This window comes from Vidua chalybeata, chromosome 14, assembly GCF_026979565.1.
Source record: "Vidua chalybeata isolate OUT-0048 chromosome 14, bVidCha1 merged haplotype, whole genome shotgun sequence".
Lineage (NCBI taxonomy): Eukaryota > Metazoa > Chordata > Aves > Passeriformes > Viduidae > Vidua > Vidua chalybeata.
Genome location: NC_071543.1, coordinates 7,693,169 through 7,834,760, shown reverse-complemented (window position 1 = coordinate 7,834,760; position 141,592 = coordinate 7,693,169). Strand labels below are relative to the sequence as shown.

The window sequence follows — 141,592 nt, the reverse complement described above, 5'->3', positions numbered from 1 at the left end:
TGATGGACTAGTAGTTTGTCCAGTGTCGTTGGAGAGGTGGCACTTTAACCCTCCAATCCACTGTCACCTTTGGAAAACTATAAATGCTGGAGTCAGAAAAAATAAAGTAGTCTCTTTATCGTGACAATAACAGCAGGTCGCGTCGTGCTTTCTCATGTCCTGTAGTGACAAGGGAGTTACAGTCTAAAGCTTCAAGTGATTAAGTAAAAGCCAGTTGATGAAACATGAGGGTTTCTTTAAGTGGCCAATTCCATATTACCTTGACTACAGCCCTGAGGAAGCACAACATGGCTGCTCTTCCAGCTAGATTCCACAGTGCATTCTCAGACTTAAAGTGGGGGTTCTTTTGCTTGATTTTGTAATTCAAGCTGGCTTTAACAGTATTTGTTTTTCTCCTCAGCTGATTTTGGCTTCTGTGCTCAGATCACCCCTGAGCAGAGTAAACGGAGCACAATGGTGGGGACTCCTTACTGGATGGCACCAGAAGTTGTAACAAGAAAAGCATATGGCCCCAAGGTGGACATCTGGTCACTTGGGATCATGGCAATAGAAATGGTGGAAGGAGAACCTCCTTACCTTAACGAAAATCCTCTCAGGGTAGGGTGAAATATCAGATACTGCTGTCTTTCTAATTTGTGCTGTATTTTGTCTTCCATGAGATAAAATCCCATTCGCATCAGCTTGAACTAGTTGTACAAAGGCCCACTTCTGAAAATGTTCCTACCACACATCTGCATCTGCTGTAGCTTTGATTGCATCACTGTGATAACCTCAGACTCAAAGTGACATGTACCTGTGCAGAAACTTGCCACTTTGACCTTCAGTGATGCTTGAAATTTCTCATGCCCTTTTTGAACTCTCTTTGAGCTGTATCTCTGAATGACAAAAATTTTCCAGTGCCATGTTTCTCCAGTTGGGGAATTTTTATGATAAGCATTGGAGCTGTACCTGCAGGCACAAAACTCTCTTCAGTCTCAGACCAGTGCTGATTGATTACCTGAACCTTCCAGGAAAGATCACTGGTTCTAGTAATGCCATAATTATTTATTATCAAACACATTTCTAAAAGTATCTTTTAGCACAGATACTTGTAGTAAACTAGTATATTTTGAAGTTTTCAGTTTTATCCTAATGTCTTAAAATTAAATGGCCAGTTCTTATACCAAATGAGTATGTAGTAGTGGAGGAATATATACCAGGATAAAAGCTCATGACTAACAGCTGAAACAAAATGCTGTACAGTTAATTCCTGTGTGAATTTATGAGAAAATTAATTTTTACCTATGTGTCTACATACATATGTTTTGTTAAGGCTAGAATTAAAATAGAGCATCATCTTTAGCTTTTCCATGCTGTAAGGTTGTGCTTTCTCTGGTTTGTGGCATCCAGACTGTGTATTACAGACTGACCCTACAGAAGGGTCAGGATGTACCTCCCAGCTGCTTAAAAAAACAAGACGCCAATTATAGAGATTTCATTCTTTCAATTATACAAGTCTTTCACACTTTTTGAAAAAGGTTCCTGAGTTTTCTTGGAAGACTTCCTTTGGTTTGATAGGTGGCCTGGGGTTTTTGGTTCCAGGCACACATGTGGAGTGTTGCTCACTGTGCCACCTTGTTAGGGTGGATAAGAAATAAACAGGTTTGGGTTCAGAGGGGTGCTGAATAAGCAGAGTGCACTGTAGCTGGCAGGGTGGCATTAGGCCTCTGTCTCTGCAGCCCTGTTATACCAGCAGAGACCTTTGCACATCACAGTTTTGCTTCTGTTTCCTGTGAACCCATATTTCACTTGCAAAAAATGCAGTTGCCTTGTATAAGGTAGTAAAAGCAGGTGAAAAGAATTAGCATTATTGATCTGGATGCTGAAAATTCCCTGCTTCATTAATCTGAAATGTTGATTAGGACTCCTCAAGAAGCCTCAGGTCAGCTGTTAGAAAGATAACTGGATTTCCTGTTTCTGACCAAATTCACAGTCAGATATACTTGAGATCTGTGTAGAGGTCTCAGCTGCCTACAAACAGAAGAGCTTATAAAGCAAGACTGCTTTTACAGCAAATTTTTTTTAGCTGATAATGCACACTAGTTGTTGGATTTCTTGTAATATATAGTGAACATTTTTCTTTCCTAGCCCAAGCCACTTTCTCCATGTCACTAAGCCTTCAGTAGTCCAGCTGCCAAAACCTGTTTTCTGCCTGGCAGTTTCTGGGATGGGGATGTCATTAATGCATTTACTTGAGTATTAAAATTAGTAGAGGGTTACCATAGGGATGGAATTACTCCTTTTTCTGATGAGACTATTAAAATATTACCACATAAGTGAAGCTGATTTAGAGACTGCTGAAAGATAGTTGAAGGTGGGTAGTTTCTACTAACCAAGTCAGCCAATGAAATCAGCTGTCAAGGCAAGGTCATTTTGATGTAGGAATAGCTGTGACTGCATCGGGGTCTTTTGGGGTTTTTTTTGTTGTTGTTCTTGATACATGAAAGTCATCTCCAGCCCTCTGCCAGGGAAGAAACTACCAGTGGAGATTGGAGCTTAAAATAGGGTCTGTGTGAGTATTTCTGGGTATGAATGAAAGAGTCTTCTGTTTCCTTTGTCTCCAGGCACTGTATCTGATAGCTACAAACGGGACACCGGAGCTGCAGAACCCAGAGCGACTCTCGGCCGTGTTCCGAGACTTTCTTAACTGCTGCCTGGAGATGGATGTGGACAGGCGAGGGTCTGCCAAGGAACTTCTGCAGGTAAGATAGGAAGCAACTGCAGGAGAAACAGATGTCCAAGGGATCAGTTTTCTCATCAAATAAAGGCATCAGGTGGCTCCCCCACATATTAATCTCCAGTCTTGGTGCTTTCAAATGAAAACTAAGCAGAATCCTATAATGGTTTAGGTTGAAAGAGACCTTTAAAGATCATCTAGTCTGACTGAGCTGGGATCTCTTAAACTAGGTCATGTTGCTTGGAGCCCCATCTGGCCTGACCTTGAATGTTTCCAGAGATGGACTTCTACCTACAACATCCTGGGCAACCTGTACCAGTGTTTCACCACTCTCCTTGTAAACAATTTCTTAATTAGATCAAATCTAAATTGATCGTCTTTGGGTCGAAAACCAGTCCCTCTTGATCTGTTGCAGCAGGCCCTGCTAAAAAATGCATCCCCAACTTTATTGCAACTTTATTACTTCCCCTTGAAGTATTGAAGAGTTGCAAGGTGACGTCGCCCCAGGGCCTGCCCTTCTCCAGACTGAACAAGCCCAGCTCTCTCAGCCTTTCCTCAGAGGAGATATGTTCCATCTCCTGATCATTTCTGTGGCCCTGTTTTGTACTTTTGGGAGTAAATTTAGTTTTAATTCTTGACAAAAGAACTGAAGTAGAATGATACCAGATATAGAGGCCTGAAATGGTGGTGGTGGGGGAAGAACCCAGTAAAAGCAGTCCCAGCTAAGCTGTCAGAGATTTGGTTGTGGGAAGGAGGAGGCTGTGGGGAGATCACCATGAGCCTCAGAGAGGGCCCCAGATTGTCCCTCCTGCTCCTCTCTTAGAGGTTTCTGCCACTAAGTCCCATTTTTAGAGGTTTCTGCCACCCAAAACAGGGACAGCTGAACAGGACTTGTCCCAGCCCTGTTTGCTTCCTGGCACAGTCAAGCTGCTTGAGGTTTGCTGCCAGGTTTTGTGGCAGAGAGGGAGCTGCAGAATGTGCCACTTGGCTGTCCCTGCTGGGAAGGAAGGTGCCAGCCAGCACAGGAGGGCCAAGGGATGGAAAGGTAGACAGTGCTCTCCTTGCAAGCCAGAGCTGAGTCCATCAGCACTCTGCCACTTGTCTCCCTGCTCCTGACTTGCTGCTGGAAACCTGTACCTCTGTACAGGTCTTGAGAAAACACATGAGCCTTAATCCTACTGGGTTAAACATTTCTTAGAGGTATTGGAGTTTCCTAAGGAATGACTTTCACACATCTTTTTTGACAATTAACACAGTTTATATCTTTAGAAAGGGGGAACCTAAGTAAGTCTTTTGAGTTTCCTGAAAGGAACAAAGCTCTGGGGCAGCAAGCAGCATTCCCAGAGCACAGGCAGGGCAAAAATCCCAGCAAGTTGAAGACACCTGGAAAAATGCATTGATAGGTGTGTGGGCCATGTTTGCCTGTGATAGCAGTGTCCTGGACATGAAGGTGAAAGTGCAGATGGTCCCCTCAGTCCTATTTCTGAGTATTTCTGGTAACGAGTGAAATCCTGATTGAGCCTGTGAGGAACTGAGTTTGGAAAGTAATGGTACCTTTCTTGTTTCTTTTCCTTTGGGCAGCATCCATTTTTAAAATTAGCCAAGCCACTCTCGAGCCTGACTCCTCTGATCATTGCAGCAAAGGAAGCAATTAAGAACAGCAGCCGCTAGCACTGCAGGTCGGCTTTCTGCCCTGCCAGCTCAGAGCAGGACTGAGAACACAAACTCTGTAAAACCTCAACTCTCATGCTGCGGGACAGATGGATGGATGAACAAACCAACGGTCACAGTCATGGTGGTAGGACCACCCCAGTTCCTCAAGGAGTAAAAAATTATTATTTGTCTTCTTCCTGCTTTCTGGCTCCTTAATTTATTTTTAAGATGAATCGGGGCTAAGGACAGAGAGGTAATGACAGAAAATGCTTTGCTGCCTCAATCATTTCCAAGGTAAAGCAAATTCAGTTGGAAGATTCCCTTCCTTCTCACCCTGTGAATAAGCTGTACATTCACTTTTAAATTGTCAGTTCTTTCTTAATGATGTAAAGTCGTGTTTATGGGGTTTTCGGTATGGTTTGGAATTGGAGAAGGGCAATTCTTCATTCATCAACTCCAGACTGCCTTTTGAATACAGCCCACTTGCCAGTTTCTGCCCAGTTGTGGTACTTCTACATGAGGAAGAAAGTGCAATTGCATTTCCAACAAAAAAGGAATGAAGAGTGGGACAGACAAAACATCCTGTGGAGATAAGGTGTTCAGCTGGGACTGTGTAGTGGTTCGTTTCCTGCCGACTGGATTTGTACCCCTAACTGCAATCTCTGCATGGGTGAGAGTCTTACTCAGCTGAAACAGCAGAAAGATCAGTTGGTTCAAACCTGAATCTCAGAACAGGTTTGTCTGATGCAAAGCTGTCAGAGCAATGTGAGGGGAGAGTGGGCCCATCTATGCCTGGGGCTGAGCCCCAGCAGAGCCCTGGCAGAGCCCAGAGCAACCTGAGCATTGGCAGGCTGGAAGGGGCGCTGGTAGCAACAAGTGGCAGCAGCCTGGCCGTGGGTGCTTCTTTGTGGGACAGGACTAATACTCTGTCTCAGAGCCAAAGTGGCTGGGGGCTGTTTTCCAGGGAAACCGTGGCCATGCTGAGAAATGCACAGCCTGGTGGGATTGGCCATCCTGAGTCTCTGCAGGAGTAGAGAAGAGCAAACAGAGCAGAGCGGTGGTGTCGCTTCTGAGGGTGCCTGTTTTTCTCCCAGCTGTCTTGTAGCTCCTGGGAAAGATTCCTGGTGTCTGCGGAATTCTCAGCAGAGGGGAAGGGGACCAGGCTGCTCTGCAGTCTCCTGCACAGGTGAGCATCCTTTAAGCACAGGAGTTCTGCCCTCGGAACCGAAACTAACGCAGGGAGCAACCTGCACAGTTCAGATCTGCAGGAGCCAGTGCAGCAGCCAGCTCTGGAAGAAAGCGCCTTAAAACCTGTAGTTGTGCACTGAGCAAGAGCAAAGGTGTGAAATGCAAAGTGGAATTAATTGCAGAATTACTTGGAGGCACCAGGCCAGCCTGCTTTCTGCTGTCCTACATATGGCAAGCACTGCGCAATGAAGCTCTTGAGTTCCTGCAAGAGATGGAATTGGGGATGTGCCTGCTTGACTAGTCAGCAGATTTGGAAGGGAGCAGAATACTTTCAGTATGCAATTTGTGTTTTATTTATTTGTTTCTGAAAGACACAGTGTGGCTTCACTCAGTAAAAGCATTTGCATGGCGTATTTGTTGCTGTATTTTAGGAGTACAACTCACGCAAGACCTTCAAAACAGCAACTGAAGCAACATTCACCCAGTGAGCAAAAAAACCCCCACAGTAAAACAGCTTTCTGCTATAGATCTTCACGTTGGCCTGGTCCTGCAAAGGGTTAAGTAGCCTTTAAGGCACTCACCACCTTCATGTCTGGCCAGCAGTAATGAAGGATGCTTGGGCTGTTCTTGAATCAGGCCAGGAGCATGTCTAGCTTTGGCATTCTGTTTAGTTGCAGTCTTTGTGTGGCAAGTGTCCTTACTGCTGCTACCCTCGCTCATGCTGGCTACCGCAGTGTCCTTGGCAGCGGCAACCCTCCTTGAGTTACCACAGCTAAGTAGAAATTACCTTTTCTTCATTTCCCGGGGAGCACAACAGGTCCGAGTTTTCAGATGGCCAAATAAGATGCCAAGACGAGCAGCTCTGGTTTCCTGGACTGGGGGAACAGCAGGAGGAGCTGAGGGAGCTGCTAGGAGCCCACAGCTGGAGCGACAGTGGTTGACAGGAGCTGGAGGATTGGCTGCCAAGCTTTCCCCCCGTAAAAGAAGCTCCTGGGGAGTGAGAGTGGCCAGGACAGGCTAACAGGCCATAGCACAGCAGATGGTGCAGAAAGGTGTGCAGGAAGGTGCACACCCTGCCAGCTAGACCAGGGAGCAATGGTGTCCACCCAACAGAAAGCCATGGCTTCTCCAAGTTCTGCACCCACAACGCATGCAGCAGCCCAGACAGAGCTCTGGTGGGATCGGGCTGCCAGCCAGGTGTCAGCTGCAGGCTGTGCCCTGCTCTTAGGCCAGTCCTGGTGGCAGCAGCACGAGTACAGCTGTGGGACATGTGCCTGGGGAGAGGAACTCCTCCACTTTGGGCCAGAGCTACAGCAGGAAGCAAATGGGGCAGGAATATCCAAGCTCACTGAGCCCCTTTCCATCATTTACCAGCAGTCCTGGCTAAGTGGGAGATCCCATATGATTGGACTATGGCAAATGTGACATCGATCTACACAAAGACCTGGAAGGAGAATCTTGGGAACTACAGGTCTGTCACCCTGACCTCAGTGCTGGGAAAAGTCATGGAGCAGATCATCTGGAGTGCCATCACATACAGAACAACCACAGGATCAGGCCCAGCTCATGTGGGTTTGTGATACACAGGTGCTGCCTGACCAGCCTGATCTTTCACAAGAGGCTGACCTGCCTAGGGCATGAGGGGAAAGGCTATGGATATGTCTCCCTGGAATTTAGTAAAGCCTGTGTTAGTGTTTCCTACAGCTTTCTCTTGGAAAAACTGACTGCTCATGGCTTGAATGGGTACACTGTTCTCTGGGAAAAAAAAAAAAACTGGATGGATGGCTGGGCCCAGAGAGTTGTGGGGAATGGAGTTACATCCAGCTGGGGCTGTCAAGTGGAGCACCAGGGCTGGGTACTGGAGGCAGTTGTGTTCAATATCTGTATCGGTGATCTGGATGAGGGGATCAAGGGCACCCTCAGGTAACACCAAGCTGGGCTGGAGTGTTGATCTGCTGGAGGACGGGAGGGCTCTGCAGAGGGATCTGGACAGGCTGGATTGCTGGTCCAAGGCCAGTTGCATGAGGTTCAACAAGGCAAAGTGTCAGATCCTGCACTTGGATCTGACCTTTTCCCTGCAGCTCCAGGCTTGGGAAAGAGTGGCTGGAAAATCCCTGGTGGGAAAAGACCTGGGAGTGCTTGTTGAAAGCAGCTGAGCATGAGCCAGCAGCATACAACTACCTGAAAAGAGGTTGGAGCAATGGGGGAATCGGTCTCTTTTCCCAAATAACAAGCAATGGGACAAGAGGAAATGGCTGCAAGTTGTGCCAGGGAAGGTTTAGATTGGATATAGGAAAAATCTCTTCACCAAAAGGATGGTCAAGCACTGGAACAGGCTGTGCAGGGCAGTGGTTGAGTCACCATCTCTGGAGGGATTTAAAAGATTTGTAAATAGGGCACTTGGGGACAGGTTTATTGGTGGGCTTGGTAGTACTGGATTGATGGTTGGACTCCATGAGCTCAGAAGTCTTTTCCAACATGAATGATTCTGTTCTGTTTAGAAGACTTTGTTTCTCTTGTGAGGTCCCATTTTTGTCTGTCAGCTCAAGATCTGTGTCTGTAGGAGAAGCTTCCTTGCAAAAGAATAATTTGGGCTGTAGATGGGCTGCCCTCAACGTGTAAAGCATTCAGCAGAATGAAATATGTTTGTATTCCTGTAAGAAGTGAAGAAATGAGTGACGGTTTCTGTTTCCAGTATGTATTTTATTTTTTCCTATCCACAAAAGAACAGACAGCCATCCTTTAAAAGGAAAGCACTTTGTAATGGCACATGTTTGCTGGACATACAGTCGAAATACTTCTGTTGACAAACTACTCTATTTGATTGGGGAAGGGGGGAATTTCCTATTTATTTCCTTTACCTAGAAGTATTTCAGCATCTCTACTTCAAAAAAAAACCCACCACCACAATTTTCCAGAAGATAGCAGGTATGAAAAATAAGGAAATCAATGGTAGCTTTTTTTTTCTAATCAGTGTATGCCTCAGCATACAGAATATTGTTGGCACTGACTTTTTAAAGACAGCTGCTGTCATAAGAGGCCTTACTTTTAATTTTATTAAATATATTCCTTTTTCTTTGCATCAGAAAATCTAGAGATTTTCATTTTAAAACCAATTCCTGGGAGGCAGACAAGATTCAGCAGAAATAATCTCTGCCTGTGGTTGTTTTCAGCACGGACTGTACCTGCCCAGCTGAGACTGTATGACATGCAGGGAACGTCAGTATCCCTGTGGCTCTGTGCTTGGGACAGTCTGGTGCTGATTCACACTCACTGATACTGAAAGATGGCAGCAGTGTTTGTATCCTCCCAGCCAGCATATTAAATGTAGAAAAGACACAAGTATTTTTTAAAAACCCAACAACACAAACCCACAAAAATCCAGTCCTGAGGGGGGTCAAGTCTTGTACATTATTTAAAGGCTCACAGGGTATATTAGGACTGACGATAGCATTAGCCTTGCAGAAAGGAAAGAAACAAATACTGTAAAATCTCTGGAGCCACCTCGGGTTTTCTGACTGCTATCCTCAGATCAAGCAATTAGTTATATCTATATTTGAAGTATTAGAAATAGTCTGTTTCTGTTGCAAAATGAAAACTAAAAGTTTCAGACACTTTTATTCCAAGGTTTTAAAAGATTGGTTAAGTGTCTTCATTTTTAAATTAAACAGTGAAATACCCTAACCAAGAACTTGACTATGATTCCCGTCCCTGCAATGAAGACATGTGAAAATGAGCCAATAGCTCACTGTGGTTTACATGGGTTTTGGGACAAAAGCACGGTAGCAGTAAAGTCAGGGAAGTTTGAGAAGCACAGAAAAGTTTATTTATTTAAGAAAAAAGAAAAAAAAAGATAACCATACCTATGTAAAATTCCATACAGCTCCTGCATGCACTCCTGGGAACCTGCACAGGGGTGGATCTTACAGTGCTCTCAGGGTTGGATCCCAAACTTGGGCCGGGGTTACATTCTCACTTCGTGTGTCCAGTGCTTTTGTAAATATATTTATTCTTCATCTTTGGCTAATGGTTGGCCACTCCGCTACACACAGAAGAACTCAAGGGTTTGTGCTGAGTTTCTTTGAGGCCTGTAGCTGCACTTTGGCAGATCTTTGAGTCAATTCTTCCCTATGTCCTGCCACCAAAAATTAAGCACATTCCAGTCACCATTAAAGGGAAGTACCTGTCTCCTGTCCTCTAGTTGTAGGAAATGTCACCATACTCTATTGTCCATACAGCAGTTATTTCCAGTATATAATCCTTGGTGTGGCTACTGACTGTTCCTCACACTGAGCATGTAAATGTTTGTATTTCTTAGTCCACTCCTGAGCAAATCCAGTGAGCAAAGAGCCAGAGAGAGAGAGCCCTGTGACATCTACCATTAAAGGAAGGAGCCAGTGTTTCTTTGCTTGACACCCAGGACATGCACTCAGGTGCCAGCTTTGCTTTGCTGAGTGCTGCCAAGTCAGTGGTCCATACACCTTCCTGGTGTTCCTGCTTCCTCTTGGACCGTTCATTCATGCCCAGATGTGCAGCAACTTCATGATGGGTTGATGAAGACCTATAAACATAAATGTTCATCTCTGGGTTTTTTTCCTCTCCACTCCCCATGCCAACTAAATATCTCCAATTTTATCCCAAGTTTTCAGGAAGCAGAGAGAGGATAAACTTTGTCTTTCAAGAGAAATCATCCAAGCTTTCAAGCTTTTTTTGAGTGTGATTTGCACTTCAGGGATCTTTAAAACTTCTCTTTGCTTGTGTCTGTCCTTGAGCTGACAGGGTAATTTATTTTTCTCACTGAAACTTGCAGAATCTCACTTACCCATATCTCTTTGGATGCAGTTTAGAGCTGATTGCCATAATCCTGGGTGTGCATCATGCCTGCAAACCATCACTGGCCTGAGCCTACCAATAGTTGCATGTACCTTTGATTACAAGAGTTACCTCAAAAATAAAAATGGTCTTATAGCAAAGAGGAGGAGGGATGCCTATATGCTCTGTGTGGGTGCCCTTTGGGCTGCCACGTGGGCACAAGACTGCAAACCTTGTTCTTGCTGCTTAGCAATTCCCCCAGGCAAGCACTTGAGTTCTGTGAGAATCTGACCCTGATTGAGGAAACTGGGGCAAACTAGTTAAAGTTGATAATATTGAAAACTGCTAATTGATTTAATTGCCTGTGATCACAGTGACTTTGCCTGCACAGTTGTCAAACAGACCACACATCAGCTTCAGCACCTGTGTGTAAGGTACCTTCTGCTCTGTTTGGTGGCACCATGTTTGCAGCTGCTGGAGGTTTGCAAGCAGCACCTGCCTCGCTCAACCTAGGTACAGAGCCAAAAGGAGCAGGGTTGGGCACCATGGCCTGGGTTGGCAGCCATGAATGCAGGTCAGAAGAACTGTCAGACATGTGCACACACCTTTGAATCACAGCTCCCTGGTGTTATAGGTTTATGGATGCCAGCCACTACAACAGGTTCCGACCCTGGTATCCAGAGGTCTTTTCCAACATAAAGTATTCTACAGTTTTGTGATTCTATCTGCTGGATTCAGCTAGGTCCATGTTAGCAACTTCAGTTTGATCAAAAAGTATCTTCTTGGTCAGCTCTTGTGGCCTAAGGCTTCAGCTCCTTTGGCTCCTAGTGCTGAGCTGCTCATGCTAAAGGAGACAACTTGCAGAGAAGAATACATTTCATCCAATTTCTTCTAGAACACTGAGAGGGTGAGTGTGTGAAAACATGACTGTCATTTATGTGTAACCTCTTCTCTGCCCTTCATGCCTCTCAGGGGTTTGAAAGCAAGAAAGAACTTTCCAAACGGGTGAAATGATGCAGCATGTAACTTCTCCCAGGTCTCGCTCTTTCCGGTCTCTGCACTTGACTAGTTTTGTCCTTTCTGTGCCCTTTGGTCCCCCTGTGCTCAGTGGCTGCTACCCAAGACTCTATAACTGGCACAGATTAAGTGGTTGAAACCCTCATTTCTCTGTCCTTTGAGCTGCCTGGTCACAGCAACCTTTTCCATCTGGAAACTTGATATGGAGAGGGAGCCCCCACCTCCATTCCTTGCAAAACCTCCAGGAGCCCAGGGCCTGCCATCTGAAGTCGGTGCATTGAGGGCTCCCAGATGCCTCAGGCTGGTGTGACACCACTGCAAATGGGAGGGAATAGTGGCAGGAGGTTGTTTTGAAAGGTCCATTTGCTGCTGCATGCTCTGTGTGTCCAGCCCTGCCCCAGGCTTAGGGATCAAATTCAAGCACTGCTGCTGCTCCCTCTGGAGTCAGTGAGAATTTGGTTGTTGCTTTCAATGACAGCTGAACTGGTTGCTGAAGCAGCAGGTGCTGACAGTGCCCCAGGCCCCGGGCTGGAGGGGTCCCTTGGCTGCCTGGGTGGCCGAGAGCTGCCCCTTTTTCTCACTCTGCCTCACACAAAGCTGTGCCGGTCATAAGTGGATCAGCAGGGCAAACAGGCAACCTGTGAGTCTCTTCCACCTTGTCTCTTGAGATTTTTGACCTTTGAGCTTAAGCTGTACAAAGGCAACTGCTTTTGGTCCCTCTGTGTATCCCCATGTAAATCAATGCTGCTAAATCCGTCTGTAGCGCAGCAAGGGGGAAAGGCCTCAGCCCTGCAGGGCCTGAGCAGCTCAGCCAGCGGGAAGGGAGCTGCTCCACACGGCAACCAGGAGCAAGGGGCCGTAGCACCTCGTTCCTGGGCAGAGCCCAGATTCTGTGGGGGAACGTTAACAGAGTTATCCTCGTGCACTGGTGCATCAGCGCTGCAGGTGCTGTGCCTGCAAACACATGGTTCGAGATCTGCAAAAGAATTCTGCAACTCTTGACTGGATCAAGATGTCACCAGTGCTAAACTCTAGTGTAGTCCAAAGCAACCAGTTTACACCTATGCTGGTGTGTGCTAGATTTTTTTCTTCAGGGTATCCAGACAAAAGTAAACAGAGGAGGAGCCTACATTTTCATTGTTTATCAGAAATGTATTTCATTTTGCTGTACATTCCTTTTTTAGGACGTGTTATCTGTTTAAAAAAAAAAGAAAAAAGAAAGAAAAAACAGAAAAAATATGAAAGAGAAAAACAAAAAACAAATGTGTAGTGAAAAATCTTCTGTAACTTTGGATTAAGAGGTAACTGATCTTTTTAAAAAGAGAACTAAGTTATTTACTTTGTAAATGTGCTGATGGCATGGATCCATCTTATTGACCTCAGCATCCTTTTTTTAAAGATTCTGGGTTTTGTTTCCAATATTAAGTTATTTTAAATTGTGGTTGAAGCAATAGGAAATTGAAATATGGATTGTGCATGACTGTGTCTTGAGTGTAAAAATATTGCAGTTTGAAACTTGGACCTAAAGTATTGCAAATAAAAGTTATAAATTCCAGTGGATTGTGTGACAGCAGCTCTTCCTATAGGATATGCAGCATCAGAAAGTCTTCATCAGTGGGGTTGTGCGTGCTTTTAGTTTTGTCCTGTGCCACTCTGTGTTGTCATGACACAGGACTTGACCTGCCAGCAGCCCAGGTCACCCTCTGCCACTTCAGCTCCTTGGATCTTGTGTCCACACAAGCAGACACAAAGTGTTTCTGCTGCTCCCGCTTTGCACAAATCCAGAGGGCTGGGATTTTTCCAAGTCTCCATCATGCCATATTCCTAAGAACCAGCAGCCCATCCCGATGACTGCGGCAAGTTAAGTGGATGGTTGTCAGCTCCACTTCTGCCTAGAAATCCTGAAACTGCTTCTAAATGCTGCTCCTTCAGCTCTTGGACACCTACTCACACAGAGCTGGGAAAAAAATCCCGTGGCTGCCTGCTTACAAGGTGAGTTATGCCAAAGTTAGAGCTCTGGGGGAAATCTCTATCCATCCCTGTCATTTTAATATATTTCTACATGGGGGTGTGCATGGATGTCTCTTGTATACAAAGGAGTGTGCAAGCAATGTGACTGACACTTTTACTCTCTCTGTTCGTTCCATACCCATGAGTACAACAACATTATGGAAACCTTGTACGACAGACCCCTCTGTCCATGGATACAGAGACGTCCAAGAGCCCCTTGCACAGACAGGCCCTTCTGTCCATGGATACAGAGATATCCAAGGGCCTCTGGCACACACAGACCCTTCTGTCCCTGTAGAACAGAGCGCGGCGAGTGGGGGCGGTTGGTGGGCAGCAAGTCCCGGACAACAGCTCAGTGCCTGCCAGGCCTTGCTCAGGCTTAATGCTGGCTCCTCTGCCACAGGAAAGCCCTTCAGCCTTGTCCCTGCCCAGAGGGGCAGTGCTGGCCTGGCAGCACAGGGTGTGTTCCCCACAGGCTGCAGGAGATGAGAACATAACACTTGGCAACACTGCAAGCCACAGCTCTGGGTGCTCCCCATGAACCTCAGCTCTGGGATCACTGTCTGCCCCAAGCTTCAGGGGCTGCAGTGGGAGCCCGGCTGGGCTCTGCCCTGGGGCCATCCTACAGTGAGAGCTGGAGACAGGGAGCGTTCAGTTGGCACAAACAGCCACGCCATGGGTGGAGGGGGGCTGGTCGGGGTCCAGACTGTGCTCTGGGGCTGGGGCTCTGCAGAGGGGACTGGATTGGTGTGCCAGAGGAGACAACAAGGCTTCAGCTTAAGCCCAACTGAAGTGGGTGGGTGGGCTGGGAAGAGTGGGGAGGATGAAAGAGGTTCCCAGAACTCATCCTGCTGGAAGAATAAGGAAAGGGAGTGGGAACTCAGCAGTGAGGAGAGCTGTCCTGGCATAGTCAGTGTGGAAACACTGCCTCAGTTCGTACAACTAAGGAGTCAGTATCCATCTTAGGAAGGTGGTCTCCTGAAATATTGAATTTGGCATGTGGCTTCCACTTCTCAGAGGTGGCCTTCTGAAATTCTGGCAGCACACATCTTTTGGACAAGGTAAGCAGCTACACGGAGTCTTGGTGTGCAGCTGATGTAGTGCCCTGGGTAGGTAATGCCCAGTAACAGTGCTCCAGCACTTCTGTATGGGATCAGTCCCTGGATGTTTTGTAATTTAGAGGGGATGTCACTTCTTTTGAAATGGGCTTGTAGTTCCTCTCTTGAGGAACTTGTCAAACTTGACAAGGAGAGCAAGTTTGGAGCGACACACTGGGTGCTCTTAGTGAGTTTAGAGGCTTTTCCCAGTAGGGAGTTCACTGGGTTAGAGCTGTTCAACTGCCAGGGGGGATGCAAATGCCAGGCTCTTGAGCTTTGTGTCCTTAGGACCTTTAGTGTGAGCTGTCCCCGCTGCTGTTCTCTTTGAATCCAGACTCTGGGAGACTGAAGGCTTCAGATGGTACCTAGAGCTGAGAAGGAAAGTGCTGACAGCAGGATGTGTGCTGGTAAATTGATGGATGCAGTTGAAGTTGTAGACAGCAAGAGCTGTCTCAGCTGGCAGCTTTCTCCGTGAGCTCTGTTTTTGCCAGATGTTTTCAAGTTTGATGGCCAGACTCTGGGAGAGTGCAAAGCTTTATTAAGGTAAAGGAATTCATGTTGCTCTTGGACTGTGGTGCAAAGAAGGCTTTGCACTTGGAAGGGGAAGCCTGGGGAAATCTTTTTGTCGTGACACAGTTGATTAGGGAGCAGGGACATTTCCGACTTGGCTGTGTCCTGGGGGTGGTTTCGAGCTGGGCTCGGTGTGTGTCCTTTTGTGAGCCGACACCACCATCGTGTGGTTGTTTTGATGAGCGCTGACCGTGCTCAGGACAAAGCCAAGCGCTTTCCTGGTCCGGCCCCATTCGTGTGGGAGTGTGGGGCCGAGAGCTCCGCTGCGGGTCCTGGCTCTTGGAGACTGACACAAGGTTATCCTGCATCCGGCGGCGAAGAGGAATCATTTCATTGTTGGCTTTCCAGTTTGTAGTCTGCAAAAGAAAAGGCAACTCTAGCACGGCCTGTTTCTTTAGAACCTTTTCTGTGTGATCAGCGTCTTAACATGTAATGCACACCCGCTGAACTGCATCCAGCTCCCTGGAGATACACACTTTCCTTCTCAGCTATATATAGAGCATCCTCACATTCTCTCAAGGTGGCAGAGTCCATCCTTACAGCAAAGTGCTTCCAGTTCAGTTCAGACTGAGAGATGTGCCAGGACAGAAATGTGCCACTGCCCTTCCGTCTTCCCTGTGAAACCTGATTCCCAGTGCAATCACTTTCACACAGCTTCAGCATAGGCCTGAGAACCTTACTCTGATACTGTATTGCTTAGCTTTTATTTCTGTGTGTTCCTCTATGCCAACCTGTCTACTGAGTACTTTAGTACAAAGTTCATGTCTACTTTGCTAGTTCCTTGAACTGTACTTTGGTGGAGCTGCATTTGGAATCCTTTGGTTCACAGCTTGTTTTCCTGATAGGTATTACACAACACAATAAAAAATGAGCTGTGGAGCACTGGCAGTGCTATGGCTTGCTGTACTACAATGGCCTGGACCCTCTTGATGCCATGGCAGAGCCAGTGCTTGCAAATGCTGCTTAAATGTGTTACTGGAAATGTGTAGCAAAGGAACCAAAGCTTTTGTTCTACCTCTAGAGAAAGTGATTTTGACGACAGCTGACACGTCACAATTCAGATGAACTTGCTTTTTAATTTGGTTTTGGAGTTCACTAACAGTGAAAATAAAGAAAAAATTGTACTGGGTTTAGGTAGCTGCAAAAGTGATGCCAGCTGCATTAATTGCAATCAGTGGTGGCCCCAGCTGGCCCAAGGTGAAGGCAGCAGGGCAGCCAGTTCTTCTGGAAGTCAGCTGAGGAGAAGGGAATTGGGACCTGGGATTGGAATGCTTGGTGACTATGATGTCACCAACTTGGCCATTAGACTAGACTCCAGAGAGAAGATAACTATATGAGCTCTGACAACAGACCCCAACTTTTCACGTTTGTTTTGGTTTTTTGGTTTTTTTGAGGTTTTTTTTGTTGTTTTTTTTTTTTTTTTTCAGAACTGAAAGGATATTTTAAATCTTGAAAGCAACAGCTGTATCACCTGAGAGTGAGTGTACTTCATGAGACTTAAAATCCCATCTTTCTTACTTCATTTAGTTTTCTCAAAGACAAATTGTGATTTTTGTAAGACTGTTTCCCATAGTCGTGTTGCAGGACCTTAGTGGGTAGTATGATTTATTTGGTGGCAAGGAAGGTTTATAAATCAGTTGCCCATGTTATACATAGTGAGGACAAAATACTTCAGTGAGATGAGTTTTTCATCTAATCAGCACAGAGGAACATCTTGTCTCTATTTCCTCAGGGCAAAGTGTGTCCTTTAGGCAAAACTGGGAAAGCCTGGAAGAGAGGTGATCATTGCAGCACAGTGTTAAAAAAAAAGAGTACCTGGGGATGCAGAAACAGCAGAGCTGTTCACAGGGCTGAGAAAGGAAGACTCCTGCTTGGCTGGAATTTTCTATGGTGGCATCTCCCAGAGAAGTCTGAGGAGACTTGGTGGTTAATCCTCTCTGCCATTTGTGTAGATCTTTGCATATGAGATGCCCTGTTGGCAGAGCAGTAAGAGAAAAGTCTGTGCTGCTGCTGACAGCAGTCCGAGGGCCCCTGCGGAAAGCAGGAACAGCAGCCTCCAGGGTTACCAGAGGACTCTTGGTTGGGGCCAGACCTGACATCTTGGGCCATTATCTGTATTCTCTGCTGCTCTGTGGGCTACAGGGACCGCAGCACTTTGGCTGTGGTTTAGGCCTTCAGGCCTTGATCAGTTTCCCTCCATCCTCTTCCCTTCCTGCTGACTTTACCATAAAATCAGTGGGACTTTCCAGCCCACCTTATTTTCTGATACAACAGGACAATACTATGTATGTTTTCACATCATATCACACCCACTTAGCCTTACAACAAGTAGTTTGTTCTGGGCAAAGCCCAGACATGCAGGAAATCAGGTAATTTAAAGTTGCTGAGAAAGAACAAAGAGAAAAAACTCCCCTAATGATGACTCCTTCCTCATCCTTTATCACAAGTCCTTTTACCTGCTATCAGTTTTACCTGTTAATGGTTTGTTGTTACACACACACCCCTAAGATAAAATGGATCTATTAATAGCTTTTACTATGGAAATTTTAGAGGTCAAGATACTAGTAACAACTTTCCCATTCCTCTCTGATTAGAGAAATCACTGATGGAAACATACCATCATCATCATTGAATTGTCATAGAATGGTTTGGGTTGGAAGACATCTTAGGAGACCATCTCTAAGGGTCTCTAAGGGTCTCGATCCAACCCTCCTGCCATGGGCAGGGACACCTTCCACTTGTCCACATTACTCAGAGCCCCATCCAACTTGGCCTGGAACACTTCCAGGGATAGGGCAGACACAGCTTCTCTGGGTGACCTGTTCCAGTGGCTCACCACCCTCACAGGGAAGAATTTCTTTTTAATATCTAATCTACCTCTGTCCTCTTGTCAGTGTGAAGCCACCCCCTTTATCCTATCACTGCTGTCATGGGGCAGATTCTTCTGCAGGTGTTTCGTGTCTTATTTGTGTGGAGTTAGATTGACCCAATGGTGCAGAGACCGAGCTTGTGCAAGGAGAAAAACAAATCTTTTCAGTAGCACTTGATTTTCTCTGGAAGGAAATTGAGTAAGCGCCTGTTGTAAGCTTTTCCCCGCCCCGCTCCTGGCAGCTGCAGCGGAGCCGCAGGAGTGGAGCGGGTTTGGGAGGGAGCGGGTTTGGGAGCAGAGCGGGTTCGGGAGCGGTTTTGGGTTCAGGAGTGGAGCCGCTGGAGCAGAGCGGGTTTGGGAGCGGAGCGGGTTCGGGAGCGGAGCGGGTTCGGGAACAGAGCGGGTTTGGGAGCAGAGCGGGTTCGGGAGCGGAGCGGGTTCGGGAGCGGAGCAGGTTCGGGAACAGAGCGGGTTTGGGAGCAGAGCGGGTTCGGGAGCGGAGCGGGTTCGGGAGCAGAGCGGGTTCGGGAGCGGAGCGGGTTCGGGAGCGGAGCGGGTTCGGGAGCAGAGCGGGTTTGGGAGCAGAGCGGGTTCGGGAGCGGAGCGGGTTCGGGAACAGAGCAGGTTCGGGAGCGGAGCGGGTTCGGGAGCAGAGCGGGTTCGGGAGCAGAGCGGGTTCGGGAACGGAGCGGGTTCGGGAACAGAGCGGGTTCGGGAACAGAGCAGGTTCGGGAACGGAGCGGCCCGCCAGGGGGCGCTGTGCCGCCGGCAGCGCGCTGCTCCCGCCCGGCCGCGGGGAAGGGGAAGCTGCGCTTGGATTAAAACAATGGAATTAACCCGCTATCCCTGCTGCCTTTCGGATGCCAGTCCAAACAGCAGCTCAGCGGAAATGCCAGGTGTGTTCTGTTGGATTTTCTCCCAGGGATTTGCTCAGGCGCGGTGGAAGGGGACGCTCTCCTGGTTACAGCCGCCGCGGCTCGGGAGGAGCAGTGCCCGGCGGGACTCTGGTCCAGCAGGGACAGGCTGATACCTCAGTTTGCCTGTATGACAGGAATCATTGGCAAGCCTAACAACACCTGAAAGAAATGGTTGTGGAGCTGCATTTCCTTCCAACTTGTTTCCGGGATATTCTGTATTCTCCAAGTCTAACTTTTGCTATCTCAGAAGCATTTTGAGGTAGGACCTTATTAACTGTTCGTGCAATACTTATTTTTAAATTGTGGGCTGAATGCCTGACAAAGGAGTTTGAGTTTATCTTTTGTTTTGAAAGCTGGTATAAAATTTTGGTCCGGTTCCCCATCTTACCTCTCTGAAATACTGTTTAGGTGATCTTCAGAATAATTTCTGTTTTAAAGGACATTTTGCATCAACTCCTCTATTTCCTATAGAAAGAACTGGACTCTTTGAACTCTGAACACAGTCTGTGTGACCTGCATGTGAAAACAAATTAACTTCCTAGAACATCCATGTAAAAGCAGGTGCCACGAACTTCCCTTTTTCTTTATTTCTTGTGAAGTCAGCGACCTGGCTAACAGTCATCCAGATGCCTCCATTATTAATTCAATGTTCTCATAGTGTAATTTAAATTCTTCCATTTATTGCCCAAGAGAATTACCTACTTTTCTTCACATCTTTGATGCAGGGAAAGGTGTGGTTGCAGGGAGGGCAAGAGCTGGAAGGGCAGAGCACACAGCCCTGCACCAGCAGAAACGTCACTGCCGGGAGAGCTTGGGAGCACTGGGGGAGCACCAGCTGGAGAGGGCTTGAGGGGTTCTCATCCACGTATACAAATCCCCCAGGGGGCCAGGGAGGGTAAATATGCTGGAAGCAGACTTCTTTCAGTGGTGCCTAATGAAATCAACAGAGGGCACAGACAAGGAATTGCATAAAAAAATAACTTTTTTTCACTTCTTTGAAGCTTCAGTCTGTGCTGGTGTGCCAAATGTCTTTTGTGCTTGTGGCATGGCAGGAAAGCAGAACCAGGTGCTGGACCTTCCCAGACTGGTGCACAGTAGAAGCAGGACAGCAGGTACCTAAAGAAAATAAGTCGATTTGTGAGTAGACCTCTCCCTGAGCAGGTGTCATACAAATGCAGCAAAGGCTGTTACCTCATTGCACTGCTTGGTACATTTAAAATATGTAGCACTGAACATTTCATCCTACGTGTTAGGACATCCTAACTCTGAAAGAAATATCAGAATGGTGTGGAATATAGACAATCTGCTAAAGACATTAAAGGATTTAATTTTATTTTGCTCAAGTGTTATTTGAAATATTCATGGTGAAAGCTGGGAAGAAGAGATAATTACTCCTGCAGTATGTAGGTGGACAATATCCAGTGCTTGTAGTAAACTTGGAATTTTACTACTCTAATCAACCTGTGGAGGCACCACCGCTCTAAGTTACACTGGACTTGATATGATGACTTCAGTTTGTGAAGTGCTGCAGTGTTAGTTTGTGGTCCCACCACTCTGCCTGTCTGCCTTCTCCCTGCCAATCCAGCACTTTCAGCCTGGAGCAAAGGCCCTCTCTGCTGGCTTCTTGATTTCTCCTGCTGTTCATTGACACTGGTAGAAAAGCCAACTAGTTTGGATACTGAGTCTGTCAGAACAGGTGAACTTTGCCATGTTAAGCCAAGACACTGAGTCTTGCCCCTGCACAATGTCCTAGGCATCACCTTTGTTGCTGCTGTGGATTGTCACTGCTGAGGGTGAAATACTGGGGGAGCACATGCCCCGTCTCTAGAACCCATGGCTGACCAAAGCAATGTGCTCTAAAATCTTGCATTTGCAGCTTTCTGGTGTCTCCAGCATTGCTTTCAAAGCAAAACAGGGAGAAGGCAAATTGTGTGTAGCTAATGATCCTGCAGAGTGTAGAAAACTTGCTAAGTCCTAGGTCTGTCTTCAAGGTAATAATTTGGAATTACAGTGATGTACAACTAATGCAACACAGAAAAGGGGAGCATATAAGGAAGGGAATTAATAGTAGATGTGAACATCTTGGGTTGTTTCTTTCCATTTTCATTTCACATCTGAAAAGCTGTTTGGCATCTCCAAGAATCTTCTCCACAGTGGTGTTTGCTCTTTTCAAGACCCTTTTCTGGAGAACTAGCTCGAGCTCCTATCACAAGGTGTGCCACCAACTGGAGCTTCTCTTGCCTTTCCACACTGTGTGCAGCAGGACTCTTGCAGCAAACCAGGACCAAGGTTTTGAGAACTTGACAACTTGTCCTTTATTTTCCTGGTGGACTAGAGAGTTCTGCCATGGGTAAGGTTTTCATTGTTACTGTTCTACGCTAAGAAAACATGAAGGGATACCAGGAATTGGTAGGAATACAAGCCTGGTTGAACCCAGAGAACGAATCTCCAGAGCCTGCAGCCAGAAGTGGAGAGTTGTGTGATAATCATTCCAACCTCTCAGTGGACATCTTTCAAGTGATATGGAATGTGAAAATGGTCTGACAGAAGCAGTTTGTTTCTGAGTTCAGTGTAGATGATCCCACATCTCATGAGGTGGTGCGTCAATCAAGAGCACACTCAGTTCATGAAAAGCACCAGAACAAGCTGGACCTCTCCGAGTAGACAACAGAAAGAATTTGAAAAGAAATGCAGGAAATTACTTGGTTAACCTTACCTGGAAGAAGGGTGATTTTTCTAATAATTACTAATACATTCCCTTTGGTTTTGACCTTCTTAACAAGGCCATTTGCATCACAGATTCACCATGAAGTGAGAACCCCGGGCTTATGTAACTGCATGAAAGATGACCTGTTCCTCTGCAGTGACACTCAGGTGGAAACAGGAGCGGGGCGCCTGAGCGCTCTCTGGGAAGCATTAAGCAAGGTGGAATTTGTGCTGTGCTGGGAGAGGAGGAGGAGGAGAAGGATGGGCGTTGTGTGGCAGCAGCAGCAGGAAGTTTGGGCCGCAGGACATTCCGCCTGCGCCGCTGCCCTACGATCGGCGGGCGTGTCCCCGGGGCTCGGGACCTGGCCCCGCTGAGCTCCCACACTGCGGGAGCTCACCTGGCTGGTGTCAGGTTCCCACTGGGACTCGGCAGCATTCCGTGCTCGCACTGTGGTCACCAGCAGCGGAAAATACCTCTGGACATCTCCGTTTCCTGCTGCTGGGAAGAAGCAATGAAGGGAGTCGAGAAGTTCTGGTTTCTCTTTCTCCTGGTGGATTTTTTAATTTCATTCCACACTACGGAGGCAATTTCTGTGACGGCCTCTCTCACTTTATTCTATTTCAACAGCACCAGCAACAGGACTGTGTTTGAGCGCTGTGAATGTGGCCTGTATGGCTTTAATTCTCCTTACCTTGGTGCTCAGGGGGTGGTGGGCATTCCAGTATCTGCTGATCGTTATGCCTGCAACAAAAATACTAACTTCACTGTCATGAAAGCACCGTGGATAGCCCTGATTGAAAGAGGCAATTGCAGTTTTGCTGAAAAAATTCAGGTGGCAACCAGAAAAGGTGCAACAGCGGCCGTGATCTACAATTCACGGGGCAAAGGCAACAACACCCTCCTGATGGCGCATCAAGGTGAGTGAAAGGGTGCAGGCACCCTGTCATTTCTTTCTCTGAAGTTGGGTTCAGGGCAGCACAGCCAGGGTCTGAGGAATCAGGGGTCTTTGTGGGTGATTGTAGTTCTGATCAATAGATTCAATTAGAAAAATAACATGTTATGCAATTTGAGTCTTGACTTCCGTGCTTAGTCAGCAAGACCCTGCTGTTATGTTCTGATATGTACAGTGCTGAGTGTCTGAAGTTAGTCCTGTTTTTTACCTGTACAAGTTGCAAATTAATTTAGACAGTGATGTGGAGCAATGCTTAGTGTTTGTTTTGAAGGCACGAGGGTATTTTTCGAGGTGAGAGGACGCAAATGAACCTACAGGTGTCTGCAGCATAGGTATGTACTTTGCAGATTGCAAGATAGATCTTGTCTTTTTTTTCCCCTGAATTTTCCTAATTCTGGGAGCCAGGAAGTTCTCAGTGTGAGAACAGTGTGGCTTCAAATAGGTACAACTGCCATGTGTGGGTTTTAAAATGTATCAGCTCTGCTGGGGATTCCCAGCCACCTGACCCACTCCTCACTGGCCCAGAGGAGTCGCTGACCAGGCTGGGATGCACTGGGACTGCTGGTCCCTTGCAACTGGCTTCCCTGCCAAACTAAGCAAGGCTGGTTGAGCTTCTTCTCAATCACCACCCTTCCTTCCATCACCAATCCTTTTCAGGGCTGCTCTCAATGCATTCTTCACATTTCTTCATTTGTGCTTTTTAATCATATAATGTACTGTAATGCATGCATGTGTAAGAGACTGTGGCTAAGCCTTATGCTCAAAATCCCCAGATCTGTATGAAATTTTGTATTCTGAGAAGGTTCCAACTTTTGGCTTTGGTTCAGTTTTGTCTGAGTGAAAATGATAGAGCTAAACATCCTTAAAGTTTTGTAGGCATTTGAGTCTGAGCAGATTGGCTGCTGTTGAGTGCATAAAGCTTGGTCGTATTTTCAGAGGTGTTAAGTTTTTCTCTGCCCCTACATGAACAGGTTTCAAAAAAAAAGTACTCTCTGATTGCTTATGGATTTACTTCTCATTATAGCTGGAGCTACTACTGTTGAAGTAAGTTGTCTACTTAAATGTGGAATGGGAAAATGAAGGTTTGTTTAGATTAGGACAAAAGTGTTCACTTAGTAAGCAATATTGATCTTGAGCAAACTGCTTCATCTGCTCTTCATTACTTGCTCTGCACGCTGCTATTGCAGTAGCAAAACCAAACCAACCTCCCTGTGCTACTGAGCTGCCAAAACCTGTAGCTGCTGTGCTGGCAGGGTGGATGCTGGTGGAGGGGTTGGTTTTGAAGCACCTTTTGAAGGCTGGCAGGGGGAGTGGGCTGGGGAGTGGGCTGGTTCCGAAGCCCCTGTCCCCAGGGGGGATTCAAAGCTGAGCTGGGTTTGGCCGTGTAATGCTCAGTGTGCTGCTCTTAGCACAGGGAAGGGAAAGGCAATGGGCACCACAGACAGATGACACATTACTGGTTATCAGTCACACAGGCTCAGAATCAGCCCAAAGCCTGGCGTAAAAACTGCGTGGTGCTGACAGTATGAGAAAGGGTTGAACTCTGTGTTTATACTAGTTTTGTTGGTGCCTGCATAGGCAGCAGCTGATCCTAAGGCCATGTAATCACTGCCCAGGAATATTCCTTTCTCAGTGATGGGCTCTCACCCAGAGCTCCAGCCTGTGAATAGTGATGTGGATGTTTGGGATGTGTTTGAAAGGCTCCCGGGGCTGGGAGTGATTCCCGCAGAGCAGCTGACAGCAGGCAAGGCCTCTCAGTCAAAAGAGTGGCTCTCTGGAGAAGAGGAGCTCAAAATGTTCTTTCTCATGTTATTTCCTTTGTTAATTCCCTGGCAGGGCTCTACAGCGTTTCACACTCGTGGTTGCAATGACTCTGCCAGCACTCTGATTGTACTGCCTGATGCAGGACAACTTGGCAAAAGTGTGTAAGTGCTGGAGCAAGGGACTGGTGCATGCAAACTGGCTGCCCCAAAAATAACTGCAGGGCCCTGGAGAAACAGGACTTTTTGTTGTGAGTTCCATAGGTCAAATAATAATTAATGATGCAAACACAAGTAATATATAAGTAGAAAAAGGGGTTGAAGTGGCAGGTTTGTAAAATCTGTCAAATGACTGGGACAGCAATGGCCAGTCCAGCGAGGGAACAGTGCTAACCCAGTATTTCGTAAGACAACATCAGTCAGGACTGACACCGTGCTGCTGAGTATTCAGCAAACATGAATTCAGCTACTGGAAGCAGGCTGGCTCACGGCTGAGCACCGTGTGCTGGTGCCGCTGTGTCTCCGGGCTGCTGTGGAGTGTCAGGAGATCGGCATCTTCCAGGAGTCCGCTGCCCACCCGCCCTGCTCCGTCCACTGTGGGCACTGGGGCGGCTGGGGGAGGAGGCCGCTGTGCCGGGACGCGGCGGGGGAGGAGAGCCACCCTTCCTGGGTGGCACGCGGGGGATCGCCCATCACCCCGAGAGGTGATGTCTGGAGGAGCCATCACCTTTGGGAGGTGACCCGGGCGGGCGACCCTCCGCATCCCCTCGGGAGAAACGTGGGTTGGTGGCGCACTGCGCCCGGGGAGAATACAGCGAGGGGGACTCCCGGATGCGCACCCCCCACAGCACCGGCGGGGCCGCAGCGCCCGGGGTCCCCACTCCCCGGGCAGGGGTGAGGGTCCATTCCCGGCGGGGTTCCCGCGGCGGCGGGCGGTGGTGCGCGGTGCCGTGCGGTGCGGTGCGAAGGTGCGGTGCGGTGAGGTGCGGTAGTGCGGTGATGCGGTGGTGCCGTGTGGTGCGATGATGCGGTGCGGTGCCATGGTGCGATGGTGCGATGGTGCGGTGGTGCGGTGCCATAGTGCGATGGTGCGATGGTGCGGTGCGGTGCGGTGGTGCGGTGCCATAGTGCGATGGTGCGGTGCGGTGCGGTGGTGCGGTGCCATAGTGCGATGGTGCGGTGCGGTGGTGCGGTGCCATAGTGCGATGGTGCGATGGTGCGGTGCGGTGCGGTGGTGCGGTGCCATAGTGCGATGGTGCGGTGCGGTGCGGTGGTGCGGTGCCATAGTGCGATGGTGCGGTGCGGTGCGGTGGTGCGGTGCCAAGTGCGATGGTGCGATGGTGCGGTGCGGTGCGGTGGTGCGGTGCCATAGTGCGCGGTCCCGCGCGGTGCTGGGGGCGTGCCGCGGCGGGGGCGGCCCCGCTCCTCCCCCGGCAGCCGCGGCGGCGGCTTTAGGCGGTGGGGCGGCCGGGCCGGGCCGTGCTGGGATGCCGTCGGGGGCCGCGCTGCTGGCGCTGGCCGCGTTGCTTTGCGCCGTCCCGCCGCCCGGTCCCCGCGGGGCGGCGGCGGCAGCGGCGTGGACCGCCTGGCTGAACGTGTCATGGGAGAACGGCGTGGACCGCAACCGGAGCGGCTGGGAGGCGGGCGAGAGCGGCCTGTACGGGCTGGACTCGCCGCTGCAGCCGGCCGAGGGGCTGCTGGTGCTGCCCGACAGCCCCGACGCCTTCAATGCCTGCAGCGCGCTCACCAACTTCAGCGGGGCCCCCCCGGCCGGCGGCTCCCCGGCCTGGCTCGCCCTCATCGAGCGCGGCGGCGGCTGCTCCTTCGCCGACAAGATCCGCCGGGCCGCCGAGCGCGGCGCCGCCGCCGCCGTCATCTACAACTACCGCGGCACCGGCAACGAGGTGCTGCCCATGTCCCACCACGGTGAGCGCCGGGGAACGGCGGGGGGCTCGCACAGAGAGGGGTCCCCGCGCTCGGAGCGGCCCCTTCCCTCCCTCCCTCCCTCCTTCCGTCGGGGGCTGCGGGACCAGGCACGGCCCAGCCCAGCCCCGGCCGCACATCCGCGGCGCGGCTCCTCGGGAGCAGCCGGGAATGTCGCTGCCTCTCCCGCACCACAGGAGTTTCTGCCCGGACTGGCCAGTGCTGTTTCGGGCGCTGATGATGTTGTTTTTTCTCTGATTAATGAGTAACCGTGTCCGAAATCTGCGGCTGCTGCTGGGGCTGAGGACAAGTGGGCTCTGGCCGGACTGGGCCAGGCCCTGGGTTTCTGGCCTGAGCCTGTAGTCGCCAGAGGTGATGAATGCTGAGGTTTTTAATGCCTGTTAAGACTGTGGAGATGCTTATGGCTGTAAAGTAGGCTGAGTTTCCATGCTCAGGTGCTGTTTCTGCCTGTGCCCTGCACACTAACCAGCTCAGACATAAGTGAAGTATGACACTTCTGTAGGTAACTTTTCAGCAGCAAAATGCCTCTTCTAATGCGAGGAGCTGAAGGCCTTTAAAGGTTGTTTTCCAGTTTGCACAGGCTGATAAGAGAGCTCCTCTTTTCTTGCTATAGAAAGTCTCCTACTTAATGGAAGGTTTTTCCTGACCTGCCCATCTTTCAAATGAAGAATGAGATTTGGCTGTGTTTTAGGCTAATGTTACCTGAGAAACAGACCTAGGCTGAAAGCTGTGTAAATGCCTTCTTTGACAGTCCAAGCAGGTGTCCTGTGTGTGACAGGGTGAGTGGCTTTGGTGGCTCTGTCCAGCTGTTGGACAGACATGCACCCTTGTGGGTGTGTTGGAGTTCTCTCAAGTGACACTGCTTTGGGAAGCCCCATCTTCTGGAGAGAAATTGAACAATGAAAATGAATACTGTGTCTTAAAGCTCTGAGTGGTTTGAAAAATAATTATATCCCTGCAGCAACACTCTTAGAAGGTTTGGAGAGCATTTCTGTTAGCAGTGGAGGCAAGTGTTTTGGTGAGACAAGAAAACAGTAGCTGCCTCTGGAGGTTTGCTGTCTTAATGAGCTTGCAATCTTAAAGAGCTGTAGGACTGTTGCTACTCTGCTTTAAGAATTCAAAACATACAGTCTGGATAGGCTCTAGCCTTTCTGAGGCAAGGCTTTCTTATGTAATCAAATAATCAGCTGACAAATGCTATTGAGATCTGACTATTGCTGGGCGAGTTCCTCCTGCTGAACTGACAGAGCGTCCCTGCCCTGAGCCCTGTTCGCTGTGTGCCTGCCTAATCCTGCAGCTCCTGGAGGAGCTCCCTTGGCACTGCTGGCCTGGGTAGGTCACTGCTGAACCTGTTCTTGAGGGGAAGGACCATGTGCTCCTGCCCCTCCTCCATCCTGGCTGCTGGGAGACTTACAGCATCTTAACCTTGCTGGGAGCTGCCTCTCAAAATGAGCCATGGGCTCTTGGCAGGGTTTGCTCCAAGAGGAGTTCCCTCCTTTCCTATGCTGTCCTTAAGCTTTCTGCTGAGGCATTTATGTCAGAGTGGCTCTAACTGTCCTGATTATTCTGCATGATGGGATGGATACTCGAGGGCATGTTGAAACTTCCCAGCTGAACTGCAGACAAATAGGACAGGGACTCTTTGGAGAAGACAGCTTATGTCAAACCACTTATTTAATCTGCCTGAGTCTTCCTTGCCATGTCATAGCACAATTACTAAGCTAAGCTTGGGCTAAGCTTGTTGCTGCTGTTGCTTTTATTGCTTGTCCTTGTTCTAGTCCCTCACTTTCTTTCCTGTTCCACCCTCCCTTTTCTTATTCTCTGGACTTGAGTTCTTTTTCTATCCTTGTGTCTGTCTGCAAGTCCCTGTTCTTGGCTCTTCCCACAGCGATGCTCTTCCTTCTGCTTATGGGGTTTTGGTGGCACTCTGTGCTTGGGCCACCCCTGCCTTCTGCCCCTGCTGGGGGCCAGTGCTCTCTGCTCAAACTGGACAAACCTTGCAGGCTTTGAACATGGCACGGCCAAGGTGGAGCAAGCTACAAGTCATCAGCCTCATTTGGTTTGCCAGGTGCAGGCTGTTCCCTGTGTAACCCTGATGAGCTCAGCCTACAGCACTACCCCTCAAACTTAGGAGGTAAGAGCTGGTCATACTGCCCTTTGCTGAACTGTGCTTTGGGATGGCTCCCCTCTCCTGGCCTCCTTGGTGGCACTGGGTGCTCTAACTCTCCTGGAGCCAGGGGGGAAGGTGGCTGTGCTCATTAAAGAATGGGCTTTGTGCAACTACAGCTCCCACCATGTCTGGACTGGCTGTAGCTGTGCCAGTGGTGACTTTGCAATCTGGGTTTCTTATTTGGCTTCATTTCTGCTCTGACTGGGGCCATATGCCATCAAGTGAAACCAAGCAAGACCAAACACTTCCTCCAAGCTGAGGCAGTGGGAAGTAGCAGGAGATGGCTTTGCTGGGGTGAGGGGGAATTAAACCAGCAGTACTGAGTACTCCCCTCTCTCCTGTGGGGCATGGAGCTGTCATCTGCCTGGCAGAGAAGGAAGATCTCTTGTGGGTGGGCTCTGATGAAGTGTATGGCACAATACACTTTTCTTCAAAGAACTTTGGTAGCAACAAAACACACAGTTATTAAGAGAAGCTTATCTAAAAGTGTAGTATGCCTTTTTTGGGGGGGCATTCAAACTTGGCTTTTGAAGCAACTTTCTTGTTTAGAGACTTAAATGGGCCTGTATTTGCAGCAGTTTGTCCTAGTCATCCTGCTTCCAGAGACTTTTTTCTTATAATTATCATGTTTAGTCTGATGAATTCTTCATTGCATCAGTGCTCCATATAACCTTTTAGTGTGCCAACTTAAAAAAAAAAAAGAAACAACAAAAACTACCCAACAAAAAGCAAACCACTGGCAATTAAAACAACAGAATGCAGTGAATCAGATATGACCCAATCCTGCCTAATCGTCTCTAACACGTAGAATGTGAAGAATTTAATGGGGTCCAAAGTAAAATTTACTTTGTGGTTTATAAGCACAAACCTGTATCAATTAGCAAACTTGAGTTTTAACTGTGCACATTTTAAGATGGTACTGCTCTGTGTCAGGCTGAGCAGGGTTTCAAAGTACAGTTCTGTGTGCTCATAATTGCACCTCTCTGTAATCTCTATTGACCTTCTGAAAAAAACGTTTGATTGGAGAAAACCAGCAGCATGTGGGGAAAGAAGTGCAGGGCAAGAGTTGGTTTGTATTAAAGGTGGACCTTGCCTTAAGGTAGAATCAGGCTGTTAGGTGGCTTTGGCTTCAGGGCATGGTGGTGCCCGTGGGAAGCATTCTTTGGTGTTCAGTATTTCCTTGAAGCTGGTGAAGGAAGATCAGAAAGCAACTGTGATAATTTTCTTTGGTTTCTCTCTTATGGTGTAACTCTAGACTTGAGAAGCACATCACCTGATCGGCAGAGGGCTTATTCTGGGGGAACACAACTAAGTGATTCTGCCTCAAGCAGGAACAGTGGAGTCAGGCTGGCAAGATCTGGTTCAAGTGTAAACATGCATCAGTGGGCAAAAGGGGAAAGAAAGGTTAAATATGTAGCACTGCTGCTTAACTTACTCTGCAGGAGTTTCACTGAGGTGAAGCCTTACCTCCATATGCTTAGAGAGAACAGTGTATAGCAGAGGTGTGTAGTTGTGCTCCACTGCTTTTTGTGAGGTATGATCTTCAGAAACAAGCTAAAACTTTGCCAAGAAATTAAAAGGCTGATGTGAGCTGTAAAACTGTTAAAGATTGAGTCAAAATTGTAATCCCAAGGCAGGCTGTGCTGAGACTTTGTAAGCCTTGTGTAAACAAATAGTGTACCTCTCTTTGCAGTGAGTGAAGACTTGTGCTGAGGAGAGGAATGAGGATGGAGGATCTAATTAATGACACTTCCTCTCTCATGTTCCTTGGCCAAGATCATTAAGCCTTTCCTACAGTTCCTTTTTGAGAAAGACCTTGCATGGATCTGCTGTGCCTGGATGGTATTTGCAGTCTGTAGTGTCTGGAGTTTGTAGTTCTTTGCACCTGAGAATAGCTTTTTGATGTGTATGTCCGGAACTTTGTCTTTATGTGCTCAAACTCTTGGCTTGGTTCTCCTGCCTGCCTGGTTTAGAATAAATTAATGTCACAGCTGTAGTGGCATCCAGATAAGCAACTGTAACACGTGGGTCTGGCTGGTGACCCTGATCTCCCACCTTCAGGGGATGGTGGGTTGTGACAGAGACTGGGGCTGCCCCCAGCACAACAGTCTGTGAGCAAACAGGAGGGGTATAGAGAAACTGGATGAGACTGACTGGTGCTCTTGACAGCTTCTGATCCCCTGCTCTTGACAATATAATTTAGATACCTTTTTGCTGTGGAAAACTGCAGAGTAGGCATCATCCCTTAGGTAGCCTGGAATAGGTCTGTGAAGTGCCCTTGCACTTTGGGTTTACTGGGCTGCTGAAATGTGACGGGATGAATTAAAATCCTAAGTGACAGCTGTGGTAGCAGAGGCTTCATTGTGAGGGACATCGTGTCACTGAAACAATGACAGTGCTTCTTTGCCTCCAGCCTTGAATGTGCTGGTGAGCACACAGCAGTCAGCTCAGCACAGTTCCCCACTGTGTCCAGTGTGACCTGTCATCTTTTCACAGACAGATGCTTTCTGGCTGAGACTGTGCCTATTTACATCATTTTACCATTAGCTTTCTCAAACTCACTTCTTCCCAGTGAACACTTAGCTGCCACCAGCATGTGGAGAGCAAGGAATGTGAGCTCATTCTCATTCAGACAGGGTGAGCAATATATTTACTAAATCAAAACTGCTGAAAACTATTGAGTAAACGCACCAAAGAATTTTCATTAGGAATTTTGCTTGCTGTTTCTCCAGGAGGTTTTAGTTTGCTAGACTGAAAGGTGGTACTTTAGTCTTGCAGGTGCTGCTGACTGAGCAGCATGTGAAGAGAGCTGTCCTACAAGATCTCATTTATTTCTGTGCCCTTGAAAAACGTTACTGTCCTGGCTGCTGTTTTAGAGGATGATTTCACGTTGCAAATGTTCTAAGATTTAGGGGACGGGAGCATTTATATAAGACTTTAAGGCTCAGAAGAGGGTGGGCGGGGGAGAGAAAAAAAGGGTTGGTAACTGTTGGATTCACTTGACAAATAATAACACTATTTAAACTGAATAGAGTGCAGGATGGTTTCCACCTCTAGTATTCTACTGTGGTGCCATTCAGGGAGGCCTGGACAGGCTGGAGAGCTGGGCAGAGAGAAACCTAATGAAGTTCAGCAAGCATCTGCACCTGGGGAGGAATACCCCCATACAGGCTGGGGCTGATCTGCTGGAAAGCACTCTGTGAAGAAGACCCCACATATCCTGGTGGACTCCTGTCCATGGTCAGCAGTTCTTGTGTTTTTGTGGCCAAGAAGGCCAATGGGATCCTGGGGTGCTTTAGGAAGAGGTAAGGGAGGTGGTCCTGCCCCTCTAATTTGCCCTGGTGGAGCCTCATCTGCAGTTTGTGTGCAGTTCTGGGCTCCTTGGTTCAAGACAGACATGGAATACCTGCAGTGAATCCAGAGAAGGCCTGTGAAGATGATGAGGGACTGGAGCATCTGTCATACAATCAAAGATTGAGTGAGCTGGGCCTATTTAGGCTGGAGGTGAGAAGACTGAGAGGGGACCTCATCAGGGCACTCAAGTGTGTTAAGGGTGGGTGTCAGGAGGATGAGACCAGACTCTTTTCAGTGGTATCCAGAACAGGACAAGGGACAGTGGGCGCAAACTGAAACAGAGAAAGTTCCATCTGAATAGGAGGAGAAACTTCTTTAGTGTGAGGGTGACTGAACAGGGAACAGACTGCCCAGGGAGGTTGTGGAGTTTCCCTCACTGGAGATACTCAAAACCTGTATGGATGTGATCCTGTGCAACCTGCTCTGGGTGACCCTGCTTTAGCAGGGCATTGTACTAGATCTCCAGAGGTACCTTCCCACCCCACCCATTCCATGATTTTGTGTGAATGCTTGCCCCTGTATGTGGAAAGGCTTGTGTGTTTAGGAGGAAGAGATCAGACATAGTGTCATATGTCAAGTAAAGCAAGCTGAAAGTAGATTTAATTAAGCTTAGGTAATAGTGTGAGGAAAAAGGCAGTTCAGTCAAACAGTTTAGATCATAAGAGGCTGTAGCTTTAAATAACTGTAAAATAACCTGAATGTAAATTATTATTTTATCTTGGTGCCAAGTGATATTTGTGCAGAACATGCAAAGAAGAGGAAGAAGGAACAAGCCTACGATGTCAGCTTATCCAGGCTTATATTGCTCCTGATCTATGAGTTCAATTACCCTCTCCTCTTGCAAAGGGGAGAGCTTATCACAGGGCAATAAAGGTGTTTCCTCTGACAGTGTCTGGGATGGAGGATGACTGTGGGCATGAGCACATTCCTGATGAGATTTTGCCTTGTTTGGGTGGATGACAGCAATCAGCGCTTTATTTTTTTTATCCACACTGTACGATGGATGAGAATAGAGCTGGCCTGCAGGGTCTGGTTTCATAGTGTCTGAGGCCATGGAGAGCCCTCGTGTCCCCAGAGTGGGGTGTGCTGCTGAGACTTGATGGCTTTTATGTGCAGTGCTGGCCTGTCATCTGAGGTGAATTACGTAAGGTCGGTAATACCAGCTCAGTCTGTGTACACTGTTAGTTTATTTTTCCTCCTACTGTAACAGATAACAGCAAGCTTGTACCAGCCTGTTTGATAGCCACCAGAAATCCCGTTCCTTACTATTCAAGTACAGCGAGATAAGCAATGTTCAAGACATTGTGTTTTTGTTTTTTCTAAACATGAAAGATAGGCTATCAGATACTCCTCTTACATGCCTGAGGAGCCAGGTGTGCTAAACTGGTACGAAATGGTTGGAGTGTAAACTGACAGTGTCTTTCATGTTAAAGAACAGGAGATAGCTCGATCTCCTAATGCCTTTTTTGCTGATGGTGGGGTTGGAGGGGTGCCAGGGGACTACATCTAGCTCCTTTGGCATAAGGAACAACTATTACTGCTCTGTGCTGCAAGCACCATATCTTGTAGATAAAAACAATGATCCAGGCACCAAGGCTGGAGTTGTATTTCATCTCCTGAAAGAACCTTCAGATAACATTTCTGCTGTGGTTAAGGAGAACCTGTTCATTCTTTGAGAGTTCAAACTCCAAAGTCTACACTTTCCTTCTTTTTTTTTTTTTTTTTTTCTTTTTTATAAATATATGAAACATTCAAAATCAAAAGTAATTTCTTCCATTCTGCTTTTTCTGGGCGGGTGACTTATGTGGTTGCCAGCTGGGGCTGGAAATGGATTGGTGATCCCACCAGCAGCGAGAATGGGGTGGGCATATTCCCAAGTGGAGTGCTGGGAACACTGGGGTGAGCTGTGCAAGTCCTGGAGAGAAGCAGTGTGGCTGTGCCATAGCAGAGGCACTGTGTGCACAAGGTGCTCTCTGGACAGAGTGCAGGAGTACTGGTAAAACTGGGGCACTTAATTTCAGTCTGATTAAACATGAGGCAAAACTTCAGACTTTGAAAAAGCTGGGGGAAAAATGATGGGATCCAAAATGTTGGAGGCTGTGTGTGGCATGCTAGTTTATTCCTTGTTCTGAAACAACTTGCCTACTTAGCATGTTTTATACCTTCTTAAAAATGCCCTCTAAACTGTTGCCTTCCTCTCATATTTTCACTAAATTGTGTGGTAGCTCGGTCTGTTTCCAAAGAGAAAAAGGGTCCATCAGTTTTACATCCTGTTCTTGGTAAATGGTGATAGAAACATTAGAGAGGTTTGGCTCTTGCTGTCCAAGAAGAAAGATCTCTGGAATTTACCCAAAGTTACACTGAGGCCTTTAAACCAAAATGAAGGGGTCTTTCATAACTAAATTGAAGCTGAATTTATTTGGTTTAAACAATGCAAAATGGTTGCAATGCCTGAATGAGCTGAGAAATTGATTTTGAGTGAGGGTAGAGGAAATGACTTGGAGTTCTTGAGTTGGCTTTGGTCAGTGGATTTGTTTGGCCTTGAGGTCTGTACCTTGCCTTGATGTGTTTTAATGCATTAATAGATTGTGATTTTATTGCTAAAAGTGGGCATTTTTAAGGTACAGGTTAGGTACCTTAAAATAAAATATTGTGGGGCAAGTGGTCTCCAGGCTCTACAGCTTGCTTGGTTCAGGATAGCACTAGCACACAAAAATGTAGCACTGGATTGCAATAATCACCTTAAATGAATGTGAAAAGGGAAGTGTGTACTAGGCAAAAGTTAATGCTCCCTGCTCTATGCCCCCCTTGCACATCTCATTTCTCTACTGAATTGTCAAAGCTGTAACTTCATGTTTAGGAGCAGAAGTGTACGGGCAGCACAAGTGAAATCTTTGCAGGGCAGAGTTTTGTATAGGTATTGATACTGCTATAAATAGATGGAACTGCACTCTACATCTAAGCCAAACTGATCCAGGAAGGTGAAACTTTGATCCCAGTCATGCTTTCTCTTTGTGGGCCCAGTGTGCTGTGCCCCAGCATTTCCCTGCCCCAAACCATTGGGGTTTGTGTGCTTTATCAACCCATTTCCTTCAGATTTTGACCAGCTGCTGCCTTCCAGTTTGGGAGGTGCCCAAAGAGGCAGGTTGTGTTTTCCTAAAGAGTTGAGTAACTTTCCCTCTCCAGTTTCACAGGAAATGGGGAAGGAAAGAGGCTGGGCAATGTTTAACTGAACAGGGCTTGCTTCTGTTCTGTTTAGCAATGAGCCCATCATCAGCTAAACCGGCAGCAGATTAATTTCACCTTTTAGTGTCCCTTAAAAACTGTTTCAGAAGCTTTAGCTGAACCACAAAACTTCTGCCCTCACGTCTGCCCTTGTGCCAGTGTCAAAGCCACCAGCTGGCCACTCACATGTGTTCATCTAAAGCAGAGCTGAAATTGCAACAGGAATCTCTGGGGTTGAGAAGTGTCAGTGAGGATTAAACCTGTCACTTGATGACATCTTGTGAACTATGCACTCTGAAACTTAAATGGAATATGTTTCTTTCTTTAAGGGTAAAACTTTTTCACAAAGGATGGCTTAGTTGCTGGACTGGTTTTACAGGCTGATAGTGATATTTCATTAATAGGAATTGCTATTCTGTATCTTGTGTTGTGCATATGTGGTTACAAGATAGATTTACTGTGTGACATGCAGAAATATAGGGGAATAGGGCTTTTTTGCTTTTTTTAAGCAGGCTTTTTATTTTCTTGTTGTTGCAGCCTGTTCTTCCACACTTTCTTCCATGCTTATGAAAGCAAGTCTCAGCTTCTGACTTCTTTGCTTGCTGCTAACACCTGACTTCAGTTCATTTTATATGTGATGTATAAGCCTTAGTTCATCCTTAAGAATAGTTGGGAGTCTGGGAGACTTATTTTTTTCTCTTCTCTGTGTGATGTCGTTTTCTTTACAAGGAGATTTCTGAATAAAATACGAGTTTTGTCCCACTGAGGAAAGTTGCTTGCTGTGTTGGATCACAAGCACTATGTGAACAAGATGGAAAACTAATAAACACTTTCTCCAGTGACAGCTTTTGTGGTTTAACACCAGTCCTAGGGTTTTTTGGTAGCTGAAAATTAAATAACTTTCAACAGAGGAAAATAACTTGAGTAACTCAGCAGACAGAAAAACAATTGATCTTCCCATTAAAGAGTGTTTGGCCAGAGGGTTAGCTAAAAATAGCACTTTGTAACAGTCTTTGTTCTTCCCCCATGAAATGTCTATTATGAATGTTTTGCAGGTGATGGTTTAATGCAGTGAGGCTCCTGATTAGCTGGGCTCAAATCTGCTTTTCTTGTATTTAGTTTAGAGAGAGCAGTGATAATTTACTCATCACCCTTTCTCCCTTTTTTTCCCCTCTTAAGAGCCTCTCTGTTACACTGGGAGTTTTTAATGTTTCTGCAAACAGTATCAAGTGTCCTCAAGCCCTTGCATGTCACTGAAAGGAAACCAGTTTGCTCTGGTCTGTGCTTGACTGGAGTTGCTTGAAATTTCTTCCTACCATAAACACCTTGCTTTCTTTAACCTGTTGTAGTGTTCAATTAAGCCAATAAAACCTGTTGTTAAAATCAGGATGGCATTTGGCATCTTGCTCCCAACTGTTTAAAAGTTGAGCACATCTCCCTTCATATTTGCTTCCCTCTGAAACTGCAGTAGAATCTCATAAAAACACTTCACAATGCAATTTCCCTCAATAATTTCTCTATTGCTGCTGAAAATACAGAAGTGAAGGGTGATCTATGTCTTTGATTGCTCAGTGTCTGAGGAAGTACTCAAAAGTACTGTCAAATTTAGAAAAGAGGTGCTAAGAAGCAGCAGTGGAGCAGGGAGGGAGTTGGATCCATTACGGGAAGCAATCCCTATACAGATATCACAATCCCCAGTGACCTTACTCTGTAGAGGACTTATTTTTAACTTCGTGTAGTTCAAAGGCATGTTAAAATGTAAATCACCAAAGTGTTGTGTCTAAAATAGGACAGTCTGTGTCCTATATAGGAGTGAGGAATGCTGTGGAGACGAGTGAATCCTAAACGTGGTTCACTTACGCCGCTCACAGGTAATGGGACACACTTTCAGCTGGACAAGCACACAGTGGTGACACTTGTTCCATCGGCTCATACTGAATCTATAAATACTATTTAGAAACTTCCCACAGCCATTTCTTTAGCACTTGAAGCAGGTCATCAAAGACAATGCCTCTGATACAACGCCTGGGAACTGAGCATGGATTCCCTTCTTTGCAGGTGCTGAAAAGATCGTTGCAATTATGATTGGCAACCTGAAAGGCATGGAAATCCTGCACCGGATTCAGAGCGGCTTGAAAGTCACCATGGTCATCGAAGTGGGCAAAAAGCGCAGTCTTTCCATGAATATCTTCACCATCCTCTTCATCTCTGTGTCGTTTTTTGTTGTGGCAGCAGCAACTGTGGGCTGCTATGTCTCTTACTCTGCTCGGAGACTCATTATTGCAAGGGCCCAGTCCAGGGAGCAGGTGAGTTTGTGTCATTGCTTTTTTTATACCCCTATCCCTCCATGGTGTGGGTCTTGAGGTTTGTAAGTTTGGGTTAAATACCAAAATTACTGAATTTGTTTGATCTTTAAAATGCTAAGAGATACATCTTTGCACAGCTTAAAACTTTCCTAAAGAATAGCCAAGAGTAAAATGCGTGGAGAAAAGTTGATTGTGCTCAGCTAACTGTGTTTCCTGCAAATATTCCCTGAACTGCAGTGTAGCCCTAATGCTGATGTAGTAGGGGCTGTGAGAGAGCTAAACTGCTTTTAGCTGACCCTCTGCCTTTCTGACTGAAAGCATTCTGAGAATTACAGTGACAGACTCAGGGCTGGAAATATTGGAAGTTGTCATCTGCCTTGACATGTGTAGCATTGCCACTCCTGGATGAAATATGGAGTTGTCTCTAACCTGATGCTGTTCTCTTGCTGACATTTGTGGACAGAGATGTAGTCTCCTGCTGATAAATCCCCTCCTTCAATACCTCCCCTGCCATCTGCCTTAGTCTCACAGCTCTGTTTAACAATGCTAAATAAATCTGAGCAGGAAAATCTGGGTGCCCTATGCACTGTTCATTAAATCAAATTTAAATGTTTCCTCCTTTGAAGGTACTTAAGAGTGCAATTGTGAACTATAAGGCTTTCAAGAAACTGCAGATGTTATTAATGCCTCAGTGATAGCTGGTACTGGAAAAATCCAGTCTGCTTGGCTAGCAGTCTTGGGTTCCATGTGCACAAGGAGCTTACTGCAGATTAAAAAAATAACATTGATAAATGACATGCCAGTTCCACATGATTTCAGCAGAACTGAAATTGAGGAGCCCCAAGAAGTGCTTTGTAGAATACAAGAATATAAGAAAACTTCTCTGCTATCAGGGCGTAGAAATATACTATTCTGTCAAAGTGAAACTCAAAGACAATCTAGAATTGTTTTCAATTGTTTTATACCCTGGCATCTGAGACTGACCTCACAGTGATTAGGTAAATAAAAAATAACAAGAAAATGCTTCTTAGTTCAGGTGTACTAGTAAAAGGTGGTGTTACCATGTGCCCTGTTAGCTGCTGATTGGATTTTAGTGTAGATCCAGAGTTTGAGAGTTTTAAGTGCTTTGGCTCCAGGAAGTACTGAATATTAGTTAAACAACTTCCTGGTTTGTATGGTACATCTTGGTGGCTTTCCTGACACCGTTCAGCCCTTTGAAAACCCAGATTGCTTGGACTTGAGTGAATATTGAGAAAAGCCAGTCATGTCAGCTTCTGATCCAAGTGAAAAGAGAAGTTTAGTAGCACATCTGTCCTAATCTAACAGTTAAACCAGAGTAGTTCTTTCCTCTTGAGCAAGCTACGCTGTGCAACCTGCTGGTTCCTTCTTGAATGCATCTTTCCTTCTGGGCTTGAAATTCAAGTCTTCACCTCTGCAGTCTCTTCCTGCATTGGGAGGTCAGTGAGCAGGAAGGTGGAAAATTGAGACAAGTGTGGTAGGTGGCTTTCTACCTTTCTAGTCAGTGGAGTACTGACAAATTCCGTTCTCAATATAGTAACCTTTCTTAATAGAGCAAAATGACCCATGATGTTATCTCTGGCCTGGTTTCTAATTTCAGCTCAAGTCTTTGCTTCATTTGATTTTGTGAAGATTATATGTTGTAGCTGAGAAATTACCTAATTAATGGCTTTGGAGGAGGCAAATTGCTCAACTTTCAACAACTCAAAACTGCTTCGATGGCAATAGTTACCTGTGGCTACCTGTGGGGAAGAACTTCCTTAGGTTACAGGAGAAAAGCAGGAGTTCCCAACCTCCTCAGAGCTGGCTGGGCTGCACTGCCATGACAGTGCTCACAGGGTGCCAGGAAGGCACCCTTATGCAGAAAGGGCTGGAGGTAAAATTGGCAGCTTTGAACAAGGAAGACTTAGGACTGAGTGACTACAAATCTAATTTTCCCATTTAGGTACCTTACTACTTCAACCTGCCAGAGCCTTGGATAGGAGCTGGGACCTGACCTGTTTCGTAATATCTTGATTCTATTTCCTCAACTTAGCTATTTTTTCTAGCTTTTTCTGTGCTGGGGCTTTATAGTTCTAGCATAATTCATGTTTCACATTCTCTTGAAAAACCTGGCTTCACAAAATTCTTTGACATTCCAAGCTCGAGTATCCTGGTAGACTATTCAACATAAAGCTTCATCTGCAACCTTTCTCCATCCCCTGGAGGGGTGTTCTGCTATACTTGCCAAAATCAATGTTAAAGGTGACTTTGTCATTGATGCATTTAATGAGGAGCAATTAAACTGGTGGCCATGCAAAACTTAAAATATTGTTTCAAGTAAATTATTAACAGTGCAGCCAGTTGGGCCCTGTCTAATATGCTTGGCCTGACTAGATGTGTAGATGAGATACTGTATGAGGGAGTACATTCCTAGAAAGTTTAGCTTTCAGTTAATAACAAGTAGTGGTGACAGTTCTGGCCATGTATGAGAAGTACTTGTATTGCTGCATTCCTGCTCAGTTATGTTACCACATTTGCTGCTCAGACTTTTGGGGGCCTCAGTAGGCAGCAGTTCGTGGCTGCTGCTCTGTGGCTTCAGTCTCAAACCTTGACAAGGGCAACATCATTTCAAAGTTAACCATAAATGATATTGATGTCTTCAGAAGAACTTCACAAACTTGCAAGAAAACCTCAGTAGTTCCTGTTTCTAACCAAATGTGCATGTCTGCATCCCTCACCTTTGGATTGTATATGTCTCTTCCTTGATAGTTGTTAGTAGCTGCCAGCTATTAAACTCTTAAAGCATGCACATGGATACTCTTATCTTAGGGCACAAAACCAATACTAATACAAAAGTAGCTCATTTTGTGCTAGGACTATTTGACAGGGTCCCAGGGGGATGTATAGATCAACTTGTTTGCTATTAACTGCTTTAGCACAAGGAATCTTATGCAGATTTGAATGGCCAGTCCTTGCAAGATTATTAGGTGTCAGCAACAGCCCTCATCCCACTTGTCCTTCTGTACTTGTGCCACCAGTACTGCACTTGGAAAAGTTTCATGTAGCTGAGCTAAAATGCCAAAGGAGATGGAATGCTGGAAAGCCAACAGTGTGGGGCTCCTGCATGGAGCAGTGGGATTGGAGAAAGAGTTTTTGGTTAGCTGCAAAACTTGAGTCTAGTCTGCCCCTGAGGTAAGTGTTGTGTTGGGGCTGGCGCTGCCAGAGCTGCCTGAAGTGCAGCGGGTAGGGAGAGGACAGTTCTATTCTTTGAGTCAGTGGAACAGCACCAACCTGTGACCTTTACACAGAGCTTGGCTCCTGGGCTAATTCCTGGTACTGCAGTGACAGCTGGACAGCAACAGTTGCCAGGCAAGCTGTAAAGCAGTGGAGGCAGAGGAATAGTTCAGAGTGTATTGGTGCTAAGTGGGCTGATTGGTAAAGAATCTTTCACCTTTCATCAGAATGTTTGTGGCAGGAAGGTGTCCTAATGCGAGTATAACAAAACAATTGATTGTTGAACTCCATGTTCAGTCAGCTGTACCAAGTCAGCTTGAAAGCTTTTGGTTGTTTTGGCTGGGTCTAATGTGGTCAAGGTACTATCTTACATCTTCTCAAACTAAAACACCCTTATAATTCCTGTGCTTTGTGAAAAGCTTAGCTACAACCAAAGTGGACACAAGTGCTGTCTTGGTGTGTCATCCAGTCAGGAACTGCATCAGTATGTCCCAAAACTCAGGTTCATGTTGTCTCCACATAGTATGGTCATGCTTACTTGGCTTATTTTGATGACATCTGGGTTTTAAAACTGTTGCTTGCTTGCAGTACGCACCTGTATTAGTAAATGAATAGGAAGTATTAGTAAATGAATAGAAAATGGCTGTGTCTGACCAGGACTGCTTTGTGTCACAGCGGCGGCTGAGGGCCAGGGCTAAGAAGGCCATTGAGCAGATGCAGCTGCGCACCCTGAAGGAAGGGGACAAGGTAGGACTGACCCTGTGATCTCCCCTGCATTACAGCACAGCCTTTGCATGAAGCCTGGGGAGTTCCCTAGTACTGGAGCAGGATGCAGAAGTCTCCCTGAGCCTGTAACTCTTTTGTGGCAGAGATAGTTCCTCTTTCAGACCAGGTCCTTTTCCAGGCCTCAAGACTTACATTCATATAAATCAGATTATTTTGTTAGCTGCTTGCTTGTAGTCTTGCTGATGTGAGAGGACCTAATTTGCTGGCATAAATGCTTAAACATAAACTAGTATCTAATCAGCTTCCCTACTCTTCTTGTAACTAAAACTGGAGGCAGCAATTTCTAAACCTCTACACTAGTGCCTTCAGTAATCCAATAATGGTTTCAGCTGGAATTGTAAACCATGGGTTTACACTTTCAATGCTTCTTTTGAAGTGTCAGCTTGACTGTGAGTAATCCACAAAGTGTGTTTATATAAGATTATATTTGGGAGCATCATGGATGACTCTAGCTAGACCCCTACATAAACTAAATCTGACTGGAGTTCAGAGGAAGCTTTCAAAGTGTGTTAAAGCTGTAACTTCATTTCACTGTTTTAGGAAACTGGTCCAGATGGAGATTCCTGTGTTGTGTGCTTTGAGCAGTACAAGCCGAATGATGTAATGCGTGTTTTGACTTGCAAGTAAGTTGTCTTCCAAACTGGCTCTTTATCCAAAATTCTGCCATATTTGTTAACAAACTTTCATCAAGTTGTTGTACAGTGAGAATTATTGAATATCTATCAAAACAATGTTTTGAACAACAGCAACTGTGTGAATACACAGCTGTAGTGTTCCCCAGTGGCCTGTGTTCATCACTTCCCCTGGGAGTGGATTGACACACATAACTTGGCAGACCACAGTGTCCCTCAGTGGGATGCCAGGACTTTTTAAGGATTTCTTCCTTTTCTGGTGTATAAGAATGTTACCACTAACTTGTAGGTAATTGGCAAAATGTTGCCCGTTTCTTGTCCCTTAAATTACTGTTTACTAAGAGGGTTGTGTTTCTGCTAAATTTGTTGAAACATACTGGCTTTTGTAGTTTAGAAGAAAGCATTTCTATTCTTATATGCGTCCTATGAAAGAGAGACCAAAATAGAGCTATAGCAGTTTATTTTTCTACAATGCTCTCCTGTGTTATCTCACTGCTGTGTTGCTGTGGAAGCCCAGTAGTGAAGCACTAAGGCTTTAATGTGGTTGCTCCTAAGGTGAGCAATGAAGCTGCCTCAGGGCTTAAGGAAACTTGTTCTGTGGGATTTCCCCCTGCGCCTGCTGACTGGGACTGCTCTTGCCAAGGTTCTAAAATCAGAGGGTTGCCACATGAACTGCCTGAACTGTGCAAAGGAAGAGGTGTCATTGACTCTCAGGGAGGTTACAAAAAGTACTTGGAAACATTTTGATGTAGGAAAATGAAGTTCTGAAGAATAGAAAAATGGGTAGCTGCTGTTGTGTGCTGAGCAGTGCTGTCAAACACTGGCAAATCTCAGCTGGTGTTACCTGTGCACCAGGTTACAGTTTTCCAAAGGCTTTCTCTGCTCCCAAGCAGTAGGACCTCTAAGCTGTTTTGGTAATACAAAGTTGGTCTGCTAAGGTGTTATCAACCAACTCCCTTGATCTAAAACTTAAAAAAAAAAAAAAAAGCCCAAACTGAATAACCTTTCAGGCATGTATGTTAATGATTATCCAGTTGTCTTGACATGCTTATGCTTGTGGGTAGTTTTGTTTAGTAATGGACTAAGTGCCATGAGTACAGAAATTTGTAGACAGGCTCCAGACACTGCCTGATAGGAGACCTGACTTCTCATTATTTTCCTATAAACCATGCTAATCTTGGTATGAACCTGCAAACAAAGCATGACTTATTTGGGTAAGAGTGGAGTAACATCTTTTGATTGTGTTCTTTATACATGAATTTGCTGCATTTGCTCTGAGACTGCTTTTACATACATTTGTGATGTTTCCTTCCTCTGTGGCCTAGATGTAGCTCTCAGAGGCATGAGAGTTCTCATGTAGCTTAAAATGACTCATGGACTTGATAATCTTCATGAATGGTGAAACCTGCCAGCGTCAACCATATTAAATTCTCCCTCATGTGAGTTATAAGCTAATATTTACTGCAAGAACATGCTTGATTTTGGTGGTTGACCTCAATACTGAGACCCTACTTGTTGAAAGCATTTAACTGTATCTATGAAAGAACCAATCAAAGGAATGTTCCTATGAATCACATTGATGGTATCTGAGTCCCTGGGGTGTGGGTATTTGCCAAGGGCATTCTTGCCCAGAGAGTCAAACTGAAGCCATTTATAGTTGCAGAGGTTCACAAGTCCCAAGTATTAAGTTAAAGGACTTAAAAGGCATCAAGAAAGTTTCAGGTTTTATACTAAACATGATGTTGGTGCAGCTGGAAGGAAGTGCTGATTATGTGAGCTGAATTGGAGAATCCTTGGACCCTGCTGGAGTGCTGGCTGCTGAGCACTGGACAGGGTGATCTTTGCACTTACCTCATAATAAGGTTGATTAATCCTGAGACGTGCTTGTTTGCCTTACTGTTTCTATTCAGGCTGAGGGAACAGGCAGATCACAGGATTTCAAGTCATCCTCCTAAATCTGTGGCCTAATTTAAACCCATTGTGGAATTGAGTGTATTAATAGAAGCACACATTTGCATCTGTGATGGCTGAGCTATATTTACCTTCTTGAGTGTACAGCCTGCCAAATATCCACTTGGAGTACACAGTGATTGCACAGACACAGTAAATGGGTGGGAGTACAGTTTATCTTGGGGACATAACTCTGTGAAATGATTTATCTATGTAATTACAACAGAAACAAATGCTATTTAGTTGTCTACATCTGCATGACAGAAGTTAACCTTAAAGCTAAGGCTGAGATGTCAATAATTGTATAATTTAAATTATCAGTTGGGGATGTATTGTACACAGTTTTGGAAAAACCACTTTAGACTGTTTAGGTGTAGCAAAAATGTTAGTGCTGAATTCTAGCAAGTTGTATCAGGATACTAATAGGCACAAACTAACTACAGGCTGAAAGATCCATAACTTTCAGCTGAAACTTGTGGCAAAATAAGGTCATCTATTCTAGAAGGAATAAACTCTTGGTGTTACAAAAGGGTCCTTCATAGCTGGCACATGAGCAATCTTCCTAGTATGAAACCTAACCTGTTGGCTACCTTCTTCCACCAGCCATGTCTTCCACAAGACCTGTATTGACCCCTGGCTTCTGGAACACGGGACATGTCCTCTGTGCAAATGTGACATCCTCAAAGTGTTGGGCGTTGAGGTAAGCCAGCAGCCTGCCGTGGTGGCAGCTGCCAGTCACAGTGTTACACTGGTGTCGTGGCCACACCTTGAGCTTTTTCATGGTGCCTCTAGGGTGCAGGTGAAAAGCACAGGTGTGCCGTGTCTGTGGCCAGATGCTATAGGAATAATTGTGGTGTCCCTTCTAGGGAAGCCTGCAGCTGACCTGGTGTGAGTTGGTATCACCTGAAGGCTTGGGCACAATGTCAGCCAGAGCTGACTCATGCCTGACTGGAGAATCACTCTTAACTCTTGTGCTTACAGCTAAGAGTGTTTCTCAGATCTTCAGGCAGACTTTGATAACTCATACTGTCCTTGAAGCCAGCTTCTCTTAGTTGCTCAGTACCTGGAGCCCTTGAAAAGTGAATGTGCTAGCATGTACAACATTTCTGGAACTGCATGATTTCCTAGGATACATCAGGAGTTTCTGATGTGTTCTGTAATTGCTCGTTGTTGCAAGTGCCAGAGGAAGATGCTGTTGCCAGTGCCTGATGCTGCCTGGACCAGCTAAAATGTAAGCCAGAGTTTGTCTGGAGGAGGCAGATCTGCACTGAGTGGAAGGAAAACTCTTTTCCTGATACTGTGCAAAAATGCAGAAGCTGTGTCTGAACTTCCCACTCAATTAGGCAGTAACTGGTTTTCACCTCTGATGCACCTCTGATAACAACAGAGCTTTTATTCCATTTCACGTTTTTCCCTCTGTGTAAAAGTGCTCCAGAGTCAGTCCTTGCTGGCATTGTTCTTCCAGAAAGATGCACCCTCCTGCCAAGTTGTAATTTAACTTTTTTTTTTTTTTTTTTTTTTTTTTTTTTTTTTTTTTTTTTTTTAAGATGGATGTAGAACCACAGTCTGAGCCTGTGCAAGCCCCAGGATCCAGTGGCCAAAGACCTCTATCCACTGTCACTATAGTTAATGAAGAGGACAATCTTAGTGAAACAGCATCATCTGGATATGATTCTGTACAGGGACCAGATGAATCTGCTCAGGAGGCACAGGCACCATCAGAAAGTATGTCTACTGTTTCATCTGCCTTGCTAGATCATTTGCACTTGGCTGCTTAGGCTGTGAATTAGGGGGAGTTGCCTTCATAGCATCTCACAGGGCTTGAATACTTTGTTTTTCAGGGTTATCTTAATCTTCCTTTTGTTTTAGCCCTTAGCTCTGACACTTGGTCTATGTTTTCAAATGAAACACAACCTTAATGTGAATTAAAAGCCAAAGTCTATGAAAGAATAGTTCAAAGTCAGAGGCTTACTACTTCAAGAGCAAAGAGATTTTTCCAAAGATGTCACTTATCCCTTTGTCTCTTTGGACATTTCATTTGGATGAGTGAGTGTTGCTTTGCTACTAGATCTGTCTGCTTTAAGTAGTAACTTAAAAAGAAGCTTGTGGGGAGTCAGTCTTGCTGTAGCTTAGATGGTGCAAGATAGAGAAGACAGATACTTCAATTGAATTTCAGATTTGCCAAGACTGAGTTATCCTTGAATGCTTCAGAGAGTGTTAATTTGTAAAGAATATCAGATTTTCCAAATACTTTATCTTTTTGAACAAGAGCAAACAAATTGAAAATGTCTTTTTAGTGCTCAGCTTTACCAACATAAACTCAGTGTTGCTGTTGGCTTTAAAAATTAAAAGGCTGCAGGTAAACAAGAGAAAGTAACTATCCCCTGAATTGTGGCATGGCCTTAGGAAGGGGATGCTCTATTTCCCATGGGAAGCCCAGCTGATGGGAAAATTTGGGATTTGCTGCCTGTCTCCTGCAGGACATGTTGCTACAGCAAGTAGTGTGTGTTTGGGAGTGCCCTGTTGAAGCACCCCAGTAGAGAAGAGGACACTTCCTATGAGCTAAGCATCAGAAATTGAAATTGCATCCCTCTAAGCAACTCAACGCATGCTGGGTCATTCCATTACATGGGTCATTCTCGTGTATTCTCACTTGAAGTGGGAAGGACACACAGGGACTTCAGCCAGACAAGGTTAGTCTGTAGGGAGAAGGCCTTCTCCAAATCAGCACGGGCCCCACTCAGTTTATCCTGAGCCTGGACTCTAGGAGTTGCTCTTGATGCCTGCCTTCAGCAGCCTTAAGATATAAGACCTGCTAATATCCTCCTAGTTGGATTCTGTGGCTTATGCACACAATTTCAGCTTGCTCAGCACTACTGACCTGAGCAGCATGTCCAGAAAGGACAGGCAGTGGCAAGAATGGGCTCCCAAACTAACAAGGGGCAGCAGGAGAGAGGTAGTTGGAGCATGGCCTTGGATTTCCATCTCTGCAGGAAAATGCAGTTGAGCTAGTGCAAATCAAGTTTGTGTGGTTTGCTTTAGGATGGTAATGCTTGGCTGTGGCACTTTCTAACTTGTCTTGACTTGGTTTTCTTCTGGACAGATGACAACACACATCCTGTGAGTGAAGAATCCCAGCCCTCCACTGTGACTGTCCTTTCACATGGTGACAACCCAGGTTTTGAGGGAGATGAAACACAAGTTTGTGAAAGCAGAATTGTTTGTGAAGTCACATTCTAAGAAGATGCCCAGCCACATGGTGCAAGCCTTCTGCAAGGAGCTGCCTACTGCCATTCCATATAAACCAAGAGTTGCAAGACTGTAGCAGAAAATTCTGCATTGGCAATGTTTAGATAAATAGACTTGTCCAAATCGTAATTGTATTGTTTGCCTTTCTTAAAACTGTGTTTCCCACAGGAGTCTTAACACTCTCCAGATAAAGCTGTCTTAAATATAAAGAAAACCAGCAGATTTTAACTAAAACAAAAATTCCATCTTCAGCAAAGCTTCTCTACCGTGTTTAAGTGAGAAGATTTTTTACATCATAGTTGTCTCCACTGGGAATCGTTTTGAATTGGGTTTTTTGTTGTTTGTTATTTTCATTCAAGTGGATTTTCATTGTAAACAAATTAATTTTGATCTGTTCTAATACTTATTTATGAGACAGTTTTGTTTAAAGCAACATGATATTTAATGTTTCAGTGCACTGTTTGATAGGAGAAAGTGCAAACTAATGCTTGTCAAACTGGATTTTGTCCACAGTGTCTTTGGTTCTCTAGTAACCGACTGATTCTCTACCTCTCAACTCCAGCCTGCCAACCACACATTCCTAAAGGGGAAGAAAAGAGAGCTGCAAGCTGACAGGCCAAATCTGACTTACTGTAAAGGGAACAACTGCAGGAACTTTTCAAACCTTGTTAATGTTAGTTTGTTAGTCTGAAAGATCCTCAAATGATTTGAGGAGCTATAACCATCTCTAGCACCAGCAATATGCCATAGTCCTGGCTCTGTGGGAGTCTGGGATGACTTCAGGAAAGACTCAGCTGAAGATGAAAAGATAGGTTCTTACGAAAGGACCTGCTGTGTTTTGTTCAGAAATGATCCAGTCTCTGAAAAATGCTGGACTGTTGCTGTACATTGTCTTGCTCAAGTGCACAAGCTGCAGGGAGAGCCGATGTCCTGTGAGTGTAACAGGGGGTTGGAGAAGCTGTCTGTCCTCGGTGTGGAGTTGAGATGGGGTCAAGTAGGAACACTGGGTGCCTCAGTAGTAAGGGACTTGGCCTTGTCCAGTGAAGGTAACTAAGGACATCTTATAAATGCACTTTATTTTTTTACCTCTGCATCTTTGACTAGTTTCTATTGTTTAGTAGGATTTTGTCTTAGAGCCTCCAATAAATAACTTAAGAATCTGGGGGGGAAAGCAATGCATTTTCTTAGCTATAGTACAGATGAAATGGTTGTAAATGTTTCATAATTTGTATTGAATTTGAATATGTAAATGTAAATAAAACACTATTTTTGATGATCCTGACTGTCATAAAATATTACCAGCTCTCATGGAAGCAGACGCTGAATTTGCCCTGTCCCACAGCCTCGAAACACATGCTTCTTTTGGGAGGCCAAAAAGAAGCGGTGTTTGCTCAAAGTAATTGGAATAAGGAATGCTAGTTATGTGCAAGATGCTACTATTACTGAACATGTTACATGTTACTGAAGTTGTGTTGAGATGCTAAAACCTAATAGCTGTGAAGAAAATCAGCCACTTTAGGATGTGTTCCGTGAGCTGCTGAATTGTGCTTGTAGGCATGTACAACACAAGGCAGTCTGCCATGTGAACTTCAGACCAGACTGGCTGCATCTCACTTTTCCTTTGTCAGGTTGCTCAGCATCCCTTCCTTACTCCAAAGTCTATGTTTGCTTTGAGGAAAAAACATTTTAAAAGTTATTACTTGTCCTTTGTTCTGTACTCTACTATGATATACAGTAAAAGCTTGTTACTCTTCTGGATGGTTTGGGAGCAGTTAAGTCTTGTATTTCTTTTTAGCTCAGTTCAAGTCTAGTCTAGAAAATACGAGCTGGTTCTGAGCTCCAGTTGCAAAGCTGACTATAATCAGACTCTACTCTGAAGCTGTGATTTGCTGTGATTGCCTTTTTATTCTACCTCTGAAGTACAGAGCAGTGAAAGGAACAGCCAAGCAGTAAATATGCAGCACCTGATCACTTCATTCCCTTTCCATTTCACAAGGATGATCTGAACTTATTGTGGTGTATAAGCTGCAATGTAGTAGAATCTTATGAGGATACAGTCTCATGAAATCATCTGCCAGTTTTGTGTTCAATAGGAGCAAAATTTGATGTTCAAGATAAAAAAGGGAAGGGATTCAGATCAATTAAATACATTGAAAGGCACTTTTTGGGTTGCTTTGTTTGTAGAATTCAAACTTTACATTTACTGCCTTTTAAGAGCAACAAACTGCCTTTCCCCCAGTACTTGTATTTCTAAGGGTAATGTGAATGCACTGCCCTTTCTCAAGGAATGCACTAGTGGAGAACTGGGGGGGAGTGCAGAAGCTCCCACTGCTGAACCTGTCATCTGTAGGATCAGAGGACATCTATGTGATCTCTCTAGGCAGGCTTGCTTGCTTGAGGCACTTAAGCTACTTTTCAGAGACAGATTTATTTCAGAAGGAATTTTTTCAGAGGGGTTCTCATATCAAATGTGACCACTGCTAAAGGAACACATGCAGGGTCAGTATCTGAGCAGTAAGTGCACTACTGCTAGGCAGAACTTAATGGTTCTCCAGTTTTGCAGCTTGACTTGCAAGTCTGCCATGTTCTTATCTGTGCAGATTTGTTTGTAATTAGTAGCTATGCAAGGGATTTGGTTTAAAAATGAAAGTGTAATTTTCATGAACACCATCTTGATACTAAACTTGAATCTGTTGCTGTCAGACTGCCTTAAAGAAATTTCAAAGATCCACTCTCACTTTTTTGTATTTCAATGTTTCCATGGATAGCAGCTGTCTTTACCAGCCCTACTTAGGGGACTGTGCAGCAAAATATTCACTTGGTTTTGGTGATGCCACAAGCTAGAATGTCTCTGGGTCGTGTATGTTTATGTGTGTGTGTGCTGTGCCATGACAGACTCTTTCCTCTAAGCAAGAAGCCAACAGGAATGTGCTTGGGGCTAGGGTTGTTCCTGAAAAGCAATAAAAAGCTGCTGTTATTGTGCAATAGTTTTGAGGTTTTCTATAGATATGCTATAGCTCGTGTGTAAGATAATGGAAATAATGGGCCCACAAATGGTATAGTTGCTAAAATGTCTGCCTGTTGACTGTGTTAATATTCCCACTGAGTCACACAGACATGTCAATTCTTCTGTCCCCAAAGAGCAGACTGAACAGGCTCTGGCATCACTCCAAGTGTTTACTCACTCCTTTAGGGAAAGGGAGGGAGTTACCCCTCTCCTTCAGGAATGCTCTGATCTAGACACTTCAGTCAAACACTTATGTGCTCTCAAAGAGGGACTGGGAAAGTTTTTTTATCCCTGCAGGAGAGGAAGCCTTGTTGCCTGGTGCTGGATTACTGTGCTGTCTTGTAAATCAGGCTTTACAACAGCAGGGCTTCATTCTAAATTTCAAGTCAAAATAATACCATTTTCTCATCGTGAGGAAAATTTTTAGATGTCCCTATAGAAAAATAGTTTCAGATGAGAATTTTGCTTAAAGGGAAAAGCAGGACTTGTGATGAGGGCTGCAAATATATAAAAGCAGTTTGAGTCATAAGGGCAGTTGGACTCTTGACATAAAATGGAGAGATCAGTCTTCAGAGGGAAAATTCTGCACTTCTCAAGCGACCTAACAGTTGGACATAATAAATAAAGACATCTACTTTGCTCATGTAATTTCTTTCTGTGTTTAACACACCAGCACAGAAGGTAGCCCTGCCTTTTCACTCAGGTTTAGACTGATGCCTTTCCTGTGCAGATGTGAATGGGGCTCCTCTCCTGCAGGGGTGTAATGTCTGCAGTTTGGAAGAGATCGAAGAAAATCTACTGGCTTCAGCAGTTAACTTTGGTTTCAAGAGAAAATTGAAATCAAATTGCAGCGTTCATGCAGTGTGAACTAAAAATTATGTAATGCTCCTAGAGGAACTCTGCACTGGTTGTTGAACTGTTGGTACAGAGTGAAGCCAACATTTATTTATATAGCTGCTTATTTATGTAATTTTGACATGGTTATTTGAGGGAAGTAATTTACAATTTCTAGGATAAGTCTTGAATAAGTGAAAGAAAAATTCTGCAGCACAAAATAGATCTGTGTTGCTGTAGAAGGCATTGATTACACTGTAGCATGATTGTGCACTGATTAAGAAGGTTTTCAAGTGGCTATAAATAAATTCCTCCATGCCTGTAGAGGAGCACTCTTTGTATCTGAACAGTATTTGATTAAGAATCCAGTGCCTGAGGGAACTGGAAAAGAGAAAGACATTCAAGACTTTGAAACATGGAGAGAAATACAAACCAGACATTTTCCAAGCAGTAGCATTTTACTGTTAAATATTAACCAATTAACAAAGTTTGAATGTTATATAAGCAAGTAACACACGTCCTAACGTGTCCAGTATGTGTGTGAGTCACCAAAAGGCAAGCTCTGGGTAGGAAATGCCAAGGGCATCTCTCCTTAAAATTAGCACCAGAATTAGAAGATCTGTGTTAGGTCCTTAATTTCCTGTATCCAGGGGCTTGTCTAATTGGGGAAAATTAAATGGTAAACACTCTCTCTGGGAATGCTCTTAGAGGAGCAGGAACCGTGCAGGAACCACTCAGTCAGTTCACTGGTAAATCCCCAGCAATGTCTGTTACTCGTGGCTTCAGGTGGGGGATTGAAGACACTGCCTCCTGAATTGCTGTGTGCCAGAGTATCAGGGACTCTCCTTAATGTTCTATCTATCTATCTATCTATCTATCTATCTATCTATCTATCTATCTAATGTTCTAATGATCTATCTTAGTTACCATGTGCTGGCTAATGACTTTTATTTTATTTTTCCTTTCTAGTAAAGGTAGACCACCAGAAATTTGTTGCTTCCTTTTCTGTTATGAAAACAAGTAAAAGAATTGTAATAGTTAAACCTATATTCAGTCCCCAAAGTACAGCTTTGTAATTCTACAGCTTCTATTGCTGTGGTGCAATGAGTGACTGAAAGAAAAGGAGAAAAAGTCTCATGCCAGTGCAATTCACCCATTTTTGAAGCTTCCTGTGAGTTAAATGTGATTGCACACTTGGGTCTGCTTGCACACTGGTCCTTTTGTAAGTGGTTGCTTGTGCAGCTGGAAGTAGATGGGTATTGCCAAATAATTTCTGTGACTGCTTGGCAAAACCTCACTGTGCCCGTGCTCACAAATAGCCCAGTGCTAGCAGCAGCATTTTTGGTAGTGAAGTACTATTGAAAAGCATGAAGGAAGGCAGTATAAAGCAAAAGTGCCACGGTTGCAATGTACAATTAGTGCATAATGGGCATAATTTTTTTTTAGAAAGAGTTCAAAGCAGAGGCTGAATTTAAACAGCTCTCTGCTGAATTTTTTGTATGACACACAATCAATAAAGCATTATCCTTGAAATTCTTAGGAAGGTCAATTATGCTGGAAATAGTGCTAAGGAAAGTGCACAGAAGTTTTTGGGAAACTGGAAGATCTAGTCACTCCATATGTACTGAGTGACAGACTGTGTTAGGAGCAGGAGTGAATCTTACATGGAGGTGGGAAAAGATGGCAATTCTGGAATGTTCTTGGCACCAGAGACTGGAGCAGAGGAGGCAGTGGGGCGTCCAGCCCTCTGGTTTTTTTGTGCTTTTTGTCAGCCTGTCTCTGCACCCCAAACCCCGCCTGCAGTGGAAAACACACCTGGGCGCCAAACCCCGTCTCCAGTGACGTTTGTCTGTCCTGTGGACTGAAAATGGAGTCAGGTGTGGCCAGAACTAAAAACGGGACGTGTGCCATGGGCAGAGCGGCCGCAGCAGCTTCTGCCCCGCCTGGGGCAGGGGCGGGCCGGTGCTGTGTGCGGGAGCGCCGGAGAGCCCTCCCGGGGCACACACAGCCGGGACTCGGACCCCCGGCCCCGCTCCGGGACACTGCACAGCCCGGACCCCCGGCCCCGCTCCGGGACACCGCACAGCCCGGATCGCCGGGACACCGCACAGCCCAGAACCCCCGGGCCCCGCTCCGGGACACCGCACAGCCCGGATCGCCGGGACACCGCACAGCCCGGACCCCCGGCCCCGCTCCGGGACACCGCACAGCCCGGATCGCCGGGACACCGCACAGCCCAGAACCCCCGGGCCCCGCTCCGGGACACCGCACAGCCCGGATCGCCGGGACACCGCACAGCCCGGACTCCCGGGCCCCGCTCCGGGACACCGCACAGCCCAGAACCCCCGGGCCCCGCTCCGGGACACCGCACAGCCCGGACTCCCGGGCCCCGCTCCGGGACACCGCACAGCCCGGATCCCCCGGAACAGGCCGCCGGGGCCACAGGGGCAGCCGCGCCCCGCCACGCGGCACGGGGCGCGCAGGACCCAACGGGAGCTGTAGTCCCGAGGCAGGGGAGCGCACAGCCGACGGGAGTTGTAGTCCTATTACAGCAGCGCAGCGCGCCCCCTTGGCGGCAAGGACTACAGCTCCCAGCATGCCTCAGTAGCCCCGCCCACCCTGCCTGGCACCGCAGCTGCCGGCGCGGAGCGGGCACGGCGGTGGAAGCGCTGTGCCGTGAGGGGCCGCGCGATGTGGCTGAAGCCCGAGGAGGTGCTGCTGAAAAATGCCCTCAAGCTGTGGGTGCAGGAGCGCTCCAACCCGTACTTCGTGCTGCAGAGGCGGCGGGGCTATGGCGAGGAGGGCGGAGGCGGGCTGGCAGGTACTGCCCCCGTGGGGCCGGGGCAGGGCAGGAGCGGGAGGACGGCGTTCTGTCGGCCCCGGGACTCCCAGGCAGAGGGGCAGGAAGGGGACCCGCTCGAGTTCTGGAGCCCCGGACTTGCCGGGTTTCTCACGGAGCTCTTCTCGCCTTCCTTTCCCTGGGTAGCGCGGCCCCAGGGGCAGCGGAGTCCGGCGGGGACGGGCACCCGGCAGGGTTGGGGGCTGGCGCTCTGGATGCCCGGTTCACCGGGGAACTGTGGGCAGCACAGCCCAGCCTCGGCACGGGCTGAAGAGCCTCTGCTCCAGCGGAGTCCGGCACAGCTCATGGGCAGCTTGGTGCAAGTGGACGCGTCTGAAGAAGGACTGATCTGTCTTGCTTTGTTGGCAAGATGCTCATTTACAAATCCCTTTTTCTGCGGGCGTCTGGGGCTGCTTGAAATGAACTGCTCAGGCATTTCTGATTGCTTGTTTTCAAAGCAAGCATATGATTTGATGGGCTTGTCAGCAGTGGTGGGTCAGGAAAGTGACAGAGGGGTGGGACAGGAAATTGACCATCGTATAATAAACTTTATTCCATGAGAACTTCAAGGTATGGAGTTGAGTTTCTATTTCTAATTCTTGCCTGTTTGTATCATCAGGCACTGCAGGGGCCCCAGCTACTGCTGAAATCTCTGTGATGGTGGCAGCTATTCTGACTGGAACTGAGTCCTTTATAGACTGGTGGCATCTGTCATTGACCCTCTCAAGGGGAAATGCTACAGGGAATCAGCATAAAGTCATTCCTCAGTGAGATGTGGTTCTCAAGTGTTTTGCATTTCTGTAGCTTTTCTAGGCTCTCTCTAATTTGTGTCATCCTAAAGCAAGCTATGTTCAACATAAGGCATAATTGTCTTGTGGGAACATTTATTAATTTTACTGAACAAAACCACAAGGTTCAAACTTCTGGCTGGTGAATTTCAGATATAGAAATGGCCCTTGCAGCTGGAGGTGGATCATTCTTCATTGGCATCTGAACCACTGGCAGGGCACGTGAAAAGTATGAAAGAAATCATCCCAAAATCCCAGTTTACTATACATATCAGCATTATAAAGAGATAGGTAATGTCAGGCCTTGTCTTAGAACCAAGGGTGATGTATTGCAAGCTTGTGGGGATCAGGCTTGATGGCCCGTTCTCTACCTTGATGTATTTGGAAGCCAAGGAAACCAAGTTGCTATGAAGGTTGACTTTCTGCATGATAAAATTCATTTAAGGACTGTGATTAAAGTGGAACAATGAGAACTGGAATAAATTGTTCTTTTGAAAACCTCCTCATAGAGGATAGACAGCTGGGCCTCCAAGTGCCCTTTGGGTTTTGGTGAAGGTGAGGCTTCTGTAACTGCTCTCCTGTTCTTGGTGGCTGTTGACAGTGTGGGAAAAACACTCGGATGGGATAGTTGCTGTAGTATGCTTTTTTTTTTGATGTGGCATTGCACACGTTATTTCTGTAACTTTTCTTGTAAATTCTTACAGATTCTTCTGTGCAAGTTATGTTTTTCCCTGGACAGAAACAAAAGGAGAGAGATGTTCTTGAATTAAAATTGTGATTAAGAAAGATTAACAAGACAGTTGCATAAAATGCAATTACATTTGTGTTTGTAGGTTTGGAAATATCCAAACCTCCTAGGTATAAGCCAGCATTGATTTGATATTGCTGCATGTCACTTGAGAAAATTAGCACTTCCTTAGGAAAAAGCAAAGCACAGCTGCTGTGTTATGAAATCATCCCAAATGTACAAACGAAATCATCCTGCTCTCCTGAAGAGTGTTTTACAGCTGGTGAGACAAGGCCCAAGGTGACTGGCAACACTGAGGGACTGAGTTAGGAGTGAAAGAGGGAGGCATCAGTACAAGATGAGTCATGAGGGAAGAGGGGAACAATGCCTCAGGACAGGAGTGAAAACAAAGATGGGTGGTGCTGCAGGGTTTGAATAGCACTAATGGGGACGTGGCAAAGGATTCCCATAAATACGGGAGTACAGTCGGCAAGACAGGCTTTAAGGAGGGAAATTTTGAGGAAGCAACCAGTACCTGGAGAAAGGTACAGACAAAGGAGCAAAAGATAGATGTCAACAGAGGTGCTTACCTGGAGGAAGGCTGGGAATTCTGGTGCTGTCCTAGGAATAGAATGAAGGCTGCAGTTGGATTTATTTGTATGAGCCCTCTGGACTGACGGGAGCAGGACCAGTTTGTAGATGACACAGGGAGCTGTTATGGCTTGTGTGCACACACACCACACTTCAGAGTTTGGTTGTGTGGATGACTTGTGAACAGGTCCAGAAACACCTTGTGCTGGCTGTGCTCAGCCCTGCCTCCCTCCCTGCAGATATGTACTGCTTAGCTTTACACTTCATTCTCTGTTTTAGAGCTCCCCAAAGGATGCAGGTGCTGGAACCTGTCTGAGTGGTGCTCCACTGGGTGATTGATCATACAGTGGGCTGTCCCAAAGTGTGGAGTCTGACAATGCAGCCGTGTGACCCTGTCCTTTGGTTGTTCTGTCTCCTGCAGAACCACTCTGGGAGAGCTGATCAGGTTTTCCAGAGTGGATGGATAAGAATATAGTTGTGAATACGTGTGCTGTAACTAAGGTCTAGTGAGATTAAGCATGCTGATCACAGAGCTCTAGCTTTGGTTCTAGTTTAGGAAGGACCTTGATTAGGAGATGGCTATGCTGGGAGTAGTGATGCACATGAGTATTTGGTGTCATAAAATTCCAAGTTTTCATAAATTTACAACTGAAATTTTAACAAACCAATTGCTTATTTCCTGTTTCTGCTGTTTCAATTTGCCTCTTTCTGCTTGAGAAAGATAAATAAAATGCAACTGTGAGAGGAGAAAAACTTATCAGTGAAATAAATATATGGTTGGAACTAGCCTTCCCTGTGCCATGCTTGCTCAGAAAGGTGGAGAAAACCTGTGACTCTCCCATGTCCTGGCTCTCCTGTGGCAATTGTTGCCATCCCCAATCTGTCAAAGGCCCCTGCTGGTATTTCCACTGTTTAAAAGCTGTGGCTTGTTGGGTGGGCCATTGCTGGCCCACCATGCCCTGCATGCACAGGGGCTTGGGACAAGGGCAGACAGAGCTGGGCAGGGATGTGGGGAAATTTTCCTTCTCTGACATCTGACAGAAGGAACAATGTTGAAGTATTAGTTGTGTCTGTTAAGGTACATGTTTACATTTGGGAATGACAGGTGGAAAAAATTACCAGCGTGTGCTTCCCAGTTCCTGTCAGGCAGCTTTTTAGAAACAAAACCAAAGAGGAACTGTGATCTGCAGTACTTTTTTGTGTTCTTACCAAGCAGACCAATACTTACTTTTTTTCAGAGTTGCACTTGTAATTTTCCTTATTTCTAAGGATATCTTTCTTGCTGCATAGAGGCAAGGTTGGACACACACCTAAGTTTGAGTTACTGAGTTACTGTTTTCTTCCCTGAGTCGTAACCACTGACCATAACGCACTTGAATTATTGTAAATGGAGATGAAATCCTTTGGCTCTGAAGGCTTAAACTGATGTGTTATTTGTCTGAATTATCTTAGAACATTCCCATCTCAGCCCATGCTCGTTATTTCCTTAATCATGAAATCAAGTTCACTTACAAAATAAAATTAAGCCAGAAAATAGTTCTGTGCTTAATTTGAGGATGTGGGAAAAGGAGTATTATTTACAAGTTGGCATTCCTGTATTTTAAATCAAATACACACAGATGATACCATTTTATGGTTTATATTATTGAAAGCTGGGGCTTCAGTCATTTTTGTTTTTTAAAGATTGAACCAAAATGCTCTATAAAAGTAGTTGCTGTTACAGAAAGAAGCTTTATCCTGTCACTGTAAAGAAATATTTGCTGTTATGTTTCTCCCCTGATACTGCATCCTTGTCATGGTTTTGCATGGGAGACATTTAGGGAATGTACTGGAGAAGCCTTAATAGAAGCTACAGAGCATCTGCTAAGTTAGGCTGGTAGTTTTGGTTCCAGTGGACCTGCATTTCTGGGCTTTTGATGCATTTTTTCTCCCTCTGTCCTGCTGGGGAGCAGGATGATAGAGCACCGTGGTGGGCACATGACATCCAGCAAGGGCCAACCCACTACAGCTGCCTGTCACAAACTTGATTGTTTTACAGTGGTTTTTCTGCTCTGATTAGGCTGTGAGTTCTTCAGATTGTAGAAGGGAGCAGTTTTTGCTGGAATGGAATTGGGTATAGCTGCAGAATGTAACTTTCTGTAGCTTTTGCCACTCATGAAGAGCTTTTACAGTATTTTCCAGAAACTATTTTTTTTAAATGATGATATAAATAAACTAAAAGTGAGAACTCAGTTGTAGACCAATATGCTGTTATATTGGTCAATATGTAGACGATATATGCTTTCCAAAATCCTTGCTGCAATGGGGCTGCCCTGTGTGGTGCTTAATAGAACATTTCTGTTTGTAAGGAACCCTTACTTTCTTAAATATTTTATGTTCCTTAACACTTTGAATGTAGCAAATCAGGAGTCTGTCTGATCCAGTTTTAATATAATTAATTGTTGACCTCAAAGGCACTGTTATGCATTAGAGGAGAGACCAGGCCTGTGCTAACTATGCTTCAAAAGAACAGTGCTCTTTTAAAAAAAGACAGAAGCATGTTTTCTTTGTTTCTGATTTTTCATCAGTAAAGGGAAACTGATATTGTTTTCCTATCCTTTGTGGGATTAGTATAATGCAGTAGTCAAATTGCTATAAATAAAGTAGATCCTTAGAAATAAAAAAGCTGTAACTGATGCTGTTCCAAGAGAAGAAAATAAAAATCTTTGGGATTGTGGTTTGAAAAGGGCCAAAAAAAAGCGCACCAATATTAGTATTCTCTTGGTGTACTTGGTGAAATACATACAGAAGGACAAAGTTGTGTTGACCCCAAATGGCAAATGCTGGGCAGTTGTTAACATGTACTGTCAGTTGGTATGTGCCCTAAATTGGTACAACTGAGAGCAAAATTCAGCGCTGATGTTTTGTGGTACCTCTCTGAGCTAATGCTGATATTTTTCTAACCAAGTATTTTAGAGACATCTTGGGAATGACACATCTGTATTTCAAAGCTGTTCTGAATCCTTGCCCTTTATTTTGGTTTCTAGGGTATTTTACCCTATTTACTGAAGCATCTAGGTTATTTCCCAGTGGTTTTACTCAGGCAGCTATGAAACTGAAAATGTTTTCTAAAATCAGAGCCTTTTTTCCGTATAAATGTACATCACTTTTCATAGATACAGCTGAAGTCATTCTCTGAGCAAAGCAGGAAGATGATTAGGTGGAATCCCCAGGAAAACTCTAGTTTTAAGCAGAGATGAAAGCAGGTGACCCTCTGTAAGTTGTCCCTTGGTTCCCATTGGGAAATAGCAATCCGAGGGAGTGCCTGGGGAGAAACACGCAAGGGTTTAGCAACCCTGACTAATAATGCAGTATTCCAAACATTGGCAGCTCGTAGAGGATTTTCAGGACTAGGATGAGAAGATGAGTGAGCCTCTGCTTGTTCCTCACAGTTATGGTAGTCTCCATAGTCATGGAATTAGTTTGTACTGTACTGTTTATTGCCTTAGGCTCAAACCTGTAGTCTGCATCCCATTCATGACTTGTGGCAATGCTGAGGTGATGGATACTCACCTGGTACAGTTCATTGTGTCTAAAATCTGATGACCTTCCAAGGAGACAGGAGCTGTGATGGCATTTTGAGGAGTGCTGCTTTCTAGTGCACTGTGGTAACCATTGGCTCAAGCTGAGCTAGCCTTATAAATGGTGAATAATGTCCTTGTACTGTATATTATAACAGAAAATGTTATTAGGAGATTTGTGAATGAAATAATGCAATGTTTGCTGAAGCAAAGCCATCTTTGAGATCAGCTCAGTGTCATGACTCATTCAGTAAGCAAAAGCTGCTTAAACAGACATAAATTTGTTACTTATTCAACGTCTGTCTTCAGTCAGGAACTACAAAGTAATTCTACTTTCCAACAGCAATTTACAATCTGTTAATTGCAGACAAGACCAGAGATGTAATGTACTGCTCTGGTTGTGTTTTTTTTTGTTTGTTTGTTTTTTTTTTTTTTTTTTTTTTTTTTTTTTTTTTTTTTTTTTTTTTTTCCTTGTTGTTGGTTTTGGGGTATTTTTTGTGGTTTGTTGTAATTATTTACTTCCATGTTTTTGAGGAGAAGCAAAAACATTTGAAACTTGAATAACTACAGTGAGGTAGTCCCACAAGCTCTATGCTGAAAGTGTATCCTCAGGAAAACCATGGTCTGAGGATGAGTGTCTAGACTTACAAATTTTGCTTTATTTTGTTTCCTTTTATTCTTTCACAATTTCTATTTTTCAGAATTTGGGAGGGAGTTAATGGAAAGAAAGTGAAACCCAAAGTACCAAAGCAGCCAACCTAAAAATTCCAAAATAACTTTTGAGGGATGCATTTGAAGTTGTCGAAATCTAGTACTTCTACAGAATATTAAAAACTAAAATAAAAAAAATCATTTTCTGTTAAACAGGGAAGGGTATGTAAAGATATAAAGGTTCTATAAGGGCTGTGTTAGTTTTGTATTCCAGCTCTCTACTGGCATTTATTGGGGATGCTTTGCCTCCATGATCTCAACAGGTTTCTGAAACAGACTTTACAGCAGCTCTTTGAGTAATTGTGTCATGATTTTTTGGGTAATCTCATATCTTATTTTTCTGTTCTTCTGTAGGAGACCAAGAGCCCTGTGTGATTACTTTGGTAACTTTGCTTCAGTTGAATTTTCTGTTTCTGTGGCCATGTTAGAAGGATGCAAACATAGGAAATGCAGGAAAGAAGCATAAGATCCTGTTGATTGTATTTTTGTTTCTGTTGTAACAAGAAAAGATTTTTTGGTGCATCAGGAACTAAAAGTTTCAATTGTTTCTTCAGTATTGATTTTTTTTCTTTTAGAATTTCCTGATAGATTTTGAAGGATCAGTTAAGATATCTGGGCTAATATCTTTATTACTGCACAGTGAGAGAGAATGATTTTGAGTCATTATGAAATGTGCCCTCATTTTCCCAGACAACGTTTTTGTCCTGGTTCTGGAGAGATGAAATTTGTCTTTTTAGTGAAATTAGTATATTTTCATCTGAACTTTATTTAATGGGAGCTAATTCAATACTTAGTGGCAGGGAGGTGACAGCCAATTATGGTCTTGAAGGGCTCTTTCCTGTGCCTGGAAAACAGAACAACAATAAATGACTAATTAAGAGGTAGTTCAATTACTAGTTGTGCTCACTGAAGGCTGGGACTGCCTTGTTACAGTTCTGGTTGTGCTCTGGTTTCACATTCTGCATGGCTATCACTTCCACAGGGGCCATCTCAAGAAACTTCTTCACCCTCATTTGTGCCTCGTGGCTTTTACTGGATCAAAATATCACATCCCAAAGAAGTTCTTCTGGGAATACTTTGTGTTCTTCTCATTTGTGCTTCTTATTTTCTCAGAGTTCATTAGTCCTTACTTGGGCAGCATTCCTGTTCCCCAAGAAATGAATCAGTGAGTGTGTGTTTCAGAACTGGAGGTTCACTGTGCTGTGTACATTTTCTTGGACACAACAGGTCTCCTTGTGGGAACACTGGATGCAGTGTTGGACTCTACGTCGAAAGTCGCCCCGTTCCGCATCCTGCATCAGACCCCCGACTCCCAGGTCTACTGGTCCATCGCGTGCGGTACGTACCGTGCTCTGGGAGCCAGCCAGGTCCACAGAGTGCAAAGGAGGGTGCAAAGTGTGCCATCCATTTTTGGCTTAATCCTCTCACATCGTTACTCATTCTCATGACCTCTAAATGGTTAAAAAGCATTTGCAAGCCCTGAGCTTGACAGCAGAGTGTGGTTCCAGTTTTTCAGAATAGATCTGTGGACTCTTCCTATTACACCTTCTGATTGCCTGCTTTCTGCAGGAGCCCTTCAGGTACCAAAGCCTTTGGGCACTGTTACAGTGACAGAGGCACAATCTTTTCTTTTGTAAGGTGCAAGGATAACTTGACGCAGTTCAGGATGGACTCCCAGGATCATCTTATTCCAAAGTGTGCTGTAGGTAGGAGTAACAGTAGATGCTTATCCTAATATTTTTGTTTACTTTGTCTCTGCATGTTAAAACATGCAAGTTCACAGTCATGGTCAGAGCTAAATTCTTCCTTGTGTTTGTTGCTCTTTTAGTATAAGTTCTATCTCTTTCTCATGTTGTGTTATTAATCAATATGGAATGGAAAAGTAAGTACAGATTTATTCTTGTAGCTTTAATTTAATGTAATTGCATGTCACTTTAAAAGGGCATCCTTAAAAAATTTGAACAGTTTGTAAATTGACAATAAATAACATTTCAGGGCCACTTCTGAAGAAGTCAGACCTGGTGACAGGCTATCAAAAAAGTACTTTAATATGTATGTTGGAAGTGTACTCTGGGGAATTCTACTGCCATCAGGTCACACCTTGGGAAAATACAAAGGGTAATCTTCATTTTAGGACTGAATTTATATAGATTCTGTGCTGCATATATATGCTTTACAACAGAAAGCTACATAATATAATTGTCCTAATTGTCTTAGACTGTTTCTCCTGTGAAGAAATTGAAGGGATGACACTTTGTTCCTGCTATTACATATTAAGGGTCTGAAACAGTGCTCCTAAACCATTTAAACAATTACAAAAAAGTTTCATTATTTCTGGGTGACCTCTTTGCCTCTGATTCACATTGTGACTCAAATAATTGGCCTACATGTGTAGTCTGAGAAAAAGAATTACTTTTGCAATGTAATTGCTATGTTAATTACTCTTCATATAATTTAAGTGTTGCTGCAAATCCACACAGTGTAATGCAGCCTGACTATTTAACTATATTTAGAGCAATTTCTATTCATTCACAAGGCCACTTTAATTCCGTGGGGTCCATTGAACGTTGGTTAATTACCCTTTATAAAACAAGCTGAGAAAAAAGCAATTGTTCAAGGTGTGTTCTTGCTTGAGGGTATCAACAGTATGTGCTCGCTCTGCTTGCTTTGACTGGTGAGCATTCTTGTGGAGGGTCAAGCTGCCAATTAATTTATATTCTAGAATGCCTTTATTCAAACCTATGTAAGTTCTTTCACTCTCCCTGTCCCCCAGCATCTGATGGGGAGTCACTGTCTGTAAAGCACTGACTCTGTTTTGAATTTGTTGAAACCCCGCGTTTTCACTCGTGGCATGTCAGTCCTTGCTGCCTCCCTGGTTCCAGTGATGTTTGCTTTACATCCTCACATGTGTAAGGGATTTTGCACAGCAGGCCTTAGTCTTGAAGTTCTGCTCTGGAACCTGTTGTGGGCCAGTGATCAAAGCTGAGGATATCAAAGGCACAGATTTAATTTCCTGCTGAACCTCATGGGTTTGGTCTCACATTTCCCACATTCTGGCCTGTTAAACTGGGAGTGTTGCAGTGGTGCTGTGCTGCCTGTGTTGGGGAGGTGCTGCTGACAGGAAGGAACTGTCAGTCCAACTCAGGCTTCAGCACTGAGCCACGTAATGTTGACAAAGCTGAGATGCTTTTGGGTTTAATGGCCAGAAATAGAGCTGCATAAAGGACTTGCAAGATAAAAACACAGCAGTGCATATGTTTCATGTACACTGAATACGTTTTCAGTGTTCACAAGAGGTAATAAGAAATTTAAGACTTGTGATTTTGACTTGTGTATCTAAATTGCTCTGTGACTCGGGAATTTGCTAAGTATTCCCTTGATGAATAGTTTTGGTGAAATGATTGAAGTCTGTCCTAATTTAAAGCAATACTTTCTTTTTCAATAGGATCCAGCAGAGAAGAAATAACAGAACATTGGGAGTGGTTAGAGCACAATGTTATGAAGACTTTATCAGTATTTGATTCAAATGAAGACATTACGAGCTTTGTCCAGGGAAAGATAAGAGTAAGTAACAGGCATAATTGGGAAAAGCTAAGTATTCTTTTTCCTTTAACTGTACACAAATAATACATTCTCTGTAGAATATTCCAGGACAGCATTGTAATGCTGCCTATTCTGATTGAGTAGTATGTGACTGTTCACTTTAACATGTGCCATTGTTCCCGTGTCTCTGCCCCACAACTAAGTAGGATTGTTGGGCATAAACTCCACTTAATAAATGACACATCAAATGCCTTTAGATAGTGGTCTAAGACTGTTGATAAATTATTTCACAGTAAGTTTAACAGTGCCTGGGAAGCATATGGTCTATTTTTTTTTCTCTATATTTGCTCTCAGAAACTCTTGGGATTAAGTGAAGAAAATATGTCTGTTTCAGAAGAGGAGACACAGGAATGTGTCTTGCCTAAGCTGTGTCAGAGACTTGGTGGATGAGTCTGAAACAGCACATTTTATTTACGACCTATGATTTGATCCTCAGACTCTACTTTGCCTTCTAAAACTTACTCTCCTGTTGGGAGAACAGGAACTGTGCTGTGTGCATGCAGGTGCATATATGACAACCACCCACATGGACACATGCATAAAGTAATGTGATTTTTTTGTTGTAGGGTTTGATTGCTGAAGAGGGAAAAGATTCTTTTGTAAGAGAAGATGACCCTGAGAAGTTTCGTGAAGGTCTTATGAAGTTTGAGAAGTGTTTTGGATTACCAGAGCAGGAGAAGTTGATTACCTATTACTCGTGCAGCTACTGGAAGGGCAGAGTGCCCTGTCAAGGATGGCTGTACCTTAGTACCAACTTCCTTAGCTTCTACTCGTTTTTGCTTGGAGCAGAAAGTAAGTAAGCCTTGATGCTGAGCTGTCTCCCTTCATGCTTCATTGCTCATCTTTCAGATTAGGAGGGATTCTTCCTTTGTCCTAAGGGAGCTATTTTGCCATGTGAGCAGATGTCAAAAGAGGTGAGCAGAAACTGCACACATAATTTATGGAAATGCATACCTTTGTGTAACATACTACTCAATATCCATTATTATGCTTCCTTAATTCAAGCTTCAGAGAGAAGGCAGACTTCCAGAAGTTGACTGCAGCTAAAAGTTGTCCATCATCTTTAGTTCATGTTGCAATATTAACTGTATGAGGATTACAGTTATTTCTTCACACACAGGCTTAATATTTCACATGGGTGCACTACACACTGGTGATCACTGCACAAAACTCTTTTTTTTCCCTGTGTAACATTAGTTTGAAATGCTCAAACAAATGTCTCTAATAGTGTGTACTATACTGTATTTACATGAAAAATGGAAAACATACAGAAAATAGGATCATTTCAAAGCTGATTTTTATCTGTGTTGAGAAGTGCCATGCCTACAGGGCACAGTTCCTCTACATGTCAATACATGGTGGATTTAAGAAGCCCTATTGGTGACCTGTTGGAGGGGGTTGGCTTGTATGATGGTGTTTGTTTGGTGTTTGCAGTTTCACATAAGAGCATGGAAAAGGTGATGTCAACTTGTGTTGTCATACATGGTCTGTGTTTTAATGTTCTTCTATGAAATTCTTTCCAATGGAATTAATTTTTAGGAAATAGGAATAGAATGCATTTTGTGCTTATTAGTTTACAGTCCTTTCCAAGTGTGTTATCATTTGACTATGTTGTTTAATTATACTTTATTAGAACTGCTACTACTGCATTTCTTTTTTAATATTTTAATACAGGCATATATTGAGAACTGACTCACATGTCCTTACCCTTTTATTTTCAGTAAAACTTATTATCTCCTGGGATGAAATATCAAAACTTGAGAAAACTTCCAATGTGATTCTGACAGAGAGCATTCATGTGTGCTCCCATGGGGAAGATCATTATTTTTCCATGTTTTTGCACATTAGTGAAACATTCCTTCTCATGGAGCAGCTGGCAAACTATGCAGTTAGAAGACTTTTTGACAAGGAGACATTTGAGAATGATCCAGTCCTTCACGACCCTCTGCAGATCACCAAGAGGTAACGCATTGCTTATAGTTTATCTGTTCTGGGCCCAGTATTTATTTAGGCAAAAGAGGAAGAGAATCCTTGTCTCAATGAGATTGTAAATATTAGCAAAGCTGATATTTTCTTAACCAAGTGTCTCATTAAAATGTTGGACCAAAGCCATGTGAAGCATTGTAATTTGTTGTTACTTGTGAGGATCCAAAGTCTGTATGAAGGCAGGAGGTGATCAAATCTTCAGTGCTGGTTTTCCAACTAAAAGGTTTATATTAGTTTGAATTTTGAAAAGGTGTTCTTGCAGCATTTAGGATTAGAAAATTCAGATTAGAGCTACAGTGTCTCCAGAGATACCTGATGAAGAAGGATAAGGTGGGGAAGAAACCATTTAATAGACATGGCTTTCCTGAGGTACAGCATTATTTTGGGTGGTGGGAAAGACATGAATACCAGTAACTTAATGGTTAAGGTCCTTCCTTTTCCTTTGATTCCTCAGTTTGGTAGCAATGCTGGAAAGGGATGCTGCTCTACAACTAAAATACTGTATCTGGCTGCAGCTATCTGTGAAAAATTAGCCCCTGGCAGATGTTTACAGCATGTGCTACATTTCTAGCTAATTAACCCTCTGTCAAGCCAAAACTTATTCTAGTTTTAAATTGATTATTCTGGTGTGTGGAGAAACAGAGCACATAATGCTATTAATATCTTTTCTGCACTACCTGTAGGCCCTGTTGTGCTCTACCGTGTAAGAACATTATTGAATCTGGTCTTGTTTAGTGATGTATTTAAATATTTTGTTAGGTGGATGTACAGGTAGGTGTGGTCCTGCCCTTTGTTGCCTCTTCAAGAAAAACATTGAACCCTCCAAACTGATTATGGGAGAGGAGAACATGATATTTTATTGTCTTTTCCCAAGATATTTTTGACTTTTGTATTTGCAAAGACATTTAAAACTTAATTTTTCTTTTCTCTTTCTTACCAATGTGTTATGTTTTTATTCCAGAGGCCTGGAGAGCCATGCCCACAGTAAACATTTTAGTGCGTTCTTCAGGCTACCTAAAGAAGAGACCTTGAAGGAAGTTCATGAGTGCTTCTTATGGGTTCCTTTCAGTCATTATAACACCCATGGGAAAATGTGCATTTCAGAAAACTACATCTGCTTTGCCAGCCAGGATGGCAGCCTGTGCAGTGTAATCATTCCATTGAGAGAGGTAATGCAAATTACAAATCACTCACTTATACCAGCAGTTTTGCACTTGTGTAGTTTAATGCCAGTTTAGCAGATTTTCATTAGAATCTCCTTATTTTATGTGATGTCAGGTATTTCCCCCTACCCTGGACACTACATGTAGGAATTGTTTGTAGGTTTTTGGAACTGCTTTCATGTTTCAGACTTGTTTCTCTGTCTTCTTTCCATTTTCTATTTACTCTTATTTCTGTAGCTTGGTACAGAATCCAAATTTTTAATACTTTCTTTTATTAAAGGAAAAAACTTTTTCTTAGTACTTGTAGGTGAGTTAATGAGATATTCTCAAGGTAAGAAGTAAAGAACTGTAGTGGGTAGAGGACTTTGAAGATCAATAATCATGCTGCTGTGTTTCTCAGCTCAGTAGTGCAGTTTTTTGCAGCAGTTGAGCAGTACTGTCTGTTCAAAAGTCTAGGAAAATCCAGTTGTGAGCAAGCAAGTAGCAATGCCATTATATCTGATAATCTCAACAGACTATAAGGACAGAATAAAGACCATATAGCAAAGGGCACAGCTTTGGAATTTCAATAGAATACTATAGTATACTGCAGAATAACTTCTGTAAAAAAAAAAAAAAAACAACCAACCCTCTCTCTTCATTTCTGTCTTGACTTCATGTGATCTGGGACATTGCCACATTTCAGTTGTCCAGTGTTAAAAGCTTTTCATCAACACCAGACACATTTTACAATAGCCTACAAATAAGCCAGGTTCTATAATTGCTCTGTAATTGCTTTACATGCTCTGTGTACACACTAACATAAGACACCTGACATAGGGGTGAGCTGTACTAATCTCAGCAGTACATTTGGTGTTCCCCACCTACATATAACAATATACTTGATTACCTCTCAATAGTGCTGCAAACAATAGAGACTTCCGTAACATAAGAGGCTGTGTTAAAGGAGCTCTAAATTTATTCTTGTGGACTGTCAGACCCTCACTCTTTATTCTGCAGGACTTGCCTCATTTCAGTTGTCTTTCCTTCTTTACCTCTAACAGTGTGCTCAGTGGTTTTCCATTCTTTACCTTTAACAACATGAATACATCAGCAATGCCAGCCAGTCTAGATTCTCATGATTGTCACACTTGAACTTGTATGATTAAACTGTTTTAACTGCTGTAGTCTGTAAGTGTTCCATCATGGCAATTAAAGTCAGCTCTAGCTGTCATGTGTTATGACAGCTGTTTTGACAGGGTATTCTCGGTGGAAATTCAGTCTTGCAAAACTTGTTTCATTTGATTACTTACAAAAGTCATGTTTTCTCTGCGAAAAAAAGCAACTGCTTCAGTGGGTAGAAGGAGACAAAGTTTTCAAATAAGCTGAGCACTCACAGCTGAGAAAATCTTTTTGAAGATTTCTGGTACTCTGTTAAAAATCTGTTGCATAATACATAGTGCCTTTTGCTAAAATAGCTACAGGCAGCTGAGCTTTCAACTTGTGACTTGTGTTACTTAGTCTGCTTGTGTGCTTCATACACTGGTTCATTTACATATGTATTCTTAACAGGTTGTCTCTTTTATAAGTAAGCAGGTAAAATTCCTTGCTTAATTTATGTGTCCTTGGTTCCATAGGTTACAGGGGTGGATACAGCAGATCCAGCCAACAGAGGAGTCAGCATTAGTACCAAAGGGAAAACAGCTTTTCGTTTCACAGAGGTCAGAGATTTTGGACTGCTTGTGGCAAAGCTCAGAATGAAATGCAATGCAACTGCAAGTCCACAACACATCATAAGTACTGAGGTAACTGCTCTGGAAATTCTAATTTATTAGAATTTGTTCATAGGAATAAGTCACGAACCTCTGGTTTTAAGATTTAGAAAAATAAATAACATGTGAAAGAGAGTGAGTTGGACAATGGTGCTACTGTGAATGCTGTTTGGAATCCTGTTTGGGTTCCTTTACCTTGTTTTTCATCAGGTTTTGAAAAACAACTTCAGCTGTAATGCTGGTTTTTAAGTGCTCTCAGGTTTTCTAAACAGTTCACTGTATGAATGAGGTTTTTTTGGTGGTGATGGATGGTCAGATGTCCTTATCATCCTATTCTCAATTCTCATTATGAATATTTGTCTGTTCATAATTTAGTTTTTTTTCTTGAGAGATGGCTTTTTCCCCCCAAGTGCAGCCTCCTGAAAGCCCTGTGCAGAGCAGAGACTGCTGTTTATCATTTATTTTAGAAGTCTGTATCTGGCACCTGTAACTTAATATAATGAGCAATAATGGTCTGGTATCAGTGCTGTTCCTTGGAGGATTGTTTGTTATTTAAAAGAACCACTGTTAATTTTTTCAAGGTTGCAGCTGGTTCTGCCACTGACAGTCCAAAGGATTTTGGTGCAGGACAGTCAAAGATGGGCCAGAGAGATAACAGCAAAACTGTCAGTACAGAAGCACTTATGACTGTCTACCATCCTCAGGATGCTGAGAACCTTGACTCTAAAATGGTAAGGGATAAAATGGCCAACAGTTTTTGGAATTGAATTGGAAAGGAGTGAAGTATATCAAAATGAATTCCAGCCAGGCTGCTGATTTCCTTGGGGGCTTTGCCGGTCTTCTTTCATCTGTATTTTCTGTATTTGGAGTCCACAGGGTGCTTCTTCATGGCTCCATTCAATTTTCTGCTCATCTTGTTTAATAATGATATGTCTTATCTTCATTGAGTTAGTTTTTCCTGCTCTTCTACCCCTCAGGGAAGAGTTGGCTGTTTGTTTTATGATAGTGAACATGTTGCATTTCTGTCTGAATTTTCAAGATACAAAGTCACTACAAAGTCTCTGGGAGCAAGGAGAATGTTCTAAGAAATTGATTTAACTTCCTCCTTGTTTCCTTCTTCTGCAGCACTGTCTAACAAAGTTAGGCTCTGAAGAATATTTATATAGTTATTTTTGCAGCAGATCATCCAATTTTTGCTTTTCCATAGTATGTGAAAGAAGACAGGTTTTATTTCAAAATAAGTCTTTCAGCAGAACTGAGTAAATTAAGATACGAAATGTTTTATATTAGAAATACCAGAAAACAAATACCCTTTGGGCAGAACAAAAGGGTGTCCAGATTTTTAAATCCTGCTTTTTATAGTATGTTGAACAGAAGTGATTTTCTTTTCAGTACCTTTAATTGCTTTAACGATGTTAAATCTTAGTGCTGCATGCACAGAAATTGTAGTGGGGACATTGACCCTGTCTCAGCCCTGGAACCTCACATGAGCTGGAGCACCCCATCAACAATTGCTTTGCTTCCACAGAAATGTCTGTTTGACCTTCCTGTGCTGTGGCAGTTTTTGTCAGATGGGATACTGGATTAGATCTACCTTCTGTCTCATCTTGTATAAACATACTTTAAAGAACAGTAGGTCATGTATGAGATAGCATTTTATGCTAAATTTTTGCTCTGCATAGGCTGGATTTTGCTCTGATTTGCTTCAAATTTCACACATCAATGTGGATTCCAATGCGGCAGTTTCCAGTTTATATGAATAGAACTAGGAGCAAAATTTATTTTTGTTCTCTGAAACCTGAGGAGAATCTACCAGTATGATTAATGCTTGTTATCTTCTGCTTTTGGTAGTTGAAAGAAAAAATGAAGGAACAGTTGTGGAACATCCTGTTTGCGGAACGGGGCCATGGGGTCAGTATGTTTCGAACAAAGAAGACTCGAGACCTAGTTGTAAGAGGCATCCCAGAGGCATTAAGAGGAGAACTCTGGCTGCTCTTCTCAGGTATTGCATAACAAGCATAACTGGTTCATTTTGGGAGTCATCATTGGCAATTTTCATTGCTGAGTGTTTCCATTAATTTCAGTAGAATTACCCTGACACATTACTTCAGTAATATGTGGAAATTCATGAGGTACCTCAGTAGTCACCAGAATTTTTATACAAATTGCAAACAATCAAATTACTGCTTTACTGCTGTCCTCTAATACTGTGCAATGCAATGTATTGGCAGGTGCTGTAAATGACATGGCATCCAACCCTGGTTATTACACTGAGTTGGTGGAGAAGTCCTTAGGAACGTGCACTTTGGCTACTGATGAAATTGAGCGAGATTTACGTCGCTCCTTACCTGAGCATCCTGCTTTTCAAAGTGACACAGGAATTTCTGCCCTCAGGAGAGTTCTTACAGCTTATGCATTCAGGAATCCACAAATTGGATATTGTCAGGTATACCAGTTTTGAGAGTCTTAGTGCTAGTTGTTGAAATATTAGCTCATGATGATAGTATAGTAGCACCTCATAAAATCTGTCACAGAAATGTGGAATAGTTTCTTGCTTAGTAGTTCACTTACTTTGCTTATTTCATGCCATTGTGTAAAATGAGTTTTTACATTGTACTTGGACTAGTTTATGAATTCTGTCATGTCCACTTCATATATGAATTTGCATTCTAACAAGACATATGGCACTTGAAAATATTTTAATGTACTTTAGATACTCTGATCTGTATTTAATAACATAGAAGTAAAACTCTTGTCCTGGGTATGGCTGTAGGTTATCCCAGTGCTTTAAAAATGTGCTGTACAGTGCTTTCAGAAATACAAATTCTAAGAAATAATACCAGTTGTGTTTTCATCATCTTTTCTCTTTAATGTTTCCTTTCCTGTTTGAATGTTGCAGGCAATGAATATTCTGACATCAGTGCTTCTGCTGTATGCTAAAGAGGAGGAAGCATTCTGGCTTTTGGTTGCTGTGTGTGAAAGGATGCTCCCTGATTATTTCAATCGCCGAATCATTGGTAACATCCATCTGCTTTTTTATCTATCTTGAATTGAATGTCTACCTATATTGAATGTCAATGGTTATTCATTAAGAACAAATATAAGGAATGAGCTGAAGACTGATGGAGAGAAACCATTGCATTTGTTTTGGTATTGTGGAGTAGAAAATGGAGAACATCCCATGACGCTCCTTAAAATAGGCATGGATGTGATTTTCAGATATTGTCAGTATTCTAGACATAACTATTCAGGAAATAGTCAGTTAGACACTATTAGTTCCTTTGGAATTATAACTGCAATTCATACTATTTATTTAAAACTTAGTCAGTTTAGATAAAGGAAAAGGAGTTACTGCAGGTCCAGACTTGGACTTTGATCTCATATGCAGTTCTTACAGGTGTATATGTTAGAAGAAAATGGGGTGTGAAGTTTTTCTCTTGTTGCAGAGGAAGGGTACTGGCTGTCAAGAGAGTCACTGGAAGCAGTCATGTACTCACCAAAGTGGCAGCACACTTTGAGCATGGCCAAGGCTCTGGCCCCAGGCATGGAGAGCACAGATTCCAACATGGGGGAAGGAGCCAATGGTTCCATGCAGCTGGGCCTGTGTGTGCTTGTACAACAAAGCTGCACTAGGACAGGAACTTTGTTTCTGGCTGGTGCTCTGAGAAGTGTGCTTCTCTGTGTTAAGATTTGGGTGGTGGTTTTGTTATCCTTTCCCTGCAGGTGCCTTGGTAGATCAGGCAGTGTTTGAGGAGCTCATCAGGGTTCACCTGCCTCAGTTGACAGACCACATGACGGACATGACTTTTTTCTCCTCGGTCTCTCTCTCCTGGTTCCTTACCCTTTTTATCAGTGTGCTGCCAATTGAAAGTGCAGTCAATGTGGTGGACTGTTTCTTCTATGATGGAATAAAGGCAATCTTGCAGCTGGGCCTTGCAGTGCTGGAATACAACATGGAGAAGTTGCTCACTTGTAAGGATGATGCAGAAGCAGTCACTGTTCTCAACAGGTATTAGTGTAACTGTTACTCTTTCAGGCTACATAGCAGCTGCTATAATTGCATGTAGATAAGTCATTCTGAGGTAGCTGAGAAGACATCAAGCCAAGATTTCCAAAGGCTTCATAGGAATTAGTGCTCATCTCAGGCAGAAATTCTGGAAGAGGTGGCTGGAAAGTGGGCCTGGATCCTCTGAACATCCCATCCTGTATTCAAGTTCTACTAAAACCATACATATTTTGTGAATTTTAAAGAAAAAGCAATGTGCTTTTAGCCTTGAATTTGTATCATGTATAGGAGGCAGATTGCCTTGATGAAAAGCACATTATGACTGTTCCAGACATCAGTTCAGGCATCAACTTACAGCAGCAAGTTCTTCAGCTTAGTTCTTGTAGTTTAGGCTGCTGAATCCTCTGCTGTTAATGGTTTAAAACAGAAATAAGACCAAAAAAATGTGATGAGCTCATCAGTCATGATGAGATGTTTGTTCTGTGTTAGCAACGTGAAGTGTGCTTTAAACTGACGTACTGCAAACAAAACTTGTACAGTTTTTTCTTCACTAACTAAATTCTCTTGTTGATTCTGTGGTTGTGTATCATGGAGTATTAGAACAGCAAAATTACTGTGCTGTAGCAGTTAACGAGTTATGACTGTTAAGAACTGATAATAAGAATTTCTGTTTAGTGAGGCTTTTACATGTTGCATGTTTGAATGGGGTAGGAGCTACAGAATTATTGAAGATGTAGTTTTTGTTATGAGACCATGCAGTCTGGTGTTTATTGTAAAATCTGGCTTCCCCAGTGGATCTATTTAGGCTGGTTATGTGGGTGAGATAAGCAGGTACAGATCAGGCATGCCTTTGTCTTATACATCTGGGGGAATTAAGATTGTCTTGTTCACAGTTCAGGACAAGCCTTTTTCTTTGTCCCAGTTAGTACAACCTTGCTATATGGATTAGAAAACCAGGGGAATGCCAATGGAAGGACCTTGGAAAGAGTCTAGTTTAACTTCCCACTCAAAAGGGGATTGCTGCTAGCACTAGATCACATAAGCTCAGTCCTAAAAACTCTCAAGGCTAGAAGTTCTACAACCTTCTCTGGGTGGGCAGTTCCAAAGTTTGTGTATCTTTGTTACTATTATAGCACTTTTGTGCTACTGACTGATATTCTTTGTTTTTTCCCATTCTCTACACACTTTTTCTTCCGTAGATGCCAATATTATTGTTTTATTGTGATAAACTGGTTCCTGCTGATTTCTCATGTGTTTGCTTTGTGCAGATTTTTTGACAGTGTCACTAACAAAGACAGTCCTTTACCTCCAGCTGTGCAGCAGGGCTCCAACCTCAGTGATACAAAGAGTGACCATCCAAAAGTGGACATCACTGATCTGATCCGAGAGTCAAATGAAGTATGTGTTTTTGTGGGCATGTTTTTGCATCCCATGCAGTGTTAATGTTTCATGGGCTGCTTTGAAACAGTGCAGTTGCACTGTACAAACTAGGGTAGAAAATCTGTCTGGATTGGTAGAAATTTGGCTCTGTACTTTGTCGAGCCTCACTGAAAACCTTATAGGTTATGGGATGGGTTTACTTTTCTGTTGTTGTGTGTTTTTAACTGCTGGGAAGGTGCTTTCTAGTCTGTCCTGAGTGGAGTTCCCAAGATTCATCACAGGTCATGTATTGCCATCCCTCATTAATATTATTAGTATGTTAAGTAAATGACAAAATACAGCTGAAGCAGCCTTTATGTTATACTAATTTGAGACTGATTACTGCACACTGCTGATACTGGTAACTTTTGACATAACAATGCATATGGGAAGCTGTGTACTTGAGAAGTTTATGGTATGGGTTAAATGCCCTCTAGAGATGTATTTAGTGAGGAAGACCAGCTATGCTCCTTAAGTACTTTCTTTCAATTTGCAAGTTGACTTTCTGCAATGCTAAGCTTTGGAGCTCTGCATTGGTGAGGAGATCTAGTTTCTCCTTTTTCTCCCTAGATTTCCATGAGACATTCTTTTCCCTTGCCATGATGTGAATCAGAGTATTAATCTAATTGTAGATAGGTTTTGGCTCAGCCCACCAAAAGTGAAAGGCAAGCTGAGAGAAAAGATGTTCACATTTTGCTCTTTCCATTAACTGCTTTTTTTTATCTGTGTGATATTTGTTTTGTTTTCTGATTCACAGTAGTGTTTTTAGTAAAAAATCCACAGTACATCTCTTTTGAAAAAGTGTCCTGACCTTGACTCAGAAAATATTAACTAACTGTAATTTGTACAATTTAGAAAATGTCTTCTTTGATTTTTTTTTTCTAAGAAGATGATACTTTTAATGGGCGACACAGTGTCAAGAATCAGAAACTCAGTTTCTCTTGGAACTGTCTCTATAGCACTGGGCTAATCATACAGAAGTCTGTTCTGCTATAGTATTGTTTTAAAAGAATGTTATACTGAAGAATCATGTTTGGAAAACCCTGTAAGATTCTTGAAAAAAAAGTTGAGAGTTCAAAGTGAGGATGAATATTTGCAGAATAGAGGCCAGAGATAGTAAATAATGAAGTGCTACATATTGCATTCAGAAGTGTAAGCTGAAGCTTTCAGAGAGATGGAATCATGACTGAAAAACAAAAACTCACTTTCTTCTGTGGGAGATGGCACCAAATCAGTAGTGTCTGATATGGCTTTTGAAAATTGTTTTGGGCAGATCTTTGAACCTGAATCTTCCAAGATGACAGCCCTGTTCTTAGGCCCATATCCCAGTTTCTACCTCACAGCCCCTTTTTCTTATGCAAATTCAGTTTCAAATTCAAGTCTTCATTTGAAACTGAGTTTCTTCAGTGCTGGCAAGTGTCTCATATTTGAGAGCTGCTCATACAAAGTAAGAGTCAATTTCCTGCTTTCCATTTTGACCAGACAGTTAATTTCAACATAGTTGTGGTCTGGTGAAGGGTTTTATTTTCATATCGCTGTGGAAATAAACTAAAACAAATTTTGAAATGGGAAGACTGCTGCAATGGAGAGTTTTCATTATGCAAATAGGTTACAAATTATGAAGAAGTGAACAGAGATACTCTCTGATACTGTTTATACAGATGTTCACGAGAGAAATGAGTTTAAGTGAATTTTAAAATGTAGTTCAGTTTAATTCCTTGAACTCATGTACAAATGCAGATTCTTTGGCAGTCTAATCAGGCATGAAGAAGTCATGTTTACTTAGAGAATGGAAGACTGTATAAAATCACATTCATTCAGATTTTAATGATATATTATATGTATATTCTCACTAAGGCCATTGCCCAATACTAGTGCTCAGAAGCCAGACCAGTTATGAGCCTGAATAACCAGTTATGAGTCATAACCAAAATGAGTTATAATTTAGAGATGCAGTTTCTCTCTGCTTCCACTTTGTTTCAAACCAGAGGGATGCTGGTAACGGTCTCCACAGGAACATAGAAATGCAGTTCTGGAAGACAACTCAACAGCTTATCCGGTTCAGCTTCCTGTCCAGCATCCACCCAGATCATCCTTTAAAAAGTCTAGTGTTGTCAAAACAGTTCCACAAAAGAAAATCTGCAAAAACTGTAGTCCATCATAGGGTTTGTCTGTCCATGTGGGAAAGTATCGAGTGTAATTTCTCTCGGATGTTCTTAAAGCACTATTGAGGAGAGCTGGCTGTGGTTTTCTCTGTAATTCCTTGTTGCTATTAGGTGGTTGTTCATCATTTACCCTTTCAAGTCTGATCATAGAATCAATTACAGAATAGTTTGGGTTGACAGGGGCCTTTAAAGACCATCTAATCCAGCCCCCTGCAGTGAGCAGGGACAGCTAGATCAGGCTTCTTGGTTGAGTCCAGCCTCATCATGACTCTAAGTGAGAAGAATGAGTTTTAACAGATTGCTCTCCTAAAAGGGAGTTGCTAGATCTGTTCTTTTTCTAGATTTAATACAACCAGTTCCTTTAACCTTTCATCAAAGTTAATGTGCTGAGACTCTTTTGTCTGTGTTGCAATTTTTCGTATCTTGTTTAAAGGGCACTGCTGATAAGGGGACAAACACACTGCAGGGGGAAAAGCTTCTGGAAATCCTGCCTAATTTGGTTGTTTATCACTCATTTGTTCTCAAAGCTTGTTATTAGAAGCAGTTTTGCCCATGGTGCATGGTGGTCATCGGTAGGCCATGTCTTCCTGATAGCCTGTGCTATCTGAAAAGTGCCAAAAAAACTTACGGAAGAGAAGTTGAATCTACTGAATTTTCTCATAAAAGGAAATTTAATTGATTTGATATGGTCTTGATAAAGAATGCTGTCCTGTTTTGATCAACTAGTTTCTGCTTAGATTTCAATTGTTTAATAATTTGTTCCATGATTTTTTTTTTCCTCTGAGTTTCTGTGATCTTCCTTTGTGTGCACGTCTATATTGTGTTTAGACACAAGAGAGACAGAGGTGCTTGTTTAGATGTGTGTCCCAACAGTTGATTGCATGGAGTGGTGCTTTTCTCCTTAGAGATATGGTGATATTCGCTATGAGGATGTTGAGAGCTTGCGCTGCAGGAACAGGCTGTATGTGATCCAGACCTTGGAAACTACGACCAAGCAGAATGTGGTGAGTGACTTGGAAGAGTTTCAGCCTTCTCCCTGATAAAATTCGTTCCCTTTTGGAAGGTTCTGAGAAGAGCTGCAGTTTCCAGGCCAAATGTACAATTTTATACTGAACCCCCTCATGTCTGCAGGGTGTCTGTTAACTGAGGCTTGGCCTGTGATGTTTTCAGGCTGTAAATCACAGCATGACCTTCTGGTCTCGTTACAAGTTGCACCATTGCCAACCACTTCAAAAGGCTGGCACATCTCTCACACTTTGTGTGGATTGGAACAGGCTGACCTATATTTCTATCTGCTGATGTTAATACTGTTCTCTTAGAGGCATAGAGCACCATACAGCAAAACAATTACACACCTGCATTTTTACTCTGGGAAGCAGCACTGAAGAGGTTATTGTAGTGCATTCAACAGGGGTTGCTTTTTGACTGTGTTGTGTGTGAATATCTGGTAATGTGGCAGCTCTCCATCTACCTATCTCATCCTTTCAATTCAGACTGCTCAATGAAGGTGGAGGTTGTGAGGAGCTTCCTTTGTTTGCCTGTTTTCTTCAGTGGCTCATTTCCAATACCTGATGATAATACTAGTCTGTCCACTACCTAGTGCTTCTAGTAAATGTGGCTTGTAGCAACAGAAACTAAATGCTGGTGGTTATGCCAAGATGGTATTGTTGTATTTAATTTTACAAAACATATATATTGTGAAGTTGGAAGCTGGTCTTACAGCAAACTTTGTTTTTAAAAACTGTGAACAATTTTTTTTCATTAAAAAAAATTAGGATTCAGCTTCACTGTTGAGAGCTGAACATGTATTTGCCCATTTAAAGAAATCTATATGTTTTGTTGTTAAAAATAATTGAGTTTTATCTCCTGGGTTTCATAGTGTAGGCTCCATGTATGTTAGTAACGTGACTAGCCGTAGTTCTAATTGTAACATGCCAAAACCTGGAACATGCAAACAGTGTCTCTTAATGTAAAGTCTCCCATAATGTTATTCCAAAGAGGAAAGACACATTAATTAATTTTTTCTTGACTTTGTTTCAGCTACGTGTTGTGTCTCAAGAAGTAAAATTCAGTCCTAGTGATCTTGAAGAGCTTTATGAATTATTCAAGGTAATGTGCCATTTTCTTCACTTACCAAACAACTATCTTAACAGTAGCCTTTGAAATGGTTTTAGTAAATAAAGGTTGGACTCAATATATGTTTTACATGCCAACTGTACTACTGATTATATAGTTAACTGCTCACATCTTTCCCCCAGAGAGACTTCTTGTTTCCTGAAACCTAATGTTTTATCTTTGCTTTGCAGAAGGAGCATTTTCTTTCCTGTTACTGGAGTGTAAATAGTCCTGTCCTGCAACATCATGATGCCAGCCTGCCCTACCTTGAGCAGTACCGGATTGATTGCCAACAGTTCAGGGTTCTCTGCCATCTCCTGAGCCCCTGGTCACACTGTGCAAACAGAGACTCTCTGGCTCTGTGGACATTCCGACTGATGGATGAGAGTTCCAACTGCCTTATAAACTTCAAACAATTTGCCTGTGTTCTTGGTATGGCAACAAAACATACATGAGCACATTCACAAGGCTCCTGGGAGTAGTCCTGGGGTGTATCACCTTCCATACTCTATACAAAAAGCTAAGGAGATTTAGTCTCTTAACACAGGGTCAAATAGTGTGATTTTTTTAATTAAAGACAGAATAATTTCCTCTTGGAGATTAAATTTAAATATGGCTTGGCCATCAAAATATCCACAAATGAAGAATGGTCTGATCTCATTGCCCAGCCTGTTTGGTTTATGATAAATCTTCATACTAAGTCATCTTTTACACAGATTGTGCAGGATGACCAATGCCTTATTCCTCTGGGAAACTGAAAGTTTTTTTGGCTCACTGCTCTGTTCCTTTCACCTTGTTTTCAAAGTGGTATGTTCAGGAAACAAAAATTTAAGGGAAATGCTGAGACATTAGTGCACTATTTCTTTTGGTGCTGTGGTTTTATTTTAGTAAGTCATAGACATTATTAGTGTTCTTTCATTAGCCTCTTTCATTAGGCTAACCCCAGGCTCAGCCACAGGTGATAGTGCTTTCTTTAAGCTTCATATCTAATTATACTCCCTGTAAGGTTGGGCATGTGTCCCAGCTCCCTGGGTTGTATTTAAGTTAAGAGGGTGTTTTAAAGTTTGGTCCAGTTGAATAGACTGTCCTTTGTCCTTTCCCCTAACAGATACGATGTATAATGGAAGCTTCACTGACAAACTGAAGTTTCTTTTTAAGTTGCACATCCCTCCAGGTAAGTGAGAAACAGTAGCATTTGGGAAGAGCTGTCTTTGGATTTGTCATCGTTATCACTGCTTTGGTAATGCCTGGCACCATGAACCCACTTTATTTAATCATTTATTGCAGCTTTTACTGAAGTAGACTCTCTAAGCCCTTCCAAAGGGGATGATCTTTCAAAAGAAGAACTGATTCACTTCAGCCAACTCAGTGGTAAGCTCCAGAGTGTGAGGGTTTGCCTGCAGAATACTAGAAGGAATCTATTAATTGTCCTGTGAAAAATGGGGAGCTTTCTTCTGAAAACTAGTAAATCCAGTAAATCATATCCCTGGTTAACAGAACCCCTTGTGAAGAGCTTCTGTAGATAGTTACAATTTAATAAACTTGTGCAGAATTTGTGGATAGCTCATCTGATGGTTGAATTCAAAGGCCCATGGGTGTTTACATGGAAATAGGGGAGTGCATTTGGTTGGCATTGTGGGCAGCCTGTTGCAGAGTTGAAGTGATAACTGTTTCATTTTTGCATCCTGGGCATAAAGGAATGGTATTTTCTGCCTCAAAAATTAAAATACCAAATCCATACTTACTTTGAGGCGCGTAAGAATTTTGAAATTCTTTGCTTTCATTTTAGATCAAGTGAGCTGAAAAGGTTTAGTAAATTTATGGAGTTGATAAAATAATCTGTTTCAAATACTCTTGAAACCTATGGGATTTTTATGGGAAGATAGATCCCTTTTTGGTTTTAAAAATCTGCCCAAAGTAGACAATATATAGGTACTGTTCCTGCTGCTCTTCAAGTTGTGAACTGTGAACATTATAAAGATTATTTAACTGATAGCAGTTTCACTGGTGATCTTCTGCCTCACAATGGCTTCTATTTTTATAGAAAATATGCAGATTTTACCATGTGGTTTCTTCTTGACCTAATCTGTGATGAGAACATTGAGGGTCTTGTGCCTTAAGGAAGGAATTTATGATAAGGGAAATGTAACATTGGTTCTCTTTTCTGAGCTAAGTAACTTTTTTTTTTTTTTTTTTTTTGTCCCTAAATTGTAGTTTCATCTGTTGGGGATAATCTTGAAAGTGATTCTTTGAAGAGCAGCCCGGAAAAAGGTAAAAGAATCCTGGTGGCATTTTTGGTAACTGTGTCTTTTGGGGGACTAGAGCTGGAAAGTGTGTGGTGACAGAGTATATTAAGTAGCATCAACCTTAGTGTGCTGCTAACATTCTGTCCTCTTATGTAAGTGTAGCCATGGCAGCAAAAGGTCAAAAGTAACCTCTTGTCCTGTGTAAGTCCTTGGCCCCACCACTCTGTTGAGAAGGAATGACATAGAATATGCTAGTTCTTTTGCTTTTGCTTATTATCCCTCATGGGAAGGTCTCAGTTCTTGTTTGTTCACTTTTTTTTTTTTTTCCTTCCACTTCTCCCCCTTCTAAAAGGGAAGGGGAAGGTTGATATTCAGGCATATCTGAAGCAATGGCAAGATGAACTTCTTAAAAAAGAAGAAAATGTCAAGGGTTTGCCAAGAATGAATCAGGTAAACTGTCTAAGTCTTACATAAGTCTATTTTGTCATGAAAGTTTATCCTTTAAGTCCTATTACAATATTTCTGAAGGATTTGTAGAATCCATTTAATTTCAAATCTTCACATCAGTCATTAGACTGTGGCTTTTTAAAACTGCTGTAATGTATCAAGAGAGTGCCTTTGAGACACACATAGGTTTCTCAGGGCTAGTCCATGCTGTCATTAGAGCAGCTGCACCAGGTGCCAGGCAGCAGCAGGCACTGCACTGAGAATAGGACAGGTGGTGAAACAGAACAGTTGTGTTGCTCTTCTCTGAGCAGTTTCCTCTGTATCTCTCTGTAGTCTCAGTTCATCCAGTTCTCAAAGACTCTCTACAATCTGTTCCATGGGGATCCTGAGGAGGAGCTCTTGTATCGGGCTATCGCGGTGGTGACCAGCCTCCTGCTGAAAATGGAAGAAGTTGGCAGAAGACTGCAGAGTCCCATGTCACCTGTCAAAAGTCCAGTTGCTGTTACAGAAATGGCTGCTGAAGTGCCCAGAGAGAGGCAAGAGGAAAACAGCTCTGAGCAGACTGAAGGCAGTAGAGCACAGAGTTTAGAAGGGAACCATGAATGGTCTTTTGCCTTTGAGCAGATTCTGGCATCCTTATTAAATGAACCAGCCTTTGTGAGATTTTTTGAAAAACCACATGACATAAAAGCTAAAATAGAGAGTGCTAAAAATTTACAACTTAAAGCAAGAACCAGAGTGTAATTTTCTTTACATTTGACTCTGAATGAATCACATAAAGTGCTTACAAATGAAGGTTGTAACTATGGAAATCAAGTCTGGTGTTGACATAGGAAAAGAAGTTTGAAGAATTGCTTCAAGTATCAGATTACTGGTATGTAATGTAAATAAAAATAATTTGAAGCACAGTCACTTTCTTGCATTGTTCATAACTTTCAATCCAAAACAGGGACTGAATAATGAACTGCCTTTTCCATGTTATTAAAACATGCAGCATTGCTTGGAGATACTGGATGTGTACCTGTTGCAAACCTGTCTGAATCACTGTTGGAGTAGGTGTTCTCCAGGTTCTTTTCTAGTACTGTGATAAAAGGAATGACTTTTTCCCATTTTCACTTTAAAGGAGTATCAACAGCTTGGAGGTTGTCTTCCACATTAATTAGTCATTCCAGATTGCTTGTGGACTGGGGCCAAAGCAGCGTGAAGACTAAGAACAGAGGCTGTGGTAGGACCATGAGATTGGAAAAGGAAGTTGCTCACAATTCCTCTGCTTTGATGTTACCCATGGGTCTGGACTCTAGTAGATTCCAGCCTCTCTTTCCCATTTTCATACCAATCCTCCTACCAAGAAAAGGTGAAAAGGATGGAAGCTTATTTGGTCATCCAGGCTGCACAAGGATGCAGAAACTAATAATCGTTGTTTAAAATCAGGGGAAAGCAGTGGCTAAATCTGTCTGACCACAGGGTGGTTGTAGTTTATCTGGCAAAAGGAGACATTGTTGGCTTCCTAGGAGCATATTGATGAAATGTGGAGTTTTGCTGGTGTTTGGAAAGCCCAAGCACAGGCCATCTGTAGCTGAGTGTTGACTATTGAGCTGCTTAGGGACAGGTTGCAGTTGCTTCTTTGCCTACCCTGAGTCCGTATCTCAACCCAATAATTACTGTTGCTTTTCTATAGCACTCTGGATTGTTGCTGCTGTAATATTTTCCATCTGTCAGGATTCAAGGCAACAAGAAAATCCCCTTGAATCTGACTTGAAATGTTTAATGTATAAAATATGATATAGTAGAGATCCTATGGAGGAAAGCTCTGCCCGTGTAAAAGCTGAGAAATGTTGACCTTGCATCTTTGGTAGCTAGTGCTAGAAGGAATTTAGAGAAGGAGAGAAAGAGCTTGTATTTTAACAACAACAGCAAAGTAAGTGGGGAGTCTTGCTAAACTAGTTTAAAACATCTGTTTCCAAAGCCTGTATGACAATCTTTCTCTGCAGAGCAGCATTATTTTTATACTGTGCATGTTTTTTTAAAGAAACCGAATGGTGATGGCATCTTTCAGAGGCTTTTTGTGCAATACTAGTGTGAATGAAGAATAAAACAAATTTCTGATGTGATACAGGCACTTTGTGAAATGCCATAATTGCAGTTGGTGTTAAATTTATGAATTATGTCTTACACTTTCCTCAATACTCTCAGGTATTAATGTAAAATAAAGTTTTACTAAAGAAGTCCAAAAGCTATATGATAAATGAATGAGGGAGCTTTTTTCAGAAGCCTTCACAAAGTAATTGCAGTTGAAACAATATGCTGCTCATTTGTATTTTTATGTATAAAATATAAAAACTAATTTATCCATTTATGTGGATAAGGATAGGGCCACGCTGTATTACTTTTTAAAAATGTTTTCACAAAGTTGTTTAGAAATACAAAGCAGATGATAATGTTTTTCTAGTCCAGGATGTACCCAGATAAGGTTTGATCAGTGAGTAATTCTGCTAATAGCCATGATGAAATTAATGGAGCCTCATGAGAACAGATACAGCTGCCCATACCAAAAGCTTTTGTAGGTTTATGAGAGATACTCTTCATGTCAACAAGTAGTCAAAGCTGTGAACTATTTGCTAATCAAAGTAACAGAGATATGAAAGTCTTAAAACTCAAGGACTGTTTTGATTGAGAGCCTAGATGTGAAGATCTAAGTGCAGAATAAGGTGAAGGAACTTGCAAAGTACAACAACCTTCTGTTGTTACCTGGTTGTAAAAAGGTGCTCAGTTTGTACAATACCATTTTCTATTAGTGCCCACCCAAGAGACTGCAGAGCCTTTGCCAGCTGGGTAGTAGCTCTTGTCAGATGTCAGATCCCTGTTTGAAGAGCATATCTATCAAAATAGATTTAAGGCGACGATGTAAGGGCGAACACTGACTTTTATTAACTGCATGGATTTTTTGTTCGATTTATTGATATTTTTTCCCAAAAGGGGTGGTGTCTTTAAATTGTTCCTGTAATACACCTGCAGGCTGATCCAGGAAGACTAGTCACAGTGAACAGGCATCCAGTCTCAGCAGGATGGAGGGTGGAGTGAGGTCGCTTCCAGTAGGCTGGCAGCACTCAGGCAATGGCCCAGCTGCCTTGTTCTTCCTTTTGGAACCTCTGGATCATGGGCTGATTGTTTGGGGAGAGGTAGATGTAGCAAGTGCCAGTGATTTCCAAGGAGTGAACCCAGAGGTATGTTTGCTGAGCTAGTACCTCAGTGTACCACAAGTTGAGCTTTGCTTGTGACAGAGGAACTCTGGAGTTAGTGTCTAGCTTCTTTCCTTCCCTTTCCTATTCCAGCTCCTTCCATCCCTATTCCAGACAGGCTGGCTAACAAATAGATGCAGGTTTAGCTGGGACTGGCAGAGCTAGAGCAACAGCAGCTCCTTCCCTTCCTTCACTCCTGGAGAGTGATGCCTTGACTTCAAGGCCCTGCACAGTCAGGGACAGAGATCTCTGTGCTGTGCTGCTTCTTGGCCAGGTGAAGTTGGTGATACAGAGATGGCCCCAGACTCCCAGCACATCACCTGAGGGTGCTGGCTGTGCACGTGAACAGGAAGCAGCTTGGTTAAGTGAATTCTATTGTGTCATTTCACTCACCTGGTGTTACTTTTTTTCTGTGAGTTTCCATGAAGTTTTCTGCCTTTATTTTCATGTTCAGTCTTAGGAAATGAATGAAGGTGCACCATTCAGTACAAAGCAGACAGCTGTAGATTGCTACCACTACTGATGCTGTTTGTCCAGCTTGACAATTGCAGTGCCTGCTGCAGTGTGACCTGGCAGCTGTGTCATGGTTACCCTGCAACGCTGGCAGTGCCCGTGGGGGACACTGCACAGTCCCTCCTTGTGGCTGGGCTGTTGTTGCTGTGTGCTAAGATGCCTTTTGTCAGAGGTAATCAGTAGCCTGGGGACAGCCAGCAGAGCTGTGATGTTCCTGGTCTTGCCATATGGAATGTGCTGCTCTGGAGCCTGATGCTGCTCCCTGTGCTCTGGGTGACCTGACCCCCACAAGGAACTGGCTGCTTGGCTTCTGTGTGCCCAGCTCAGGGCTTGGGCATGTGAGGGGAGGGAATAGCTGAAATAATAAAAATACCAGCTCTTTCCACCATGGGAGACAACTGATGATAATTAAACCAGTAGCATTTTCCAAGATATGGAAGTGGCTGCTGCCATGTGATACAGAAAAATCACTTTCTGTTTCCATCCATTTCTAAACCAAGCCACTTGTTCATCACTCTAATGGCTAAATAATAATGTAATTTTAGAAGAGTTTGCTACTATAGTGACTAAGAAATAGCTGTGTGTTGATTTTATCAGAAGTTTCTCATCCAATTGTACCATACAAGGTTCTTGATTTTGATTGCTGTTGTTATCTGGACTAAAACAGAAGGAAATACTCTGGTTTGTTTCCAGAAAAATAGGCTATTTTGTCTTTTTTGCTATAGCTTTGTCACTTTACCAAGACGGCAGCACATGTTTGTGTTGACAGATTGGCTTTTATACAATGTGTTGTATGCAGAGGTACTGTAAGACAAATGGGGTGTTAAATAAAATATTGTTTCCCTTAAAAAAAAAAAAACACTGTGTTTGAGGCACTATTATTTCCTGTGATGGCCTGCTGCAGAAGTTCTTTCAAGAGTGTTGGTCATGTTAAAGCCACATTTAGTCAGTGCTTTGCAAAACAAGGAGCAAGCCAAAGCCCCTCCCAGAAGAGCAGCAAAAATGGAGACCTGGATTTTGTAACCTGAGCTGGCTTCAGTGCTGAGATGCTGAGACTGGCACTTACTTTGTCCATCCAAATTCAAACACAGTGTGCAGACCCTGATGCCTGGTTCTTTCTGTGTTGCTGCTTTTGCCTCTGGCACTGGCCTTGGAAATCCCAGTCCTTGTCCTGAGCCCCATCCCTTCAGCTGTCCATGCACGTGGACACAATGGCTGCTGCTCTTGTCTGTCCTGGAGAGCAGAGATCAGATCCTGATCCCTAACAGACCCACACCACCCAGGGAAAAACAAGAGCACATAGTGTTTAACAGGTCCTACAAGTATTATTTTATTTCTTCTTAATTTTTTTTAAATACTATGTACAATCTGTTTAAAGCTTGTCAAAATGCATGGGCTCCCATTCAATGGAGCTGTGCAGGGACATAGATTCAAAACAAGAATAAAATCTTTACTGTTCATCTTCATAAGACACTTACTTTTTCCCATTACAAAATACTTTTAAGAATAGTAACATTTATAAATGTATTTATATTCAACATCATATAAAATAAACCAAGATTTATACTCAATTCTAGAGTTTTTCTTATTTTCTTTTTTTTTCTTGTATGGACTATATACATTATATACAGTAACTTCTCATTGTGTTTGTCAAATCAGCCTGATTATACCCACCAGGCTTTAGCTTATATGTACAAATACGCTAAAAGTGCAAGACTTTATTATTTAAAGCTGCCTGTGTTTTCAGAGGTCTGGAATTGTGTGGCCTATATATATTTATATATAGATATACATCTGCATACATAAAAATGTATATGAGAAATACATATATCTATATATAGCTATGGTATATAGGTTCTTGTGTACTAGAAAACCTCAGAACATTTATGACTGATAGGTCAACACCGACACTGGAGGCCAACCCTGCTGCCATCAGTCACATCCCTGCCCTCTGCTCGTCACCAACAAGTCACACTTATGTTTTCTTGTAGGAGGCTGGGGGCGTGAACCAAACCCACCAGCAACCCTCAATTCCAAATGAGTCATAAAAGCACAGGTCATAGCTAACACCGAGGTAAACAAATACAAATCAACCTGAATAAAGAGATTTTTTATCCATCCATTTTTTTTAAGAGTGACAATATATGGCAAAACCCCCCTGGCCCTGACTCAGCCTTGCCCTTGGCTGGAGGCAGACTGAGCAAAGACCAAGCAAGCCCCAGAAAGGGTCAGTGGGATTTTGTCCTTTGGAACATGTTGAGAAAACACGGCCCTACCCGTGAGGCAGTGCCTGGGAATGTGCAGCCCCCACCCACCAGCAGCGAGGCCAGTGGCTGGGGGGCTCTGAGAATAAGGGGGCACATGATAAAGTGCGTTTTTAGGTCTCTGCTTTTAGCAAGGCTGGTCTAACATGTAAACATCCTCACCAAGCTCCTGTGCTCCTCACTGGGAGCTGTGAGCAGGGGCTGTGCCCTCAGCCCTCTGTCCCTGCAGCCCAGGGCTGCCATCAGCAGGGCTGTGCTCAGGGCACGGCCCTATTGGGTGCACCCACTGCCCCCCACCTCCCCCAGAACCCCTTCCCAACCCGATTTTTTGTTTGGACTCACTGTCAAAGCCACAGCAATGCCAGAAAACTGCTCTGCTCCAGCTACCTCCTTACCAAGCCCTGACCCCTCAAGCCCCTGACCCCAACCACCACCACCTCTGAGATCTGTTTGATTGCCACCAGCCATGGCTGGGCTGTGTGGTGGTGTGACACTGCAGACCAGCCATGGGGATGTGTTGGGGTGATGCAGGTTTAATGGAGAAGCCAGGGAAATCAGAGTCTTTCCCTCCAGCCAGCCACCCTGAGCCACAAACTGTGCATTGCCGGAGCCCTAACACAGATGTATGTTTGCCTCCCCTTTAATGTTATATGCCAAGGCTGTGGTGGGGAAAAAACCCACAAACAACTCCCAAAAATACAACCCCCTCCTACCGCATCCTCATGAGCAACCCGGCTGCCTTAGAATGGAGAGAGGGAGACCCTAAAACTAACAGTGCTTTAAAAACAGAATTTTCCTATCCTGAAGGCTCTGTGCTGGCCCTTCCTGCAGAACAAACCTGCAGAGCAGGAAAGCCCCAGGTGTTATTATTTCAGCTCCAGATTGCCCCACAAAGGCAGATATTCCAAATCTGGGCCAGGGAGGTGGCCCTGGCCCATGGCTCTGCTGTAGCCACGATTTCTTGTCCTGGTTTGAAATGGAGGGGCTGGCTCAGACTGTGTCCAAGAGCAGCTGCTTGGCTGCCCAGTCAGGGACTGTGCTGACAAGGCATGAGCCCCGACAGTGGACCCCAGGCTGTCAAGCATTCTCATTGCCTCCATTCTGTGGCCATCTACATTCCCCAGAATGCTGCATGTGGCCAGCTCTGCAACCCATGATCCATCTATCCATCATGTCTGGTAGCCCTGGGAGCTGTGCATTCAATGTCACAGTCAAAGCTGCCCCATGCAGCTGCTTTTGCCCAAGGGAGGGGACCCATGAATAGCCAGGGCTTGGCACAGCTTTTGTTCACAAATCCACCTCTGCCCTGGCCAAAACGCCAAAGAACCCTAGGGCCTTGCACCAGTCCCTGAGAGCTCCTGGCTGACCCCAGCTCCAGCAGCCTATCCGCCCACTGCCACTCCCCCAGGCAATGTGGCACAGCAAACCCCATCCCCTTCCCCAGGAGGAACTGCTGGGAGCAGCCCCTGGTGCACCAGAGCTGGAGGAGCCCTGCTGTGCCCTTTTCTTGAAACACAGGGCTACTGGCAGCTGGTTGTTTCATAAGCTGCCCCACCAGTAACATCAGGAGCACCAGCTGCTGCAGTGCTGCAAGGGCCCAGAAAGAGGCTTGCAGAAGGAAAAGAAGGAAACAACAAGAAAAAAAAAACAACAACAACAACAACAAAACACCATATTAAAAAAAAAAAAAAAGGCAAAACCAAGCATTCTTTACTTGGTTTCAACAGACATTAGGAACTAAACATTAGGAACTAACTCCTCTCTAAACCTTGCTCTGTCTGCCAGCTAGAGCTTTACTGCTAGATGGGCCTGGTCTTAACTAACCACTGCCTTCACTGCCTTGCAAAGTTTATAGTAATGGCCAAACCCATCTACATTTGGGCTCTAACAATGCCCAAAGTTAGTACTCAGCTACTAACACTCCAAAAATGTACTTTTAAATTTTTCCTTTGGAAAGACACAAACAGTAGGGACACTTAACTATACACCCACTGAAGAATAAACTGGTTTTTCAATTCATAAATACAAACTTACAGTTAAAAAGTGACAATTTACAAAAATACAATTTATTGCTGACCCTATGGGTTTGTAACATCGTGTGTTGTGATGATACATTTTGGGTTCGCCAAATTGAAATATGACCTAGCAAAACCACAAAGTTTGCTGTCATATGCTGTTCTATGCATGTTTGTTTTTTTATGAATAGAAACATTTACAACTACATCACTTGAAACAAAAAAAAAAAAAAAAAAAAAAAGGAGCAAAGATTCTTTGTTTGTAACCTGAAAAATATTTGGCTACAGGGAGTAAAAACCATACAAATTTATCTTCACTTGTTAACCAAAAATAAAACACAACAAATATTGAAGTAGCTGCGATGTGAGCTGGTATATCAACAGTAAGAAATTCAGGCAAAAGTGGTGTTATGTAAATTAGCAGCATTATCCAAACTCCTGGAAAAAAAACCTGCGGGACTGAGGTATAGAAAAAGGAAAAAGAATTCACAATGGACCTACTACAGCAAAATGAATTATGTACACGATAATCCACTGGTGTCCTGTGGACTGGTACAGTCTATGTGCTCCAAATGCTGGGCTTAAATTCACAGTGACTTTCAGCATTGAAGTCCTGAATGGAAAAAGGTTTTTTCCATTGCAAACTGAGCTTCATGGTGGCCTGATACCTGCCCTCCCTGCAGCAAGAAAGCCACCACTTCCAGTGGCACCACGGTGCTGGGCCAGGGCACACCCTGCTGCCAGAACAGCATCACGGGCTGGCTGCATGGAAATCCCAAGAAACGAGGCCCCTGCAGCTGTGCATCCCTGTCACAGAGCATCCCAACCTCTCCTGTGCCGTGCTCCGATGGCGTCGTGCTCCCCTGCGTGCGCGCGGGCGCAGCGGCTGAAGCCGTGTGGTCCTTGTCTCCCAGCAGTGACTTTCAGGGCAGCTGCATCTCGGGCAGGTCAGGCAGGTTGCAGGGCTGGCCCTGCGTGTGGTGGCTCTGCTGCTGCGGGTGGAGGAAGTAGCTCAAGGGGTTCTGCTGCGGGGTGTGGGGCGGCTGGAAAATGCGCTGTGTTGGAGCCCCAGGAACCAGCTCAGGACCTTGCATCTGTTGGGAGACACAAATTTGAGCAGTCAGACCTGCCCCATCATGTGTGCACCAAGTCCTAAACTTGAGGGTATGAGCTGTGCCCCTCAGGATGCTGTTGGTGTCAGCAAAACCAACAATGCCTGGAGAGCACAGAGGGGGAGCAGGACTCATCTGTCCTAACAGGCTCCTGGGGAGCCCAGCAGGAATGGAGACCTCCAAAAGCTACTTGGAGGTACCATCTGCAGGATGTGCAACTTTAATCTTTCACGGGAAAGATCCAGCCAAGGAAGAGGTCCTAGAGTAACCACGTTCCCACCCATGGCTGGTACCCCAAAGACCTGGACTTGCTGTTTCACCCCCTGTTAAAGGCACTGTGTCATCAAACTCTGGTTTACTGTGGCCCTGGAGCTATTCATCTGTTCCAGCATCATTATTCTGCTGTCCACACTGCTGGTCCTCAGGACAGCAATGCAGCCCATGAGGACACATACCCAAAGCAGGGACAGCTCCTGCCCACATTTGCTGACAAGATTCATTTCTCACTTTAAATCCAGTCCTGCTGTGTGGCTGCTTTCAGCTGAACCTACTCCTCTCGCTTTCTTTTCTACTCTCTTTGCCTGGAGGACTATAACTTAACCTCTGCCATCCAGGCAAGACTTGGAGAGCGTGTTACTGATGAATTACTACTTTCAACAACCCCTTTCCTTGGTGGTGTCACTAGTTCAGCATGTACTGATGTAAACTGTGTGTTGAAAAACCAAAATCACCTTGTCCAGAGATGTGTGTTGTGTAATACCCTTCTATTAAAAGGAAGCTGTGATGGCAGCTGATAAAAACCTTGCCTCTGGTGAGATGTAACAGCAGGAGGTATGTTTTCCAAAGACTTTCTCTCTTATCATTTTTCATGACTACAGCAAGCTTCCCACCAGAGCTCCTCTGGATGAAAAGCTGTGTTTGAAAAACTGGGTATTTGAAAATACGGCCTTGAGCTGGTGCAGAGTCAGCCTGGAAAGGCTGAGCACCTGGCTATGTGGAGATACAATGGGAATGGAGGATGTCCAAAGGCTGTGACCAGGTTTGATCAGTCAGATAAGCCAAACAAAACCTTCAAACTTTTTCTTCAAAAAACCCCAACCCATCCCTAAGCCATCCCTGTGCCTCCTCAGAAACCTGCTTCTGCTCCAATACCTGAAGGTAGAGGCGGTGCTGCTGAACCTGCTGCTGTGGCCACTGGTGCAGGTGAACTGGTGTGTTGGCCTGGTGGGAAGTGAAGCTGGTGTGTGGGATCATTAGAGACGGGGAGAAGATGGGCGGCGGGGCTGGAGGTCGGACGGTGCTGCAGGTGACTGGCTGCACCTGTGCTGGGGGAGGCAGGGTCTGCTGCTCTGCAACAAACCTGCCACAAGGAGGAAAACCAGGCGTGAGAACCCACACCCAGACCCACCCTCAGAATGGGCACTGGGGAGCCCAGCTGCTGCAGGAACCAGCCTGGAGCAGGGCTGGTCAAACCATGCAGACCTTGCTGACAGGAAGCCCCTGATTCCCCTCTGCCCACAAAGCATGGACTGGAACTACTGAAAATTAAAGAAATTTTCTCTATGTCTTGGTCAAGCATTTTATGCATTACAAAAGCCAGAAAATGTTTAATTTTTTAAAACGCACTTCATTTATCATAAAGTTCTTTGTAATTAAAAAAATATCCTCAATTTTCTCCTAACTGGTTAGACTTTTGTTTCACTTCAGACTGAGACGATTTGTGTTTACGTGACCAGGTACAAGTTTTTTCATGTCTTTTTCAGTGCCATAAAGTGTCCTGCTAAGACACTGCAGGAAAATAAGGGCCAGCAGAGACTCACTTTCCTTGCTGCCTGCTGGCACTGCTCTGCACGGGCTGGCAACTGCTGTTGGCTGCGGGCATCATGGCTTGGATGGACTGATCCAACAGCATCCTGTGGTGGAAGGAAAACAGAGGATGGTCAGGGAAGGGAGAGGTCTGAGGTCCAAAGTCCTGTCAATCTCTAGAAGCAGCTCCTTGAAAATCCTCCATGAAAGCAGGCAAACCACTACCTTGAAAACAAGCTAATTAAATAGGACGCTTCTTATCACCTCACATCTCTCCTGTGAATAAATGCTGAGAAGATTGGGATTGTTGAGAGTGGAGAAGAGAAGGCACAGGGACATCTTACAGCACCTTCCAGTATCTAAAGGGGCTAGAAGAGAGCAGGAGAGGGACTTTTGACAAGGGCATGGAGCGACAGCACAAGGGGGACTGACTTTAAACTGATAGAGGGTAGGGTTAGATTAATTTATGGAAATACGTCGAGAAGAGGAATTAAGGCCCCTGATGATACAGCAGGATGTGCACAGCACCCTGCCTGCCTGCACACTGGGCTCACCCCTGCAGAGGGAACATCCCCACGCTGGCTGTGGCATTCCCAGCCCATCGCCCCGAGCCCAGCCACGCCTGCCCTCCTTGCTGCCCAAATACTGCTGTTTTCTGCTACTGCCCCCAGGATGGTCCCAGCAGGGCTGTAGGTACCTGAGGCTCCTGTCCTGGCTGTAGTCAGCTGGAGGCTGCCTCTCACTGCTGTCAGTCGGCCCCTGTGCAGCCACGGTGATGGGGTGTGCTTGGGAGAACACCATGGGGTTGTTGTAGAAGGGCACTGAGATGCTCGCCTGCCCTGGCACACACGTTTGCTGGCCTTGGCTTCCTCTCATTGGGTGCTGCTGCTTCTGCTGCTGTACCTGAAATGAACACATAGGTACCCATGTAAGTTTTAAAGCTCCCTAATGGAAGGATAAAATAACCCCTTACAGTGGGCAGATGGGAAAAGGATAAGGAACAATAGGATATTGTCCCTGAACACAGCAGTAGGCACAGTATATCTATTCAAAACCACCAACCTATTAGCATTTATTGGCCCTGCAGGGCAGGTGTTGGCATCCCCAGTCTTTCGAGAAATTAGAGTACAAGGGTAAGGGCACAAAAGGCTTGAGGAGGAAGAGAACAGCTCAACAGGGGAAGTGCAAATCTGAAGTCTCCAAGGAAAGCATCTTATTGGTCCTTTTTTTGTTTTTGAACAACTCAAGTCTTTCCCATCTTAATAGTGGATTTAGGTCTAGTGATGACAAAATTGTTTTTTCAAAGCTGCCTTCCAAGACTCCCCAGGCAAAGCAAAGTTAATCTTTTAAAATTATACCTACTCCTGTGTTATGAAACCACAACTTTCACTGGCTATGAATAACAAGCACTGTGTTAATGAGAGCCCAGACCTCCCATTCACATCCTCCCCAGTCACCAGGAGGGCTCCAGCAGTCTCTGGGGTGTAAATGCTTTTTGGCTACCTGTTTTTTATTTTTACAGTTGAGTGACATTGTTCACAACTGACTCCTGACACAAATTCCTCAATGCCAGCTCTGCAGTAAAACCAACACAGAGGGGATGCATGGGACCACGGGGAGGAGTGACATGGCAGACAAGTGTTTAGAAGCTGGAAAAGGGGAGGATGAAGCCAATGAAGCAGTCAGTGACCTGGGGGGCTGTGCCACAGGGGTCCCTGAGGAATGGGTGCGGTGACAGCAGGTGGGTGCTGCAGTAGTGCTTTGTCCCCGTGAGGGCTGGCTGCTGGGACTTCTTGGCCGTGGTCTGCCTGGGCGTCCCCTGCGGCGGCGGCCTCCGGGGGCTCGGCTGCTGCACGGAGTTAAAGATGACGGGGATTGGCTGCTGCATCAGCATCTTTAAGTGAAAGAGGCACAGAAGTTGTTGGTTGTACTGCCCGGCAGAAATAACACTGCAGCAGCAGCAGTATCTCTAAATCCAGGGGCAAAATGAACCACGAGTAATAGAAAATCAAATGTTAGCTTGTGTCAAATATTTATTCAGAGCCAGGAATGTTCCAGCTCCATTGTGCCTGCTGAGTTTTGCAGGAGTGGCAGTAGGGATCCAGCAGCACTAACCAGACATGGAACCACCAAGCTTTTTGTGCACAAAAGACTTTGGATTAATTTGGGATTGCTTTTTTTAATCACAGAAATTACTGATTCAATACTCAGCCAGATATTGACGTCACTCATCTCTTGGGAAACACCACTCTCACATCTGAAACCAAGTTACCAATTTGTCAAGAGTTCATCCCTGAATGCTTTTGCCACAGACAATTTTGTTACTGCTCTGTGTGCTCAAAGGAAAAGCAAATGGCTGGTGAGTTTGGGAGCACCAGGGGCAGCAGGTACCTGCAGGTTGGAGTCCTGCACGAGCTGGAGCTGCTCCTTGATGACATGGAGCTCCTCTTGCTGCGTTTTGATGTCAGCTTGCAGGATCCGAGTCCTCTCCTCCAGCTGCTCTTTCAGCTGGTGCATCATCCCCAGCTGGGTGGGGAAATGGTACATGGGCTGCAGAGAACAGAGAAAAAGTACCACATGGTAAGACCAGTCCTGCCACTCACACCCATAGCAATGCTGGATTCAGAAAAATGACTGCTTTTCAGCTTTTGCCATAAAAAATATCATGCTGACAAAAAATGGCAATTGCATATTTAGCCAAAGAGCCACTGTAGTTCCAGAGCAGCAGCACATCTGGCTTACACACAGTGCCTCCCTCCAGGTGCTGGTCTCTATGATTTCTGCATAGATGAAGTGTCTATACATGGGACTCTCCTGTCCCCTCAGGATAACACCCAGCTGGTTTGGGCTCACTTGTGTTTTGTGGCAGACACTGTATCCAAACCCTTGCCACACTCCTGGCTGGGCTTTCAGTTGTGCTGCTAATGATATTTGGCAGATGCCAGGCCCAAGTTAGGCTGCAAACCTGGGGATCCATCCTTCACACCTACACTGGCCATTTTCAATCTCTGTTTTATTGCACTGACATCAAAGACCTGTAAGGACAGACCTTGTCATTATGGTTTATGACTCATTTTACTTGGGGTTTTTGTTTTCTTTTCTTTTCCTGGCCTAACTCAAACTTTGCATGACAACTCCTTCCTCTACTAAACTCTTCAGCATTGTATCAGCCTGTGGGTAGCTGCTAGAGATTCAGGGAGAAGCCTTCAGCAGCACACAACACTTTTTACAAGTGTAAACTTTCTCCTATGTTATTTCTTTCAGTGTGCCACGTGCTGTCTCTGCTCACTGAAATAAGTGGTTGCAATAAGGCTGTTGCAGGTAAATCTCAGCAGCAGAAAGGGCACAGAAACCTTGTCCCCACTCTGGGATGAGCCAGCAAAGATATGAGGGCATTGAACCAAGAGAACCTAGGCTGCTCTGCTGACAGGACACAACAGTGCACTTAACAAAAATAAACCACGTACCATCACAGGGTGCTGGGAGGGCACTGCCAGCTGAGCCACGGGGTGCTGAGAGGGGTGCTCACCACAGGCTTGAGCAGTGGCTATGGCCTAGAAATGAGAACTTTGCCTTACTGTAGGTCCATAGCACCTCTAGTGCAGAGCTGGTGCTTTAACAGCTCATAACAGGGATGAACAAGTGCAGGGAATTGGACACTGAGATTGGAGATCTGAGGATAAGTCTGAAGGGAGAATTTAGGTTCTAGCATGCCCCTGATAATTTCAAGTCCTTGGTGTCAGCACCCATTTTGGATAAAGGCCATCTCACATGTACAAACCCCAAGAAAAGAGTGTTGGTGGAGTGAAAAGGCATTTAGCCTGGAGGAGCAAACTGAATTCTGAAAGAAGGCAGCAGAGGAGCCTCTAGTGTCTCTCCACTGGCTCTGCCAGCCAGTGGCACTCCCCAGGAAGTCCCAGCCCACTCAAGAGTGTGGGATCCAGCATCTCTGAGGGTGAGATCAATGCTTGTTTTGCTCATTTCACTACAGCCTCAGAAAGGCTCCTGCTCCCGAGGAGCACTGACCTGAGCGCTCCCGGCCGCTGCCAGCCGCAGGGCTGCCTTCTCCCCCGGAGCGCCCGGCACCGACGGCCGGGTGGGAGTGCTGGTGTCTGTGCGCCGCATGGACGACGTGGCTGTGAACGAGACATTCTCTGTCATACAGCAAACCCATGCCTGGGTACCCTGGCTAAGCCTGAAATCCACCTATGCAGATAGGCAGTGACCCAGACAGTGCCAAAGGGGGTCTTCAACCTGCCCCTCTATGGGCAGTTTGGCTCTCTGCCCCTCTATGGGCAGTTTGGCTCTCTGCCCCTCTATGGTCCCTCTGGCTCCCACCTCACTTGCTGGGTTCCCTCCTGATGCTAACCCCCTATTCAGCCTGCCCTCCATGGGTGTATCCAGATGAGATCATTCTCCCCATGGCAAGTATCTCAAGAAAAGTCCCCTGAGTTTCCTACCCATGGCCCCATACAGGGCACTTCAATCATCTTGTTGCCTCCCCCAGTGGAAGGATAGCACTGATGGGAGCTGGGATGTAGCTGCCAGCACGGCAGGCATCCTTCTGTGCTCCTTCTGCAGGGATTTCACATGAGAGACCCCATAATAAAATGATATTATCCCAACATAAAACTTTCATCAGTTAGCTTGGTTCAATCAAGCTAGCGAGTCACCTCTTGTCCCCAGAACCACAGCAAACAGCCATGACCTGAGCTGGTGACAAGCCCGGGGAAATCGGCTCTCACACACGTGGTGGGTTAAGAGGGAGGAGGCGGCAGGCGGCCGTGGCTCTGTTGCTGCTCTGTGACTTGTCATGACACGGTATGTCGGTCCCAGGGCTGAGCATTCCCCTCCCACCCCGACTTGGTCACTTCCAGCCGAACCCCAGTATTCTGGAGGCTGCCCTGCTCCCCAGCCCACTGCCTGTCCCCAAGCTGGGCTGCCCCGGCACCTACAGGTGGAGTCGGAGAGGGTGGTGTGCGAGGAGCGCCGGGAGCTGTGCGAGGACAGCGACACTCCCTCCCGGCTGGCGTCCTGGCTGCTGCCGCACTGCCCCACGTCCAGGTAGCTGCTGTGGCTCTGCGGGGAGCAAAGCACGGGCGGTGAGACCGTCAGCAGGAGGGAATGGCCCTGGAAGGGCCCTCCGCCTCCTTGAGCCCTTGTGTGCAGACAAACCCAGCAGGCTGGGTGCGCACACCACCAAACCCTGCTGGCCCTGCCCTGCGCGCTCCCCCGAAAGCCCGCAGGCACACGGGAGCCTCGCTCATGCGCGGGGCACCCACCTGATGGCAGCGAGCAGCAGGGGAGGATTGCTCCTCCCTGGGGATTGCTGCCTATGGCCTGCACGCTGCCGTGCCAGCCTCCTTCTCCCCTGCCCACAGAGCTGTGGGCAACAGGAAACAAGCGGCTGTCAGCCTCTTTCTGCCCGATCTCTTCAGGGATGTCACAGCTGGTTGGCTGTGGTGCACTGGGAATGTTGGGGTGGTGGCAAGGGGAATGAATGAAGGTGGCTGGAAGTGCTACCTGTGGAATAGTTTCATCCACCGAAGAGATGGAGAGAGATGACTGGGAAGGGACAGGGAGCAGCGGCATGGGGACATCAGCTGGAGCCCCAAGAGGACCTACAGCAAATCTCTCCTGAGGGGGACAGGTACTGGGCAGTGCTGAGAGCTGCAATCCCACACTGCTCCCTGGGGAGCAGTGGCTCCAGCAGCCTGTTCTGGGCAGGACCTGGGCAGCAGAGGGGAACAGCCTGAGCTCCCATAAAATAATGTCTGAACAGCAATGAGGCTGATGGAATGACAGCTACACACCAACCCACTTGAAATCACTTTGATTGATGGTCTTATTTGTAAACTACCAAGAGAAGAAACTTAAAAGTAGTGAAAATTACCCTGTTCCTTGGGCTAGTGTGTGGTGATGCCAGACTGGCTCAAGCCATGGAAATTATTGCTTGTGGAAGTTATAGGTCACAATCCTACACTTGATGTGATCCAGCAACTGAGCTGAAATCTTGGTAAGTGTTTTCCCTTGCCTTCCCATCTTCATCTGAGTATCAGTGATGAGTTGGCACAAGCAAAACAGGTACCCTGTGATACTGCCCTACTCTTGGATCCTCTGTGCCTTACTATGGGTGACAAGCACAGCAATCTGGCCTCCAGCTCCAGCTCTACTTCTCTGCTTCTGAGCTGAGGTGTTTTACCCTGTCGTTTGTATCACGGTCTCAGGAAGATTACAGAGACCAGAAAAGAGCAATGCAATGGCTGAATTCACAGCTATTGTGGAATCAGAATGCTTGGTGTTACAGATCATCTAGTTCCAATCCCCCTGCCATGGGCAGGGACATCTTCCACTAGATCAGGCAGTTCAAAGCTCATCCAGCCTGTCCTAAACCAACATGGACAATTTGGAGCCATGCATCGGAAAGCTTCTTAGGGCCTGCCCGAGTCATGACCCAGCTCAAGGCTTGGAATGAGATGGGAGTAAAGAAAATGCAGAAGAACAGATATTTTCTTTAGATTGGTAAGCTATTACTCAGTTTGGTTTAAACATCTCCTAATTCAACTATGAAGGAACAAGGTACCTTTAGAGAAGAGGATGCCAGTTCAATTGATGACTCTTCGAGGCCAAGATCTCGCCTTCTCTCAGCCCGAACTTCTGCATAACTAAAAAAAAAAAATAAACCCACCAAAACAAAACAAAAAAAACAACAAAAAATTATTTTACAGCTTCTCTGCTGGTAAACTGCCACAACAAGTGTACATTCATTTTCTAACGTGATGATGATGAACAAGCATCCTTTTTTTCCATGGTAGTTCAGTGATCCCTATGACAGTGCCTTGGGCAGGATGAGGTCAGGTCCCTCCTTCTGAGGGTGCACAGAACTGTGCATACATCAGAGTTAACATCCTGCACTCCAGTAGAAGCTCCAAATACAAACAGGCAGCTACACAGGTGCAATGTGAGTGCAGGAACCCCTACAAGGAGCCTCTGGAATTGTGTATTTTCTTTCCTTACTTTTTCCCTCTGAAATAATGAAATATTTACAGTAACAAATGCCACACGATTCACCACTGGGATAAATTGGAGGGGATGTTTCAAAGACTCTCTGAGTGCTCATACATCGTGGGCACTGAGAAGTGCAGAGTTTAGGGTGAAGAAATATTAATGACCTGCAACCTTAGTGGGAGACAAGTGAAGTTGCTGAACCGACCTCACTTATGTCATTGTGGCAATGAATTTTCCTGAAAGAACATTTTAACTTGCGTGCTTCAGTAACATATTTTAAGTCTTAACTATCTGAGACAGAATTGAACTTCAAAATCTCTTTAGGACTACATTGTTAGGTTTAAGAGGCACTGGAAGCAGAAAGAAGAAACAAGTTCATGCACAATAAATTCAGCCCTTAAAGTGAAGCTGAATTCCCTGAAGAATTGCAGAAGTAAGACAACTGAGAAGTTATCTCTCTATGTAATATTTTCTTATGTTAACACTTCATATGTAGTTTATACCACAGATCACAGAATCAGAATCAATAGAATTTGGGTTGAAAGGGACCTTAAAAATTATCTGGTTCCAAGCATTCTACTGTGGGCAGAACACCTTCCACTAGACCAGGTTGTTCAGGGCCCCAGCCAACCTGGCCTTGGAATTATTTCCAGGGATGGGGCAGCCACAGCTTCTCTGGGCTTGCAGTGTCTCACCATTCTCACAGGGAAGGATTTCTACCTAAGATCTAATTGAAACCTATCTCCTTGTTCTACAACTCCATAACTCCTTCTCTAGTTCCCTTGGAGCTCCCTTAGGCACTGGAAGAGGCTCTAAGGTCTCTCTGGAGCCTTTTCTTCTCCAGGCTGAACAACCCCAGCTCTCTCTTCCTGTCTTCACAGGACAGGTGCTCCAGCCCTCTGAGCATCTTCACGACCCTCCCCTGGCTCGCTCCAACAGACCCATATATTTCAATTATATAAAATTTACTAGTGTTTGCTCTTCCAGATGTTTGACAGAAAAACAGGGGGACAGAGAAAAATTGATTCTTGACAGTACAAAAATACAGTGAGCAATATGTATTCTCAAGTTAATAGAGCAAACCAGTGTGTCACTATTTTTTCAAGCCCTTCAGAAAATACATTCTTACTCTTCACATAGTCTTTTTTGAGACGGTTGTGGTAATCCAGCAGACTCCCCTCCAGAAGGTGCATTCACAGAGCATCCTACACATGCACTGCCTTCCAGCAAGGGCTGCAGCTCAGCACAAGCAGCTTCCCACTAGGGGGGGATCCAGGGCTGGATTTGGGTGAGGAATAAGGCCTGCAAGCCAGCAGCTAACTTCAAGTCATAAATATTTAAAGCTCTGACCAAAAGGTTTTGTAGGAGTTATATGATCTCATTCATGCCCAGAAAGATGTCTGATTCCCAACAGCTTTAATTCTTTCTGTGGCCATGTCATCACTAGGGACAAAAGGGGAATGTAATACACTGATAGATTTGGCCAAAGCTGGCTTCCAGGCTTTTGGCTCATTTGGTTAACGTGAAACAGAACTAGAAAAAGCAATGGCTGTACACTGAGACATAAGACACTGTGAAGAGTTTGGTGCTTGCTCCTACCTAACTACCAGATGAGTGCAAACGATGAACTCAGGCTTGGAGTTCCACTGGTGGTAGGTGATGTAGTAGTGTGTCTGCAGCCATATCCACTGCTGCCCTTTGGTCAGGAACCGATAGTAACAGGATTTTCCTTTTCCAAACTGCATCACTGTTTAACAAAAAGAGAAAGCAATTTATAGCAAACAGGTGTTTTATGGTGCAAAAGTGATCTAATCACCATTCAGTCCCACACCCCTTTCCCAGACTGGGGCAGTGCTAAATTGTTCTTGAGCTTTATAAACAAGACAGATGATACATAACCATGTACTCAGCTTTTGTTTGGGGTCATTCCTGCTGACTTTCAGGAGTGCCCTTTGCTATTTTGAGATTTCTCTTACAACTGGTATAACTAGCTACATTCTTATAACTTATGGGCTCCCTGAAATAAGCATAAACAACATTAATTAAAGAAATTATTTGTCTTTCATAAGTACATCAGAATGCATTTCAAAGACTGAAGATGTGAAGCAAGAATCCTAAAAATGGCACAAAACAACAAGATAGTGGAGTTTTAACTGAGAGTTTTCTTCTAAGACCTGGCCTACTCCAACCTGGTATGTATTATCAGGCTATATTCAGAAAAATCTCAGGTGCTGTAGTACAACTGGAAAGTGGTGAGGGGAACTGCGTGAAATAACCACACTAATTGTTCCAGACTGCTGGGAGTACAAAATGAAACATGCTCACTTAAAGTACCCACAATTAATGCAAAGTAAAATACAAACATGGTTTAAACAAACCCATTTCACTCGACAGTAGGCAAGATGTCTGCCCAAAGTGTTGACATGACAAACAGGAACCTAGAAAGCCACACTAACCCAAGTGTGTTTTTTACTCACCTGCACAACTCTATTTTGTTAAAATATCAGGACTGACTTCTTTAACGATCCCATTAACAGTGATGGGCTTTAGATGAAGCACTTAGCAGAGATTTTCTGGCTAACATGACATGCTGGGGATCCCTCAGTTCCTAGTCCTGGTGATATGTCCTGAAGCAACTTCTCTAAGTCACTTTGCCAGCACTTTACTTTGTTTCCCTGTGCAATAAATGAAAAGATCCTTTCCTACAGGTGTGTCGTGAAAATATACTTCTAATAGGTAAGAGGAATGCCTGGATGATAGAGATATAGAATATAAATCACCAAATTGATTCTCTGCTGAATGATCTGACCCACTCTCAATACAGTTTGTGTCTATACCAAGCTGCACATGCATTACCAAAAGGCCACTGTCTGGTTAAGTATCTCACTTGTAGCTGAATTGTCTTTTAAGCAAAGGACACTAAGAAGTACTCTACTTGACAGCAGTTAAAATACTCTGTTAATATTCCCATGTACACTTTTGCTGCATTTGACACAACTTGTGTGTCCCCCTGTCACAGCTTCCTCTATGTGCTCAGCCAGGCAACCCAGTTTCCTGGCAGCTGCTGCACCAGTGCTTTGCCTGGACAGGGCAGAGCAGCCAGCAGGGAAACCTGACATGTAGAGAAGTATTTTTCCCCATTCTCTTCTAGGTCCCTCAGCTCCTCATATATGTAAGTGGTAGAGGGTTTGTGGTAGAGATGAGGGTGGTTTGCAGATTTTCTCCAGTGGGCTGTGGGGCTTCTTGGTGGAGTTTCTTGGTCCCAGCATCGTGCTGCTCTGCATCTCAGAGCAATTACAGCATCCTGCTTGCTCCACTCTCTGGGGTGTCCTTGTTTCCTTTGAACAAAACACTCTCCTTTCAAGTGGAGATAGCAGAGAGACAGACAGTGTCCCCAACGTGAAACCTGTAAGTAATATTTCTTAGCAAAATACCTCATTACCTAGATGCATTTTACAAAGTATGTAGTTATTTTTCATTGCAGTGCTTGGCAATGCAAAACCATCACAGGACACATGTAACTCTGGCTCAATATCTCTGTCTGAAATGCACCCAATAAAATGGAAAAATCTGGGTTTTGGGGATAAAGCATCTCACAGCTGGTAGGAACTGCACACTGATTAAGAGTAGACCACACCTGCAGACACCTTCTGCCCTTCCTCATATTAGCTCCAGCCCAGAGCAGGACACAGTTCCTCAGCACTGGGCTGCACTGCCGTGGAAATCATGTGAGTTGCCCTTTTGCCCTGGCTCTGACAGGCCACATTATTTCTCCTTGCACAAAAATAAACTTCATGGACCTTCTTTGGTGTTCACACATTAGCCTGAACTTGACTCTTCTGCTTTGTTGTTTTCCTTTCAGGTTTCCTTTCCAAACGTGAGCCATCTTCACCCACAGGGTGGGTACTGTGTTCAGTACTTATGTATGCAAAATAATTCTGAATCTCCAGAAGCATTTTACTAATGAGTAAGTGAGGTTCACAGCACCTAATTGCAAAGGCAGATGGTCCAAATGATGCTCTCAAAAAGTGTTTTGGTGAGCTGAGCCTCCTGGCTAACTCTGGAGCCCAGGGGAATGGCAAGACCCCATGAACTGTGACAAATCAACAAAACTCACAGGGCAGAGGGGGGATAATTCTGACTCCCAATCTTTTAATCTCATTTCACTCTGAGACAACCTGTGCTCAAACAAGGTATCTGCCAATTTAGAAAACTTGCACAAACAGTTCTTGATCTGAGGAATTCTCAAGATTCCAGCCTCCCAGCTAAGTGTCAGCTGTGACAGTCTGGCATGGAAAGGGAGAGTTCCCTCATGTTCCTGAAGAAGAAGTCTTTTGCAATGACAGTAAAAGGTTTTGCACAAATGACAAAGGAGATAGAGACAGACACATTGCAGAGGCAGGGCAACTTACAGTGTTCATGGCACCTAGCAAGAAGCTCCAGGTCATCTGCGTGGTAGTAATCATACCCTGATGTTCCCAGAACCTCAAAGGGTAAATATCCTATAATAGGTGGAGCCCTAGAAAGGAAGCAAAGGGCAGGGAGTGAGCACAAAACTTGACACTTTGACATCCTGGCAGATAAGCTGTGATACCAGCAACAAACACCATCATTCACTTGGCAGGGAAATCTGGAGTGGATTTTCTTATAGGCAGTGATGCATTCTCATACACAGACAAAAAAACCGACAGCAAGGGAGAGGTAAAAATTGAGAAAATGAAAAGGTGTGTGTTTACTGTTTCACAGCCTATTCATTATGTGGGTGTAGAGAAAGGCATGTACATATGTGAGTGACTCAATTCATTAAGGATGCTTGTGAGACACAGCGTGAGAAATGCTATGGCTGATCCTGCATATAACAACTTGGAGCTAGAGTAAAATTATCCAGTAGGTTGGATGTAAGTGTCATCTGGGTAGTTACTGTAGAAGAGAGAATAAGTGGGAAGCTGCAGTGTGTGTCAGGACCAGCTTGGGAAAAAGTAATTGCTCCCCTGGAAAAGCTTGGGAAACTACAGCAAACAAAACTTTCTGTGCTGGTAGTACAGATAGCAATAGGCATGGGGCTGATTTAGGGTTGATTTAGCTTTGGTTGGTAGAGAAGGAATTGATGAAAGTATTTAGATAGGCATGTTGCAATGACTTACCTCACTATTCTGCTATCAATTCTAGATTTTCCTTTTTCTAGGCAAAACATGAGATATTTTTAAAGCAGGTATCCTAACACAGCCTTCACCGGAGCCTGATAGCTTATGATTATGAAACAACACTGAAATGTGGGGAGAAAACCACTGTTTTTGTCTCTGCTCCCCGTATCAGCACATCACTCTCCATCTCCCAGTGCTCAGGTACACTCCTGCCTGCACCAACTCAAGCACTCAGCGAGGCAGGACCTGTGCTAATGTGGCTGCAGGATGTGCTGATCGTGTTCACCTGCCAAGTTCAGTGTGTTCCTCAGGAACAGAGCAAAATGGTAGATAACTCAAAATGGGGCAGGCTGAAGGCAAAGGTGCCTATCAAACCTGCCTCTCCTGCTGCCCCTCTCCTGGTCAGCTGAGTGCTCTTAAGGAAGAAGGCCATAAAGTGGCCAAGACTATGAAGAAAAAGTTATTTCAGTGTATTACACGTGGGTTTGGATGTATCAGTCCTGAGTTTCTTGGTTATTACTGTGTGAAATTCTCTCTTGGCTGAGCCACCCAGCTCCACATTTTTCCTTTTGAGAGACACAGTGGGCATAGGTTATTCAGCCACAGAATAACCTATTACTATTAATTATTATTATTATTATTGATATCAGAGAGCCCAGGCAGGTCTACAACCTCCCTCCTCCCCACAGCTGTGGGCAGTCTGTCGCCAAGAAATGGGGAGAGAAGGACAATTTGCTTAACAGCAGTCCCAGGAGGAGCAAGGTGTGAGCAGGAGCTCCTGAGTCCCAGCACAAGGGGTCAGCTGGGAGAGCCAGGCCTCCACTTGACAGTAAATCCCTTGGAACAGAATGTGCTGAGCACATGGTGGTCTCTTCCACAATACAGCTTCATTTATTTAACTTTTCATAGCACTCTGTTCCTTTTCCTCATGTGACCCAGATTTCTGTTAGTGATGATAATATGTGTATTTATTAAAGTGTCCTTGCTGTCTCTTTGGCAGAATGCATCACTGTTTCTCCTATTTTTAATGACATGCTTATATTCAAGACAATAGTGTCTTTCAGATGCACATCAGATAAACATTTAAGCTGATCAGGAGAGTATTATGCTTTCCTGAATATCACCAGAGCTCTTCATAAGAGAAAGCAACAACAAAATGCTCCTCATCTGTCATTTAACAGGAGATGCCTTGTGGAGCAATTTAAAAGTGTCTTGTTAGCTTAAGTTCTAGCCCTGAGATCTGCAACTTGCTGTGCAAATGGGAATGCACAGTCTTTAGAGAGCCTTTTGGGTGCAGTCTTTTAATAAATGAAGGGAAAATAAGAACAGTACCACAGTGAAGAAGAGAAACAGACCATTATCGAAGCCGATGGGTTTCTCTTCCTCTACACATATTTACATATAGATCCAAAATACAGAATTTTCCTATTTTTCTCATGTTTTTCCAGATCTATGGAATGTTTTTATTGCATCTGTCTTTACTCTGATTTGAATTGTGATCATGACAGCAAAGGTCCTGATTCCAGCTTCTGCTGGGTACCCTCTGCCCCTGCTGATGCACACCTCAGTGTCAGGCAGCCTGTGGTGATGCAAATCAGCAAGAAACAGAACATTTCCCAGTGTCCTGCAGATTGTACTGGAGAGAGTCTGGAATCACTGATTAAATGAGACAGCTCCCACGATCTCCTGCTCTTTCTTGGGTCTGAGCTCACTGCTTGCATCTGGATCCATCACAAACTCTGCCTCAGCATCTGCATCATCTTTATTTCCTCTCAGTAGCAATGCCTTCCTCTCTGGGGATATCAGTGGGACTGGAGTGTCTGCAAGCACCCAGAACAGAGATTCCCCTCTGAGTCATAACCCAGATTCATCAAAAGACTCTTTGACAAGTTTCAAAGTAGCTCCTACTCACCTTTTTCACAGGAGCTGCTGGGACACAGCCCTGTGGAAAAGCAGCTCACTGACGTGACGTGAGGGGCTTAGGGCTCTTTTACAAATCTTAACATTAATCAGCTGATTCTAAAAATGTGCATTATCAGACAGGCCAATTAAAGTCTAAAAAAGCCACTCCAGCAAGATCTCATCTCAATTAATAATTATCTGACTGTCCCAAATCACCCATAATCAGCTGTAGGGCTGTCACAGGGTCAGTTCCTCCATGCTTCAAGGCACGATGTGAGGCACTCACCTTGTGTTCTGTATAAATGAAAGTTATTACTCATTTTTATTTGCTCTCTCTCTTTCTTGCTCTAAATGTGGAGATGGATGATTTTTTTCCTCACCAATATTTTTTTCCTTAGAGCCTTATTTACTAGTCTTCTGTTTTTAGTAATGACTACCTTTGCACAGCTCACAAGGGGAGGGATAATGAAGAGGGCAGGATTTTGCTTATGCACATATGTCAAATACAGAGAAGTAAGAGAGTAAATAAAAACCTCCAGGTTCTTTTGAAGAAAATTAATCCTGAATTAAGCAGCTTAATTAACTGGTTCCAGTCTATTTCATTCACCAAGCTGAATTCTAGCCCACCATATTGCATTATCAAAAACTAATCTACAATTAAATAATAAAATCCACTGTTTTTTATTTTGTTTTTAGAAATTCTATCATTTCTCAAGGTGAAAAGTCAAAAGTTTGTTGACACAGCAAAAGATTTAGGATTCCTGGAAGCTGCAGTTGAAGAACAGAGGAGCTAAACCAATATGGGGAATGTATTAGGACCCACACTGCTCACTTTCAATGACTTATTATCTTGGTTAGGAGATAAACATTCTTCTAGACATTCTCCACGGTTTCTTACTTGCCTAAAATATGGAAAATAATGAAGCATTTAAAGATGCCTAAGAGCTAAGTTCAGAGTATTGCTACTTACTACGTTGCAAGTAATTAGAACTATTCCATTTGGGATCTGGCAATAGGTATACAAAGTTTTCTATTTTTAAACTACAGTTTATTTATTCTTCAGGGACTAAACCCAAATCTCTTACCTGTGGTCCAAGAATAAAAACTTCCATTCTAAACTATGCCTCGATGTAAATTCTTCACATGGCTCTTCAACGTTGCAGAGCTCCTGCAAAATAGTGGATACATTCAGACATTTAATTCTATGAAATGACAAAAGTGCCTGCTATCAAAACCTAGCATGCATCTTGTTGATATAATAAACCATAGCAAAACACAGTGCTTTTAAAGCACTTGACTTATTTTTCTCTAAGGAATGTGTAAGACTTGTTTTATAGATGCATGAGCTGATGAAAAATGGCTGAATAGTTTACCTTGAGCTGAATTTCAGAGCTAGGATAAATAGTCAAAGAGTCTCGTCTTGCACTCTCGAGGCAAAATTCCCCAGTTTTTTGCAAATACTGGCATTTGAATATAGATGACAGCTCCAGGTCCAGCCACTAACTGAGCTGGCTAATGCCCTCTTGAGCAAGCAGCTCCTAGGGTTGTTATCCCTGCCACCTGTGCCACGGGACATTTACAGCCCAGCAGGAAGAGGCCAGGACACACGTTTTCAGTGTTTCAAGATGCAGATGACTTCCTTGCACAAAGGAGTGGTGGATGCATGTATCTGAAGGCTGCAAATTCCCAAGTGGTGTAAGCTGGTCACCTTGCCCTGGAGCTTCCCAGGCTGCCCCCTCCGAGACACCCCATCACAAAACCACCTCTTCTCAACAGCGGCTCCTGCTTTATACCTCATCTTTCCAAAATACATACTTATGTCATCTCCCCCTCCCAGCCACAGCCACGTCCTCTGTCCTCTGCTGCCCCTGTGCTGCCGTCCCCGCTGCCGGCGGTGCCGCGGCTCCCGCGCCCAGGCTCGGGCTCACCTTTAGGAACTGCGGCGTGACCAGACGAACAGTCGCTACCAGGCAAATCTGCTCCTCCGTGGCTGACCTGAAAGCCCGTGCAATAGCTGACTCAAAGCCATTACAGGAGGGTGTAGGCACTGGAAACAACCAGACAATTTATTTAAGAAGAAGAGGAAGGAGAGGTTTCTTGTCGTGTTAAGGCAGGTACAGTGACTGAAGAAACCCAAGCAACAAACTCCTCCTGCCCACAGGGTGATGCCACACTGATCCACGCTGATGTTATTTAAAGCATGACCCTTTAGGCTCCAAGTTACACAGCTGTAACCACCTACCCATGGCTTGCAGGGGAGCTTTGTAAGACAGCTTGGAGCAGCTCACAGTGTGCAGCTGCAGTCTCCTTGTCAGTCTTTCTCCAGGCCAACATTTGCAAGATTCAGGATTTTGCAGGCACCTCAAAGTACTTAATCTCTGTAAAGTGTCATTTCACTGCCACAAGTGAAACAGAATACCATATTTTTTCTGGCTATTTGAATAAGTAGGCTGCTTTACAATTGGCAGTGGGTCAAACAGAGGCATTTTCAGTCTAGTATCAGCTTTAGGCACAACAGGCAGGAGAGTGCACTCTTCTGATCAACAGACTCCCCACCACTTTTGTGTGAAAAATATATCCAATGTATGCACAGCTCATTCCATCCCTGACAATTATGGGGCATTTTCAGCAGAAACAGAGCCTTTAAGATGGTACAGATCAAGACAATTTAAAGGACAGAGGCAGAGATAAAAAGATAGGCTGGAACAGTAACTTACCATGAGTAAAATATTTAAAATCCACTACAAATTTCACATATTCATACATCAGGGGTTCATTTGGATCTAAGCTGCCTCTTGCTAAATGGCAACAAAACTCTATTTGTTTTTCTGCTGAAATGAGAGAAAGGGAGGGAGACACAGACAATGTTATTAGAACTCTGCACTTTAGCTCACTCACATATTTAATTTACCTACCAGGTGGTATCTGAGCACACCCTGCTGGGAAGCTTCTGATACCCAGAAGTAAATATATAACTACTAGGAGCAATTATCATGTTTCTGCTTGAGGAAATGTATTCTCACCCTTTTTTGCTGTCTTTGCAGTCACCCCAGTAAGCTGAGTGTGAATCCTGGTCAGCAGGATTCTCCCCTGACTTCATGGATGTAGGATTTCATGCAGAGCAGTTACATGGTATTGCAGAACTCTGCTCTGGCACTGCTCAGTAGGACCAAAGGGCACTGAACTCACCCTAAGCCCTTCCATTAACAGTGGAGGGCACTGTGCCAAGCTCTAATCCAGTTTTCTGCCCCAAGTCTGAACTCTATGGATTAGACCACATGGCCTTCAACCTGAGGGAAACCTCCCCCAGGCAGAGCATCATCAGGCTGCTCAGAGCATCATCAGGCTGCTCAGAGCATCATCAGGCTGCTCAGAGCATCATCAGGCTGCTCAGCTCCCACTGGTGCTTATGGGGCAGCAGGGAGGGGAGCCCAGTGCTGCTCGGTGGCCTTGCCAAATCCACTGGGAAAGGGGTGCGGGCTCAGCACAGGCTTCATGGAACACAGGTGCTGGAAAAATGCTGCTGCCTGCTCTGGTCCTGGGGACATTTTCTGTGGCGAAGGGACATGGGACAGCAGCCAGCAGTACAGATCCAGATGGATTGTTCAGATAGGAAGGCTGTTGCTTAAGTTACATGAGGGCTTCTCTTGTGTCCTGAGACATGCAAGCTTCCTAAGGAAAAACGGCTCTGCTAAAACTGTTTGGGATTTCTCAGTTTTTTTTTTTCCCTTGAGCCCTCACTCCTTTCTCAGGGTTAGTCCAGCATCCCATCTGGGAAAAAGCATCTACCATCTAAGGGGCAAAGCAAATGGTAAAACAAAGACTGTCCTAATCAAAGAGCAAGTACTGGGAGCACATAGGAACATTAGAGATGTGATGCACTAAAACCCACAAATGCAGCAAAACAGAAGTGGCAGGCAAGAGCCAGCTGGAGAGCTCTGTGCAGACTTCCCGGGGAACTGTTTACCCCTGGCAAACTTCTCTCACCGACAGACAAGAGTAGAGCTTACCATTTAGAAAATCAGCTGCAACAGGATCTGTCATGAGCACATGTGGAGAAAGGAGCTTGTACACCTCGCTCTGCTCCCCCTCAGGCAGAAAGTTTAATATATTTTGGTCCACCAAATCTGACTGATACAAAAGAATGCTTTGTCATGTTCAGCAGTACAGCCTGACACAACCACATGCTTTTTCACCCCTCAGCAGAGCACAGACCTGCCAGTCTTGTGCGAATGCCTAAGATAAGGAAGCCCAGTCAATCTGCAGATGGATCTAGGGCAGAATGTAACCCTTAAGACTATTTTACCCCAGGATTACTATCTATTTGCAAAAGGTTGAATGAGTCACAGAGGTTGTCCTTCAGTTCAGACAGATACAGGCTGGAGAAGAAACCCTGGTACCCCAGGAATATAACATGATGAGAAGTGAAACATTTTTCTTTGAAAGCATGACACAGAAGGAGAGTTCCTCCCTACATCCTTCATTTGTCTTCTAGGCTGAACATCTGGCAAAATCAGCTTGACCTGCAGGTGATTCAGTGCTCATCAACCCACACATCCTGACTAAAGGGGTTCTACCAAAATGTCAGCACAGATTTGTTCTTTGCACACATGACATTCAGGTAACTGCATGCTTGAATTTTCCCTCATATAGGGCATCCTTGGTGCTTCATGCTTGGCACCAGATAAAGAGAAAAATGTTTTTGAGGGGCCAAGCGGAAATTTCTGTACCTGACAACTAACTAGCTTCTGGAAGTTCTCCTAGAAAACTCTGAGGCCACACATTTGTTAGTAAAGGCTATGGGCTCAAAGTAGAAAAACCCAATGTCATTCAAAGAGCATAGATTCAGTTCTGAAATAATATTTACATTATCTAAGAAGAGCTCCAGCACTTATTTCACAATCATAAGATTCTCCATTAACCTGGTGGGTCAAACACACCTCCCAGACCTTTAGATGGATTGCCAAGTGATGAGTTATGAGCACAGTGATTTTGCATAGTTGGGGTTTTTTTTAAGCTAACTCATAAACCCTGTGAGAGAATCTGTTATTCACAGGAACTTGAGAAACTCCACAAGAGTTTCTTGGTTGACCTCCCACCCACAGTCAGTTCCCTGTTTGGTTGGAAAAAACCAATCCCCAGCCCTGCATTGACTGATTTACACTAAGGAGGGGAATGAGCCTTCAATGTACTGCATGGTCAGAACTTACCGGTAAGTGTCCTAGCAGAGATGAAACACTATCAGATACATAAATAATAATCCCATCAGTGGTAAGAGCAATGAGAAAGCCATCTAGTGCCTAATGACAATAGGCAGAAGAAAAAAAAAACAACAGAATTATGCAATGGAAAACCTTAAAATATTTTAGACACATTGATTCTTTAGTGATGCTTCTAACAGCTTAAACCTAGCAGAGATTAATCAAAGAAATGAGAATTCAATGTGGAAAAATAAAAATTACACATGCTGTCTAATTCAACATTCTTTTTATATTCTTATTTTCTCATTCTCATTATTATTAAATTGACTTGTATTTCTCACCCAGTGAGTATTTATTTAACATGAAGTGAGATGGTGATGCTTAGAATTTCAACACCCACACAATCCTGCTGACTTCAGTCACTTCATTATGTGTTCTGAATTACACAATAGTTAACAAACTCAGTGCGTAAGGAGATGTCAGATATTGTGGCAAATAGAGCTTTGTGGATGGATAGATGGATGGATAAGCAGAAACTGTATAACAGAAAAATTATACAATTATGTATTTTTAGCATTTTATGGACAATATGAAAAAGATCTAAAGCCTTATTTATTTTGCTTAAAGCACTGTTTTGTAAGGCTAGTGACAAAACAATTTTAAGGCTTGTTTTGTTTCCCCTTTCTCATTTGCAGTGGTTTCTGTCCAAGAGTTAAACCTCTCTGTCCCTTTTAAATCACTGCCTGTGCTTTTCCCCTTGGATGCTGTGATCTCCCTATTCTTTACAATATCTCCTTGTACCATTTACGCAGTGTCTGTCCTTATTCTTCTCTAACATCAAGATCTGGGAAGTTTAATAGCTGGTCAGCACTGTGCACAAAGCCAGCTCTTCTAAAGACACTGTTAGGCTGCTCTGCAGCTTAGCTACAGGGAGCCATAGATGCAGCATTCAACATCTCCCCCACCTCACTGCCAGACTCTGCCTTTGCTCAAATTGAGTCCTCTCTGGAAAAAAACCCACTGATTTTAAGCAAACTGTTCAATGGTCTACCAGAGTCTGGCAAGCCAGCAGTTATTAGAGGGCTTGCTCTTCCCCATCACTTCCAATCTAAGGGGGGAATTTGTTTTGATTCAGCTGGAACAAGCTAGCTTGTTTGGCAAGAGAGATTCCCAGAAAGAATGAACAGACTTTTCCAGAGAGGTGAGTCATGACATCCTGATGAAAAGGAATAACTAAGACACAGCAGCACCTCCCAGCTCAGCCCAGCATACACCCTTATTTTGGTGGGGCAAAGAGCAGCAGCTGCCCACGCAGGGTAGGAGATGTCCCTGCCAGAGGAGCGTGCAGCACAGACCCAGAGCCACATCCTTACAAGGGGAGAAATGTATGTTTGGGGGATGTTTCTGGATCAGCAAAGCATTTTAGAGGTGGGAGTATAAGAGCTGTTTTCCTGAATGCACTTAAAGGCAATTCAAGCAGAAGAGGCAGTGCTCCCATCGAGAGGACAGCAGTGCACAGGCAGCAGCTGCAGAGGCAGCACAGGCAGTGCTGCCTGGCTAATGGGATGTGGGAGGAACAGAGCTGCTCTGTATTTTTCAGGTCCTTTCAAGTTTTTCCTAAAACTGCCAGCTCCAGTGGCTCTTCTGAGAAAAGGAAATTCTCTTTTTCCTCTCTCACCAGGCCAAATCTGGGCCAAATCAGCCTTGATTCCCAAACGAAAAGCCATTTATCATTAAGGGGAAGCAATCTTATTTTTTAATTCTCTGTTTGAAAAGCATTTAGTACAATATTAGTCCCTGTCAGGTTTGTATTGTATGTGCCAGCAGAGTAGAAATCATTAACATTGGGACCTACAGGTGAAAAAGAACTGTATATCCCTGAACTACTCCACTGAACTGATTATTTCTCACTAATCTATTTAATTTCTTCTTACCTCTAACATCAACTGGGTGAACTCCTCGTTGCTAAGAAATGAAGGCTTCCAGTCTTGTCTAATCTGACAGGCTTCTGTCTGTGCTGTGATTTCTTAAAGAGAAAATATCAAAAAAGCAACATGACTCATGCTACTTGGATTTTTTTTCACTTTCAAGTAACACTAGACTTCTTTAAAGAGGTTGTTGGAGGAATCATCCTCATATCATTCTTCACACAAAGCCTTCTTGCATGCAATAGTCATTTTCCATGCCTTCATGATACAAATGCATTAGAAATCAAGAAAGGGAAATGGAGACTTTTTAGGTGGCCTGAAGACAATCTTAAAAAATTAAGATCAATGGGCTAATTTTAGAGTAGTAGAGCATCCTTGTGAGCAAAGGGTGTCTGCAATTCCGGAGCCGTTTCTTTCAACTCTGGAGCTGTTTCACAAGCTGCTCTTGTGAGTGCCCAGGCAATAGGACAGACTTATCATCCCCTAATCCAAGAGACCTGGGAAGATGGCACAGAATACTCTCTCCCCTGACTTCTGTAACGGGCACTGTTCCTCAGCTTGTCTGTTTGGGACAAGCCAGGGGATATGGAGGCCAGTGAGGGTAATGATGCATCCACAGTAAAAAGCACACAGCACTGCATCTTTTCAAATCTGTCTGTGTTTAACTGGTCAGCAATGTATTCAGCCCTAGCCCATCTCCTGCCTTCTTCTGCCCCTTGCTCAGGCTTGTGTCCTCTCTGGGTGGCTGAGATGCTTGGGAAAAACAGTTTGCATTTTCTGAGTGGAAACTGGCTGCTGGGCAGGTGCAGGGCCAGCACCTTCCTTTCTGTACCACCACCCCAGTACCTTTCTGTTTCTGTAGGAAGTCGATGGTCCTCTGCAGTATTGTGGACTTGTCCATCTTGAGAGGGTGGCCGTGGCCCTGCAGCATTGTGCAAAGCTCTTTAATGAGGACATTGAACTGGTCTCTCCTCTTCTTCTCAGATTTGTTGCGTGATGCCCTGGGTGACAAAAATATAAATGCCACTAAGCAGAATGGAGGACCTACAGCACAAACCAGGGTGAGGTGATCTACCCTGCCCCAGCAAAACACTTTAAATACAAGAATCTAAACTCTGCTGGGAATGTTTATTTGTTTAAAATTGGGCTTGCACACAAAGATTTGGCTGGTACTTAGAGCCTTATAGCAAGACTAAACTCACCAGCAGCAAGGAACACCTGGAGGTAACACATATTTGGGTTCATTTGGGAAAGATCATATCCTTACATACATTTCAGCAGCAGTTCCCACTGCAAAAGTAGTGATAGTGAAGGTGTTATGGAAGAAATTCCTCCAGTAAGAGAAAAGTATGTTCATGCATAATCATGTTTTGCTCACTTAATTTTTATGAACTTTTATTTTGCAGTTAGTACACACACATATAAATGTCAAAATGTGAAGGATTTCTCTGATTTGCACTTGCAAAAGGAGCTTATCAAGAGACAGCACTGTGCAGAGGTAACTGAACTGCAGAATAAAATCTTGTTGTAGTCTTGAAAATCTACTGCTGTGATATATGAAACTGGGAATGTTACAGGTCTGGCTGCAGAACTACAACTAGTTTTCAGTTCACAAATCAAGAATATTTATTAGGCTTTCCCCCTCCATTAAAAACAATAAAGGAGAAAGCAAATCCATTTAGTTCCTTTCAAAGTGTTCTTTCCAATGCTCATATCTGAGATAACACTTTTCATACAACCTCTTCCAGTAGTTATTAATTTGCTTTACAAGTGTATTCATGATGATACATGCTTCCTGTGATCCAGACTGAGGGTGGTATGCAGAAAGCATTTCCATTCATATTCAGGTTGGCATTTGGATGTTTTCAGATCCAGCACTCACGTTCACAGCCATCTCTGTTTTGGCACTAGTGTCCAACGACTAAATAGAACTGAGCCAAGTGCTTCTCTGACAGGAGACTAAGTCAGGCCTGTGCTAAAGCAGGACTGCTTGGGGAACTCTACCCCAGGTGGGCAGAACTGCTTGATGCCAATAAAATCACAGTTCAGGAATCTGCCTCAAGATAATAAATAGCCATGGGATAGCACGAGATCCTGAGGGCACAAAGGACCACTCAGCCAGATAACCCAATGTAGGGGTGGCCAAACTCTGTGAAAAGCCTAAATGGTGACTTAAATTATGCTGCTTGCGGTCAGCTATACAGAGCCTGTAAACTGTGGGGGAGCTTTGCCTCTGACATCAGTGGGGTCAAGTTCACTGTCAAGCACTGGACAACACAGCATTTACAGTTCTCCAGGAGTGCATCCTGGCATACCTCTTTGCCCTGTCCTTCTCATCTTCATCCATCAGTTCGTTTACACAACACAGGGCTCTGCAAGGCAAAGACAGAAGTATTTACTGAGACATATTCCCTGATCTTGCTAAGAATGTCAAAACATGAAGCATAGTGGTTTGTACCTAAAGACCTCCTGGATGTTTCCATCTTCCCTTTCCCAAATTCCCCTCTTGGTATGTCTTTCCTTGCTTGTTCAGTCAGCTACTGAGGCATGAGAAGTGAGACTGCTGCTACATGCCCAAACACCCACCTACACGGACTTTAAAGGGAAAGATCTAAAAGCCAGCAGCCCCTCAGCCTGCCTTTGTCCTGCCCTCTGAGCCAGGGAATCCTGCTGAAGCACCCATCTCTGCACAAGAATCAGCATCTTCTGGCAAATGCAAGAGCAAAAGAGGGAGAAATCTGACCTGGTGTCTGCAGCAGGCAGCACCCCAGCTGGTCCTGTTCTGGGAAATCAGACAGGTTACTGGTTGATTTCCATCACTGCCTGCCCTGATTGAAACATATCTGAGATTCCTTTTCCAGTGAAAAGACATAGGAGAAAGAAACTGTGCTAATCCCCTAAAGGATTTGCATTAGGCAACAGCAGCCTACTATCAGGATATCTAAGAGATGATATGTTAGACAGGTTCATCCAGAGCATCCTGCAGCCAGTGACTGCTGCTTGCACTGGTGGACTTCTCCCACATCATCTGAGCTGCATCCTGGGATTCATACCCAAGGCTTCAATTTAAAATATCCTCACCATCCTTCACCAGGGAAGGAGAAGAGTTGGCAACAACTCCCAGTAAGGACACAGTACTCTCAAGCCCCATTAAATGATGGAGAATTCAACACAAGGGTAACTTCTTCACTGGTGACTTGCTTTCTGTGACTCAGATGGGCTGAGGCTGAGGGACAGAGAGCCAGGGAGGTGCAGGTGAGGCAGCTGCTGTCACTCCACACCACATTGCCCAGGTCAGCTCTGCTGGATTGCACCCCTTCAGACACCTCCAAATTGGAAATCACACCCATCCCCACCATCACAACCAATCTGCTCCCCATCTCCACTGAGCACATTCCCTGCAAAACACTCCATGCTGCCCAGAACTCAAGGGGCATTTTTCAATAGGTACAGCCAAAAGTTTTTCTCTGTTTAGACACTGCTCCAAGTTCAAACAACTTGGTAGCTATAAAAATAACACAAAACACAAAACTGTCAGGAAGTCAGGGATGCTGCTCATAGCAACAGCTACAAAATTTTATCCTTCCTTCCCTGCTTCAGGGCAAGGATCTCCCTCCCTGCAGATGACCTGGGCAGAAGATACTGTATGAATTCTTTTGTTATGAATGCATTCCATAGAGAAGGAGTGGTTCTCACTGCCTAAGTCACCAAAAGCTACAAGCCAAATTAGAAATTACCTGTTCTATTCCTCAGATTCATCAGTCCAGAATGATAGAGTAGGATTAGCACTTCTTATCACCATGTAAATAGAGATGGAGAAAAATTAATCCTGGAAGGAAAAGCAAATCCAGTTAGAACACAGTTGCAGGTAAGACTTAGCCTAGACAGCTGCAATCACTTCAAGCTGAGAAAAGTCCACCACCACAAATTAGAACCATGCTCAAGTATGACTAATGAAAGCTCAGCAAAGCGATGGGAGTTGGACCAAGTTCTTGGGCTCCTGGCTCTGTGGGCACCACCTACTGTCACAGAAGAGCCTGGGAAGGCCAATGTGACCTCTCATGTCCAAAAAGCTGCGTGATCCAGCAGGGTGGCAGAATGGCCTTACTGGCTTGGAGCCACTGAGGATCAACTGGAGTTCTTCCAAAGTATGACAGTTTACCTGGAGTGCTGTGAAAACCAGAAGTATGACCTGTACCTCATCTATCAAATCTTGCAACCAAAACCTCCTTCAAGACAAGAATGATCAGCAAAGTCAGCAGAAGCCACAACCTGTGCATGGACTCAAGGCCTCCCCTTAATACTTGCTACTGATGGGACACACAAAATCTAGGGAAAATATCATGTAACTCCTGACACCCTCAGTAAAGCTGCAACTGGAAACAGCACCTGCACAGCAAACTTAAACTCAGTGATCTGCTGTGTCTGTTCTCACAGCGGTGCTACCCCAGTCATGCTTTACTCCAGTTCAGGAGGAGCGTGCGATCTTATTTGTTACCCTATTGAGCTCAGGCTCCTATCCCTGCTGCTCATCCCTCACTGCTGTTCTATCAAAATCACTCAGTTGTTTCTTCTCTAGAAGAATGTCCCCTACAGAAGATTTGGTGACTGGGGATAAGTTCAGAGATACACAGGTATAAAGAAAAGTCTTGTTAAAGCAATGGATTAAATTATGAAAAAAAATGCTTGTGGATACACAAAAAGATCTATCAAAAATTTTCAGGGAATATTCTTTGTGTGCAGACTTGACCATGCAAAAATTCAGCTAAAGAAAAGGGTTTTTCCCAAGCCTGGAGTACAAAGCATTATTTCACAGAAACTGTATTTTATGGAAACTTTGCCCACAGGTTGTCTAACAACTGAAAGCTCCCAGGAAGCCTGGTGTGTTTTCTGCCTCATTAGAATGGTTGGCCTCCCACCCAGCTGGAATTGCAGCAAGTTGAGGGAAGCTGTTTGGTCACCAAGAGAGTCAACAGTACAGCTAATGCTCACTGAGCCTGAACTGGGAAATGAAGCCTGGATTCTCCAGTCTCCAGGAGGAGCTGTCACGCCAGGGACAGAGGAATGAGGCTTCCTAATGAATGTGAGCAAAGCCCTCAGCCACCACCAGACTTGGAGGAGTTCACAGAATAAAAGGCCATACAAGAATTCACAGGCCCAACCACACAGAGCAGCTTTCTGCATGATGCAGCAGGACTGTGAGCAAGAAAAAGTCTTAGGAGAAGACACCTAAGGACAAAATAATCTTAACTGGATTAAGCTCTTCAGGACTGCATTTAGCTAAGTGCTTTTTGTCTTGTTGTAAGACAGAACTAAATATAGTAACAAGAATACTTAAGAATAGTTTCATAAGGGTTGTATACATTCCTCAGCCAGCTAAGACACTTAGCACTACTGACAGCAGTATGTCTGCAGGTTAAGAGTATTTTAAATAGATCCAGATAGAATCTCTTTGACCTTAACTGCATTAACCAGAGGGATCAAAATTTATTTATTGTCTCCTGAAAATCCCCTTCTGTAACACTTTGGAGAGAGCGATTCCTGAACTCTGTGGGCAGGTAAAGAGGAAACTTGTCAGTGCTGCTGGCATTGTTTCTCACCCCACCTACAACAGGTGAGGATCAGCTTTCTCACAAAGCAATGCATATCCATCACTGCTTAATGCCCTCTGTAAAGGGAAATTATTTTTTCCTTCCTTTATACAGGGAGTCTCAAAAACCACTCATAGCATTTTGAGGGTACATTATACTTCAGACTTTTCAAATATCACAGCATTTGAAGTTGTTTCTAGGGTTACAGAAAGGGTAATGTAGAGAAATGACAGCCTTAACAAGACAAATGGACTTTGCAGTCAACAATTAATAGTTAAAGCATTATTCCATGCTATCTGCTATATTCTGGCACATTTTTTACTGAAGAGAGAACAGCAGAGGGACTTTTCTGTTTTGGAGAACTCTCTGACTTCAGGAACTATCTAAAACTGCAAAACTGTGAGTAAATAAGATGTTTATTTATTGACTTGCTGCAAACCATCAAAATATTAACATTACTTCAGGATAATTCTCAATGGAACAGTCAGACTTATGTCCTGAAACCAGCAGTTCCTATGAACGTTTCATTATAGGTTAAATTTTAGTTATTTGGTTATGTCACTCGTGGCAAGGCAAAGAGATTTCTATGAGAGATGCTGGCCCATTTCTTTGTGATCAGCAATGAATAAAGCTTTCATCCATCACCTAAAAGTGTCCCTGAATCCAGATGATTTGATTGCTTTTTCCAGCTATACAACTGGTCTAATGAAAAACATTCTCTATGCATAGAAGCTTTGTTCTGCTTGTATTTGAGTTTCCACAGAATTTTGCATTAAAGTAACATGCAGCAGTTAGGGAGTCTTCAAATCTGTACCGTAGGAAACACTTTAATTATGGAAATGTGCTGTGCTAATAATTTTCACAGACTTTGCATGCAATGAATTCATCAGAGAGCCCTCAATTACAAGATGCAGCACTTTGTGGCATGATGCAGTCACAAATAAGAGACATAACACATTCTCCAGCAATATGATTTACATGTCAGTACGCCAATGTTTCATTATTCTTGAGGCAACAGGAGGGCACGACTGTGGTTGGCAGCAAAACAGCTGATTTCATTTTTAAAAGGCAGAATTTAACCTCTTCACTAAAGTGCTGGTTCAACTATAAGATGCTTATGTAGATGGCATTTGAAAAAGCCAGCAGTGTGTCTGAGTCCCTGTGGCTGTTTAGCACAGGAAGGATCAGCATCTCTGCTGATGCCCAGCAGCCCTGAAGTCGCAGCCCCGCTGCCAGTGCTGTGCCACTCACCCCGTGCTCCCAGCCATCCTCCTGTCACACAGAGACAGATGTTTGCCCCAGTGTCACAGCAGGTGGGCAAGAGCAGCAGCAGCAGCTCGGCACAGCTGTGGCATTCCCATCTGCCACAGCACCCCACAGGACACGGCCTCACCCCTGCTGTGGCACAGCCCGGCAAGAAGGCATCACACAGGAACACAAAGACTAAACCAGGTGTGGCAAAGGAGTTGCATATCTGTGTTATTTGATCTGCTTGCTTATTTTTTTCTGCCTCTATTTCACCCTCTCCTTTCCTTGCCATGCCTTGCCTTCTGTTCTTCACTCTTTTCTGCCCTCCCTCACTTATCCCCATTGGATCACCATTCAGAGAATTGGATCTCTTTTGAATATGGTTTCTCTCCATCTTGTTGTTTTTTATATGACCTGCCTTCATCTTTCTGTTGCTTTTTCTTCTCTATGTTCTTCACTTTCTTCTTCTCAAAAGAGAAAAAACGTACAATGCTCTCAGTTTTGACAATCACCCAGCCATTCCACTGTGGGAACTTGGCTGGCCCAGGTCTGAGGCACACAGACTGACAGATTCTCTTTATGGACACACTGCCTGAGCAATCAAGCTGGCTTTTGGCTCCAGTGACACCTATGTCCAGCTCCAGGAGCACTGGGTCCTGTCCTGCCTGACAGCTCCCAGTCCCAGTTTCAGACCCTCTTTGGAGGAACTGGGATCTCCCTCAGGTCAGTGGTAGAGCTGTGCAGCTCCAAGCTTTACACAAACACCACTCCACATCCACAGGGTGGCTGAGGGAAGTGGTCCAGCACAGCACACCCATCCACAGCAGCAACACACTCTGCATCTCTTTGGGGCTGCTATGATTCTACCTGTATTTTCACAGCATCTTTGTTTGCTGGAACGTGGATGATGGTGGTCAAATGTTCTGTGTTTCCCCTTTGTTAACTTGCCAGAAGTGGACCTTTTGTGCTACTATTGTAACTGTTGCATCCCAATGCACTTATCTACAGCATACTCTCCCCTGGTTTATTGAGCTCTAAATTTAGCTTGTTACCTGTGACAGATTTATGACTATATTCATTATGGCAGTAACAGCTTCAGACAGAAGCGAAAAAGTGTCCAAAGAAAATGGATTATACAAAACAATTACACCATAAAAAAAGCTGTAATGGAACACTGTGACTCAGCACAAAAGTGAAGTGAAAGATACAGGCAGGAACAATGGTGGTATGTTTTTTTTTTTTTGGTGTGTTTTGGTTTTTAACCAATATATGGTGCTTCTGCAAAATGAAAGGCCGAAAAGGATTAAAAACTAACAGAAACTTGAAAAGAAAAGATGATTACTGGAATATTTTGTTCTCTAGGATTTTTGTCAGATCCTGGAGAAAATAGCTGCCCAAGTTTGCTCTGTTCTAGCAAATTGCTGAACCTTGCAGGGTAAAGATACAACATTGTAGAATATTATTCAAAATGTCTCTGGGGTTTCTGTAACAAGAAGAACATGCATCTAATTAATTCTACCAATTTGTCTAATGGCCCCTTAAAATTCCCAAAACATGGCAAAAAGCAGAATGCTGATTCACAACCCTAAGAAATACAAAATTGTACTTTTAGCACAAGCAAAATAATATTTCTTCTGCAGTCTTGGGTGGATACCTGTATTAATTTGTTGCTGTTCAGTTACTACAGGAAAGGTAAATAAATGTGTGTTGTGATATGAAATGCTGATATCCAACCTATAAACAATTCTTTACCATACCTGACTCACACAAAGAGCCAAATAATCCTCAAATAATAACATGGCTCTCCCTCACACAGGATGAGAACAAAGGTAGTTGCTCACAGTCAATCCTTCGGCAGCAGTTGAGATTGTGTATTTTCAGGGAACTACTTCCAGGAAAGGTACATAGAGCTAAAGAGAAAGCAGGAATATTGAAAGTGAATGGTCAAAAGTCTTTTGAATAGAATGTTCTCCAAAACTTCCAGCTCTTAAAGCTCTGTTTCTGTTTCTGGCTGATCCAAATGATGTAAATGCAGTGTGGGGGTGAGTGCATAAACACATATTTTACTTCAGTGCAATTTGCAAAAAAATAACGAGAGCAATTTCTACCCAGGAAAGCAGTGGTGGTATTCAGGATGACTCCTGCAGTGCTCACCTCCTGATCTTGGGAGTTCAGTAACCATTGCTGCTGGGTGCATGGGAGGGGAGGTGAGCAGAGAGCCCTTACTCCTGCCTCAGGTCACTTCCTATCATATTCACTTTTCTGGCAAATCACAAAGGAGTGGGGGGTGTGGGAAAGATAACCCAATAAATTTCAGCAATGAAAACAGTGACTTAACAAGCTAAAATAATTCCTCCCAAATGTATTGATTCTCTAGCTTAAAAAAATTACATCATCTGATCACCAACCTGGTGCTGAAATTCTGGCTCGTTTCAGGGTTTCATTCAGAGGAGTTTTAACACTATCAGAGCCAACCAGCAAAGATCAGCTGTAAAAGAAGCCAGCACTCTGCTCTGTCGGCAGTGTTATCTTCTGCAGAACTGCCTGCAAAGCGGGTGCTGGGCACCCTGACCCCTCCTGCTGCGTTTTCAGGGAGCACCAGCTGGAGCAGGGATCAGCAGACTCCCTGCGAGGTGCTGTGCATTACTCCCACCAAGAGGACACAGCTCACATCAACTGCATTGGTGGCATTAGCAGAGGTCCTTGGGTCTTTTCTTGGTTTTGGATTTTGTTTTGGCAACAAGGTAGGCACGAGGACAAACATGTCAAAGCTGCCTGTTTGGATGCATCACCCTGAAATCCCTCTTGTAATTCCTCTTCTATTTACTACGGGTGAAACTCATCCTAAGCAGAGAGCTGCATGAAGTCTATGTGTCATTAAACTGCCTACCTTTATGCCTTGAGCTCTCCCTGTCCACAGAATAAATGTAACCATTAGACAGCAAAGAAAATCAGTGATCTAATTAAACTAAATACCTTCTCCTCTACTTTTCTGAGTAAGAGAACACTCCCAGCAACTACCAGTTCATTGAAAGAGGCAATAATAGCATTCATGTCCTTAGCTGTTCTCTCTTTCTCTTCAAAAATACATTTTTTTGCATTGTTTCTTCTTTGCCTTTCTCTATTTTGTATATAAAATGCATTTCAGATGCTCGAGGATGGTACAGATAAGGAGATGAGCATGTGTGCTTTGTGTTCGCTTGTGCTGGAGGTTGAACTCATATTGCAAAAATAAAATGTAAGGCCTGAGGGACTGCTTGCTCTGCACAGTAAAAGCAGAGGCCTTCAACTGGGTCAGAAGTGGGTCCTAGGTTGTTTCAGGACCACACTGCAGAAGTGCTCTGCTCCAGTGGAGCAAAACTGCTGTGTGTGACTTGGCTTCATGATGCATCTACTTCCAGTCTGCAGGACCAGCAGATGGTAGGAGCTATTTGTGGACTGGAGGATTTTCTTTCAAAAGTGTCTTCTGTCTACAAGCATTACTGCCTGGCCATGGCTCTACAAGTGTGCTTCAGCTCATTTCAAAGCCTGACAGCAGCCACAGTCAACAGGAGTCAGGATGCAGCCATGGAAGTGATGTACTCACCACCTCTGAAAGCAGGAAGAGTCTAGCAGCTCCCAGCCCTGTTCAGGAGAGGAGCTTGATAGTACCAGGGCCCTTCCACTGTCTGAGCAGATGTTCAGCAGAACTGCTCCACACCTGCACAACAGGTCTGCCCCTCTCTGGCATGCTTAGACTGACCGTGTGTGACACAAATCAGAGTCTGTTAGAAGCACACAGCTTGCTACACCTGCATCACTCTGACTGTGATCAGCCCTAAGTCTCTGGATCCCCCTTCCAAGAAAGGGCAATTCAGCTGCTCCTCTGCTGCTGCTGGGCCAGGTGGGAAGGCAGCTGGATGGGCTGGATGCTGCACAGTCAGTCTGCAGACAGCCAGAAACCTTTGGCCCTTCATTTCTGCACTTCCTTAGATCTGCTTGGTCCTCTGCACAGTCTGGGGAGCCCTTCAGCTGGTGAACTCCTGGAAGTTTGGTTCTTGTTCAGCATCCTTTGATTTCTACTGAACAATGTCTACTTTTCTGACACTTTGCAAGCAGCTTGCTGCCATCCTTTCTCCTGTCTAATGCTTTTACCTCAGGAAGTCTCAGCACACTCTACAAACAAAGTTATCCATCCTTGTTATACAAATGAGGAAACAGGGGCACACATTTTACTTCTGTCTCCTTTTTACAAGTGCCCCAGTTTTGGGAAGCTGAATTTGAAACAGTGAATGCAGTTACAGCCTAATTTTCAGTAATGCTGAAATCCAGCATAAGCACCTACAAATACTGAACATTTTGGAAAAACTCGACCTAAATCATTGACCCAAGGTCATGCAGCAGAGTTAAGAAGTGAATCCAGATGTCCTGATGATTAGCTCTGTCTACTGGCATTCAGTCAAGTCCTGCCTCCTAAAATAAGCTTCCTGAAGCATCTAAGACTATAGTCTTAGAACTCCCTTAAACACCCAGCACTGGTAAGACCTGATTTTCAAATGAAGAAGGGGGGGAAAAACCCAGTTCATTATTTTTTTCTCAACTGATCACTGAATGGCCAATGAAAGGGCAGCTCAGAGTCATTTGATCTCAAACTTCTTCCTATAAATAAAAAAGGGAAGATTCTTCTCCCTTTTCAAACAACATGAAGAAAAAATGTTCTGCCTCAGTAATTCTAGACCTGAGTAATTAAATCTGCTCTCTGTTGCAATCTGTTTCCCATGTGTATCACCAACCTGGAATTTCTGGAACTCAATACATAAGGAAGCTATTCAATAAAAGGAAATACTATGACAAAAGGATTAAGAGATAGGTCTGAACCAGACTGAAAGATTCCCTATATCAGAGAATAATCCAGTTCCTTATCCAGAGTTCAACTTTTCAATTTTGACCAGCATCTCAAACCAAACACTGCAAAAACAATGGATCTCCCAGAATCAGACCACCTCTCACACCTGGTTCAGGGGCAGAAGAAAAGAGGGAACAAGTTGAGGAGACTTGTGCAGTATTGCAGCAGAAGTGGAACAGTACAACCTGTCTGTACAGTTTAACTGCTCAGCAGAATAGAATAAAACAGAATATTTCAGTTGGAAGGGACCTACAATGACCAGCTAGTCCACCTGCCTGACCAGGGCTGACCAAAAGGTGAAGTGTGGTATTACGGGCATTGTCCAAATGCCTCCTAAATGCTGTCAGGCTTGGGAAATTGACTATTTCTCTCAAGTCTTTGACCACCCTCTCCATAACGAAAGGCTTCCCAATGTCCAGTTTATGCAAAAGATCTGTGAGAAAATTATAAAGAGCTTTAGTAGTTAAAATTCAAAGTCTTCTCTGGAAGCTCAGTTATATCTACTTATCCATTAAATGAATATCAAAGGATTCACTGCAGCTGAGCTAACTGACCTCATTTTCCATCCTTTGGCTTCATGCATTCAAGTTCAAGCATAAGAAACTTCCTTACCCTCTTGGTGTGTTTAATTCTGGAGCATTCCAGGTATAATCTGCACCTAAGTCAAAAGGCATTTAAACAAAGCCCTTAGATTTCAAAATTTGTCTTATCCTCATTTGGCTCCCAGAATTTCAGCTGCTTTCCTTAAGTGATCTGCTCACATCTGCGCTCCAGCTGAGCCACGTTCATGCCCCACTGACCTGACCACTGCCATCTCTGCAATCTTGCAGCTGAGAATAACCAGCAATGCACTCAGTCCCTGTAAGCATCAAGAGCCTTTCAAGGAGGAAGCAGAGAAGAGCCAGCCTTTATGTAAGAGGGAAAAGTATGATTTCAGAGAAAAAACATTGTTCAGCTAAGGTGAGTAATGGGAGCTGCACGCCTGAAGTGCCCTGGTCCAGTTCCCCTGGGCAATGCGGACTGGAGGTGTCAGCATCTTGCAGGATTATCCTCTGCAATGGCAGCTGGCAGGTATTTTTCTAACAGAGAGCACAGCAACATCATTCACGCTCATTTGATTCTATTTGCTGCTGTTCCTATTCAAACTCGGCTAATCCGATCAAGTTATTTCTTGGCCTGTGCCTTACAGCTGAGTAAGTAAACACCTTTCATAAGGCCTGAGCCCACTTGTTTCAAGTGCATGATTAAGGGCTAGACTTGAGCATTATTGTGAGAAAACCTACTACGTTACTCGCAGTTCCCAAAATCACTCACCGGTGTCTTGAAGTGGCACTTTCCATCCAGTGTTTTAATCCCTGCATTACAAACATATAATATGGTCACAAAGGGGCACAAACACCAAATATCCATCTGTTTCAGCTGCCCTAGAGAACGGCTCTTTGAGCTGAGAATAGCTCATAATGGCACCACTAGAGAGTATGATGCAAAATATTTTCTGTGGCTACCAGACCTTCTCCACAGATGTCTCTTTTTGTTTACTGTGAAGAAGACAGATGATAAATATAGTCAGCAAATATATTTTGGACAAAGTCATACTCATTTGTAGTATTTGCATTAAGTAACACTGGAAGACTTATGCAATAGAAAAGATGTTGGCCCAACTGTAATTCCTTCTCTGGTACACCAAGGATGAACTATTGAAGTTTACAAGTTTTTTTCAAGAAGAATTGTTGCTGCTTATGCTGGTATTGCTAATAATATAACTGATCTTGATAATATAACGGGGGTATTTTCTCCTTTTTTTAAAAACACCCCCACACGCTTCTCTTTCTCTTCTCTGAGGCACTTTTAACTTCACATTCAATATTCTCTTCTGCACTATCTAGCCCACATCACATCCAAAAGATGGATATTTGTTTTGAAAGCTTCGGGATTAAAGGAATATTTAAACAATTAACTGCAATCATATTCATCATCCAGTGTGGTACCATGGATATGCACTACAAATATAATGAGAAAGTAAAACTTTCCTTCAGGAAGAAGAAAAGAGAAGATAAACATCCACAGATCTCATTACTTTCTTATCTTTTTTAGACTGCAAATATGTCAGTCACTGGAACACTTTCATACTAGGTCATTATTGTTACACATATTATGCACAAAGACCCAAGGCCTCATTCTGTCATAGATAAGCTATTCACACACATCCTTTTTTTCTCCTTACAGTTTATTTGCATGGCTGGCTGGATAATCAGTCATCATTACAAAATATGACTCAGCCTGGCTGAATGTCCAATTCACTTTGGGGATTTTCTTGGAGTTTTTTTTTTTTTTTTTTTAACTATTGAAGACCAGAGAAGATGTGTCCCTCCCAGATAATGTTGATGTAAAAAAGATTTGATTAATGGGGAGGTCAGGGGAAAGGGAATGGATCAAACAGCAACATTTCTACTGCTGTGTCCTCAAAGAGGCTCTGGCCTCTTCAGCAGCTCTGACCATACTGCAGAGTGCAGGGTTCCTTGTCCCCCACTGCAGCATGGACAGGGAGATTTCTCACAAAATCCCCTCCTAAGGGCGGAAGGAGGATGCAGGACAGAGAACTGGTCACATTCCTCAAGGATGGGCACCCTTAATTTTAAGGACATATGTGTTTTTCTGGATATCTAAATTCCGTCTATGGGTTACTACAATTGTGCAAGCACACAGAATATTTTAAAATATGATTTATTTCACATCTAGTCCAGTACTAAGAATCTTCCTAGTATCAGTCATAATCAACACTCCAGTATGACCTTAAATGAAATATGTGGGTCCCTCTCTCTCAAAGGATAACTCTCATCTACTTAACTTACTTAAAGTAAGTTAATGGCAGTAGCAGTGGACACTGCCATCCTGCTGAGCAATCCTGGCTGTATGACTGTGACTGACAAAGATGGTGAATCTGACTGTTCAACACCTCTGGGCCCTGGTTTTCAAGTAAGAGACTAGCCCAGCTCAAAAGGGCAGTGTGAGAACGTATTTCACCTGGGACAGGGTGAAAATAGCATTTAGAGCTTGGCCCTCCATTCAGCCAGGTCCATTGGCACATGTCTCTATTTTTAACCATCTGTGTAAATCTTGGGTGAAAAAAGCAGGATATATTTGTGTTTTCCAGAATTAGGGTAAACACGAGTTTTTTACCTAGGGCTTTCCTGACCAAAGCACCTTAAATTATGTAACCATATACTAATAATGTCTGTTACTGTATTTAACAGAACAAAATTAGGCTGGCTGAGAAAATCCACATTAAAATCAGCTGATGAAAAGAATCACACTGTAATGGACATGCATAAAAAGCACGTGGAGATTATTTCTGTGATAATCTGACTACAGAAGACCACCAAGATCAGCAAGATTCCTGACCAACATCTACACAGGAGCATGAAGCCAGCAGCAGAAGTTAAATATGCCCATGACCTTTAGCTGGCAGTCCTAGTTTCCTCAGAATTCCATACCACGTTTGAGAGGTAAACATCATCTGTACTCCCAGCCTCCTTCCTCAGTGCACTGCTTACGTGCACATCTGCTAAAAATCACAAGCAAACTACACAGCAGTTTAACTGAAACTCAAATAAGGAAAACATTCAATTAGGCAGGGAGAAAAGCTAACTTCCTCCTTCCTTTCCTACCTCTCAGCTGCCTTTCTGCAAGAGATCAGTAGTGAAACTCTTAACTTCACCTACCCTGATTTAATGTCAAAGTTTCTTCCAATTTAATTTGGTTTTAACAAGTGAGAAGTGCAAAACAAACAAGAAATTAAAGCTGTGCCCTTAATTATTGCTTATGTAGAGCAAGTGCTTCAAAGAGCCAGCAGAGATATGATGCAGCCACTGCCCCAAGGGGCACAGAGCACCTAATCCTGGCTCAGCCACCACACAAGGGCTGTGCTCACCACCACAGCTTGCCACCAACTGGGCAGTGCAAAGCTGAGGCAGAGGATGGGTGCTCAGGCTGTCATCTTCCTCTCAAAGCCAGAATTTACTCTGGTGCCATGAACATCTCCCAGCGGCAGAATCTCCAGCTTTGTGCTCATCCTGAGGACAAGCACTACACACTGTAAACTGGGACTGAGCTGGCCATGCCTGTCAGGGTCAGGGATGTTAAAGATTGTGCTTCTCCACCTCTACCCTCCCCTCATGAGAGTCCACCTGGAGTTCTGCATCCAGCTCTGGGTTGTTCAGCACAAGAAAGATGTGGACCTGCTGCAGGAAGTCCAGAGAAGGGGCCACAAAAATGATGAGAGGGCTGGGACACCTCTGCTATGGAGACAGGCTGAGACAGCTGGGGTTCTTCAGCCTGGAGAAGAGACGCTCTGGGGAGACCTCATTGTGGAATTCAAAGACTAAAGGGAGCTTATAAAAAAGAGGGAGAGGTACTTTTTACATAGGTAGACATTTATAGGACAAGGGGGAATGGTTTTAAACTAAGTGATATTAGATTTAGATTAGATATTAGGAGGGAATCCTTCACAGTGAGGGTGGTGAAGCCCTGGCACAGTTTGCCAAGAGAAGCTGTGGATACCCATCCCTGGAAGTGTTCAAGGCCAGGTTGGGTGTGGGCCTGAGCAACCAGGTCTGGTGGAAGGTGTCCCTGCCCATGGCAGAGGGCTTGGAATCAGATGATCTTTAAGATCCCTTCCAACCCAAACCTTTCAATGATTCTCTATGGCTATCTTCAAAGTGAGCCCCTGGTTATGATCAGTGCTGTTACAAAATGTAATCCAAAATACCTAAACTTATTTCTTCTACACTGAAGTTAACATGAATAAGAAATCAAGTACAGTGCCACAAAATGCTTCTCTTCAGCCTCAGAAGCTTGTTTACCATTGCTGTAGTAGCTGAACTGCTGAATGAAATATTTACAACTATTCATGCAATCAAACTCATTTTCCTTAGGAAATAACTGATTAGGTGTCTCACATCTGTTCCTGACAATGATTTAAGCCTCTGCTGATCCCTATCTAGACCTGACATGAATGTTAATGTTTTAGAAACCATCATCCTCAATAGGAGGGTGATGAAAGACTCTCTGGGTCTGGTGGTGGTGTACTGCAACAGGGAAGCTCTGCTGCATCTGCAGTTCAAGGATGGCACAATCAGCCCACAGTTTTCTCTAACCCTGCAACCCAGGTTTTGGAAGCCTGGCAAGACACAGAAGCTAAAGTAGAGCTCGATGAAGAATTATCTTGAGAATTATCTTCCTATCCCTGTCGGAAGTTTTTAATATCTTCCAGATGCTTGCTTCCTTTATGCAGAGTCGCAATCCTGCTCTTCCATTCTCCAGTATTGCATGTCATCCTTTCACCAGTGTTTGCCCATCGGGGCCCTTTGATGGAAGCTGATGCAAGTGTTGCAAGGATGTGAGAAAAATCAGCTACTAATAAAGCTGACTGACATTATACCCTCACAAAACATGATGTTCATGTCAGGAAAGACAAAAATTAATTCCAAATTTTTTCTGAAATAAAAGCTGTTTCATGGGTAAAGAGTCAATGCCACCACACCATTAAAGAGAGAAATCTAATGTTTAGTTAATCTAATTCATCCGGCAATCCTCTTTTCCACAGGAAATTTATCAAAAGAACTTACCAAAAAAGTAGGAAAAAGAAGTATTTATCTCAAGATGTTCCTTATTTCTGCAAGAGCAAGGCAGAAATCTTCATCCCTCTCAGCTGAACTGCAAAGCTCAGCCACATTTTGCCAAAGACTCCAATGACAGAAGAGTTGGTCTTACTCGTTCTGGTAAGGGTGATAACTGGGCTTCCTAAGTTCTGACAAGAGCAACCAGGCCAGAAGAAAACTTTTGGCAACACGTATCAAGTATTACCTCGCGGTCAAGGGACTAAAAACCAAGTGAAATAAATGAAAATTTGCCTGCCAGTGACTTTATAGAGCTGTAATTCAAATAGAAATGAAGTCTATATAAGTGTCTGAAGAGTAATCTCTAAAGCAGTCAGAAATGCTCTAAAAGTAGATTTCAAACACAATCCAAAGAAGATTAAACTGGCAATTCATCTCTCTTAGGACTTCTATACATCACAAATAAGCATTATGCCTTCTATGTAAAGCAGCCCATTATCTGATTTATTCACCAATATCTCTCCTTATTCAAACAATTCAAACCAGACTATATTAGAAAATCCCAGAAAAATTTCCTCAGCACTGCAACTTTTGAAATAAGTTGATGATTTATATTTATACAATTTTACTTACTGTACAACTAAATTCATGTTTGTTAATATAATACACTATCTCTATGGACAATTTTAAAGAAAGATGCTATCCCAGCTGGATCATTTATTAATATTCACATGCTTTCCTTCAAAAAAAAAAAAAATCACAACACAGAAGTTGTTCTTGTTGGCATTAATCTTTTTGTTTTTTTTCATCTCCCAAGTGAAAACAGAAATTCTGCTCTAGTCACAACAGTGTACTACCAACAAACCCATCATTCTAACACTTCAAGCTCCATTTGAACACTCCTTGCCCCTTTAACTATGAATATATCCAATATAAGGAATTCAGCTCCAGATTCAAAACATGTGCCCTGGATAAGACAAATTCTGACTCAGCCCCATTTCAGGTTTACAAATGGCTAAGTGGCAATTTTAGTCCATTTTTTTTGCAATTATTCTTCTCCCATTTTAGGCAATGGATTTTTGCCCTTTTCAGACAATATACCAGGACTATTGCAGAATCATATACACTTTCCTTTAACAATCTTCTTCTGGGAGCCTCTCCTTCCATACTCTGAATTATTTCCAGAAAGTTGAAAAACAGAATTGCAGACAATTTTCCCATGCAAAATAATTTTCAGCAAGGTTTCCTGAGTTGTACAGCCTTCCCCAAATAATGGACTTCAGCTCCAGTCCCAGGGAGACACAGACACCAGGAGGTCTTGCTGTTTAAAGGCCAAGTCCCATGAGATGTGAAGATGGCTCAGATAAGAAAGTGCTTTCACAGGAGTCCATGCTGCAGCAGAACGAGCAATAAGAATTGTCTGTCCCAGGACTGGCACTCAAGGGCCAGCGTAAGCTCCCTGTGCAATCACACAGCTCCACACCACTGCTGTGTGTGGGAGGTTAACCCAGAGTTTATGATGGAAAGAAAATACAGTAACTCACTTTTCCTATGTTGACACATTGTCTCCACTAATGAGAAGGCTCAGCCCTCTGCATTAGCAAAATTAAACAGAAAATGTAGGTGTTAAGATTAGCACAAAGAGTTTGTTTTATTAATACTTCCTGCTGTGCCCCAAAAGGAAGCCATTAGAATTATTCAAGAGTAAAGGCAAACTATTAATACTCATCTTTAATATATACATCAGTAGCGGAGTCAACCCAAGTCCCACCTTTTTGTCTCATGTGAGTCATTTAACACACACACTTAATATGTCACTTAATAAAATTTGATTTGAAGCAGTTTGATCAGAGTGAATGTTTTTAAGTTACTGTAAATTGAGCCAGTGTACATTGCACTCAGAGACAGGACAAACAGGTTTATGGTCAAACTTCCTCAGCAAGGGGTGTAACCCTCCCCAGCTACTAGAGCCTCCCTAATTGCTGCTTTTACTGTGACAAGCCAAGAGTGGACCAAACACACAGCATCCTCCTCTGTACATAAACACCTATTTGCAGTTTGTACAGCAGAGCTTTGAACAGCCTAGAACCAAGGACTCACTCCTTTTTTTCTCTTCAGCTGATACTTTGGGAGAGGTCCCCACAAAGAAGCTGGTGGAAGTTCAATCTTTGCCTTCATCAGGGTCAGAGGTTCATCTCATCCCCTTCAGATAAAGCCTCTGCATTGGCTTGAAAATCTTCCTACAATGCTGCCATATCTATGCAAAATACCTATCAGCAATGGGAGCTCTTATCAGCTCATCTATTGCTCATTAATTACTCGAAAAAATGCTTTACTTAGTATGTTGTTTATGATCAAAACTTTATTGTTCGGAAGCAATGCACCGCACTGTGCTCTGCATTAAACCAAGATTTAAGTAGGCTGAGCCCAGAAAAGAACCAACAAACCTTATTAATTTCTTTTAAGCATGTGTGTATGCATGTGTTTGTGGGCTGAACAGATGAAGCAAGAGAGGAGATTAGCATTTTTATAGATATGATTCCTGCCATTGCTACATACTTGAAAATCTTGCTTAGGCTTGGGCACTTTGTAAACAAGAATAAACACACCTACAAATATCTTTGCATTTATCTATTAGTCAATCAGTCAATCTGCCTATAACTGACACTCAACAAAGCACCTCACATTTACTTATAGGTGAAGGGGAACACCTCGATGATCCTTCCAACCCAGAATATTCCACAGTCATGGGGAGACAGAGGCCCAGTGCAGGTCTCTGCTGAGCCGTGATGCTGCTGCTGGGTAAAGAGAGGTGAAGCCTCTGCCAGGCTGTGCCAGGGCACAGAGAACAGTGCAGGTACAAGTGCAAGTACCACACAGCAGCCAGCCAAAACCTGGGAACTCAGTGTAAAACTGAAAACACATTTCTATTTCACACAACAGGGCCCTGTAGAGCAGCCCTGAAGAACTGAGGTCCCAGAAGCAGATGGAAGGTGATGTGCAGGCTGGCAGAGCCCTGCATGCCATGGGAGAGTGGGGCAGGAAAGACCAAATCCTTTGCTGTCCCTGCCTGCTGTCACACCAGGTGAGGATCCAGCAGGAGGGTGGTACAGTGGCCCCAGTCAGGTAGCAAATGTGTTGAAGGCAGCTGTTAGCCAGGGCCCCCTCTCTGATCATCCCCAGAACATGTTCCCCAGAACATGTGTGTGGCCCCACAAACCCCCCCGATGTTCACCTTCCACCACCTGCAACAGGAGCCCAACTCCAATGCACAGGTGTGTATGTTTGTGTGTGTGTTTGTGTGTGTGCATCAGTCCTCCAAAGCCAGAGCTCCAAGGTCTGGCTCTGCCTCCCTCCCTCTCCCCCAAACAAAGATGTTTCGCAGCGCTCTCGCGGCAATGTTTAGTGAGCCTCTCGGTTACCATAGCGTTATGCACTAAAGGAATGTCGACAAATTAATCAGTTGTATAATTATGTTTGCCTAAGAATACAAGTCAGATGATTCAATGCATTTCAACAGCTCCATGGAGTTTGGTTAACACACTTCCTCTTCTACCATCTCAGTGATACCCTCATCGGCACTGACGTTTTTCAATATTTCAATTTTCTTTTACAGGCAGATTGGCAGGTAGGCGATCTCTGCTGCAGGCTAAGTTGAGCTGTTTTCCTTCTTCCCTGCCTGCTTCATTTCTGTCTTGTTTTATCTACTTCCTTCTCTCTTTTTTGTAATAAGATGGACATCATACATTCAACTTTAACCACACTGTGTTTTTAAAGTTACTAATTCATCACTAATGGTCAGCAGTCACTTCTTTCTTCTAGATTTTGTCCTGCATGATTTAGAGAATTTTGCTCTGATCAGCACCAGAGCAGAGCTGATACTAAGTCCAGGTTCCCGACTTACTTTAGGAATATCAGGTTAAAAGGGAACCCCAACCCAGGACTACAGTCTTGGAAAACAATGCTGGAAAACAACATCTCTTCAACCTACCAAGACACACCAAAAGCCCGAGAACACTTCCTCACGTCATATAATAAACTTATGATTCACATAAGAAGCATGTAAGATTAAACTGTTCAGTGACACAGCAAAGGGCAGGTGAAGATCACTGCCAGTACTGCAAGCCCATGGAGCCACACAGAGTTCATTTACACCAGCAACAGATCCCAGAAAATACACCATGAAGTAAAATATGGTTACTGGCAACACAGTCGGAAGGAAAAATGTCTCTGGCCCAAAATCTGATGAACAGGTTGAACCAGTGAGCATGCCAGAAAAATCTGAAGGCAATTGTGCCTGTCCAATGCTGCAAGGAATCTGCACTGTACATTTTCAATGTCTAGTGTTGAGAGGAACTCAGATGTGAGAGAAAAAAGATTCAAACCTGCAGCAACAGAGAGTAATACTTCTTGCCTGATCTCCCAAGAAAACAGCAGAAGACTTGATACATGGGGTTAAAAGTGTAAACAAACAAGATCCATTCTCCTTTCAAGCATACATTAAAAATATGACTACACTGCAGAGCAAAGAACTAACTCTGCAAATGTAATTTCCTATCTCCAGGAACTCTCTAATTTAATTGTATAACCTCTTTCATAAGATTATCAAGATCTATCTCAAAACTACCCTAATTGAAAGACTCTTATGCAACTTCAATCCTTGGGTAGATACAAGCTTTCTTCTAATTCCCCACCCAAATTTATTCATGACCAATTTAGAAAATTTGACCTAGTGCAGATGCTATCTTTTAGCTTATTTTTTCCTGCCCTCTTGCTATACAGTGCCAATTGTGTGTAAAACACCCCAATGTAGCCTGTCCCTTCACTGGTTCACCTGGCCAGAGCTAAAGAGATGATGCTCTTTAACCTCACTTTGTACAACAGATGGTCTGCTTGTGTAACCACATCTCTAGCCCTCCTACCACTGTAATTTAATGTTTTCTAGGCAGGGGTGTCTGGAACTATGCAAAACATCACTAAACCACTCCAAAAAGCTCTTGTATTGACATCCTGTATGATGATCTGTACAAAGATCGGTATCACATTTCCCTGAATTTCTCATGTTATTTTCCTCTGGTATCCAAGGATGTCAGTGGTCCCCTTCCTAGGTGCATCTCAGTGCTTGCTCCCAGGTATCTTTTCAGCAGCCAGTGCATCCACATCTCCCCCTTCTGTCATGGACACCTGATGAGCTCCTATTTCACACTGCAAATTCTTGTTACTGGTCTCCATGCTTATGACTTTACCTGAATTTGCACTCAGCACTATTAAATGCCATTTTATGTCTAACACTCCCAATCAACAAAGTCATCTAATACCTTTCATTTGATAATTTGATCCTCCTCTGTACTGACAATTCCTTCCAAGTTTTTGTCATCCCACACAGCTCCTGGGCACACACCCACACCCTGCACACAGGTCAGAGTGGATCCATTCAACAGGCCCAAGCCTGGTCCCAAGGGGGGAGCAGCACCACCAATTTCCCTCCATCCTGATGATTTTCTCTGAATACCTCTTTCCATTCAAAGAACTTTATTTGCATGCAATGATTGTATCTTCTCTTCGGCCAGGTTCTTTTCTACCTTTCAATTCTTGTCTTGAACCACCATCTTCATTTTAAGCCATAACATCCTGTGGGGCATGGTATCACGTACCTGGCATTAGATAAATGACATTCCTACCCTACCCCATCTAAATAATCTGTTATATGAAAAAGATGTTAGATTAGTCTAGCACAATCCATCTTTGATAAAATCTTGTTGTAATTTAGCCTGCTTCCTCATTATTTCCATGCCTAATTATATTATTCTTTCCTACAAAATACATCATGAGATGCCGGGTACTGCTGTTTTCAAACCAGCTGGCCTAACATTTCCTGCATTGCTTTTTTTATATTTTCTGACTCTCTAGGGACTCCCTGTAAGGGACACAAATGCTTGCCCTCTTCTGCATCTGAAGAGCCATGGGAGAGCCTTACTGCAAGCTACACAAACCTTGTGCCACTGCTTTCAGTATTACAGGATTGGGATTATTGGCACCTCTTCATTTGTCTCACCAAGATATTTAAGTTTTGCCTGTTTTCCCTGGGTTTTTTTTAAATCTTTGCTATGAATAGCTTTCACTTGCCTGCAGATTTGTCAGTAATTACACTCTGTTCCAGATTCTACAGAAGGTTCTGCTTTCATGAGAAAGTTGTGTCATTATTTAGAGACATCAGTTCCCCTTCCAGTTTATGCATGTCTAATTTCGGTTCTGTGCAAATTGACTAAGTGCAGGTTTTGGTTGAACCCAAATAAGCTCATTTGAACCAAAATAAGAATGTCCTTACACAAGGTCACATCAGGTTAATCAAATCACTTTAAAAACAGACTTAAACTAAATTGGTGTAATTTCCCCATGTAGATAAGGCCAAAGACAATAAAGGAATATGAAATAGGTCGAAGTCTCTCATTAATTGCACACACCTTTGTGGTTTGACTGAATCTGGTGATTCTGAGGCTGGGCAGATGTGCAGCCAGCAAGCCCAGCAGTGCACAGAGCTTTTGTTTGGGCCTGCCACCACCTCAGCCTCCCACAAATCTGGGCTTCAGTGAGACTGGAGGAACAATAAATAGGGTCATGCAGGACTTTTCTATGGGGACATTGCTCCTTCAGCTTATGGGCCACAGGGCATATAGGCCATATATACTTTTGGCCACACCAAAGCAGCAGTGAACAAGGCAAAAAAACGGAATGGCCCCAGCCTGGGCTGAGGATGGGACAGAGCTGGTGGAGCTACAGCCAGGAAAGCTGATCACCAGGGTCATACTGGTGGGCACAGAGCTGCTACTGCAGCAGAGCACGGCCTCAGCTGAGCCAGGAGTCACTCAAAAGAAGGGTATCACCCAGGTCCTAACAAATAAATACAGCTATTGTACCTGCCTGACTTCCCTGGCAGAGATTTGTAACTGAAGTGATAGAGAGGTCTATCATTTCAATAATACCAGAAAGCACTGGCTCATACTATTTCGGTTTTTGTAAGTTTTGTAAGTTTTTTTCTGTTTAAAGCTGTATTATTTCACTAGGATCTGTAACTGTTCCAGTACAAGCCCAAATTCAGTTATTCTGATATAGGCACATAGCTTATTTCTCCAGTCTTGAAAGAATAATCTATGCTAGCATTAAAACCCTTGTACCATTGCATGTGAATCTTGGGAGGTTGAGTAATTTAGGACAAAACAAAGCAACTTCTGTGCATAGATCAGCCCTGGCTCCAATCTGTAAAGACAACCTACCAATATTTTGATACTACTAATGAGCAGAAGTTGGATTTGACATCAGTATCTCTGCAGTGTAATGCCACTTCCTCTATCATGCGACTTTAATTATGAACTACTCATTTGCTAATTTTAAGCTTTAACTCTGAGCTATTTTTGTGTACTTGATGTATGTCTTAAACCAGAAAAATAATTTAATACAGATATAGTCTCAGTGGTTAAAACCCAGGAACCATCACATATCTTACTGAAGTTTGCAGTTTATAAACACATTTCAAACCAATTTTACTTTTTCCTCTAAATCAAGTAACTGTAATCCACAGCTTGGAACAATCAGGGTAAGTGAGCAGCAAGCAACCACTCTTAAAGCCATTTTCATTTTTTCTATTACCTCTTCCAGAAAAATTCTAAAGATTCAGTACTACACATGTTTAGCCCAAGAGATACGAATGCATCCCTTCCACACAAATTTCAACTTTTGGCTTTCTCTGGAGCTTCCTGTCCTCATTAGTGCTTGCTGCATTTGTCAGGGCTCCATCAGCCGCAGAGTCCCAAGTGCTGTTGTTCTGGTCCTCTCTGATGCAGCACTGACACGCTGGCTTACTCTGATTAGCACATTACAGGACAGTGATCTACTTTTTCTTTTAAATACAGTTTCTAAAAACCCAAAATCCAATGTATTTTTCTGACTGACTAACTATGGTGAGGGATTGCAGCCTAGAAAGTTTATAAAAATTACACAAATTCCCAACTAAAACACCACATTGTCAGGCATTCAGTACCAGGGCTGCACACTGAGTACTCTTGGAAGTGTCTGCTGCTTCAAACAACATCCGTTAGATCTGTGAGGACTGTGAAGCCTACATATCAAACCCATGAAGAGATGGCTGTCTCTTTAAGCTAAATTCGCATTTCCAGAGCTAGGGATTAGCCAGCAATGATCCAGCAAAATAAGGACAGGGGAGCACCGGCATTCTGCTCGAAAATGAAGGAAGTGACTCCTAAGATTTTCTCGTGTATACACCAGAACATCTAATCCCTCTAGTGAAATCAGCACCACAGCTTTCACTGCACACAGGAAAATAAACTTCAGCTAATAAATAACCCTAGCCTCCCCAGGCAGGTAAGGCATGGGGCATTTTAACAGCTTTGATTTCAGGGGAATTATTTCCAGATTAACTCCCCTGCTGAAGGGGACAACTTCATCCACGGATCAGGGGTACTTGGCACTTGGGTACCAGTTCTGTCCCCAAAAAGGGACTGAGGCACTTCACAAAGGACTACAGCTCTCCAAACCGCGTGCAACACCTTACTGATGAATCACACAGGGCTGAGCTCCGACCTGTGCTTCCAGTGCAATCACTTCACAATTTCTACCCAGAGCAATCACTTCACAATTTCTGCCACTAAGGACCAAGGCGTGGAGTTATCATTCACAAATCCACAGCTGAAACATGTGAGAGACTTTCAAAGCCTTCTTAATTCCCCACTTATAATGTAAACATTCTGTAAAATCAAATGACACAACAACCCTGGTGGGAAGAATGACTTTTCAACCTGGATTTTAGATGCTGTCTTTAGGCGCAAGACTCATTTCAGAGGTTTTTCTCCACACTATTTCAAATACATTACATGAACGACAAACTTCAAGACAGAATGAGAAGCCTGCGATCAGACCCATTCCAGTCTCCTGAAAATCGGTTTCCCTCAATCCCCAAACACCGCAGCTCTCAGCTGCGCTCAGCCCGTGGCTACTTCCGAGCGGCTCCGTGCGCCGAGGTCCGTGGGCGCTGAGGGACGGGGATGCCGGTGCCCGGCTTCGGGATGCGCCGCGCTCCTGCATCCCGGTCCCGGTGTCCCCTTCCCGCCTGCCCTCTACAGCCAGAGCCCCCCGGACACCCTGCGCTGCGTCCTGTGCCCGTCTTGACGGTACACGGATTTTTTAAGAAAAAAATCAGAGGACTTGCGGCTGTCAGCTTTCCTTTTCAGAACTTACCTGGGACTGTCCTGGCAGTGTCCGACGAAGCTAGGGTGGAGCGGCGAGTGCCGCGTACCGGCCCTGCAGCGGGGGCTTTTCCCAGGCTGGCCCCGCTCCCCACGGGCTGCAAATGCGGGGACCGTCCGTCCCTCCCTCCCTCCCTCCCGCACGCCTCACCCCGGCAGGGTTCGCGCCCCCGCGGCCGTACGTACCGTCTAGGAAGATGCGCGTCCCGGAGTCGCTCTCAGTGCCATGCCCAGCCCCGGCGCGGTGCCCCCCCGGCGACAGGGGTTACCGCTGGCCGCGGGGTCCCGCTGCCCGGCGGTGACATGGCATGAGCGCGGGCAGGGCGGGGGGCAGTGCCGGCGGTGCGCGGCGCGGTGGGTGGGCGCACGGGGGGCGCGGGCTGCGGGCAGCCGCGGCGGGACTTGTGAAACTCGGCTGTGGCGGCGGCCGGTTGTGTAACGCGGCGGGCTGGGCCCGGCCCCCGGCACTGCACAGGCGCGCTGCTTCCCCGCCCCGCCGCCGCCGGCACCCGCCGCCGGCACCCGCGGGCAGAGCGCGGGCGCGGGGCGGGGCGGAGCGGAGCGCGGCGCACGGGAGGAGCCGCGCACCGGAGGAGCCGCGCACCTGCGGAGCCGCGCACCTGCGCGGCCGCGGGGCCCGGACGGGGCCGGGCGGGTGGCGCGGGCAGCGGCGGTGTCGTGCGCCGGGAGGAACCGGCGGAAAGTAGGTCACCGCCGCCGATCCGCGGGTACCGGCCGCGGGGTGGCCCCGGCCGTGGAGTCCCTCCGGGACGGGCCCGTCCTCCCTCCGTGCGCGGCTCTCGCCGGGCGCAGCGGAGCGAGGCCCGGCCCCGGCTGCCCCGACGGACCCCGCAGCCGTCCTGCGCTCTCCGCCGGGCGCGCCGCACCGGTTCCCTGCGCAGCACGAGCTGTGCCCTGTCGGGATTAGTCATCCCGTTCCGTGAGTCACCCATTTAACATTTGTCGCTTCCTTCCTCATAGGTTTTTTGGGTTTTTTTAAATTCCCCTTCTCCAGTGTAACTGTTTACCCTCCTCTCCAAGGACAGCGGGCAGCTCCTTTCCCCTGCCCGGGACTACAGCCGTGCGCAGCTGCGGGCGCGGAGCAGCAGCCGGCGGCAGGAGCAGCGGGGTCCCGCCCGCGCTGCCGCGGTGTCGCCGGGCAGTCGGGCTGGGGCCGCTGCTCAGTCGTGCCATGTGGTCCTGGCCATCGCCAGAGTTTGGTTTATGCTCCTCTTGATTCTCGAAGCAGTAGGTACCAAGGCATTAAGACTGTTCTGGAGTCTCTTCCTCTCTCTTCTCAAGGCAGTGCCGGGCGGGGACCAGCGCTGCGGTGGGAAACCATTGGTTGACGCCACAGCTGGGACGACTTGGGAGAACATCGCTGGGTCCCTGAGTCCGGCCCCAGGCTACTCCAAGCAGCTTCCAACACTGAGTGCACTCCCTTACCAACAAGTTAATTTTTTGGGTCCTTTTTTCCCCTCTCCACTTCAGCTCCTCTTAGGGAGTTGCTCCTTCACCTATGCAATGCTGAGGGATCTGCTCCCTCTGGGAGCACGTTACTGCCTAGTAACCCTTTCCCAGAGCTGGCATCCTCACCGCTGGCTTTCTTTGCTCAGCCAAAATTCCTGTTCCTCTCCCAGCCCTCGTTCTGCAGGAGGAAAGGGGCAACCACGCAGGCAGCCTGCACGGCCCCATCCCCACATGTGCCAGTGCCCCAAAGGACAGCACGGGGGACAAAAGCAGAACCACAAACGGGACAGTGGACAAAAGACTTTCCAATGA

At 44.4% G+C, this 141,592-nt stretch overlaps 4 protein-coding genes and 2 long non-coding RNA genes across 13 annotated transcripts in view; 4 read left to right on the top strand and 2 right to left on the bottom strand.

Moving 5' to 3' along the window:
* PAK3 (p21 (RAC1) activated kinase 3) overlaps positions 1-12,941 on the top strand; it is a 128,303-nt gene extending 115,362 nt beyond the window's left edge. For 3 of the 4 annotated variants that reach the window (XM_053955652.1, XM_053955654.1, XM_053955653.1), the window contains 3 exons: positions 401-597; positions 2,604-2,741; positions 4,298-12,941. In XM_053955652.1, the coding sequence (XP_053811627.1) occupies positions 401-597; positions 2,604-2,741; positions 4,298-4,387 (425 nt within the window). In that variant the 3' untranslated portion in view covers positions 4,388-12,941. The remainder of the gene's footprint in view (positions 1-400; positions 598-2,603; positions 2,742-4,297) is intronic. The other variant, XR_008433410.1, reaches the window with a different exon arrangement.
* A 2,068-nt stretch (positions 12,942-15,009) lies between these two features.
* Positions 15,010-16,015, bottom strand: LOC128795366 (uncharacterized). 2 transcript variants are annotated; one of them, XR_008433508.1, is made up of 2 exons: positions 15,504-16,015; positions 15,010-15,419 (listed from the first exon to the last, which is right to left on the bottom strand). It is a non-coding gene; the product is annotated as an uncharacterized LOC128795366 (long non-coding RNA). The 2 variants fall into 2 exon arrangements; XR_008433507.1 differs by having other exon boundaries at positions 15,573-16,015.
* A 9,726-nt stretch (positions 16,016-25,741) lies between these two features.
* RNF128 (ring finger protein 128) lies at positions 25,742-48,394 on the top strand. Of its 2 annotated transcripts, XM_053956147.1 has the most exons (7): positions 25,742-26,194; positions 37,020-37,267; positions 41,177-41,248; positions 41,828-41,910; positions 44,473-44,569; positions 45,417-45,594; positions 46,973-48,394. In XM_053956147.1, exons 1-7 carry the CDS (start codon positions 25,756-25,758, stop codon positions 47,107-47,109), a joined length of 1,254 nt encoding a protein of 417 aa, XP_053812122.1. In that variant the 5' UTR covers positions 25,742-25,755; the 3' UTR covers positions 47,110-48,394. The 2 variants fall into 2 exon arrangements, with proteins under 2 accessions (XP_053812122.1, XP_053812123.1); XM_053956148.1 differs by lacking the exon at positions 41,177-41,248.
* A 5,192-nt stretch (positions 48,395-53,586) lies between these two features.
* TBC1D8B (TBC1 domain family member 8B) lies at positions 53,587-85,785 on the top strand. 2 transcript variants are annotated; one of them, XM_053955672.1, is made up of 21 exons: positions 53,597-53,780; positions 61,403-61,513; positions 63,621-63,739; positions 64,345-64,570; positions 65,500-65,740; positions 66,726-66,933; positions 68,544-68,711; positions 69,260-69,409; positions 70,530-70,680; positions 70,910-71,124; positions 71,578-71,695; positions 72,402-72,687; positions 73,953-74,082; positions 77,174-77,272; positions 78,309-78,377; positions 78,575-78,815; positions 79,492-79,557; positions 79,671-79,754; positions 80,598-80,654; positions 80,982-81,079; positions 81,410-85,785. In XM_053955672.1, the coding sequence occupies exons 1-21, from the start codon at positions 53,651-53,653 to the stop codon at positions 81,818-81,820; spliced, it is 3,378 nt and encodes a 1,125-aa protein (XP_053811647.1). In that variant the 5' UTR covers positions 53,597-53,650; the 3' UTR covers positions 81,821-85,785. The 2 variants fall into 2 exon arrangements, 1 of the variants encoding a protein (XP_053811647.1); XR_008433416.1 differs by lacking the exons at positions 78,309-78,377; positions 78,575-78,815; positions 79,492-79,557; ... (2 more) ...; positions 80,982-81,079; positions 81,410-85,785 and having other exon boundaries at positions 53,587-53,780; positions 73,997-74,082; positions 77,174-77,263.
* Positions 85,786-89,357: 3,572 nt separating this feature from the next.
* Positions 89,358-115,566, bottom strand: PASD1 (PAS domain containing repressor 1). Its single transcript, XM_053955690.1, has 20 exons — positions 115,524-115,566; positions 114,055-114,209; positions 113,215-113,306; positions 111,290-111,379; positions 110,090-110,210; positions 108,797-108,910; positions 108,008-108,126; positions 107,165-107,247; positions 103,446-103,552; positions 100,633-100,780; positions 98,609-98,690; positions 96,981-97,104; positions 96,052-96,161; positions 95,493-95,579; positions 94,417-94,575; positions 93,716-93,919; positions 92,723-92,928; positions 92,040-92,132; positions 91,372-91,579; positions 89,358-90,201 (listed from the first exon to the last, which is right to left on the bottom strand). Exons 1-20 carry the CDS (start codon positions 115,553-115,555, stop codon positions 90,031-90,033), a joined length of 2,505 nt encoding a protein of 834 aa, XP_053811665.1. The 5' UTR covers positions 115,556-115,566; the 3' UTR covers positions 89,358-90,030.
* A 25,196-nt stretch (positions 115,567-140,762) lies between these two features.
* Positions 140,763-141,592, top strand: part of LOC128795399 (uncharacterized) — a 4,425-nt gene continuing 3,595 nt past the window's right edge. The window contains exon 1 of one of the 2 annotated variants that reach the window (XR_008433516.1): positions 140,763-141,058. This is a non-coding gene — a long non-coding RNA (uncharacterized LOC128795399). Of the gene's footprint in view, positions 141,059-141,080; positions 141,263-141,592 lie in introns of those variants that run through there. The other variant, XR_008433517.1, reaches the window with a different exon arrangement.

Coding starts and splice junctions, on each gene's coding strand:
- RNF128 (XM_053956147.1), top strand. CDS start 25,756: ATGCCGTCGGGGGCCGCGCTGCTGGCGCTGGCCGCGTTGCTTTGCGCC. Junction 41,911..44,472: donor ATGCGTGTTTTGACTTGCAA/GTAAGTTGTCTT, acceptor TTCTTCCACCAG/CCATGTCTTCCACAAGACCT. Junction 45,595..46,972: donor GGCACAGGCACCATCAGAAA/GTATGTCTACTG, acceptor TCTTCTGGACAG/ATGACAACACACATCCTGTG.
- TBC1D8B (XM_053955672.1), top strand. CDS start 53,651: ATGTGGCTGAAGCCCGAGGAGGTGCTGCTGAAAAATGCCCTCAAGCTG. Junction 66,934..68,543: donor TAATCATTCCATTGAGAGAG/GTAATGCAAATT, acceptor TTGGTTCCATAG/GTTACAGGGGTGGATACAGC. Junction 81,080..81,409: donor GTTTGCCAAGAATGAATCAG/GTAAACTGTCTA, acceptor ATCTCTCTGTAG/TCTCAGTTCATCCAGTTCTC.
- PASD1 (XM_053955690.1), bottom strand. CDS start 115,555: ATGGATGAAGATGAGAAGGACAGGGCAAAGAG. Junction 98,691..100,632: donor TGCACTCATCTGGTAGTTAG/GTAGGAGCAAGC, acceptor TTTTTTTTTTAG/TTATGCAGAAGTTCGGGCTG. Junction 96,162..96,980: donor CACCCTCTCCGACTCCACCT/GTAGGTGCCGGG, acceptor TCTCGTTCACAG/CCACGTCGTCCATGCGGCGC.